Source organism: Mirounga angustirostris, unplaced genomic scaffold, assembly GCF_029215605.1.
Source record: "Mirounga angustirostris isolate CCGP_5_RB_7025 unplaced genomic scaffold, mMirAng1.0.hap1 SCAF_10, whole genome shotgun sequence".
Lineage (NCBI taxonomy): Eukaryota > Metazoa > Chordata > Mammalia > Carnivora > Phocidae > Mirounga > Mirounga angustirostris.
Genome location: NW_026991718.1, coordinates 47,383,715 through 47,527,893, shown reverse-complemented (window position 1 = coordinate 47,527,893; position 144,179 = coordinate 47,383,715). Strand labels below are relative to the sequence as shown.

The window sequence follows — 144,179 nt, the reverse complement described above, 5'->3', positions numbered from 1 at the left end:
TTTTTGTTTTTGTTTTTTTTTAAGAATTTCAGACATTAATTTGGCTGCTTATTCTATCTGTTTATAAAACCAGTCTGGGTACAGAGTCAAGATTCACAGATACACTGTTAGTAAGAACTCTGCATTGTCCTCTTCCCTTAGCTATGTTCCATTATAAGAACTATCTTTATAATATCAATGCATCTGTGAGCAATGGAGCACTTTTTCTTGGCAGAATCTGAAAGCACATGACACAATCTCCCTTAGAAATACTTGTAACACAGGGCGGAAGAGTCAAGAAATAAAGCTGACTTGAGGTTGAAAAGAATGTGATCTTGTCAGGGAGGCAAATTCTTCCTGAATTTTTAAAAGCAAAATATCGATTTGTTTGTCTTAAAAATCTCATATCATAAGCCCTGAGTAATTTATGCAATTATAATATTCTACATCCTAAATGAGATTCCACAGCCCCTCATCCAAGAGAAATAAGCCTTGGAATAATTTTACTCTGAAGTCCCTAAATAACATAAAATTCAATTCACAGAATCACATTATTACTTGGAGAACCGATAATTTTTTCAACAAATGAGTTTAACAAAAAGATTTAATTTAATCTTCACGTTTATGAGGGTAATTCTTGCTTGTTTCCTACAACTATTACCATACTTATTTCAGGTTAACTGCATGAATAATACCATCTAAGCTGTTTCTAATGATTGATCTGTGTAATAAAAAAAAAATTCCTATATACACCATTCCTTGGAAGAAATTAAAGAACTTTGCCAGCATTAGTCAACGTCCCACAGTTTGCACCATGAAATGCTCAGAGCAGTCAGCTCTGGATCCCCACGAGAACGCAGTTTGTACAAATGCCCCACTCTCTACAGTAGACATGATTTCTCATTGGGACCTTCTTACCTCCCCTTGTCCTTCCTGAAGGTCCTCCCATCACTCAGTGCTCTTGGGTGCTTCCTGGCTTTTCTGGTCTCTCTACTTCACCTCTCTTCCCTTCACCATCTCTTCCCTTCACCTCTCTTCTCTTCCCTGACTCCTCTTCCTCTACCTTCTTCCCTGCTCTCCACCCCACCTAGCAGTACTTGTTTGTGGGGCATACTGTCCCTTATCAAGTGCTATTGGGTGGGAGGGTGTGTAAACAAAGGCACCAATTTCCTCCTTCCAACAGAGAATTACTAAGGAGAATAACCATGATTCCAAAGGTCAGCATTTTTGAAGGAGACACTGTTCTTTGGCAAAAAAAACAAAGTGTCAGAATTTTCTGTCAAGTCTTCTGTTTAAGACTACTGTGTCTAAGTCTGTGGTGTAACCAGTGCAAAATGCACTTACATTTTTTTTGTTGGTCTACTTCTTGCTTAAGAAGCCGTGAGAGTGCATGGGGGCCTCAGGGAAACTGCAAAGCATGAGGTTACAGATAGCAGAGCTGACATTCTCCATCATTTACTTCTTGACATCACAGCCTGTGGCTGTGGAAGAAAAGTGGCTGCAATTTGCTTGTTCGTTCTCTCTCTCTAAACCTCTTTCTCTCTCTCTTTCTCTCCCCCACTTTGGTAAACACCAAATCAAACACTCCCAGAGCAGAAATAAGAAAGCAAGATCCATGCCTCAAATATTGGGAAGACAAACCTATTTAACTTATTTGACTTGATAACTTTCTGACAGCACAAAGAGCAAACAATAATTTTTCCTCGATAGATATAAAGTCTTGACATTTTGGGACTGAATTGAGTTTCTGTTGCCTTTAGTAAAAATTTCCAGCTCATGGGGATGAGCAGGAAAACGGTCAGTGGCTTGGCAATCTCCAATTCACTTTTATTACTGTAAAAATATGTGATCTGATTTTTTTTATTTAAAAAAATTCTTTCAGAAAACCACCTGCTTGTTTTTCAAACACATCAAAAGATGTGTCATATAAAAAATGTTCTCAAAAAGACCTACTCATCCTCATATGTTATATATAGCTAGGAAGACAGAGGTCCAGAAAATCCAGAGATCCAGCTCACCCAAGCTCACAGAGCCAGATGTGGACCCTCGTGAGAACACATAGTTTGTACAGGTCTCTGAGCAAAATGACATCGGCAGCATGAAAACAGGCTGCCTTTTTTTCTTGGTAAGAAATCTTAGCTGAAGCATTGGGTACATTTCAATAGCTGTTCATCCATTGGTGAAAGTCCTTGACATTTGCATGTCCTCCTTTTACCCTTATCTTTAAACAATCTCCATGCCCCTATAAAATCTCTTATTTAAATCTTTTATTGGGACGTTGGAACAGTGAGAATTGGCTTTTAGATTGAGATGTGCCCTCTGTGGCCCCATTCATTTCTTCATATAAGGAAAATTTATAAAGAATTATATATATTGGGAGCTACACCAGGATGTGCAGACAGAGACTTGGTTAAAAAAAAAAAAAATCATCATTGCTCTTAAGGGTTTTATGGGCTAGTGGGGATTATCTACATGTGAATAAATAATTTTAATTCGGTGTGGTAAATGCTGTAAAAAAGATATTTACTGGTGCTATGGGAATCCCAACTTTCTCCCCAGTGGGACTTCTCTACTGCTCCTTTCCTAAGGAGTTGTCATTCCTATGACTTAGAACTCTATTCAAAGTCACTGAGCCAAAGCCAGCCAGATTAACTTCTAAGAACATAGGGTTTTTTAAGGGCTAGAGGACTTGATAATTTCAACTGGATAATCTTTAAAGTCCTCTCTTTCTGGGGAGTGGGGTGGGGAGGATAGAGACTATTTAAAAAAAAATGCCCTTTCAAGATATATTAATAAAATGCTTTGGTTTTGTGAGTCCAGGGTCTAGGTCCTATTCCTGCCCTCACTGATGCACTATGTGAAAACTGCCTAGTTTCTTTTTCTCCCTTTGGTTTAAATTGTTCCACACTTTCAAGAAACATCTTAACAACTGAAAAACAGAAAAATATAAAATAATCAAAACTGAAAAATGGTGGAACCAAAATAATAACCCAATCTCACTTTCAAAAAAACACTAAATAAAGTAGCAGCAATTTAAGTCCAGGTAAGTTTAAATGATTACCTACCTCCATCTAGTATATTTTACTTCAATTATGCAAGGTACTTTACTATTATAATATCTTGAAACATAAAGTATGTTGCAAATAAGTCTAATATGGAAATGTGTATGAAATAAAAGATGCTGAAAAGCATATAACTTTTGGTGTACATTTTTGAGGGAAAAACATGTTAGAAAACTAGGAATAAATATGTAATTCTTCAACATGATTTCTAAAAAAAAATCTATACATTATAGGTTATACATTAAAGGCATATCTATTGAAATCAGGACCAAGAAAATTATACACATCATCACCATTCCTAAGAAAGCTTTTGTAGAAGTTATGACTAATTCAATGAGACATACAAAAACAAAGGTATAAGTGCCTTTCCTTTTAGCATTCACTACATTTGTAACTAAATAATACATTATATAGTCACTCGTTATCTCCCCTGCTAAAATATAAGCTCCATAAGAACAGGAACTAGATCTGTATTATTTAAGGAGATATCCTCAGTGCTGTGAAAAATACCTTCAGCAAGAAAATTTTACATACATATTTACTGGATGAATGAAGCAGAACTTCAGAGTATAAGTAGGCTAGAGGTTAGCAAATCTTTTCCTCAAAAAGCAACTATAAAACTGAACCAAAAAAATGACAAAAACAACTATTCCCATGCTCTGAAAATCTACAAAAAGTGTACCATAATTTAAGAAGCATTTATGTTTGAAAAGCTGCAGAGTTTTTAAGACTAGTGGGAGCCTGTGGTGTTCGTTACTGGCACTGCTCCCATCCTCCCCCCAGCGTGGTTGACATGGATGCTATGACAAGCCATGACAACCAGCGGTTTTGCTGCTGTGGCATACTGCACACTTGTTTTGGAGAGATGGGCCATGCCCCAGCAATATTGTCTGAGGAAATGACAACCTCAGCAGTGGACCAGTGGAGAGGCCAGTGCCTCTGCTAGCCTGAGGTCGTGCTTGGGACAAGCATATTAGCTGAGACCACATGCATCCACTTTTGGACCAGAGAGGGCCAAGCCCTCCACATCCTCCTGACCAGCACTGAGACCACACCTGCACAGAAGAGATGCAAAAGAGGCCAGGAGAAAAAAAAAAATCAGGAGAAGATTTTAAAACAGCTTGAATGTTCAATGTGGTGCCCTCCCCATACAGAGATCCATCAGCAGAGAACAGAACCTCACTGGCTCAAGAGATTGGAGTACAGCCTCTGTCCAATCACTGCTGACCACGAAGCTACACAAAAATAGGGATGACCCCTAGCAAGTCAGGCTTAAAAATAAAAGCAACTGTAATAATATTTTTTAAAGGAGCAGACATACACAGTCATCGAGGAGATTAATTTCATAGATCTAGCCCAGGCAAGTTACTAAACAAAGCAACAAAAACAAATATCAGGAGAGAAAAATCATGACCCAGAGCTGCTACAATATATTATAAAATGTCTTACAGTATTACAATACAATATATTATAAAATGTCTAGTTTTCAATAAAAGATTATGAGATTTACAAAGAAAAGGAAAGTGTAACCCATATTCAGGGGTGGGGGCTAGGAGGAGAGAGCCGCCAATAGAAACTGCCTCTGAGTGTCTGAGATGCATTCTCTGCCCTCCTGCTTTTCTCTGACTGACCCCTGCAAACCCAGGCTTTCTTGCTAACTGGCTTCAGTCAGGTTCAGCCAGGGGTTGGCACCTGTAGGAGATAGGTGGGCAGAAGAAGAGAAGCTTCTCATCTCGCCTACTTTGGGCTGTGTGTCTGGCTACATCACCTACAATGTGCTAGCCCCACTGCAAAGCTCTAGCTGATAAAGCCGTATTTTCTTTCTGTCCCTTTAGTCCTGGACATGGTAGTAGTTCCCTGCTGTTGCTTATCTATGGGTTTCCCATGAGCCCATTTGTCCTTTAGCTCTTCTAATACCTTTGTAACAATTTCCCCATATTAATTCCCTCTCCAGACAATGGACATTTGTATTATTTCCAGTCTTTTGCCATTAAAAAAAATGCTACAAAAGAATAGCCTTGTGCTTGTATGTTTTTATATTTTTGCAATTATATATTTGGGGTAGATTCCTAGAGTTGGGATTGCCAATTCAAAGGGTAAATGCATATGTTCAAGCAGCCAGGAGGAGCACTGTAATCTCAAGCCAAAGTGTTTTTTACAGATGTTAACTTCTTTGAAGAAATCAAATAGAGAGAAAGCTTTGAAATATGCAGGAGTTTTTAACTGATTCTCTTTTGGGGGAAAGTCTTCTTCCATTGAGGTGGAGTGAGAGGAAGGAGCAGACTTGTTCTTGAATCATTCTTAGTAGGAGGAATGGGGAAGGGACCCGAGGATAGATCTAGAGGCCACTTTTGAGAGGTGCCACCCAAGTGGGGCACTTCATAGCCCTGGCACTGTGTAATTAGGACTGTAGTATCATTTGGTGCATATGTATCAGCTGGTCTGTCACCTTGGCTGGTAGAGGTCACTGCCCCTCATTCAAGACAGAAAGAAGAATACTGAATGAATTCTTACCTAGTGTCAGAAGTTGAGTAAAGGTAAGTCATGCCCTCTACTGACCTATTTTACTGGGTGTTATATGCTACTGATGAATGACTGAACTCTCCATCTGAATCTAATGATATATATGTTGGCTAATTGAATTTAAATAATAAATAAATAAATAAATAAATAAATAAATAAATAAATAAATAATTGTAGAGAGTGATTCCAAAGACTTTGAGCTACTAAACTGCTCATGTTATTCACCCCAGGAGAATATGAAGAAGCAGAGACAAGAACTAAGGGAGTAGACACATGAGCCAGAAGGATTTTTCTGATTCTCTGAGGATGTTCCCCATAGGGACATGGCCACAATCCAGGGACTACAGTCTTCAATATCAAGTATCTGGGATTAACTAGGGAGAGAACAAACACAGAAGAAATGTTGGCCTCTATAGGGAAAATGTAGAAGAGATATTCAAGTTTCTCCTGCCCATCTCCCTCTTTATCCCCCCGCCCCAGGATGAATTTTGGAAACGGTTTAATCCTAGGGATCACAATTCTAGTCAGGGAGCCTTCAAGTAGATTAACAGATCTCAGGCTTCTAGTCAACTGTATGGAAATATCTGCTTATTTCAGTTCTTATACTCAACACTGTTCATTATTTTCTCACAGTATAGAATTCTAGTTATTTTCTCCAACTCTTAAGATGTCATTCTGTTATCTTCTCTGCCTCGGCAATTCACCTCTACCTTCAAATGGTTTGTTTTTTTTTTAATCTAGCTTTTCCTGTTTTCTTGGTGGGAGAATTGGTCTATAACAAGGTCCTCCACCATAGTTGCAAGCCAAAGACCCCACTCCTAATTATTAGAAATTTATCTATGTCAATATCTCATATTGTGGATTTCCTACACCAAGATCAGTTTTGAAATTTTATTAGCTCTTTTTCTTTATTTACCACATGCACTTTAGAAGGTCAGTATCTTGTACTATCCCCCATGTTACTAATTTCACCAAATGTATCAATATATTTGGAGACATTTGTGATATTAAGTATTCTTTATCCAGAAACATGATATCTTTCTTCCAAATTATTTTTTGGGGTTTTTTTTTTTGCTTTATTTTAGTAGGTCCTGAATATTTCTTAATAAGTTTAATCCTACATATTCTAATTGCTGTCATTAGTGGGCTCTTTTTACAATACTATGTTCTGCATTATTGAATATGTACAAAATCTTGAATTTTGTATATTCCATTTTTAACTGATCATCTAAGTAAACTTTTATTAGTTCATTTCCTTTGGCTGTCTAGGCAAATATCACATGGGAATTATAATGTTGTTGGGTCATTTCCAATAGTTCCCCCAACTTACTTATTTTCCAGAGCCTATGAAAAGAATTTCACTGAAACTTCCAGAAAAGTCTTAAACAATACGGATCACAGCAGCCATCCTCCTCTGTGCCTGTCTTTAATGGGAATCTACCACTATTTCACAATAGTATGTGCATGTTTCTCACCTTAAAAACACACACACACACACACACACAACCTATCATCTTATTTCTAAAAAGAGTTCTGTCAGAAATTAATGTTAAATTATATGGATGCCTATTCATTTATTTTTTAATTTTTTAAGTTGTTTATTTCTAGTATAGTTAATACACAGTATTATATTAGTTTCAGGTGTACAATATAGTGATTCAACAATTCTGTACATTACTCAGTGCTCATCGTGATGTGTACTCTTAACCCCCTTCACTGATTTCCCCCATCCCCTACCCACCTCCCCTCTGGCAACCATCAGTTTATTCCCTACAGTAAAAGTCTGTTTTTTGGTTTGTCTCTCTCTCTCTTTTTCTTTCCTTTATTTATTTGTTTTGTTTCTTAAATTCCACACATGAGTGAAATCATATAGCGTTTGTCTTTCCCAGACTGACATATTTCACTCAACATTATACTCTCTAGCTCCATCTGTGTCCTTACAAATTGCAAGATTTCCTTCTTTTTTATGACTGACTAACATTCCATTGTGTGTATATACCACCTCTTCTTTGTCCATTCATCAGTTGATAGACACTGGGCTGTTTCCATAATTTGGCTATTGTAGATAATACTGCTATAAACATTGGGGTGCATGTATCCCTTCAAATTAGTATTTTGGGGGTATTATCCTTTAGGTAAATACCTAGTAGTGAGATTGCTGGTTACCAGCAATTTTTAACTTTTTGAGGAACCTCCATACTGTTTTCCAGAGTGGCTGCACCAGTTTGCATTCCCACCAAGAGTGCAAGGGGGTTCCCCTTTCTCCACATCCTCACCAACACCTGTTGTTTCTTGTGTTACTGATTTTAACCATTCTAACAAGTGTGAGGTGATATCTCGTTGTAGTTTTGATTTGCATTTCCCTGATGATCAGTGATGTTGAGTATCTTTTCCTGTGTCTGTTCACCATCTTTATGTCTTCTTTGGAGAAATGTCTGTTCATGTTTTCTGCTCATTCATTAATTGGATTATTCTTTTTGGGGAGTGTTGGTTTATATAAGTTCTTTATATATTTTGGATACTAATCCTTTATCAGATATGTCATTTGCGAATATCTTCTCCCATTCCATAGGTTGCCTTTTAGTTTTCTTGATTATTTCCTTTGCTGTGCAGAAGATTTTTATTTTGATGCAGTCCCAATTGTTTGGTTTTGATTTTGTTTCCCTTGCTTCAGGAAGCATATCTAGAAAGAAGTTGTTACAGCTGATGTCAAAGAGGTTACTGCTTGTGTTCTCTTCTAGGAATTTTTAAAAAGATTTATTGATTTATTTGAGAGAGAGAGAAAGAGAGTGCATGAGCTGGGGGAGGGGCAGAGGGAGAGGAAGAGAGAGAGAGAATCTCAAGCAGACTCCATGCTGAGTGCAGAGCCCCATGAGGGGCTTGATCCCATGACCCTGAGGTCATGACCTGGGCTGAAATCAAGAGTCAGACACTTAACCTACTGAGTCACCCAAGCACCCTCTTCTAGGATTTTTATGATTTTAGGTTTCACATTTAGGTCTTTAATCCATTTTGAATTTATTTTTGTGTATGGTGTAAGAAAGTGATCCAGTTTCATTCTTTGGCAGATAGCTGACCAGTTTTTCTAATACCGTTTGTTGAAGAGACTGTCCTTTTCCCAATGGATATTCTTTCCTGCTTTGTCAAAAATTAATTGACCATATAGTTGTGGGTTTATTTCTGTGTTTTCTATTCTGTTCTATTGATCTATGTGTCTAGTTTTGTTCTAATACCATACTTTTTAAATTACTACAGCTTTGTGGTATAACTTAAAATCTAGGATGATGGTTCCTCAAGCTTTATTTTTCCTTTTCAAGATTGTTTTTGCTGTTCAGGGTCTATTGCGGTTCTATACAAATTTTAGGATTATTTGTTCTAATTCTGTGAAAAATGCTGTTGGTATTTTGATAGGGATTGCATTAAAACTGTAGATTGCTTTGGGTAGTATGAATATTTTAACAATATTTGTTCTTCCAATCCATGAGCATGGAATATCTTTCAATTTGTTTGTGCCATCTTCATCAATGTTTCATAGTTTTCAGAATACCGGTCTTCCATCTCTTTGGTTAAGTTTATTCCTAGATATTTTATTATTTTTGGTGCACTTGTAAATGGGATTGCATTCTTAATTTCTCTTTCTGTTGCTTCATTATTAGTGTATGAAATACAACAGATTTCTGCACATTGATTTTGTATGCTGTGATGTTACTGAATTCATTTATCAGTTCTAGTAGTTTTTTGGTGGAGTCTTTAGGGCTTTCTATATATGCAGTATCATGTCATCTGCAAATAGTGGAAGTTTTATTTCTTCCTCAATTTGGATGACTTTTATTTCTTTTTGTTGTCTGATTGCTGTAGCTAGGACTTCCTGTACTATGTTGAATAAAAGTGGTGAGAGTGGACACCTTTGTCTTGTTCCTGACCTTTGGGGAAAATCTCTCAGTTTTTCACCATTGAGGATGATGTTAGCTGTGGGTTTTTCATATATGGTGTTTTCATATATGATGTTGAAGTATATTCCCTCTAAACCCATGTTGTTGAGAGTTTTATCATGAATGGATATTGTACTTGTCAAATGCTATTTCTGCAACTATTGAAATCGCCATATGATTTATCCTTTCTCTTATTGATGTCATGTATCACATTGATTGATTTGTGAATATTGCACCACACTTGCATCCTGGGAATAAATCCCATTTGATCATGGTGATTTTTTGAAGATTTTGCATCTGTGGTCATCAGAGATATTGATTGGCCTGTAGTTCTCTTTTTTTGTGGTGTCTTTATCTGGTTTTGGTATCAGAATAATGCAGACCTCATAGAATATATTTGGAAATTTTCTTTCCTCTTCTATTTTTTGGAATAGTTTTAGAAGAATATGTATTAACTCTTCTTTAAATGTTTGATAGAATTCACCTGTGAGGCCAGCTCGTCCTGGACTTTTGTTTCAGGGGCAGTTTTTTGATCACTGATTCAATTTCATTGCTGGCAATCATTCTGTTCAGGTTTTCTATTTCTTCCTGATTCAACTTTGGGAGGTTATATGTTCCTAAGAATTAATCCAGTTCTTCTAGGTTGTCCAATTTGTTGGCATATAATTTTTCATAATATGTTCTTATAATCCCTTGTATTTCTGGGCTGTTGGTTATTATTTCTCCTCTTCCATTTCTGATTTTGTTTGAGTCCCCTCTCTCTTTTTTTTTATATGAATCTGGCTAAAGGTTTATAGATTTTGTTGATCTTTTCAAAGAACTAGCTCCTGGTTTCATGGATTTGTTCTATTGCTTTTTAGTTTCTGTTTTGTTTATTTCTGTTCTAATCTTTATTATTTCCTTCCTTCTACTGGTTTGGGGTTTTGTTTTTTAAAAATATTTTTATTTTGGTTTTTTTTTCGGTTGCTTTTATGGTTTTTATGACCCATGTTTATTTTTCCCCTCTTTTATTGGGATGGTATAATTGACATATAACATTGTGTAAGTTTAGGGTTACAAAATGGTGATTTGATACATGTATGTATTGCAAAATAATAACCACAGTAGGGATAGTTAACACTTCCATCACATTGCATAATTATCATTTATATTTTTGTGATGAAAATATTTAAGATCTACTTCTTGGCAACTTTCAAGTATATAACACAGTGTTGTTCACTATTGCCCCTAATTTGTTTAAGCTACTGTATACACTCAGCTGAACAGAATCTCAACTGATACTATAAATTTGCTAGATTTTGGAAATATAGTGTGTTTTTGAAAAATTATATAGGAGACTTTATTGTTTTTAATAGTATGAAACAGGATTTTAATTAATAATAATGTATCAGTATTGGTTCACTAATAAACACATCGTAATGATATTAAATGGTAATAATAGGGGAAACGGGGTGTAGAGTATATGAGAACTCTCTGTACTATCTTCTCAATTTTTCTTTAAATCCAAAACCAAACTAAAAACTAAAGTCTATTTAAAAAACTAAATCTAACAGATAAATAGGTATGTGTGTAGATATACATATATATACATACATATATATACATATACACACACATACATATATGTGTATATATTTATATGTATGTATACAGAGAGAGAGAAAGATCTTTCAACTTAATAGAGAATACACATTCTGTACAAAAACACTAAATATTCACAAAAATGATCAATTGTTAGGCACAAGGAAATCTCAGTAAATCCCAAAAGGGCCAAATTCTCTGACCATATTAGAATAATTAACAACAAAAAATGTACATTTATACAAATGTATATAGTATATTATATGTTGTTTCAGAAAAATAAAACTTTCTTCAAAATTTCTAAAACCTTTCATAGAAATTCCTGTATAAAAAAGTAAATCAAAATTGAAATGACAAACTTTTCAGAAGTGAGAAACAATAATATGAGAATATTACAAATCAGATTTATGGTATTAAACAAGTGTACACACAAGATACAGTGCACTATATCAGAGAACACAAAAGATTAAAAATGAGCAAATAAGGCATTCAACTTAAGAAGTTAGATAAAGAACCACAAGATAAAACAGAGTAAAGTGAAGATAAAGGCAAATATTAATTAAATCAAAATAAAAAAACAGAAAAAATTATCAATAAAACAAAATTTAGGTCTTTAAAACAATAATATATTCAAACTTTTGGCAAATATGATCAACATCAAGGAAGAGAGAAAAAACTAATAATATTAGCAATGAGAGAGATGTAATTTCATAGTCAAAGAATATTAGCAAAAAAAAAAACCCAAATAATGCTTTATACCAATTAACTTAAAAGTATGTATGAAAAGGATGCATTTCTAGAATAATGATTCTCAAACTTGAGGGCGTATTTAAATTTCCTGGAAAGATTGTTAAACACAGATTATTGGACCTCCCTCCCAGAGTTTCTGATTGAGTGGTCTGGGGTTGAGGCCTGACACATTACATTTGTAAAAAGTTCCTGGAAGTCCTGATGCTGCTGGTCTGGGACAGTACTTTCAAAATCACTATCTAGGAAAATATAAATTTCCAACTTTGACTTAAGAATTAATTGAAAACCAAAAACCTGAATGTAGAAGCTGAAACTATAAAACTCACAGAAGAAAGCGTAAGGGTAAATTATTGTGACATGCAAAATGTCAGCTAAAACATTAGCAAAATTGAATTAAAAAAAAAAACTCCAAGTATCAGATGAGAAAAAAACATAATAATCATATTAGATGCAAAAATAATCATTTGAAACTTTCAAGAGAAAATAATAGGTGAGAATTTGGAGATTGCAAGTGGGAACTGTTTATGTCAACCAATTTGTTGTTCAAGAAAAGTCACATGGTCTAATAACTGAAGGAGGATACAGGATCAAAGACGAAGTCTGTGTATTTGTGTGTGTGTGTGTGTGTGTGTGTGTGTGAGCTGAGATGCACTTGAATGTGTTTACAGGTTGATTTCAAAGGAGCCAGTAGATGGAGGAACACTGATATACAAGGGAGGAGCTATTGATTGAATAACATTCTAGAGGAAAGAGAAGGGAATAATATCAAGAATCAAACTTTGAGCAAAAGAATGGCTTAATTTTAGAATAGTAAGTTGAGAAAGTTCAAGCAGGTTCACATATATTTTCCCTATGAAATTGGATGTGAAATCAGATGTTACAATCAGGTGAGCAAAGGGCTGAATAATTTTGGAAGTTGAATCTGACCATCAGGAATTCAAGGGTGATCTTTGAGATGAGCTGCCATGGAGTGATGATGGTCCAGAATCCAGTGAGTGAAGGAGTGGAGTGACTGGGGTGTGGGAATGTGGCAGCAAGTGCAGATTTTTATTTCAGAGATCAAGACTGAAGGGGACTAGAGAAATAGACTGGAAGCTAGATTTCAAAAGAAAACACTTCAAATTTTAAAACAAGTTCTCGGTATTCAAGAATTGTCATACACTCTGGGAGAGGATATGTCATTAGCTGACATGTGATGTAATTTATTGTTTTGTTTGCTAATGAGACATCAGGCACTGCATTACAAATGCACAATGAACTACAAATTACCTATCTCTCATCCAAAGGAAAGAAAAATTGGCACCAAAATCCAGCAAGTACATAAATGTAAAAGCTAAGGGCTTCTGGGCTTCTCATGCAAATTAATTTTTCTTTCTTAAAAAAAGGATAAGTACTGAATGAAGTTCCTCATTCTCCATCATAATAACCACTTCCACTTAGTCTGCTCTACAATCCATAATGTGGGCTTATCTAAATAGACAAACACTGGGGGGAAAATCAAAGGGAACAGAGCAGCCTTTTGAAAGTTACATCTAGGAGTTTCAATTTAGCATGATACAGCCCAAATGCAGTCCTGTTTCAACTTTCCACTTAAAGGCCTATGAGGACATGGGAAAAAAGACAAAATTTCATCAGCTAGAATTGAAAATCAATCTATCACAAAGATCTTAGAGGAATAGAATTGGATGGAGCAGCCCACACAAGCTTTGTGATCAGAAATAGAGCAAACCTGCTGGCAACATAAAAAAAATCAATAAAGAGAGGAAAATGTGGCCTCTTTCCTCCACTGTCTGTGTCTTGATTGGAAAGTTCCAAGTGAGTGTCAGAAAATCCATGTTGCTTTATCTCTGCAAAGCAAGGGGTGATTTTTGAGGCACTTGTAAAGATGTATCCCCCTCCAACCCCACATCTCCACCTATCCTTACACAAAATCTTTCCACTTAGAGTCCATAATTCCCTCCAAACAACAGGCTAAATGTATGTCAAAGGCTAATTACAGGGCGCCTGGGTGGCTCAGATGGTTAAGCGTCTGCCTTCGGCTCGGGTCATGATCTCAGGGTCCTGGAATCGAGTCCCGCATCGGGCTCCCTGCTCCTTGGGAGCCTGCTTCTCCTTCTGCCTCTCTCTCTCTCTGTCTCTCATGAATAAATAAATAAAATTTAAAAAAAAAAATCTCAAAAAAAAAAAAAGGCTAATTACGGTGAAGAAATCCTGAAACATAGGTCCCTAGAAGCCAATTAAAAGGCTATTGAAACACCAAACAGGATAACGTTACACCAGTGTCCCCTGGTCCCTCAGAGACTCACTAGGTGGACTAATAATGCTAAGGCATCTTAAAATGCACACAAACTGAGCTGAGGAGCAGTGACAGCAGTAGTTCCTGCCTCCCCAATACAGTGCTGTGGGAAGAGGTGCCACAGAAGACCCAAGGCTTTCGGGGAAAGCTTAGTTGTGCTGGGATGGGCCATACTTAAGGGTTACAGGAATTGTTGGAGATGGGGTGGGTAGAGAGCCTCAGAGGGCACTTTGGCCTATGAAAGAGGAAGCTGTCTGGAGTCGTGAAAGGACATCTGATCTGAAAGTGAAAATGTCTCCCTACAACAATAGAGGCCATTCTGGCAGAATGCTGGGAACTGATCACAAGACTTGATTTGTGTTCTCCCTAGGCATGTGTGGTCCATACCAGACCTAAAGACAGGTGAATTGTTGCAGGGGTCTCAGCAACATTAATGGGGTCATACTAGTGGGGTTGATCTTGGAAAACAAATTAGCTCAAAAGACTTGGCAATGAGGCCAGCCAAGACTCTGAGTGGTGCTCAGCAGCCCTGGAAGAGCCCATCACGCAGGCAGGTGGAGGTCATCTTGGGTCAATGTAGATGTGAGTGCCGTCAGGTGGAGCAATTCCGTCTGTTCCACTGCAGGTAGCCACTTCCTACTGAGCCTGGCAGTTCTATAGGTAAAACTGAAACAGGTTGATTTCAGTCCCAACTCTTTTTTAAGTTAACATTGTATTTTAACTACAAATGCATAGCATACTAAATACCAAAACTTAGGAAGCACAGAAAGCACAAGGAAGCTATGTATCTGGGAAGCCCCACCATTGGCCATCTTTCCATTTGCCATGGTCATGCTTGTCTTTACACCTTGCACCTTATTGGCTTCCTGGGGAGGTTGCTCTACAATGCCAAAAGTACTTCCATGCCAAGAACTCCCATTCTATTCCACCATATGCTTTCACCTCCAGCTCTAATCCTTCCAAATTAAGGTATATAATTGGGCCTAATAAGCTCTACTTTCTCTAGTAGGAAACTTAATGAATGGTCCTTGGTGTCTTCCATCGATCTTAGCTTATTTATACTATAGATGGTATAAATACCTTTACTAGTTATTAATACTAAGGAAGGCTTCCCCCTTCCTTCTGGAAGCTTGACGGAAAGGGGAGAAAGGGATTTTAGGTACAAAGAATAACACAAAGATATGGAGGTGTGAAAACATGATGTCCAGGGTAATTTGGTGTGGAGAGATTCTATGTTGTATAGAGAATGAAGCAGAAAAGAAGGAAATGAGAATTAAGGGTAGGGTTAAAATCAGGTACTGAAGAAACTTGAATGCTATGGGCATTAATTTCCTGTTGCTGCTCTAACAAATTAGCCCAAACTTAGTGGCTTGAAACAACACACATTTGTTATCTTACCGTTCTGGAAGTCAGAAGCCCCCAATGGGTCTTATAGGCTAAAACCAAAGGGTCAGCAGAGCTATGTTCCTCCTGGAAGTTCTAGAGGAGAATCTGTTTCCTTGCTTCCAGCTTCTAGAGGGCACCTAATCCTTGATCCATGGCCTCTCCCTCCATCAACAAAGTGCATCACTCCAGCCTCTGCTTCTGTCCACCTTTCCTCTCTGACTGATCTGATCCTTTTGCCTGCATCTTACAAGGACCCCTGTGATTGCACTGGGCCCACCCACTTAATTACATCTCCAAAGTCTCTTTTGCCATGTAAATTAACATACTCAAATGTCCCAGAGAATGGGGCACCTGGGTGGCTCAGTCACTTGAGCACTGGACTCTTGATTTCGGCTCAGGTCATGATCTCAGGGTCGTGAGATCGATCCCCACATAAGATTCTCTCTCTCCCTCTGCACAGCCCCTCCCTCCCACCCACGAGCACACTCTCTCACACTTTCTCTCAAAACAAACAAACAAACAAAACAAATATCCCAAAGATTAGAACATGAACATCTTTTGGGGGGGGCCATTATTCAGCTTACCATATCATACAAAGGAATTTGGACAGTATCGTGTCAGCCAAGGATCAAAACCTCAATGCCTACCAATGTCAGGCAGGAAGTAGTGAAGTGAGTATTACACAATAGGACAGAGTGGAGAACATGACAAACTAGAGACTTCTTGCTCTAAAGGGAGTGCCAGTTACTCAGCTCTGAGTATCACCAAAATATCAACCAGTGGTGCTTTATCACATATTCTTATGGATATATCATGTTTTATTGAACCATCCCTGTTGGAAATTAATGTTGATCCCTATAAATCATTTTCTGTAACTCTGATTATTTCTCTAGGATGTACATCTCAAAATAGAATTAAACCAAAGAGCACTGAGATGTCTTTAAAATGCATAAGCAGGGGGCACCTGGGTGGCTCAGTCATTAAGCGTCTGCCTTCGGCTCAGGTCATGATCACAGGGTCCTGGGATCGAGCCCCGCATTGGGCTCCCTGCTCTATGGAAACCTGCTTCTCCCTCTCCCACTCCCCCTGCTTGTGTTCCCTCTCTTGCTGTATTTCTCTGTGTCAAATAAATAAATAAAATCTTTAAAAAACTAAACTAAAATAAAATGCATGAGCAGAATGCACAGGTGGACCACATGGGCTAGGAACACAGTGTACAATATATGAATCCATGCCTCTCAAAGCATGCTCCTGAAGACAACATTTCTTGAGCTAAAATTAAAAAAAAATCAGCTTTTGCCCAATTCAACAAAAATTAAGTGGATAGAATTTCTCAATCTTAATTTACTCTCCAATAAATATTTCTTAATCTCAGGAACCTCTCTCGGATTGCTAATAATCATCCCTAGCAAGTATCGAATGAACAATTAAGAAACTGGTATTTGTGGGGACATTAGAAATGTGTTTTTATTAAATAAGCAAACACACATACACACACTTTGTAGATCATGACCTTAAGTTGATCAAATCTAAGGTATTCTGAAAAGAGCATCCTGACTTTCAGATGCTCCTGACATTGGAACAAATATATAAATCTTTTGATTTGGTATCCATTTCCTTGAGATCATAGTATATATTTTAAAAAGCAGGACTACATTTCACAGGAAAATACAAGAAACAAACAATTGGGAAGGTAACAAGGCAAGAAACCTTCTGCACTGGCCAATGATGGGGCAATCAAATGTCAATGCTACCACCATGTGATCATAGCAAATGCTACCAGTGAGTGAACGTAAATGGCACTTCTGGTATGTGTTTGGTCTTGAATGAAATTGTGTGGGTTGTAACCAGAATTCTCTTTTTTAAAAAATGGCATAGAATAGAATCACACGTTGCATATAGAAAGGCAAGTATTGTTTTTGAAGCTTTTTTCCATATATACATGTTGTACATTTGCATGTATATGGACACATGCGCGCATACACACACACACACACACTGTGACAAGATGAAACATTTTTTCCTTACTGTGGGTCTCAGTCAAAAATATTTCAAAGCCACTGTTGTAGAAGAGAGAGAGATGTGGTATGTCAGTCCAGATCCTCCAAGTAGACACCACGATAAAATTAGCCATGCAGGAATAATTTAATTTACTTATTGGTGGAACCAGTGTGGAGGAAGAAAGTGGAGACAGAAAGAGTTTCATTTCTTCTGTTGGGCAGGAATGGTCCAGCAAAAATTAGCCCCCAGCCCTGGAAAAACATAACCTTGTCGTGAAAGCGGTGACAGATACTGAAATGCAGCTTTGGAAACTGTCCACCAACTGCATTTCTTGCACTTCCTTCTCTTGAAGGGAGATCCTTGGTTGTCACACGGAGGTCAAGGGGGAGACGTCTCCGTTGCTACATCCTTCTCTGTGGCATTTGCATGTACTGCAGGTAGGAGTCTGTGCTCTGAAGAGAGACTCCTTGGGTTCAAACCCAGCTCCAAGGCCAAAACTCCAGTGAAGCCAGTGAGGCTCCCAGGGCACAAAGTTAAGGAGGCCCTTACTTCCTGAGAGGCACTTGCATGATCCCGACAGTGAGTGCTTCCTTCAGTATTATGCCCAGGACTCACCTGATTCCCCACCTTGCCCAGCTGGGTCATTTTTTAGCTATGTGACCTTAAGCCGGTGACTTGCCTTCTGTTTCCTCATTTGCTACTGGGAATGAGAATAATGTACCCTATTCGCAGGATCATTGTGAATGGTAAATGAGTTAATGAATATGAACACTTTGGACAATGCTTGCCATGTAATGACTATGTAAGAATTGAATGCTTATATTATCCTCAGTGTTACATTTCTATTTAAAATTCAGGTTTTTGGGTGCCTGGGTGGCTCAGTTGGTTAAGCAACTGCCTTCAGCTCAGGTCATGATCCTGGAGTCCCGGGATCGAGTCCCGCATCGGGCTCCCTGCTCAGCAGGGAGTCTGCTTCTCCCTCTCCCGCTCACCCCTCTTGTGCTCTCTCTCTCTCTCACTCTCTCTTTCAAATAAATAAATAAAATCTTTAAAAAAAAAATAAAATAAAATAAAATTCAGGTTTTTCAGGCACCATCCCCTTGCCCCAAACAATTCTGATTCAACAGGTCTGCGGTGAGATGGATGACTGTATCTTTGTAATATGCTCTCTTAGTTATTCTTATGAGCACCCACGTCTAAGAACCACTGATCATGTTGTCCTCCCTGAGCACTCCTTTCTTACTACTCAGCCCCTTGCTCCTCATGTATTTCATTATCGTTCCAAGAATCATAACTTGGGCAATGAAGCCAAACTATGCCAGCTGTGCTTTCAGCGCCCCCCCCCCAAAAAAAAAGGTGCAGGGGAAGAACCCAAATGTGCAGAGTACAATCTCATCATGGTATGGCCTTCACCAGGTTAAAAAGTCACTTCATCTTCAGCCATTAGAAGTAGATGTGGAAGGTCCCTCCCCAACGGGTGTGCCTAAGAACTGAACTCCTCTGCCTTCCTCTTCTGTGTATTTCTCACCCTCCCTGTCTGACTGAAACCGCCCGGCAAGAACCTCCAGGAGAATGCAATCACTCGGTTATTCATGGTGCCCCGGATCACAACAAGGAGCGGTTTTATGAGCAGCACCTTCCTTTCACACAGAAATATACTTCAGTACATGGTTGTGAACGCCTCCAATCCAACTGGCATCAGGCCCCCGACAGTGCCCTCGCCCACAGCTTTGAAGTCTCTCAGCCTCGAGACACAGCCCACGAGAAGCACGCAGGTGCACATTCAATCGGGGCTTGTGAGGGACAATAGCTTCTGATTGGGATGCAATCCCACCTATGTCAGAAATCCGTGGTAGCATAATCAACTTTGTATTAAATGACAGCACCACTCTACCATTACCTTACTTTCTGAAGGGACCAGATTAATATGGAAAACACAAGCCAAAAGCTTGAGAAACCGAAATGTTCTGCCTGACTCTCAAAGAGGGGATGAAGTCAGAATAACAGCCATAGTTCCAAACATAACCTGACAAGGAAGTCTCTGGAGCAAGGATGCATCTCAGCCTGGCCAGCAATTCAAGCCTGCATTCAATACATGTCACGGTGTGCCCAGCATGTATAGCCTTGCTGATCACCCAACTCAGTGGGTTGGGCCAGGTGTGGCAGGCAATGCTGAGACCACTGACTCTATGCTAAGCAGAACCTTTTACAAGCACATTATCTCATTTAACCATCATGACAACTTTATGAGGTAGGTATTATTATCATTATATAGATATAATCGGTGAGGCACAGAAAAGTTATGTAACATGTCCCAAATCACAAGGTTAGAATAGAGATTCCAGGTCCAGCTGGCTCCAGAATCACTGCTCTGTTTTAAGGAGATGTCTCTGAATGGAATGAAACAAAAAAAAATATGACATGGCTCTGCGGTATATATTATGGTATATAGGTGGAGAAAGCATCAAACATAGAAGATACAAATGGGAGCGGTCAGTTTTGAAAAGGGCAGAGCACAAATTCTGCAGAAAGGGGAGACTCAGAGTGAGAGTGTAATCTGTACAGATAAGAGTAGGTTAGAAAGGGCATCCTGTTGCTGATCCATCTTGTTACCTAAGCATGACTACAAAGACTGTAAAACCCAGGACTTGAAACTCAACCCATCTCAAGGGATGGATAGGTTCCAGGGGCCATATTCAACTGGGTATTACCAAGCAGTAAGTGGCCTTTGGGTGGATGGATCCAGGCAGTGTCCCCCAAGAGAGGTACAACCCAAGAAGCAGAATATCCTGGTGGGAGGACAAGGAGTACCATGTGAAGAGAATAGAAAAGAGAATTTCTTTGCCATCCTGGAGAGGAAGGATAATGAAGAAGATCAAGAACAGGCTGGGTTTCTTGGAGTTTCTATCAGTCACAAGTTATGTGATCTTGGACAAGTTGCCTAGTCCCTGATTGTTTCTTCATCTGTAAATTGGAGCTAATAAAGGTATCTAAATTATAAGATTGTGAGGAAGATTAAGAGGATTCATGGAAAGCACTTAGAACAGTATCTAAGTTAAGTTATTTTGCTGTTATTTTAATCATACAAGGGACATAGTAAAAATGGTTAGAAGGGGGAAGTTATCAAAACTGGAGAGATTGGCAAGGAAGAAAGTAAAGCAGATAGGATAGCAGCCTGGGAGAAGTTGGTGGCAATGGGGTGTACCTTGGATGATGAACCACGGGCATGTGGTTGGTGTCCTTAAAACGGTCTCTATTCTTAACACGTCTCAACTCACTTACACTTGACCGCAACCTCTATGATGTAGGTTACTTTATAGCCCCACCTTACAGATGTGGAAACTGTGGCTCAGAGATGGGAAGTAACTTGCCCACGTTCGTATAGCTAATAAGGGATGAAATTGGGATTCAAACGAGACATCAAATGATCAAATGACTTATTGTCCTCAGGTTTCTATTAAATCCTTGGTTCAGAATTATTTTAGTGCCTGTAACAGGTGTTGGGGAGGATTTTGGTCATATGTAGACTCTAAACCAGATTCTCCTTAACCACTAAGAATCCCAGCTCCCTAATAAAACAACATTTTGTATATTAGGATACGTGTGATCTAATCTCACATAATGTATCTAGGTTATGAGCACTTTCACACACTTTACCCATTCCAACCATTTTCCAGACAGTCCCTTATTCAACCACTGCCTGTAAAGTTCTTTCCTACATTCTAGGTATTATTCAGGCCTTAGGGATACAAATGAATAAAATACAGAGGCTGAGAACGTCTTACAAATGCTATGGCGGAAGCATTCCAAGATATGTGTATTGGGGTATGCAGCGTCATAGGGGGCAGTCAGGAGCCCAACTGCCTCACATAAGAGATGTAACTGTTGAAATCTAGGATTGGATTCACTCCTGGACACTCTCACTCTTGCCCCCTTCTCACTCTGTCTCTGCCTGCTCTGTGCCCAAGCCCTACTTGATCTCCCCAGCCCCACATTAACTTCGGCTCTCAGTTCCTGGAATTCCTATTTACATTCCTCCAACCATATAATGTTCAAATTGACCAATCAGTATTGAAGGTGAGACTTGCACCTTTCCCAAAAGTCAGATGTTGAACAATAGAGAGACAGAAAAGAAAGACTAATTTCTGAAGGGAGAGGAAGAGAAGAATCTATGGCAGAAAATGGATGTATATCTCCTTCTAAGCTAAAGGGATTGTTCATTTTATTTGTTTTGGACTGGTAGCTAATATCTAATATAGCTGTGAATGGCATGCTAATCATGGCAAAATCTCATGACTACAAAAATCCTTTTTTTTAATGACACTACAGGGGTCATTCCAGGCTTCTCTCTTTGTTTATGGACTTTAACTTTTTACTTGATATATTTATACACATTTGAGTGTTTTTTTGAGAGGTGTGTATTACCTTTACAATTAAAACAATAAAATGAAAAATAAAAGCAAAGGATATTACATAACAAGTTCACCATTTGTTGGTCAGCTGCATTGGGCAAAGCTGTAAGATAGAAATGGAAATGAGACATATACCCTTCCTTTAAGGAACCTGATGATATTTACAAGGTGTGATGAAACAAAAACTCAATATTTTGTCCAAGAGAAGCAATTAAATAATCTGAGCAGATATGAAGATTTAATGGTTATTTGTGGTCCTAATACTAATATTCTCAAAGTGCTTTTAAGCTATTCTGATAAGGGGATCTCAAGAGTTGCCAATACTCTCAAGCTGTTTTTTACTGTTTCATTTTATTAGAGCAATAAATTCTCTATTGGTCTTGAAACTTAGCTGCTCTGAACAAAGAAGGCAGCAAAGAACTATAAAGCGCTGAGTTTAAATCCTTTGAAGTGTGGCAAGACAGAACTCACTTTCTGATGTCTTACTGCTTTTTATAACCTGATCAGCAGCAATAAGCCATCTCGCCCTCTGGTGATCAATTTAACACTTGGTGAGACTCTATATGGTAACCAAAAAAAAAAAAAAAAATGAGAGGAAGCTGGTGTGTGCATCTACAATGGAGATGATCCCCCTAACTCATTCGTACAACCTGTAACCAAAGTCAGAGTGAGCTTCTACTACGTTTAGGGGGTGGGGAGAGACTCCCTCCTTTATGTAAAGACCTTATTTATGAATCATATAGACAATCATTAGGAAGACTGCTTTGCTCTCAAATATCTTCTGAACAGCTGTCAGAAATCTATTAGCAATTTTTCCCCCTTTATATCTTTCCCCTTTCCCTATTAAATTCAGGAATTGGAAGCTGTAGCAGGAAATTACAATGAATTCAGTTCGGGTCGATAAACATGTATTGAGTGACTCCTGTAGACCAACACTATGCTAAGCGTATGATACAAAGCTGAGTAAAATACATTCTTTTATTTAAGGACCATATACCCTGAGCAAAGATGTCCGAAAGCCAGCCCAAAGGGTTGCAAAAGATTGCAACTCAGGTAATTGTTAAATAAAAATAAAGCTCTCCAGGCTCCATCCCAGAGATTCTGATTCAATAAAAGTTCTCCAGGTGATTTTGTCATGTAGTCTGAGTTGGGATTCTCTAGTCTAGGAAAAAAGATAAACATCCATAAAAGAATTTATAATTCAGTGTTGTAAATTCTACAGTAGAAGCATCTATAAAGTGCAGTGGAGGCAAGCAATTAACACGACTGGGAGGATGAGTGAGAAATCCACAGATTAGACACGGTATTTAGGCTGGGCAGTGATGGATGAGTGGAATTCATTGGCAGACAAGGGTGTGGGAGAGAAGGGCATTTCAGACAGAGGGAAAAGCTTGAGTGCAAATGCTAAAGAGGGAAAGTACTTGTTATGTTCCATGGGCAATTCATTGCTTCCTGTGATTTCAACACAGACAAGTGGGGTACGAAGGAGATGTAGACAAAGGGGATGAAACTAAGGGAGAATTAACTGAGAAGCCACAGACAAAAAGGGAAATGTGTTAAGCTATTAATTTAAATGTAGAAATATTCGGGGCACCCAGGTGCTCAGTCAGTTTGGGCTCCAAATTGGGCGTGGAGTCTGCTTAAGATTCTCCCCTCCCCATCTCTCTCTCCCTCTGCCTCTACCACTCCCTTATGCATGAGTGTGTGCGTGCTCTCTCTCTCTAAAAATAAAATAAAATAAATGTAGAAATATTCATGTGTTTATTCATTCAGTTATTCACACAACAAATATCTATCAACCCGCTGTGCTCACACGGAGCATTTTGTCAAATAAACACCTCTGGTCAGTATAGAGGAGAATGGAGTCTTTTAGCATAGGAAGAGAAAGTAGGATGCTCAAAGATGACCCACTTCAGCATTTAAATTCATATTATTGAAAATACTGAGATTAGAGACTCAAGACTGGAGATTCCTGAGATGTAGCTAATTTGCACTTGAATTTAGGAATTGGAATTATGTAATGCATGTGAAAATCAATATATAACTATATATATATTGCTACACAAATGTTTAGGTGGCTCTATATTCATACAAAAGTAGAGTGATGTGTGAAGTGTGAGGTAAGATTGGTCCCAATACAAGTTACTTGCTAAAGGGTTAATCTATTTCTTGTCAGGCAGTTTAGAAACGTGAATTTACAGAAGCAGGAGTTGCCAGTACATGTTGTCAGAAAAGGAAGAAGCTTCAGGTATGACTTTTGGTTCCTTAATTATTTATCATAGAAGTCTTCCACTGGGGTCCCATATCATAGACACTAACTGCTCAGAAAATCTCATTTGCCTCCAAGTAAGAGATTTCAGCCAGGAGATTTATGCTCCTAACCATTCACCATTCTTTCTTTTTCTTTTTTCTTTTATTGTGTTCAGTTTTCTGATTAGAACTTTTCGGGGGTACTCTGTTTTGTTTCTTTTTTGCTATTGTTTTTTTTGTCTTAGCTTGCTTCATTTAACTTTTTTTCTTTGTGAAGAGACTGTGTATAGACTTGATTAGTGTGACTGATGATCCACGACAGTTTAGGTCTGTATAAGCCCTTCCTCTTCTTCAGGAGACTTGGGATGGAAATGTGTCAAGAAGGAGAGATTCTCAGTGATAAGGAATAGAGCTAGACCAGTGTCTTTGTCGTTTTGGGCTACCAAAATAAAACCATAGACTAGGTGGCTTAAACAACAGAAATTTATTTTTTTCTTTTTATAGTTCTGGAGGCTGGAAGCCTAAGATCAAGGTGTCATCTTGGCTGGTTTCTGGGGAGAGCTCGCTTCCTGGCTTGTAAACAGCCGTTTTCTCCTTTGTGTCTTTTTTTTTTAAGATTTTATTTATTCATTTGAGACACAGAGATACAGAGAGAGAGAGAGCATGAGCAGGGGGACAGGCAGAAGGAAAGGGAGAAGCAGTCTCCCCACTGAGCCAGGAGCCAGATGTGGAGCTCCATCCCAGGACCCTGGGATCATGACCTGAGCCGAAGGCAGACGCTTAACCATCTGAGCCAACCAGGCGCCCCACCTTTGTGTCTTTTCTTATAAGAACACTAATCCCATCGTGGGAGCCCCATCCTCATGACCTCATCTGACCCTAACCACCTCCAAAGGCCCTATCTCCAAATACCATCACATTGGGGTTAAGGCTTCAGTGTATGAATTTGGGGGTGGGGGGTACATAATTCAGTCCATAGCAGCCAGTAAAGCCCTTCACCAAAGGCCAACTCTTCTCATGCTGTTGCTGTGGCTGAAGGTCCAGGGTGCTTATTATGTAGGGGTCATCTAGGCTGTGAAGTCTACCACAGAGTGCTATAGCCATATTCATCATTATACCAGAAAATAAGCTTGTAAGATGGTTGTGAGGGCAATAACAGACTCAACATCAGAGGTAGAAGAGCGAGTATCACTATAAAACCTCATTGTCACCTGGGACACCCCGCTGATGCTTGCTTTAGCACTTTTTTAATGTCATATTTTGCAGCTTTCTCCAGAGGTCAAGTCAGATCCATGACAGACAAGGGTTAGGAACTTGAAAGACCATGCCAGTGTTTCCTGTTCAACTCAGGGAGGTTCTTCCCACAGCCTTGGCAGGGCCAGTGGATGTAAGGGTGATGTTCTGGGCAGTATCCCAGCCATCCTACCAGTTTTCCAAAGGAGGTATCCAAAGCTTTCTATATGGCAGTAGTGGCATGAACATGGTTACCAACCTCCCACAATGCCAATGTCGTCATGATCACCTGGGCCAGGGAGGTCAAGAGTTGGTGCAGGAGGCATTGCTGACAATCTTGAGGGAGAGGTCATGCCTCTCATGGTTCCCCACCAGCACAACCATGGCAGCATCAGCAGAAGGGGCAGAGATAAGAGCCCTTTGGAATCTACCCTTGAGGTGAGCCCCAGCTTTCTATAAGGTAGTAAAGACACTAGTGGATTCCAAAATATATTTAGCACCAGCATCATCCCCATTTGATGTTATGAGGTGGAGGCATACTACCCATGGATCACAAGCTTCCCCAGTCTCAGCTTAGACAATGCCATTGAATTTGCATGCATACTAAAGCCATGTGGTTGAGGCCAAAGATGGTGACAATGTTGCTTTGCCAATGTTGAATACAGCTCTCTCTGGTGATCAGGCCTCCAGTACGGACAAATCTGTTCATTCTGACCTTCATCACCATGGCTTAAGGATGCAGCTGGCTCTACATAAAAAGGCACAGCTGACTACTGAGTGAGAATGAGTGTTTTCTTCAGGAGGCAAGACAGCAACATGATTCTACACACCTAATCTCTCCTCTCTCACATCCTCGATGAAATATCCAGAGAGTAAATCATCTGTATGAACCCTGAAGCCCAGCGGTCTGTGCCCACACATGCTAGACACATGAAGGACTTAGTCAGCCTTACTGTGCCGGAGGAATCCTTGGGCACTGACAGGAGCCCCTCAGAGCAAATGTGGTGGAGTTCCCGAGGGAAAGAAGTTCCCAGAGCCAGAGCAAGCGGCTCATAGGAAGAGTGTTTCACATGTCCATGGAGGCTTCTGAAAGGCTTTAACCAAAAAATGTGATAAATTGGATTCCGATTTTTAAGAGATTAAGAGACTAGTTAAGGAATTGAACTCGAATGGTGGCAGTAGAAATGGAATAAAGGGATAGATTTTCCAAATGCATTAAAGGTACAATGATTTGGTGTTGAAATGGATGGTAAAAGTAGCTGTCTCTGGGTGGTGGAACTGAAGGATAATTGTTAGTCACCTCTTTTTTTCTTTTATACATTTTATCGTTGTTTTAGAGTGAACATTGATTATATCAATAGCTTGTTAAAAAGTGAAAAAAAGAAAGTCTTCCTGAATCTGCCAAAAAAGGATCACTAGATTATGTACTAGGTAGCTCCTGGAGAATCAACTTCCAAATAAGACAAGTCCTCAAGAGAAAAGCAAAACAGATGAAATAGGAGCCAGACTGCTGACACACAAATATGGTAGGACTCTTGGTGTCTCTGTTTGGTTGGGGGGTGGTTGTCAGATTTTTTTTCCCCAGCATTGGAATCCTTTCTTCTAAGAAAATCTACACAGAGGCCTTGCATATAATAGAGATCACAGGAGCATTGCTCTGATTGAAGGGATAGAGGGTCCTGAGCCCCACCTGCTACATTCACCCCTGAGGTCCCCCTCCCTTATCTCTCCCCCTCCTCAGGAACAAAGGCCAAGGCCCCTCTGAGAGTGAGAGCCACTACTATTTGGCTTTTTCTTTTCATTTGCTTGGCTCTAGGGATTTAAGCAGAGGTGGCTCTGTTTGATGTATGTGATATGCGGGTGACAGACAAAGCTGAGTGGAAGACAGGTTTTAGCCCATAGCCGATCATAGCCGTTATTGTGCACCTGCTAGAATAAATGTTATTTTGAAGGCCATGCGGAACTGGTTAGAAAGATGTTGTAAATGGGAAAGCGAGAAAAAGAAGCCTTGTATATTTCAAAGAAAGAAAAGACAAATGAGAGATGAGAACATGACTTGCAAATAAAATGTCTGCCCCAAGTTGGGCTTAAACTACGTTTCTTTTTTTTTTTTTTTTAATGTTATGTTAATTACCATACATTACATCATTAGTTTTTGATGTAGTGTTCCATGATTCATTGTTTGCTCCATTCAGTACGTGCCCTCTTTAATACCCATCACCAGGCTGACACATCCCCCCACCCCCCTCCCCTCTAGAACCCTCAGTTTGTTTCTCAGAGTCCATAGTCTCTCATGGTTCATCTCCCACTCTGATTTCCCCCCTTTCCTGCTATCTTCTTCTTTTTTTTTTTTTAACATATAATGTATTACTTGTTTCAGAGGTACAGATCTACGATTCAACAGTCTCACACAATTCACAGTGCTCACCATAGCATATACCTCCCCAATGTCTATCGGCCAGCCGTCCCATCCCTCCCACCGCCCACCACTCCAGTAACCCTCAGATTGTTTCCTGAGATTAAGAATTCCTCATATCAGTGAGATCATATGATACATGTCTTTCTCTGATTGACTTATTTCGCTAAGCATAATACCCTCCCGTTCCACCCACATCGTTGCAAATAGCAAGATTTCATTCCTTTTGATGGCTGCATAATATTCCAGTGTGTGTGTGTGTGTGTGTGTGTGTGTGTGTGTGTGTGTACTACATCTTCTTTATCCATTCATCTATTGATGGACATCTTGGCTCTTTCCATAGTTTGGCTATTGTGGACATTGCTGCTATAAGCATCAGGGTGCATGTACCCCATCGGATCCCTACATTTGTATCTTTGGGGTAAATACCCAGTAGTGCACTTGCTGGGTCTTATGGTAGCTCTATTTTCAACTTTTTGAGGAACCTCCATACTGTTTTCCAGAGTGGTTGCACCACCTTGCATTCCCACCAACAGCGTAGGAGTGTTCCCCTTTCTCCGCATCCCCGCCAACATCTGTCATTTCCTGACTTGTTAATGTTAGCCATTCTGACTGGTGTGAGGTGGTATCTCATTGAGGTTTTGATTTGGATTTCCCTGATGCAGAGCGATGTTGAGCACTTTTTCATGTGTCTGTTGGCCATTTGGATGTCTTCTTTGGAACAATGTCTGTTCATGTCTTCTGCCCATTTCTTGATTGGATCATTTTTTCTTTAGGTGTTGAGTTTGATAAGTTCTTTATAGATTTTGGATACTAGCCCTTTACCTGATATGTCATTTGCAAATATCTTCTCCCATTCTGTCAGTTGTCTTTTGGTTTTGTTGACTGTTTCTTTTGCTGTGCAAAAACTTTTTATCTTGATGAAGTCCCAATAGTTCATTTTTGCCCTTGCTTCCCTTGCCTTTGGCAAAGTTTCTAGGAAGAAGTTGCTGCAGCTGAGGTCAAAGAGGTTGCTGCCTGTGTTCTTTAGGATTTTGATGGACTCCTGTCTCACATTTAGGTCTTTCAACCATTTGAGTCTATTTTTGTGTGTGGTGTAAGGAAATGGTCCAGTTTCATTCTTCTGCATGTGGCTGTCCAATTTTCCCAACACCATTTGTGGAAGAGACTGTCTTTTTTCCATTGGACATTCTTTCCTGCTTTGTCGAAGATGAGTTGACCATCAAGTTGAGGGTCCATTTCTGGGCTCTCTGTTCTGTTCCATTGATCTATGTGTCTGTTTTTGTGCCAGTACCATACTGTCTTTTTTTTTTTTTAAAGATTTTATTTATTTATTTGACAGAGAGAGACACAGCGAGAGAGGGAACACAAGCAGGGGCAGTGGGAGAGGGAGAAGCAGGCTTCCCACTGAGCAGGGAGCCCGATGTGGGGCTCGAACCCAGGACCCTGGGATCATAACCTGAGCCGAAGGCAGACGCTTAAGGACTGAGGCACCCAGGAGCCCCAGTACCATACTGTCTTGATGATGACAACTTTGTAATAGAGCTTGAAGTCCGGAATTGTGATGCCACCAGCTTTGCTTTTCTTTTTCAACATTCCTCTGGCTATTCAGGGTCTTTTCTGGTTCCATACAAATTTTAGGATTATTTGTTCCATTTCTTTGAAAAAAATTGATGGTATTTTGATAGGGATTTCATTAAATGTGTAGATTGCTCTAGGTAGCATTGACATCTTCACAATATTTGTTCTTCCAATCCATGCGCATGGAACATTTTTCCATTTCTTTGTGTCTTCCTCAATTTCTTTCATGAGTATTTGATAGTTTTCTGAGTACAGATCCTTTGCCTCTTTGGTTAGATTTATTCCTAGGTATCTTATGGTTTTGGGTGCAATTGTAAATGGGATTGACGCCTTAATTTCTCTTTCTTCTTCTCATTGTTGGTGTATAGGAATGCCACTGACTTCTGTGCATTGATTTTATATCTTGCCACTTTACTGAATTCCTGTATGAGTTCTAGCAGTTTTGGGGTGGAGTCTTTTGGGTTTTCCACATAAAGTATCATATCATCTGCAAAGAGTGAGAGTTTGACTTCTTCTTTGCCGATTCAGATGCCTTTTATTTCTTTTTGTTGTCTGATTGCTGTGGCTAGGACTTCCAGTACTATGTTGAATAGCAGTGGTGATAGTGGACATCCCTGCCATGTTCCTGACCTTAGGGGGAAAGCTCTCAGTTTTTCCCCATTGAGAATAATATTCACTGTGGGTTTTTCATAGATGGCTTTTATGATATTGAAGTATGTACTCTAGACTCTGAAGAGTTTTGATCAAGAAAGGATGCTGTACTTTGTCAAATGCTTTTTCTGCATCTACTGAGAGGATCATATGGTTCTTGTTCTTTCTTTTATTAATGTATTGTATCACATTGATTGACTTGCGGATGTTGAACCAACCTTGCAGCCCAGGGATAAATCCCACTTGGTCGTGGTGAATAATCCTTTTAATGTACTGTTGGATCCTACTGGCTAGTATTTTGGTGAGAATTTTTGCATCCATGTTCATCAAGGATATTGGTCTGTAATTCTCCTTTTTGATGTGGTCTTTGTCTGGTTTGGGGATCAAGGTAATGGTGGGCTCATAAAATGAGTTTGGAAGTTTTCCTTCCATTTCTATTTTTTGGAACAGTTTCAGAAGAATAGGTATTAATTCTTCTTTAAATGTCTGGTAGAATTCCACTGGGAAGCCTTCTGGCCCTGGGCTTTTGTTTGTTGGGAGATTTTTGATGACTGCTTCAATTTCCTTCATGGTTATAGGTCTGTTCAGGTTTTCTATTTCTTCCTGGTTCAGTTTTGGTAGTTTATACATTTCTAGGAATGCATCCATTTCTTCTGAATTATCTAATTTGCTGACATATAGTTGCTCATAATATGCTCTTATAATTGTTTGTATTTCTTTGGCATTGGTTGTGATCTCTCCTCTTTCATTCATGATTTTATTTATTTGGGTCATTTCTCTTTTCTTTTTGATAAGTCTGGCCAGGGGTTTATCAGTCTTATTAATTCTTTCAAAGAACCAGCTCCTAGTTTCATTGATCTGTTCTACTGTTCTTTTAGTTTCTATTTCATTGATTTCTGCTCTGATCTTTATTATTTCTCTTCTCCTGCTGGGTTTAGGCTTTATTTGCTGTTCTTTCTCCAGCTCCTTTAGGTGTAGGGTTAGGTGGTGTATTTGAGACCTCTCTTGTTTCTTGAGAAAGACTTGTATTGCTATCTACTTTCCTCTTAGGACTGCCTTTGCTGCATCCCAAAGATTTTGAACAGTTGTGTTTTCATTTTCATTTGTTTCCATGAATTTTTTAAATTCTTCTTTAATTTCCTGGTTGACCCATTCATTCTTTAGTAGGATGCTCTTTAGCCTCCATGTATTTGAGTTCTTTCTGACTTTCCTCTTGTGATTGAGTTCTAGTTTCAAAGCATTGTGGTCCGAAAATATGCAGGGAATGATCCCAATCTTTTGGGACCAGTTGAGACCTGATTTGTGACCTAGGATGTGATCTATTCTGGAGAATGTTCCATGGGCACTAGAGAAGAATGTGTATTCTGTTGCTTTGGGATGGAATGTTCTGAATATATCTGTGAAGTCCATTTGGTCCAGTGTGTCATTTAAAGTCTTTATTTCCTTGTTGATCTTTTGCTTAGATGATCTGTCCATTTCAGTGAGGGGGGTGTTACAGTCCCCCACTATTATTGTATTGTTGTTGATGTGTTTCTTTGCTTTTGTTATTAACTGACTGCATATTTTTCTCATTTAGTCTGAGTATATCATGCCAGTCCTTTCTGGCCTGCCAGGTCTCTGTGGATAGGTCTGTTGCCAATCTAATGTTTCTACCATTGTAGGTCACAGATCTCTTATCCCGAGCTGCTTTCAGGATTTTCTCTTTGTCTCTGAGACTCATAAATTTTACTATTAGATGTCAGGGTGTTGACCTATTTTTATTGATTTTGAGGGGGGTTCTCTGTGCCTTCTGATTTTGATGCCTGTTTCCTTCCCCAAATTAGGGAAGTTCTCTGATATAATTTGCTCCAATATACCTTCTGCCCCTCTCTCTCTTTCTTCTTCTTCTGGGATCCCAATTATTCTAATGTTGTTTCATCTTATGGTATCACTTATCTCTCAAATTCTGCCCTCGTGATCCAGTAGTTGTTTATCTCTCTTTTTCTCAGCTTCTTTATTTTCCATCATTTGGTCTTCTATATCACTAATTCTCTCTTCTGTCTCATTTATCCTAGCAGTTAGAGCCTCCATTCTTTATTGCACCTCACTAATGACCTTTTTGATTTCAACTTGGTTAGATTTTAGTTCTTTTATTTCTCCCCCAGAAAAGGTTTCTCTAATATCTTCCATGCTTTTTTCAAGCCCAGCTAGTATCTTTAAAATCGTCATTCTGAACTCTAGTTCCAACATCTTACTAATGTCCATATTGATTAGGTCCCTGGCAGTCGGTACTGCCTCTTGTTCTGTTTTTTTAGGTGATTTTTTCTGTCTTGTCATTTTGTCCAGAGGAGAATAGATGAATGAGAGAACAAAATGCTAACAGGGTAACAATGACCCCAGAAAAATATACACTATAGAAATCAGAAGAGACCTGAAACCAGTGGAAAAGAAAGGGAAATAAAGAAAAAAGAAAAAAAGAAAAAAGAAAAAGATAAAGATAAAGATAAAAAAAACCCAAAAAACAGAATATGATTAAATATGATCAGGCTGGTGCATAGATCAGTGCCACACACTAGATTTTGGGCATATTTTGGTCTGTTAGAAGAAAGTGCCTCCCAAAATTTTAAAGACAGAAAAACATATATGTATAAAAATAAGGGTAAATATGATGAAGGGATGGAATATGACTGTAAAGATGAAAATTATAAAAGATTTTATAAAAGGAATTGATAAGAAGTTGGTTGAAAAAAGAAGAGGATTAAAAAAAAGGGGCGGGGAGAGAATGTGATCAGGCAGGAGACTAGAACAAAGCCATACACTAGAGATTTAGGGTATATTTTGGTCTGTTAGAGGAAACTGTATCCCAAAATTTTAAAGAGAGAACAACTTATATATATGTATCAAAAATAAGGTTAACTACTATGAAGGGATAGAATATGGCTCTAAAAATCAAAAATAAAAAAGATTTTTTTTAAAAAGGGATTGATAAGATGTTGGTTGAAAAGGGGAAAAAGAAAAATTAAAAAAAAAAGAAAATTAAAAAAATTAATTTTGAAAGACTAAAGAATCATGGGGAAAAAGCCATGAATTCTATGTACTGTATCCCCCTAGTGCTGGAGTTCTGCCATTCTCATTGATCGGTAAACTTGGTCTTGGCTGGCTATTCTTGCTGATCTTCTGGGGGAGGGTCCTGTTGCCATGGTTCCCAAATGTCTTTGCTGGAGGCGGAATTGCCCCGCCCTTGCCCATTGGGCTAAGTCATCTGCTCGGGTTTGCTCTCGGGAGCTTTTGTTCCCTGCAAGCTTTCCGTGCAGCTTTGAAGGACGAGAGTGAAAATGGTGGCCTCCCGATCTCCACCCGGAGGAGCTGAGAACTCGGGGCCCCATTCCTCAGTGTGCCCCAGAGAAAAGCAGTCAGTCACTCCCGTCTCCCTGGTCTCCAGCCGCACTCTGTGCTCACCTGGCCTGTGACCGAGCATTTCTATCTCTGGCACCCGACTCGGTGTGGAGTCTCCAAACCCAGCAGATCCCTGTGGTGCGCTCCAGCGCCGCTCCTCCCAGGGGAGGAAGGTGACTCTCCCCGGATCTGCTGCTTGTTGGGTCCCTGCTGGAGGAGCAGTGGCCCAACTGTGCTGTGGATCATGGTTTATGGCAACCCCGAGCTGAGAGCCTGTGCCTCGGCTCCGTCTCTGCAGCCGGCTTCCCCGCTCCAATACCTGGGAGCTCTGCCACACTCAGGCACCCCTGGTCTTTCTATGACCCCGAGGGTCCTGAGACCACACTGTCCCATGAGGGTTCCACCCCCCTGCTTAGCCACTGGAGCGACGTCCCTCAGCGGAGCCGACTTCTAAAAGTTCCGATTTTGTGCTCTGCTGCTCTATCACTTGCCAGAAGTGGCCGACTCCCCCGCCGTCTATCCTCCCGAATATCTCCTTGGATTCACTTCTCCGCAAGTCTTACCTTCCAGAAAGTGGTTGTTTTTCTGTTCAGAGAGTTGCTGCTATTCTTTTCTTCAGTCTCCTGTTGAGTTTGTAGGTGTTCAGAATGGTTTGATCCCTACCTAGCTGAATTCCTGGGACCAGACGAAATTTAGGTCTCCTACTCCTCTGCTTAAACTACATTTCTTTTATCATCTGTTTGAATCCTTACCATTGCTAAGGACATCCCACAAGTCAGTGCTGAGAGAGGAGGACCAGCACAGAGAAGGTGAACCCCGGAGGGAATCACTACCCGTCTGTCACCACCCGGACGATGAAGGGACATCATTTTTCCCACCACACAGAGTTTGCGGTGCACTCGGAGAGCTTATGAATTAAGGCTGGGGAACCCTACCTTTTAGACTGATGTATCAGGGAAGAGATGAAGAGCAAGTTCATGGGAGAACAAGTTAGGAATGCCCTATTCCTCCACCACTCACTCCTCTCCCTCTCCATCCCCAGGGTTTCTCTGGCGGCTGTCCTCTCCTGGCCAGAGATGATGCCCCGGGGGGCTGAGCACAGACCCAAGTGGCCCCGATCCTAACACCTCATCCCCACTCCTGGCTGATGTCTCCAGGGATGGCCTCATGGCGGTTTCTGGATTTGAAACCACAAACATCGGCTAAAGAGGTAAGTGTTAAGACTTTATTTCATTCTTCAGTAGATGGATGGATAAGCAAACCCTGGTACATCCATGCAATGGAATGCAGTACAGCTATAAAAAGGGAAAAATTCCTGATGAACACATCCACTCGAGTTCATCTCAAAGACATCATGCCGATGGAGGGAAGCCAGGCCCAAAAAGAAGCATACTGTAGGATTCTATTTATACAACATTCTCAAAAAGACAAACTACTGTGATAGAGGTTGTTGGGGGTTCTTATGGGTGGAGGGAGGGCATGACTACAAAGCAAGAGCATGAGGCAGTTGTGAGGGCCATGAAGATGCTTGTGTTCTGATTGTGCTAGTAGTTACACAAATTTATATGTGTACTGAAATTTATAAAATTCATAAAGAAAAAAGTCCATTTGACTGTATGGTACTTTTTAAAATAAAATTTTTAACCACTAAAAAGAAAAACTTTCTCATTTGCAAGGAGAGAGGGCTGATCCACCAAAGGTAGAAAGTAGAAACAATTAAAACCACTCAGAGGCAAAAAGGCATAAGAAAGAAACCAGAGTCCTTTTGGGTCCAGTTCTTCTGGCAGCTGTGTTCTTCTCGGCTTCCACGAGATACACTTATATTCTTATCATAAATTCTTTTGTACTTCAGCTCGTGGAGCTAGGCTGTTCATTAGCAATGCAGAACCCTAACTAATTTAGTAAGAATCACTGGTTTGATGTCGTATTTGTTGTTCTGGAGCTGGAGCGTAGCTTCCCTCTCTACAAGCCTCACAGTAAATGGAGGCCTGCTTTACAGAAGACGTCACCTCAGCTATTATAGGTTTTACTACATAGATAATAAAACCCACATTCCAAATTGCTGACTCATGAAGCCCTAACCCTTGCCCAAAAGCCTCTCTCCCTAAGGTTGCCGCATGATGCTGTGAGTGCTCATTAAATTTGAGACATTTTTAGGTGACATTTACTGTTATACACAGTTTAGCTGACCTTATGGGGGGGTAGTTTCCACGAAGCATGCCAGGAAGTCCCATGTTACTGGCCTGCTGGTGGAGTTTCCTTCCAGGATGAGGGTGGGGTGAGGGAAGCCCAGTGTTCATACAGACCAACTGTTCTTCTTTTCTAATACCCAGAAGTGACAGAGATCTGGGGTATCCAACCAGCTTATTTTATTCCTCATGGAGATCTATTCTATCCCTCCTCTAATTCCACTTGAGCCAGATGCAGTGAACTATCCCTTATTCAGGACTGTAGTTTCCCCTAGTAGTACAAAGGAGAAAAGGAAACTCTGCTAGGAGCTTTCATTTGCATGTTTACTAGATAACTTACACATCAACTATTAAGACATTTTTGTTTTCTTCAGTGCAGCCAGTACTTTGCTAGAAATCAAGATGAATGAAACAATGGCCAAGAAGTTCATGGCCATATGGGGAAACAGACTTTCTGATAATGTCTGCACACTGGAGGCAGACCAGTATTCCAAAGTGACACCTAGGAAGGAGGGAAGAACAGAGGTGGCACAGGGCAGCTGCTGGGAGAAAGTAACACATGGGTTTTAAAGGATGAGTAGGAGTTTGCCATGCTTCCAAGTGGGGAAGGGCTCTCAAGACTGAGGGGACACACACAGTGCTGTGGCATTGGGGAACTCAAGGAGTATGGAACACACGGGTGTGGGAGAGGCAGGAGTCCCAGCAGGAGCTGGGACTTTGTCCTGCAGGGAATGCGTGGCCGAGTGGAGTTTTACATACACAGATAATATATACATTTTTGCAGTTTTAGAAATATCACTTTGGCAGCAATGTGGATGACTGATGAAAAATGGGCTGAATCTAATGAGAAGGTCAACTAGGACCCCAAGGCTGTAATCCAGGTGAAAGAATGAGGGAGGGCAAAGTTGGAGAGACACATTTGGAAGAGAGACTTGAATAGGTGGTGACCAATAGGGTCTGTGGTTTAAAGAAGAGAGACAAGGATGCCGCTCCCATTTATGATTTGGGATCACAGGTGGGTGGGGTGTGATGGTGTCAAGGAGCAAGTGTGAAGACAGGAGGAGGAACCAGGTAGGGTAAAGACAGGTGGGAATGAGAAATATTGAATTCAAAAGGGAAGCTTTTTCTTTCCTCTATGGAGACAAAATAAATAAATCAGTAGGGAGGTCTGTAATTGGGATAGGAATTTTATTTTGCCCACATAGCAATGCTATGCACATCTTGCTTTATCCCTTGTAATTCATGTAGAGAAAACAAAGAAAGAGGAGCTCAGAGAGGCAGAATGAGGAACCCAGGGAATTTTTAGCAGACTGGGAAATAAAGCTTTCTGGTCTGAAACACTCCTGGCCAGCCAGTAAGAGAGAGAAACAAAGCCACTTTGATGATGAGCAACCCAACAGATTGAACACAAACTGCTAAAAGAGGCCGATAATGCAAAGCTCAAAGGAGTGATTTTTTAAAATGCAGCAATCAAATCACTACCCATGCATAAGATTAGGTTTGGGAAAGTTCAAAACATTTCTGAAACAGTAGGAAAGGCAAGTTCCTAGTGACTATGAAATTTGTTCTTGGTCACCAAGACTTGGTGTAAGCTTAAAATCACTGTTTTAATATGACATTCTATTTTTTATTTGAAAAATTAAAAAAAGATTGACTTGTGTATGCCTTATTGTTCCTGTAATAATCAGAAAGACAGGTACTGCTTTCTACTAAAGACAAGTACTGCTTTCTGCCATTCTGATAGATGAAGAGGTAAACGTTTTATTTTAAAAGTTGATTTTGCAAAACAGAACTTAGGAATTAAAAACAAATGTCATTATATTTATATTCATAAGATTTATATTATAGTAGAAACTCTCTTAAACAATCTCAACGAATTAATAGCTAGACCAATATTCCCCATTCTCTTTTTAAAGCAATCTGACCCATGCTCAGGCTGCCCCATTACTTTGTAAAATGCCCCCACCCATTAAGTTGTGAACTTACCATGCATCTTTGTTCCTCACCTAACTCCACTTTTATTTTATATCCACTGTAATGAAATATTCCATAATCTGATAAAATGTGATTTCAAAAAGAAAAAGTTGAATGCTTTAGAGTCAGTAAAGAAAAATCATTTTAAAAAATGAATTAGGTTGACTGAGACAACCATAAATAAACAAAAGGAAAAGTGAACATCTAGAGAGAATACATAACAAAGGTTTTTTGCAAGTGTCTCTTGGTTCTCATTCCACTTTATAGAAACTGAAACTGGAAATCCCCGGTGGTGCATTCAAAGTGTGATCTAAGCAAAAAGACCAGATAAAATTCTAATCACTGGACCTAAGTTTTTTAAAAGCCATCATTTTTTTTTTTAAGTAAGCTATACACCCAACATGGGGCTTGAACTCACAACCCTGAGATCAAGAGTCACATGCTCCACAGACTGAGCCAGCCAGGAGCCCCTAGAAGCCATAATTTTGTATCAAAGATTGTCATGTGAATATATTTACATTTTAAGATAACCTAAAATGTTTGACTATTTTACATACAAGTGTGACCTTTTTGTCCTTTACCTTAACCAAAATTTTGACTACTTGTCCACGTGCTGGTCCCCATGACTGAGGAAGAGCATCCCCTTATACAGCTTCTGTTATCATCAAAATGTTGACGCCTCCCCAAATCTCCTACTTTAAGACCCATTTAGGGGAGCTTTTACTGGATACCTCCATTTGGGTGTACAAAAAAATAAACTCAATATCCCAAACCATATTCACCCACTGCTCCCCACTTCCAGCCTACTCCCCCTCATGTCTCTTATCTCAGTGGGCCCAACACAGCAGACTTCATCCCTGATTTCTTCTTAGCCCACCATCATTAATCAATTTTTTTTTAAGATTTTATTCATTTATTTGTCAGAGAGAGAGAGCACAAGCAGGGGGAGCTGCAGGCAGAGGGAGAAGCAGACACCCCACTGAGCAGGGAGTCCAATGCGGGACTTGATCCCAGGACCCTGAGATCATTACCTGAGCTGAAGGCAGACACTTAACCAACTGAGCCACCCAGGCATCCCCATTAATCAGTTCTTGAGGGATATGTGCATGTATGAGAGAGAGAAGACTCTTAAGAACCCCTCACATCTATGTCGTTTTCTCTAGCCACACTGCCCTTCTTCCACTCCAGGCCATCGTCAGTTCTCTCCTGGAATATGGTAACAGGCTCCTAATTGATCCCTCTGCTTCAAGTCTGCAATCCTTCTCCTTCCCTCAAGGTGACCTTTCTAAAATGTAAGTGTGATCATGAGAATCCCTTGATGAGTTTCTTGATTAAAATTCTATGGTTTCCCTTTGTTCTTATGTGAAAGTCCAAACTCCTTACCATAGTTACAAGGCCCTGTGGGGTCCATCCTCTAATTATGGCTCCAGACTGATACATTACCACTTCACTTCCACACTCCAAATTCCAGCTAGAATAAACTTTCCCTTCTAGGGACATGCTCTCTCCTCCTGGGCTTTGAGTAAACTCTTCTTGGTACTCTCCCCTGCCCATCCCACCCCAGCCTCCAAAGAAGTATCTTCTCCTGGATTACTTCCACTCATCTAATATTATCCATACAGGCATTACATCCACAAAACACCCTCAGGACCCCATCCCATATTCCTAAGAGTTCCCCAAACAACCCATCACTCTATGTTGTGATTATCTGCTTATGAGGGCCAGAGCGATGTCTTTTTCATTGCTCTACTCCCAGCACCTGATAAAGAGTACTTTCTTCATAAAGGATGTTGAATGAGTGATGAAGAAAAGTGTCCCCACAAGTGGCCCTGGTCTAACAATGGAACCTCCTTTTTTGGAGGATAATCTCCTTCACTTTCCTTGGAAGCTTTACTTTCTTTAGTGCTGTTAGTACTTATGACTCTAGTACTTAGTACTAGTACTCTAGTACTAAAAGTCTGTTCCCAAGGGCCTACAGAGGCTACATATCCTGAAATTTCCCCTCATCATCTACCCTTTTTCTCATGTAAAAATAATAGGCTTTGGCATATAACCAAGTCAGCCATGAGCTGGAAACGACAAGTTTTTATTTTATAACCCTATAATAAAGCTATCTGTCATCAATCATGGAGCGTATAGGATTTCTTCTAATCCAGGGAATTGTATTTTCTGTGAGAGGAACTGAAACATTCTTGCATTCATTTATTTATTTAGTGTGAACTAAGCACCTACTGTATGCATAGTCACTGGTACATAGTCAGCTAATAAATGGGCCTGCCATAAACACTAGACTTACTTCTATTAGTCAGACAAGGCATATTGTGGAGAAGCTGAATAGCTTTTTACCAGGCTAGGAACTCAACCCTCATCATTCTGAGAATTTGCTATAGAGAGAACTAGCCAGATAATGATGACTCCAGGGACAAAACAACAGAGATGGGTTTGTTCTCATTGACCTAATCTTGGTCCAGATTCTCATCACTTGTCTGTTCCATGATCTTACTAACTTGTTTCACAACGTAGCCTAAATTAAGGGTTTTTAAAAATTAATTGCCAAACTTTTAAAGTACGGATTAACTTGGGGGAAAAATCACTTGCACATGGCAACCATTGGCTGGAAAAACTGTGGTTGTCCTCTCTGAATGGGTCAGTTTCTCTCCTTTCCCCACTCAGCTGTTTCAGTGACTTTCAGATCTACCTATCCCCTGAAGGCTTTTAAGATTGTGACCCTTTTTCTCAGGATAAAGTCTAAAATCAGCATCACAGACCTATTCAACCTCTCCCCAGCTCACTGCTCCAGCATCATTACATCTGCATCCCAGTGTTCTAATTTCTCTGAGTTCATGGAAAATAGCCACAATAGACCCTGCTTACTCCTATCTCTCAACCCATGAACATGCTGCCCCATCTGCCCAGCCAGTACCTGTTTATTAAGAATGAACAAAGGAGACACCTGGATGGCTCAGTCAGTTGAGCATCCAACTCTTGTCTTTGGCTCAGGTCACGATCTCAGGGTTGTGGGATTGATGCCCGCATCAGGCTCCGCAATTGGCACAGAGTCTGCTTGGGATTTTCTCCCCTCTCCCTCTGCTCCTCCCCCTGCACTCTCTCTCTCAAAATAAATAAATAAATAAATAAATAAAATCTTTAAAGAAAAAAAGAATGAACAAAGGATTTGCAGGGGCGGGTGTGGGGGAGAAGCTATGAGAACCAGTTGCAGCAAGACTCAGAATTTCTCCCCAGACAAGGCATTAGAATCACTCCCCTGCATTAGGAAGCCTCAGAACTTAGTACCTATCTGTGTCAAACCCGTGTATAATCTGAATCTGCAATAGAATTGGCTTTAAAATAAACTTCTCCAATACAGGACCAAGTTAAAAGTACTTTGGTTTTGCCTGCTGGCTTTGCATCAGTTTTTCACATTACTGCAGTGAGAAAGCCGACAAACAGCCTGGTGTTGTTTCAGTCATTACCCCACGCCAGGTCATAGCAACACTCATTCAGCTGCTTTGGGTAAAGGACAGAGGAAAGCAGAAGGGACAGAGACATGGTGACATTTCATCTTAGGTCAAACTAGGTCAAGATCAACTGCACTATTAAACTTTTTTTTTAACCAAAGATAAAAGTAATTTTCTTTTTCAGTATACAATGTGAAGATTAGTATTACTCATCGAAGTCTGGGCAGCAGTTTTGTGTCTGCCCAGTAGAGGGAGGTCTCTCCCCAACTTACAAAGACAATATTCATTACATAGTAATGCTCAGATTTACCGGCGGGGGGGGGGGGGGGGGGGGGGAATGAGAATAAGAATTTATAAAATGGTTTGATATAAAATCATGCCAACCAGGGTTATTGGTGGTTTGAAGTCTGCCTAAATGTAGCAGACAGAAAAGGGGAAACAAAGCAACATAGCAACTGAGCTCCTGGAGATTCTTGCAAAGTTCTCTTCAGTCCAGGCTGTCTGGATTGCAGAAAGATATTAACACATGGCCCCATCTGAGAGTAGAATGGTTAGCAAAGGACTCAGGGAATCTACCCTAAGAAGTTCAAGCTAGTTAGATGTAGAGGATTTCTACATTCAGGGTTGGTGTGGCCAACTGCATTATTTTACTATGGAGTATATCTTGTGAATAAACATTTTCGAGTAATGATGTTTTGGCTAGCACCCAGGATTTTGAACCTATTCAACCTACAACACACCACATCCAATATGAAGAAGAGGCCTGACAAAGGCAGGTTCTCCTCTACCCTCACCATATGACCCCCTTAACACTGTCTCCTGATGAATTAGGCTAACTTCATGAAGTCCCAAACTAAGGTTTAGAACCAAAGCAGGCTTCATGGTTTTCCTGGTCCTTTCTCCCAAAGGGCTTAGCCCTAAATTTAGCCTTCTAGGTCTTGCTTCTCTGATGGCAAATAAAAGTAGGCCAAACAAAAGGTAAACCCAAGGAAAAAACACACCAGAATAGCAGGGACTAGCTACTCCCTAAAGATGGGCGGGGCTTGTCTAAATCATTAGGAGTTATAGAGATAGTGCTTGAGGCCTAATGGATTTTCAAGTGCTTATTCTTTTTTTTTTTTTTAAGATTTTATTTATTTATTTGATGGAGAGAGACACAGCGAGAGAGGGAACACAGCAGGGGGAGTGGGAGAGGGAGAAGCAGGCTTCTTGCAGAGCAGGGACCCCGATGCAGGGGCTCGATCCCAGGACCCTGAGATCATGACCTGAGCCGAAGGCAGATGCTTAACGACTGAGCCACCCAGGTGCCCCTCGAGTGCTTATTCTTTTTAAAAGTGCTTGAGAATCAACTTAAAATGATACAGCCTATGAAATATGAAAATAAAACTACAAAATAAAACCGTAATATCAGCAAACACCTATCTGGGACTTGCTATGCCCCAGGCTCTGTTCTGAGCGCTTCTCATACTAACTCATGTGTTGCTCAGCATCTCTGTGGTACTATTTCCATCTCCATGCTACAGCTGAGGAGACTGTGGCACATAATAGTCACTCCGCTAGTAAGTAGTAGGGCCAGGATTTTAACCCAAGCATCTGGTTCCTGAGTCCTTGATTCTGGATCTCTAAGCCAGGACACCTCTCTAAAGAATACATCTTTAATTTTAATATCTATAGAAGGTATCATCCTGTCAGCTACAAAACTGCTTTCCAACTTAACTTTTATAATTGTACATAAATTACATTTATTGAAGGATGTACAGTTGACTCGAATAACACAGCTTTGAGTGGCACAGGTCCACTTATACCTGGGTTTTTTACAGTACAGTATTATAAATGTATTTTCTTTTCTGTATGATTTTCTTAATAACATTTTCTTTCCTCTAGCTTACTTTACTATAAGAATACAGCATATTATCTATATAACATACAAAATATGTGTTAATTGACTACATTATCAGTAAGGCTTCTGGTCAGCAGTAGGCTATCTGTAGTTAAGTTTTGGGGGAGTCAAAAGATGTATGTGGATTTTCTACTGTGTGGGGGGGTCAGTACCCCTAACCCCTGCATTGTTCAAGGGTCAGCTGAAGTACATTTTAGTAAAGTTTATTGTAGTAGAGAAGGAGGGACTAGAACATTCAAAGGTCTTTTTTTTTTTAAGATTTTTTATTTACTTATTTGACAGAGAGAGAGATAGCGAGAGCAGGAACACAAGCAGGGGGAGTGGGAGAAGGAGAAGCAGGCTTCCCGCCGAGCAGGGAGCCCGATGTGGGACTCGATCCCAGGACCCTGGGATCATGACCTGAGCCCAAGGCAGACGCTTAACGACTGAGCCACCCAGGCGCCCAGAACATTCAAAGGTCTTAAAGTGGCTCTGACCCCAGGCCCTCAAAGCCCCACCAGCCTCAGTGAAGCCCTGGAGAATAAAGTGGCAGAGAGTCACGGGAGAGAACTCACTGCCCACACTCGGGACCTTTGCTCCCTGGCCCAGTAACAGCGTTGCTGATCACCCTAGACTAAGGGTTGGCAAACTATTTCTGCAAAGGGCCAGACAGCAAATATTCCAGGCTCTAACAAGAGAGGCAGAGACAATTCTGAAGAGGAAAAACCTAAGGATATTTATCTACCAGATCTCAAAACTGATTATAAAGCTATGTTAATTAAGACTGTGGTAATGGTGTAGGATTAGACAAATAGGTCGATGGGATAAAATAAGAGGAAAAGACATTCCTGATAAGTAACATAGACGGCCTTGCAGAGCAGGGGGGAAAGAATGGACTAGTTAATAAATGATACCAGGACAATTGGTTGTCCCTGGGGGGGCGGGGAATGAAGGTAGATATCTAACTCATCTCAACAATAAAAATCAATTCTAACATGAGGAAAGCATGAAGAACAAAATTTTTCAACTTTTAGAAGAAAATATAAGAGAATATCTTTTTGCTCTCAAGGTAGGGAAGGAATCTTACAATAGACAAAAGTAAAGCACAAATCATAGGGGGAAAGACTGATAAAACTGACTTCAGTAAAATAAAAATTTATGTTCAACAGGAGACACCAACAACAAAATTAAAATTCAAGCCACAGACGAGGAGATTTACAAAGCATATAACCAATGAAGGATTATATCCAGAATTTATAAAGAACTACCACAAGCCAGCAAGAGTAAAACAACCCAGTGGGGGAAAAGGGCAAAGAACATGAGTGAGTACTTCACAGAAGAGGAACCCCAAATGGCTAATAAATATGTGAAAATATGTTCAACATCATTAATAATCAGGGACATGCAATTTAAAATAACCAAGTACTATTTCATATACCAGAGTAATAAAATTAATACAGTTGATAATACCATGTGTTGGCAAGGTTGGGGCAAAAGGGGAGCTTTTCTGGGCAGATTCTGAGAGTGTAAGCTGGTACAATCACTTTAGACAAAAATTTAGCAATATCTGCTAAAGTTGAAGAGGCACAAAATTATGACCCAATATTCAACCTCTAGGAATATACCTTAGAAAAACTCTCATACGTGTTCCAAAAGAAAATATAGTTAGAAGATGGAATAAACCTGGCCTAAGGAGATGGAGAAGAGAAAGTGGGTCTACACTGCCTGCAAAAGAGGCAGAGCAATGGCAAATTATCTGAGATTACGTGAAAAGAAAAGTGGTAAGAGGGATTTTTCAAATCATACTTTTTCCTTATTCTTGTTTTTTCTGATTGCTTTTTATGGAGAGATTAGGGACTCCCTTCGCAGATCTGATATTTTGGGCTGCTGCTCGTCTTGGGAGAGTCGGGTGTGTTTTGTTTCAGGTGTTCTGTGTGAGTCCATCGGTGTTAACATCAGCTTGTTTTTCTAATACTGCTATTTCCTAGGCACTGGGAAAGGAATCTCCTTGGTACCGAGACATGAGAATCCCCTGGATCCACCACATGGATTTCCAGGTGCTCATGAGCAGGTTCTCTACGCCACAAAATGCCAAAATTACAGCCCGAGGGCAAGCAATTCTAAATCAGGACAAAGATTGCATTTATAGACACAGCTCCTGCTTTTCCTTAAAGTGCTTCTTCCCCTTATTAAGGGATATGAGTTGTTAACGATACTGGAATTAAAATTAAAAACTTAATAAAAAGAGACATTTTTTAAAATTAAAGGGATATGAGTTGTTAGTGATAGGCAAAGATTAAACTGGGAGGAGATTGGGCAATGGGGAGGGAGGTTATAAGCTAGACAAACTTCTGTGCAAATGTCCTTTGACCTGGACTTGAGACGTCACATGGCCTGCTCCTATGATAAATGCAGGCATCAGTAAAGCTTCCTTGTATTCTGTGAACATGACCCATCTCTGCCCTCCACCTTGAAGGTTCTATGTCTGGAAGCCTACACTCTTAGTGAAAGGAGGAGTCCTGGAAATACTAAAGGAGACGAGCAGCAATATTTCTTGAGTTTGTATCATAATCTAGACTCTATTCTTATTTTCCTATGCATTAACTCATTTGACTCTCCTAATAGCCCTACAAAGTAAATATTATCACCCTCATTTTATGAAGGAAGCTGAAGCACAGAGAAGAAAAAAAAAAAAACACTTTTTTTTTTTTTTTTTTGCCTGGTGCTATGTAGCCAAGAAGCCGAGGGGCCCAGGTTCAGAGCCAGACAGCTCCTACTTCTGGTCTCTGCTGGCTCCTGCTAGACTCCAGGGCCCTACCTCACAGTACAGCATAAACTCAACTGGTGGGAGCGAAAGGAGGCAGGTTGACCAGTCTGGTAAATGTTCGAAGGGAACTTGGAGAACTGAGAGAGTGAGAGAGAGAGACAACTAGTGGGCAGCACTAGGGAACGATGCTTTGTAGAAGCACCGTTCTGCACACTTGGATGGTTTCTGTTTTCATCAGTGGCCTATATGTTAGAACAGAAAGATAAACAGTTGGGTTTCTGCAGACTGGTACACAGCAGATGGCATATACGTGGAAGATGATAGGACTTCTTCTTCCCCGTCCTGCACTTCATGGAACTTGGGGGAACAAGCAGCCTCCAACCCAGACGGCTGCAGGGAGGAGTGTCGCATAGATAGAAGTCAGGTTTCCATTAAAACAAGATGTGGAGGAAACCCTCAGGAAAGAGGTGGATAATACAGGATAATCGTTTTTTTACCTTACAATGAGGCATCCACAAGGTGGCGTAGAAAGGTTTGGAAGTGAGAGTAAAGCAAGCAGGGAGTGTGCAGGATCCAGAGGCCAGCAGAGGTTAGCCCGCCAGAGGACTTGCGTTATGAGCTGTAGAGCATTTGGTGCCCTACAGATGCCCTGGGGCTCCGGAGCACGGTGTTGTCCTGGCTAGTTTAGGCTGAGGTTCCAGGTGCTGGCATAGGGCCTGCAGAAGCTGAGGTGGGGGCTGGCTAGGGCCCCAGGGGATGCTTCCGTCCCTCATTGCCAACGTGCCTTCTTTCCAAGAACTGCGGGAAGGATTGAGGGTCAGGCAGGGAAATTGTGTGAGGTAGAGAAAGCCCAGGGGAAAATGGTGCCTTTGGGCTGCCTATCCACATGCCTCAATTCCAAAGAACGTGAACAGCAAGAACAGATTTGCCCTCTACCCACTGTCATATATGTGAGTAAAAAGCAGACAATTTGAGCCAGAAGCTTGTAGGGACACCCTGGCCTCTCGGCAAAATATGGCACAGGCCTCCTTCCGTGTCCTCCCAGAGCCTTCTCCTCTGCCTGGGTTCTTCATGTCAGCAAAGGGGCTGGTCAGGTCCCGCTTTAATTAATGCCTCCGAGCGGGATGGACGTGCTGTGCTGATTTAGGGCAGAAGTCAGCCAGTCTGTCACCTGTGTTAAAAGACAGCCTCACCTGCTTTTGTTATTTTTTAAAACTGTTCCACAGTTTGGTGCTCTGTAGAGAATGTCGCTTTTGACCCGACCACCGTGGAACCTGACTCCATTCATCAATATTCTGCTCTCAAGTTTCCGCCACCAGGAGGCCAGGCAAGATGGTTCCAAGTGTGGTCTGAGGACCACCCACAGGAGAGAGCCCCCGCTCCACGCCAGCCTCGCACTCCCTAGAGCTGGGCTGGGATCTCCATGTTTATCACTGCGCTCTCAGGCACATTCCAGTTTTGAGAACCACATCGGAATGTCCTGACCCCTTTCCTGGCTCTTTAATTGATGGCTCCTTATTTCCTCCATAACATTAGTCATTCACTGACCAAAGCCCATGAGAATGTAAGATCTACAAGGAAAGGAGATTTGTCTGTCTGTTTACTGGCGTATCCCAGATTCTTAGAAGAGTGCCCCTTGTGTAGTCGCTGCTTAATAAATATTCCTTAAATAAATGAAATGTTTTTTGAACGCTCACTTTGTGTCAGGCATCACTAAGTGCTGGGCCTGCCCCAGCAAACCAGGCAAGCGGGGGCTGGCCCTCTCCCTTCACAGCTTCTGGTATTTGGGGTAGGGGGAGGCAAGCAGCAGACAGGTCGGAGACTGAACAAGCGATTACAATAAAGTGTAAGGAGTATTATGATCGGGGGTGGTGAGACTAATATCAGGGTTTGTGGATGTGACTCTGTGGAAGCCATAGAAGGGAGGGCAAGGTCCAACACCCCTTCTTTATCATTCAGGTGCAGATGGCTCCCTCCCCCTCCCCGACACAGATGCTTGAGGGCTCGCATAGCCAGTCAGACCTGAAGGGACTCAGAGGCCAGGGAAGGTGGGAGGCAGGCTGGGTGCCCCCTGTGGGAATAAAAGAAGGATGCGATAGGGTGTGGAAGAACATCCACGGAATGCACTGGTGAGGACAGAAGTCTGTTTCAATGTCAGCAGGAGGTGGGAAACTGTCCCAGTCTCTGCGGCATCTGAAGCCTCACCCAAAGTAATAGTAAAAGCCAGAAAGTGAAAGAGGGGGTGGGCCTGTTCAGAGCATAGCAAAACGGGGTGAGAGGCTTACATTCATTCCCTGGGGCCACAAGCAGCCAGGCACGTGGAAAGAAGACAGGCGGTGGGTGAGAATCTTATGGCCAACAGTCAGCGGGGGTGCGGAGCCAGCATGAGAGGGAGAAAGGGACCCAAGCCGCAAGCAGCAGATGCGGTGTGGTCCTGTCCACCTCATCCTCAGCTTCTCCCTCTGCCTTTCACTTGTACTCCATCACTTTCTACAGGCAGGTTCTGTTCTCATCATTTTGAATAAAAAAGAAAACTGGAATTTAATCCTGCTTTCTTTTCTTTGACTGCCAGTTACAAAAACTGTCCTCTTCTTTTCCTTGGCTACTAGGAAATTCAGAGCTAAAGTCAAAGTCCAATTAAAACAACCAGATTTGTCCTCAGCATTTAGTAAATTTGTTTCCTGTTACTTCTCCTTTTTAAAAAATATTTCTCTTTTCTATTTTAACAGCTGCACTGCAATTGTTTCTATTCTTGAAGACTGCCTTAAATTTTTTGGAAGTTTTAGGCAGACATAAATTATGAATAAATCAAGCACATGTGTCCATTTTCTCCCACACAGCAATCCCTTAACATTCACTCTGACTACATTGCCTCTTCTCTGGCCTTTCCCCAGTCCTCATAATAATCCTTAGTTACTATTCACTGCGGGCACCAACATGCCCCTGGAACCTCTCATTTCCTTCATATTCACCTTGATTTCTACTTGCTGGCCTTGCTTCTGGCTCCCACCTCTGCCCTGACCCCTAAGGTCAGGGCTCCTCCCTGGCTCCGATGCCTCACTCTGCCTCCCGGATCCTGACCGTGTGACACCCATTCCACTGGAGGGGGATCAGAGTGACCTTCCTTTCCACAAAGGATTCTCCCAGGGAAATTGAGCATTCACTTGGGGGACCTACACAGGACTTGGCTCAGGAATTTTGAAGCTCTGGCCCCAAATCCCAAGCAATGAAATAACTTAAGCAAGGTCTCCCTTTCTGTATTTCCATCCTGCTGTTTGGTAAATGCATGCTCACTCATTCACAACTAAAGCTTTCAAGCCCGGCACGCTCATCCCGCTGTTTGACAGTTGTGCTTCCCAAACCCTTTGAATCTTAAATTAATGTCACTACAATGTTATGATTCATTGCTCTAACTCTCGCTCGGGGTTGTGACTGTTTCTTTTAAGCAGCTCTTCCATTAAGGTGGAAGAGCCAACATAGAACACACACATATGTCCGCCCAAAATCCCCAGCTCTGTGGGTGGTCCCGGGCTTGTGTTCCAAATACAGCTCTGGGAAGGGGAGGAAAGGAAGGTTATGCTTGTTTATCTTTCCCGAAAACTTAACTTTCAGTGGATGTCTGTGCTTGTACACATGGGTTATAGGGATTCTACTCTCCCTCCTTTCACTAAGAGACAGGAAAAATTTGAAAGGGGTACAACCGTGTGTATGTGATACTACCTCTGAGTTCTCCAGTCCCCAAAACGAACTTTATCTTAGTCAGTTTGACTAACACAGAGCACGGAAACCATTCATTCATTCAGTAAATGTTTGTTGAGGACGCTGTTTTGGGAGCTGGAAATACAGCAGTGAAATCCTTGTGGATCTTGCACTCCAGTGAAGAGAAAATAGACAACATGTAAAAATGATGTAACATTGGATTGTGCTACATGTTATAAAGAAAAATAAGAAGATAATTTTAGATAGAATGATCAAGGAATGCCCCTCTGAGGTATCATTTGAGCAGAGATCTGAATGAAACAGAGATTTCCCCCCTTCCTTGGGGGGATGTCTTCCATGGCAGACATCAATAATCAATCAGCACCATCAACTCGTTTCCACGGAGCCATACAATCCTCTTAGCAGTCCAAACTATCACTGCCATTTGGTTGGTGTTAGCATGCATGATTAGGCCTGTTTTCCATCCTGTTCCAAAAATCCCTTCCTTTTCTAGAGCAAGGAGGAAAATGTAAAATAGAGAATGAATCTAGGGACAGGTTTTGCCCATCATTAAGAACCTAATGATGTAAGATTGATTATCTTCTTCCATTTTCTTGTCATAAATACAAGATGTTTCCATCCTTTTGCAGTGTTTACTTTGTATGTTTGAGTATATAACTCAAGACTCTGGTATTTTATGACCCAACTATAGTCACCGGGCTCTGCAGCTACCCAGGCTGATTTATCCTGTGTACCAGCCTTAAATTGTGGATGCTCTTATGCTAGAGGCATATTCTCAGACTTCAACTTGAAGCACGTTGTAAGTAACATGTTTCCCTGACAAAAATCCATTTCCTAAATAAAAACACTCTACACACACCTCAGCCAATTTTCTTTTTATTCATTCATTTACTGAGTACCCACTGGGTGTCAGGCACAGAGCGTTATTAAAGGTCGGTAAGACACATGATGTCTTACTGAAATCTTCTACAGATGCCAGTGGAGGATAAAGTACTATATAGGGGAAAATCCAAATCTTATCCTCCCATAACCATTTTTAAGACCCATGACCTTACAGATCACTACCTAATGATAGCCAGTGACTGCTAGTTGCCAGCCCAGTGACAATCTTCATTCTACTTAATTTCTACTTAACCCTGAGGACCATTTCTTTTTTGCTCTCCAATTGTATCTCTCAGTTCCTATGACTAAGCATTGTTCTGCCCTCTGTTCCCTCCCATCTTTCTCTACATTCTTTCTCTTGGGGACCTCAGTCATTCCCAGAGATTTAACATTGCTTTCACGCAGGTGAGTTTCAAATATGTATCCCTGGTTACGGCTTCTCTTCGGAGTTATAGTCCACCAAGATAGCATTCTGGAACCTGAGATTCTATATGTTTGAAGTCAAACACATCATCACTGCATTCACCAGGGTCTTTTATATTGCAAATGACAGAAATCCAACTTAAAGTAGCTGAAATTGGGAAAAGAGGAATATATTTCCCTATGTAGCCCTAAGAGTCCTGAGCTAGATCCAGGAACTCAGTGTTGTCGAGAATTGAATCTCATCCTCTTTTCTTTCCCTTCCCTTCTTTCCCTTCCTTCCCTTCCCTTCCTTCCTTCCCTTCCTTTCTTTCCTTCCCTTCCTTCCCTTCCCTTCCCTCCCCTTCCCTCCCCTTCCCTCCCCTCCCCTTCTTCCTTCCTTCCTTCCTTCCTTCCTTCCTTCCTTCCTTCCTTCCTTCCTTCCTTCCTTCCTTCCTTCCCTCCCTCCCTCCCTCTCTCTGTCCTTCTCTCTTGTTTATGTGTGTGTGTGTGTGTTCATTCCCTTCTTTCTAAGTCAGGGTCTCTCAATTAGAATATGTTCATTTAAGTTGCCATAAGCACCAGCCTTACTTTCACTGCCTAAGTAAACCTAGAGAAAGAAAGAACTTCTCTTTCCCAATAATTCCATCAAAAATTCTACAACTGAGGGTGCCTGGGTGGCTCAGTCGGTTAAGCGACTGCCTTCGGCTCGGGTCATGATCCCAGGGTCCTGGGATCGAGTCCCACATCGGGCTCCCCGCTCTGCGGGGAGCCTGCTTCTCAACCTCTCCCACTCCCCCTGCTCGTGTTCCCTCTCTCGCTGTGTCTCTCTCTGTCAAATAAATAAATAAAATCTTAAAAAAAAAAATTCTACAACTGAATTTCATTGGGCTAACTTGGGACACTGATCATCCTGTAACCAATCACATGACTGAAATGTAGAGATATGCTTACTATTGATCTAAGTCCTTGGAAGCAACGGATTGGCTTCAATCACATGAACTGTAGTCTTTTATAGAAAAAGTGAGAAAAGGAGAAAGTATGATGGATAGACAAAAGCAACAGATATCAACTATAATCTATTCCCCCAAAAAACAAATCTTTCCTTGCTTTCTCCTTTCCATTGCCTGAAGACAAATGGCCAGTCTTATTAGCCAGTTCTCAAAGTCCAACCCTCCAGAAACTAGATCTAACCGATCTTTTAGGACTGAGTCCCCACCACTTCCCTAAGTATGTCTCATGCCTCTAGTTAACTACAGCTATTCTCTGGCTGTTGTCTATAACCAGGATGCTGTCCCTCCTCTCCTTTGTCAGTGTCCTCACCACTTTTCAGGCCCAACTCCAGGACCTCTGTGGATGTTCAGAAAGGAATTGTTATGTAGTCATTTTAAATGATTTTGAATAGATAGAAGCTTGGATTAGATGGGCAGTTTCTGCTAAACTTGGATGATTGATTTCTGGCTTATAAGATTCTCACATATATGAGAACACCTTATGTACCGACAAAAGTCTTCGGTAAACAAGAAATAACCCAGTATGCTGGTACATGAAGCACCAAAAAGATGTGGGGGTAAGCATTACTGGTAACAGGAACGTACTGATAAGGCTGCCCTTCCTTCGGAAGAAGGCGAACACTATGTGTATATGCTGTTCACCAAAAGCTAGGAGGCATTCTGCTTTAAGGAAAGATGGCTAATAGATATGTATCGACTTCGAATGTATATTCACTTCTCCTTCTTGTGTCATTGAGTCTTCATTCTCCCTAAGACTGAATGCTTCAGAGAAATAGAGGCAGCTCTATGACTATTTTCCCCAGCTTTTGGAAAGTTCTAGCAGTCTTACTTTCTTTCATAGTCTTTCAAAGACTAACTAAGGTAGAGGACACAATTCTCTTGGTGTCTTGAACATAATAAGTACTTAGTAAACACTTGCTGAAATGATACCCCTGGAAAGTCCAGAATCTATGCCAAGGAATTTCAGTGGTAAAAAAAAAAAGTGCTTTATAAACATCCTACTCTTTCATAGATTTTCCTCATATTAATAAAATCTTCAGATATAATCAGAGGTTATTTTATTTATTTGTTCATTTTTACAAAAGAACAAATTTTCCCCTATTGGCAGTTCAAAGAACCTGGCAGAAAATAACAATCAGCACAATTAGTATTTTTTTTTTAAGATTTTATTTATTTATCAGAGAGAGAGAGAGAGAGACAGAGTCAGGCAGAGGGAGAAGCAGGCTCCTTGCTGAGCAGGGAGCCCAATGTGGGACTCGATTCCAGGACCCTGGGATCATGACCTGAGCCGAAGGCAGAGGCTTAACCGACTGAGCCACCCAGGCGTCCCAGCACAATTAGTATTGCCACCAGGTATAGCAACAGCAATAACACCAAAATTGCCTGTGAATTTCAGAAGAGCTTTTGGATGCTAAAAACTTAACATTCAGTCATTCATTCAATGCGCATTTACTGAGCACATACTAAGGCATGGCATTGTGCTAGGAATACTGAAAAGACAGATTTATTGACCTCATAAAACCCAGAATCTAGGAGGAGAGAGGCAATTAAACAAGAAATTACCTGACAAATACTCTTTAAGCACTGAGTATGTTAGAGCATTTAAACTCAATGAACAAATTGCCTGCCTCTTTATTTGCAATATGTCAAGGTTAATCCTTGGGGCTCTGTTTCAAATCCAATCAGGGAACATCAGCATTCTTATAATTTTCCACACTTTTAGTTTAGGCAAAAGGGCAGAGTTGGGCATGTCAAGGACACCTTTAGCAGCACCTGCTGCCTTCCTGGTCCCTAGAGAAATCTTGCCAATGGTTCCCTTCACCTATAAGGAATTGGTGAGCTACAGGCATCTTGGGACATTTGGGTCACTGCACTCACATGCAAATTGGTTCAGAAAAGTTTAAAAACTATTTAGGTATTTGGGGAAACCCTCCAAAAGTAGCTTTAGATTTTCATGCTTTTATATTCATATGCTTCATAAAAAATTTTGAATAGTAGAGTCGATTTCAGTATGGACCCAAATTTCTGAGAAAGCTTCAGGAATTCTATGTACTGGTGGTTCTTTGAAGGCCTGGAATACAAGCAGGCGCTCACTCCAAATTTCAGTTTTAATCTGTGCTTTGCATTCAGTTTTATTGATTTAAAGGAGTGCTTCCCAAAGTGTGTTCTATGGACCCCCAGGTCCAAGGAGTGGTAATTGGTGAGCTGCAGAACATAATTTGAGAACAGTTATCTTAACAGATATTGGTGTGTTTCGTGAATAGTTTTTTGTTTAGTGAGTAGTTTTTGAAATAAGGACCCAATTTTTAATTCTAAGGGCTATATCTGCAACAACTGACTGGTTGCCAAGGATACCACTGTGTGCAAATTACAGAAAACATAATGAACAGATGGATTCTTGGAGGGAGGAGAATTGATCTGAACATAAGAGGCAGGTGGAGATAAATATTCTGATTGGAAAAGAAGTCAGAGAGTTTATATGGCTGACATAAAAACACACCCTCATCATTTTAAGGGCCTCTGCCATTTATCTTCTTCTGCCAATGGAGACATCATTAGCTTTCAGATAGATACCTGGGTGGAGGCCATTTGAAACCTGAGGCTAGCTAATACAACTATGTCTCATCTCCCAGGTCTGCCAATCATTTACCTCCCGTTGACTTTCAATCACATTCTTCCCAGTTCTTCCCAGTTCTTCCTTCCCTAACTGATAATAATTGAGCTCTTCCTTGGGTGCCTTTGCCAAATGTTCTATAAAACCATCAATCTGTAATCAGCAACATGTTCTACACACTAAACTTCCTCTTCAACTTCACCTCTCCCTCTTACCCAGCTTGTCTATAGGAATTTCCTATATTTCCTGAGACTATGGTGAGGCCTATGATTCTTCTACAACCCAAGGAGCACAGGGTTAATAAACATATCATTTCCTGTTGTTCCTATTGCTGCTGTAACAAACTATCACCAACGTAGTGGCTTAAAACAACACACATTTATTATCTTATAAGTTATGAAGTTCAGAAGTCCAAAATGGGTCTTAGGGCTAAAATCAAGGTGCTGGCAGGGCTGGTTCCATCTGGAGATTCCCGTGGAGAATCTGTTCTTTTTCCAGCATCTAGAGGCGACTTGTGTTTTTTGGTTCATGGTCGCATTACTGAAAACTCTGCTTCTGTCATCACACATCCTCTCTGACTTAAACCCTGCTACCTCATAAGGACCCTGTGACATGGGGCTTACCCAGATAATACAGAATAATCTCCTATCTCAGTTATCTCCTTAATTTAATCACATTTATAAAGTCCCTTTTGTCATGTAAGGTAACATATTCACAGGTTCCAAGGATTTGGATGTGGATATCTTTCGGGAGTCATTAGTCAGCCTGCCACAGTTGAGGAGGGGATAGAATTCTGCATTTATCCTATTTTTTTTTAAGATTTTATTTATTTATTTGATAGAGAGAGAGAGAGAGAGATAGGGAGAGCAGGAACACAAGCAGGGGGAGTGGGAGAGGGAGAAGCAGGCATCCCTCGGAGCAGGGAGCCGGATGCGGGACTTGATCCCAGGACCCCGGGATCATGACCTGAGCCGAAGGCAGACGCTTAACGACTGAGCCACCCAGGCACACCTGTCCTATTCTTTATCATTATTTCCAGACCATTCCTCTACAACAGTGTCAGCAAACCTTTTCCATAAAAAGCCAAATGGTAAATATTTTAGACTTTGTGGGTCAAGGCAACATTGAAGATATTATGTAGGTACTTACATAACTAAACATTTAAAATGTAACTATTTTAACATGTAAAAACCTTTCTTAACTTGCAAGTGGTACAAAAAACGTGGTAGGCTGGATTTGGCCCATGAGCTGAAGTTTGCAAAATTCTGCTTTACAAGCTCTTATAAAGTACTTCCTTAGAAGCTCATGCCATTTTGCTAAATCACTTCTGCTTTATTTTGCCTCTGTCACTTACAGATATCCTGGTCACTCTTCAATACCCACTGATGAATTGCCCACCTGGAGAAGTATTCAAAAAGGTAGGAACAGCCACTTGAGTCCTAGATATGCAAAAGTCTAATTCTGCAAAATAACAGTAATATCCTAAAAAGAAAATTATATTTCTGTTTATGTATCTCTCCTTCCTATCAAAAGTTCCTGGTTCAGAAATGCATTCTTCCCATTCAAGGAATCCACTAGGGTATATCCACATATTATCCTGAGTGATAACAGTTTTTCCATTCTGAGGACATATATGAGACTTGGTGTCATAACACAGTCTAAAGAATCAAATATTCTCCATGAAAAGACCAGAGACTATGGATAAAAACACAAATTTGGGGGAGTACAAAGGACAGATTTTGGTTCATCACCTGGTCTTTTTGACTATGTGGAGCTGGTTGCACAATTCTGAATCTGAACAGGCTCCCAAATATGGGGCCTGGCCTCAAGCCCAGAGAAATCTTTCTTCTTTGAGTCTCAGAAGTTCCTTGTGTTCTTCAGATGGGAGCTGGAAGGGAAGGTCATTTTTAATTTCATTGATGCCACTCTTAGACCCTGATCTCTGCCTACTGCTGAAAGAAAGAATACAAAAAGGGAGAGAGAGCTAGGGAAAGAGACTTTCATATGACAGTTCCCTCTCTTAGAGACTGAATGATGGTTTTTCCTACAGAAAGGAGATTTTAAAATGCGTCTGAGGGTCAAGTGCCTCAGATCAAGTGAGGCCAAGATGATCTTGTAAGTAGGAATAATAAAAGATAGATGATGTAACGATTTTGGAGACACACTCCCAGTGGTTAAGCCTAATATAAAAGTTTCCCTTTATTTGGTTCAAGCCTGAGGGACTAGAATATTGGTCATCAGTAAAGTTAAGAATAGGCATTGCAATTTCTTTTTTTTTTTTTAAGATTTTATTTATTTATTTGAGAAAGAGAATGAGATAGAGAGAGCATGAGAAGGGGGAGGGTCAGAGGGAGAAGCAGCAGGCTCCCTGCTGAGCAGGGAGCCCGATGCGGGACTCAATCCTGGGACTCCAGGATCATGACCTGAGCCGAAGGCAGTCGCTTAACCGACTGAGCCACCCAGGCGCCCGCCATTGCAATTTCAAGAAGGAATACCCATTCCTTATAAACCTGTAAAAATTTTGTATGACTCTCAGTGCTGGATGAAACGTGGAAAGTGCCCTGAGAGTCCTACCACCTGGTCACATCTAAGTTAATGTAAAAGAAGAGGGGAGAGATTCTAAATTGGAAAGAGACAAGAAAATGGTTAACAGTAGAGGAAAGAACAAATGATAAAGCAGATAAAGCAGACCTCCATAAACTTAAGAAAAATCATCTTCATTGCAAACAGTTAAGGCTCTGAAGCTCTGTAGAACAGCGCACTGCAATTAGCCCTATTTCCCATTCTCTGAGGCTTTGTGTTATTTTATTATTCAAAACTATCTAATGAGAAGCTACTATGATCCAGGTCCTGCATGCACACTGAAAATACAGAGGTGAGTAAGGTACTGTACAGCTGCCAAGGGCTTAAAGGCTAGGGCACAAAGGCAGGTACAGAAAAATCACATAGAGTGTGAGTGCGCAAGCAACAGAGGGGACACAAGGGAAGATTTGATTCTATCTGGAAAATGTAAGGAAGATATTCTTATCCCAGGGTGAAAGAGCAATTCATATATTTAAAACTTAAAGAAAAATTCATGAATTTTTAAATCTACAATTAGGATAAAATGAGGTCATGATGCAGATTCTCAAGCAAGACCTGGGGAGACTCTTGACTCTTACCCTGAAGCCTAATACTTACCAGTACTAAATTTGTTAAATATTAAATCCAATATTTAGGGCAAAGAAAGAATATATCCTGATCTATAAAGACTGATTTGGACTGGCAGATAATTAGAAGACTGACACCCCTTTCTGACCACAATTTTTTTTCAACCACAATTTTCAAGAGGAATCCATTTTTCAATATGTGCTATCTCAATATAGGTTGAGAAGATGAGGAAAAACATAATAAATGAGGCTCATTTTGCTCTGCCCAAAGCTGACTAGAAGAGTAAGTATAGCTCTCAGAACAGCCACTCTGATAAGAATGATGCTGAAGCTGTGAAAGCTATGGCAACAGGCAGGAAGTGCTGCCATTTTACTTCAACACGGTGAATACTAGAAATGTATATGTGTAAATAAAATATTAGCATAAAAGGGAAAAAGTACCATGAGAAAAATAAATAAGTATGAAAATATTTAGCATCAAGAGTGGAAAGGCAGGAACAAGTTAACCTTGACTCTAACATGAATTATTGCAAAGGGAGATGGATGGATAGATATCCTCAATGAATATAAAGTAAGCCCAAATAAAGCATAAGAACTTAAATGTATCCTTTCATAATAACAGTTCTCAATAAATACTTAATAAAGGCCACATATGACAAGCCCACAGCTAATAACATACTCAACAGTGAAAGGTCTAAAACTTTTCCTCTAAGGTCAGGAACAAGACAAGGGTGCCAGTTCTCACCGGTCCTATTCAACATAGTACTACAAGTCCTAGCTGGAGAAATTAGGAAAGAAAAAGAAATAAAAGGCATCCAAATAAGAAAGGAAGAAGTATACTTGTTTTGTTTGAAGGTTGCATTATCTTATATATTGAAAACCTAGAAGACTCCACCAAAAAACTCTTAGAACTAATGAACAAATTCAGCAAAGTTACAGGATTCAAGACACAAAAATTTGTTGTATTTCTCTATAATAATAATGAACCATCTGAAAAAGAAATAAAGGAAACAATTCCATTTACAATACCATTAAAAACTTAAGAATAAATTTAACCAAGTAGGTGAAAGATCTGTACCTAGAAAACTGTAAGACTTTAATGAAATATATTGAAGAAGACACAAATAAATGGAAAGATATCCCATGTTCGTGGATTGGAAAAATTAATATTGTTAAAATGTCTATACTACCCAAAGCCATCTGTAGATTTAGTGCAATCCCTATCAAAATTCCAAAGGCACTTTTTACAGAAATAGGAAAAAATAATCCTAAAATTCATATGGAACCACAAAAGACCCCAAATAGCCAAATTAGGCTTGAGCAAGAAGTAGAAAGCTGGAAGTATCACACTTCCTGGTTTCAAATCATAGTACAAATCTATAGTAATCGAGACAGTCTGATATTGGCACAAAAACAGACACATATACCAATGGAACAGAACTGAGAGTCTAGAAATAAGCCCACACATATATAGTTAAGTAATATTTGACAAGGGAGCCAAGAATACTCAATATGAAAAGGATTGTCTCTTCAATAAATAGTGCTGGGAAAGTTGGATATTTACATGCAAAAGAATGAAATTGAGCCCCATCATACACCACTCACAAAAATTAACTCAAAATGGATTAAAGACTTAAATGTAGAGGTGCCTGGGTGGAGCAGTTGGTTGAGCATCCAACTCTTGGTTTCAGCTCTGTTAGTGATCTCGGGGGCATGGGATTGACCCTGCATTAGGCTCTGCGCTTATCACAGAGTCAGCTCGGGATTCTCTCTCCCTCTCCCTTTGCTTCTCTCTCTCTCTCTAAAGTAGGTAAATAAACCCTTAAAAAAAAAAAAAAAAAAACACCTAAATGTAATATCTGAAATGGAAGAACTCCTAGAAGGAGCACTATACAAGCCAGGCCAAGTAGTCCTTCCCTGTGATTTTAATTTTGAACCTTGAGGCAAGATGTTTCTTTCCTTTCATGTCCTTATATTGGAATGATGTTAAGTCCAAAAGCGCCTAGGGTGCACTCCCCGCCAGTAGTGAAGGTTCAGCTGAGGGGGTTCAGATATGCCATGAGTGGATGGTGACCACCTGTGCCTCACAGTGCAGAAAGAGGCCCTTAAAGGAAGTGGGTGGGGAGCTTCCTAGTGTAAATGTACTCCTAACATCTTCTCAGATGTTTAACTGTCAGCCAGTGCTTCTCTGAGGAACCATGGAAGACCAGGGAAGCTTCATCAGAAGCATCCTTTCCATGCTGTCTTCTGAACTAAGTAAACTGTGAAACTGCCCCCCCACCCCCCACCCACACACACACAACCTGTGAGCTATATGGGAGCTTGGTCAGTAGCAATTAATCCAGTATGCTGTAGAGGTATACATAGGTCACAGTTTCATCTGAAGTAGAAGAAAATGAGACCAGCAACAGAGAGAAGCAGAGATGAGAGCTGAGAAAGAACAAACTTTTGATAGCATTTCAGCATCTGGACCCCATCATCCATGAAGCCTGATCCAACACTACTTTTCCCAGTTATATGAACCAATAAATGCTCTTAAGTTGGATATTATTCTGTTGCAAATGAAATGGCCTAATGCAGAAACTGGAACAAGGAATGACAGACCTAAATGTGTAACTGCTTGGGTCAAGATAAGGAATATAACAATTGAGGTCTCCCTATCTTTGGCTGAAAAGCTGAAATCCTTAGTATATGGAAGTGAAGCAGTGGGTTAAACTGTTATCTAGTATTTTGTGCCTTAGGCAAAGTCCCCACCACCCTAAAGATAGGAACTTTATGGACTTGGTAGAAAGGCATCAGGATATTGGGGTGAGAAAGCCTGATGACCCAGAACCTTCCCAAACACCTCCATCACTGCAGCGCCCTTAGCCCCTGGCCTAACAAGGGTCATATCCTTCCCTGTTATCAGCTTTGGGTGAATTCTGGGGATGAAAGCAACACCTTGCTGTTTCACTTTTCTAAGAGAGACCAAGGTGATGTTAATCTGAAGTCCAGGCAATTATTGCCTAGGGACTGAAATCACAAGAGTGGGAACCCAGATTCAAAGACACTGATTTACAAGATTTTTGGCAGTTGTTACTAGCCAATGGGGCAACCCAAAATGATATAATCAGATCAGCCACCAAGGTTTCAAGCCAACTGTATCGCCTCCTGGGCAAACAGAGATTTGTGAGTGTTCACTTCTTAAGACAGCCTTCCAAGCTCTTATCACAGACAGTGGGTTGCTAAAGCAATAGAGACCCCAGCAGAGGAAGTCTCCCAACCATCCTTTCAGGCTTGGTGATGACGCCGATGGATGTCAGTAGGAAGGCTTGGGAACGCCCAAACTGGCTGACTAAGGAACCCACTGCATGTCAAGAGAAGGGAGCCGACAGAGATTGAACTCACTATTCCTGTCTATAAGGCTGGAGGATGCTGCTTGCTTCTCTGTAACCCATTTCTAAATGTGTTTCAGCCTTGCTGTCTTTCTTCTCTACTGACTTCCCTTCTCCATATGGCCACCATCTTATTCTTAGCCTTGGACAAGCCTATCCTCTGCTTAACAACAACTCAGCTACATTGTAACTATAATATGCAACACACAGCAATGAAAGGTCCCCAGTTAGTCACACAGGGGCCATTTCTTTATTCTCCAGTTTCTCCATTTCTCCCAATTCTCCAGTTGTTGAAAGGGTCTGGCAAAAGACCATAGCCACCTATGTAAAAGGGCTGCCATTTAAAGTAAGCATTACAGCAGAGATGGACATGAAACAAAAAAAGATTTTATGTAGCATTTATTTTTTTTTTAATCTCATCCTAATTTTGGCTTTATTCCTCATCTCCTATTCCCATTCTTTTCTTGGAAATCCAAACTTTTTTTTTAACAAAATGTTTAAAATCATAATTATCTAGAGTCATAACAAAATTTCTTCTCTCCAAAAAGGGGGAAAACACAGCTTTTATTCTTATGCACCATCCTCAAATACGCACATTAATATATATTTTATAAACTATTTAAAATAAAACCCTTCATCCTTTGAGGTTATTGATATTTTCTAGCTCACTGACACATTTCCCATAATACATTAATTCTACCCATTTTCATGAATGAGGTGGGAACTATACTAAAAAATAGGATTTTAATCCCTGAGGTGCCAGTTAAAATGGACAAGGTTGCCATTGCAACACAAGATTTTTAAAAATCAGCCTTAAATAATAATCATAAATCATGCTATCTGGATGAGAGTCACCTCCATAGCATGGGGTCATTTAGAAAATGGAATTTAACTGGGTTGAGTTCACCCTGCTACTCCTAGCCTTCATGCCATGACAATCTTCCTTTTGTAAAGGAGTAACACATAGCAATGAAGTCTGCAGAAACTTCTGAGATCCTCAGAAATCAAGAGAAACCACAGTCCCGTTTCTCTAATCTCCATCCAGATTGCTGGAGAGGGTTTTTCAGCACCATCCTACGACCTGCAAAGATTGATGAACTGACTTGCTTTTTCTACTTCTGCATAAATTTAGTCGAAAAGGAAAGCTCAGTCCTCCTGGCTAGAAAATGGGCGTGCCCTCTTATCTCTGCCCCCAGGACTGCAGCAGAACTACGTTCAGCTCTGTGCCCACCCGCCCTGCAGCCCCCGGCCCTTGCCGACGGCTTCCTGCGGCGCGCGGGCTTGGGCTCCCGCCGCTAGTAGTAGCGGTTCAAGCTCCTGGTCCCGGGAACCTCGGGTTGGCCGTTCATCCAGATCTCCCTGATGATGCGCTCCCGCTCCTCCAGCCGCTGGGCGCGCTCCAGCTCCTCGGCCGAGGTGAACACGTTCTTGTTCAAAGTCCTTTCGAAGCGGCGGTGCCTCCTGACCGAGATGTCAGACGCCGTGTCTGAGCTGCCATCCTCGCTGTCGCTGCTGTCGCTGCTGTTCTCTCGGTCCTGCAGGCACTTCTTCCGGGGACGCTGCCGGCAGTCCGTGTGGCAAGAGATCCTCATCACCAAGGCAGCCAGGGTGAGCACCAGCCCGATGCACACGCCGGAGACAAAGTACAGAGCTGCTCGCTCGGGATTTTCTGCAGGAGGAGGAAGGAGAGGCATTTGAGAGATGACGACTCCATGTGCGGAGAGCACATAGGGCGCCTGCCCGCCTTGCGCACCTCTCACCACACCGCAAAGCTCCGACGGTTACAAATATTGCCTTCCCATGTGACAAACTACATAGTGTATTCAAAACGTAATTATCAACGAATGGTGAATCTGGGTATAGGGCGTATGGGATTCTTTTTTTTTTTTTTTTTAAGATTTTATTTATTCATTTCACAGAGAGAGAGAGAGAGTGAGAGCAGGAACACAAGCAGGGGGAGTGGGAGAGGGAGAAACAGGCTTCCCAATGAGCAGGGAGCCCATTGTGGGGCTCGAACCCAGGACCCTGGGACCATGACCCGAGCGGAAGGCAGACGCTTAACAACTGAGCCGCCCAGGCGCCCGGGTGTACGGGATTCTTTTCCTCTATTCTTGCAACTTTAAGTTTGAAGTAATTTCAGAATGAAAAGATAAAAGAAAGAAAAGTATTATTTAGGATGTATTATAAGCAAGCAACTGTACCTAAATGTCATTTGCTTAGGAGGTGTATATGTGTTTAAAGCCTATTTTCGCCTACAGAGGAAGATTCTTGGCTTTTGAATTTGCTCCTGCAACCCCTGAAGAAACTTTTAATCACAGATGTAAGCAGCTTTTTTTTTTTTTTGACGACAAATTTATAAATAAAATCAAGGACCAATGCCTCCTTTATTCTAACTATACCATCACAGGCCTAAGTCAATACATGTGGTCAGTTCCTGAGATGCCCCCCACCTCTTAGTATTCTGACTCTTATACAAGCCCCTTCCTTTGAGGGCTGGACCTAGTGGGCCGGACCCAGTGATCTATTTCTAAAAAACAGAATATGGCAAAAGAGATGGATGAGTCTAAGATTAAGTTACAAAAGACTAACTTCCAACTTGCTTATGCGTTTTGTCTGGCTTTTCTCACTCACTTGCTCTGATGAGGCCAGCTACCATGTTGTGAGCTGCTCTACACAGGGGCCCATCAGCAAATTAGTTTTCCATAATCTCTATTCACAGGTTAGTATGAATCAAAACATATATATTTTTTGTGGGTTTTTAAAGAATATAAGTGGGATCATATATAATACATATCTGTTTTTTTTTAATTTAAGAATGTTTCTTAGAGAGATTTCCAGATATGCCAATAGCATTCTTTTTGACTGCTGCCTAGTCTTCTGTAGTATAGACATATCAAAGTTTAACTATTTCCTTATTACTATCACATAAATGGTTTACAATTTTTCACTATTATGAGCAATACTAATGTCAACATGCTTGTATCCTTGTACACATCTCTTTATATACATGTAGAATTATTTCTACAGGTTAGTTATCTAGAAATAGGACAACTGCATCAAAGGGCATAGGCATTTTGAAGTTTTATGCATTCTTAATTGTACCCAAAAAAGGTTCTATCAGTCTAAATACAGCATATTGAATGCATGTGTTTATGATGCCTCCTTCCCTTTGAAACTTCTACCAAAATGACAGTGATGTGAATACAATAGATATAAATTATAGGTACAAAGAGGAGAGGAGAGAAGAAAATAGAAGACACTAGTAGCAGATACAAGGGTAGTCAACAAACAACATAAATGTGCTGAAAGGGGGTGACCAATATCATGGTGGTGTAAGATATCCCAATTTTTGTGTCCCCTTTTTTTTAAACAGCTAATTAAGCATCCATCCACAAACAAAAGTGTCTCTGTGGGGACCCTCTGATCCAACAGCATAGGCCAAGAAAGCCAGGAGGAGTCTCTCCCACCCGCCCATCAGATCATCCAGTAACAGACAGACTGCAGACAGACTTTGGTTTGGACTGTGGAACGAGCAACCCCAACCCTGACCCTTCCCAGCTGTGTTTGGGGAAAATCTTGAAGTGTTGACCTGGGCAAATACCCATGGATGAAACAGAATTCCAGCACATCAATGAAGGAAACAAACAAACAAAACAAGTTTGAAGGAACTTTTCCAGTAGTGCCCCTCCCCGCCCCCCGAGTTGACACAGCACAGAATTGAACTATCCCGTGGCACCACTCTGTGGGGGAAAGGGGAGCAGTGTGTGAGTGCCTGGCTACCCTAGCTTTGCCAGATGCTGCACAGGAAACCCATTTCCCTCCAGCAACATCCAGAGTACTAAAGTGGGACCTCCATGACTGAGAGGAGGGAAGAAATTGGGAAAGAGGCAAGTAAGAATATCAAAGGGCATTATAAAGGGACACAGTTCATGCTGACTGAGCTCAGCATGTCTGGAGAAAGTCCACCCACAAGCCTCTGGGAGAACCTCAGCCAAGGATCTTCCTACCACCTGGCAGACATCCCTAATACCCCAAGTGCTAAACCCATACCTTCCCTCACTCTAAGGTGGTTCCTTACTTGGGCTCCAAGATTGGCAGCAAAAGTTGGGTAAACCGGAATGCTATCAGAAACACAGACCTGGAACTGTGGGCAAGAGAGAAACCACAATCTTGAGCTGTAGCACCACCTTCTGGAAAAACAAAAGAGAGGTTTCCAGGAGCCAACCAGGTGAGCTGTAAGATCCAGAGAAGACATAAAAGCTTAAGAATTCTGCCACAAGAGGGAGCAAGAAGTGTGGAGCAGGTGTATAAATACAAGGTCTGAGAGAACCCCATATACAACAGGACCAACAAACAATATACCCCATCTGAAAGCAACTAGTGAAGAGTTGAGGAGGTGTCTTTTACTTCAGAGGCAAAGCAGCAACACAAAATTACAAGGAACATGAAGAATCAAGAAAACATGTCATCATCAAAAGATAATCCTTCAATAAAGACTTCAAAGACATGAAATCTTGTGATCTAGCAGATAAAGAATTCAAAATAACTGTTTTGAGGAAACAATGAGCTACAAAGAAACACAGAAGATAATTCAGTGAAATCAGGAAAAAATACATGAACAAAATGAGAAATTTAGTAACGAGATAGAAACCATAAGAAAGAACCAGACAGAATTCTGGAGCTGAAGAATTCAATGATTGAAATGAAAAATGCAATAGAGAGAATCTGTGGCAGAGTAGATCAAATGGAAGACAAAATAAGTGACCTAGAAGACAGTGCTTTTCAAACAACCCAGTGCAAGGCAAACAGAGAAAAAAGAATGGCAAAGAAAGCCTATGTGATCTATGGGATTCGGTCAAATGTACAAATACTAGCATAATCCGGGTTCCAGAAGGAGAAGAGAGGAGGAAGGGGCCAGAAAGTTTGTTTTAAAATATAATAGCTGAGAACATCCCAAAACTGAGGTGACACTTTGACATCCAAGTTCACAAAGCTAATAGATCACCCTAATATCTCAATGCAAAAAGACCTCCAAGCCACATTATAATGGAACTGTCAAAAATCAAAGAAAAAGAAACCTAAATGTATCTAGAGGGAAAAAAAAAAAAGTATAACTATCAGTGGCTATCAGTGGATTTCTCAGCAGAAACCCCACCGGCCAGGAGAGAGAGAGAGGACTGACATAGTCAAAATGCTGAAGAAAAAATTACCAGCCAAGAATACTCTATATGACAGTTATTCTTCAGATATGAAGGAGAAATAAAGACTTTCTCAGTGAAACAAAAGCTGAAGGTATCCTGCCTTACAAGAAATGCTGAAAGGAGTCCATCAAGCTGAAGTGAAAAGATGCTAATTAGTGGCACAAAAACATCTGAAAGTGTACAACAAACTGGTAAAGGTAAGTATGCAATCAGATTTAGAAAACTCTAAATCTGTAATAGAATAGTGTGTTAACCACTAAACTATGGTATAATTAAAGGAAAATAGTACTAAAAATAACTGTAACTATTATAATCTGTTAATGAACACAATATATAAAAAGAGGTAAATGGTAACATCAAAACTCTAAAGAGGGGAATAAAAGGGTGGAGCTTTTGTATGCAGTTGAGAAGTTTTCAATGTTTTACCAATGAACACGATGTTAGCTGTGGGTTTGTCATATATGGCCTTTATTATAATGAGGTATGCTCCTTTTATACCTAATTTGTTGAGGATTTTATCATGAAAGGATGTTGTATTTTGTCAAATGCTTTTCCTGCATCTATTAAGATGATCAAGGAAACATAGGGAGATGAAATCACTGTCTTTAAGAGATATCTGCACTCCCATATTCGCAGCAGCATTATTCACAATAACCAAGACATGGAAACAACCTAAGTGTCCATCAAGAGATGAATGGATAAAGAAAATGTGTTGTGACCTTAAGTACATTATTCTAATTGAGATTAAGTCAAAAAAAGTAAGACAAATACTGTATGATATCACTAATATATGGAATCTAAAAAAGACCTCATAAAAACAGGGTAGAGTAATGGTTAATAAACGCTGGAGAGTAAGAGAATTGGGTATGTGTTGTTTAAGGCTACAAATTTGCAACCAGTAGATAAATTTAAGTCCTGGAGATTTAAAGCACAGCCTAGTGAATATAGAAAACAATATTGTATTATAGACTTCAAAGTTGCTAAGACACTAGATCTTAATTGTTTTCACCATGGAAAGAAAGATAATTAGGTGATGTGAAAGACATGGTAGTTAATATTATGATGGTAATCATACTGCAATATATAAATGTATCAAGTCAACACCTTGTAACCTTAAATCTACATAATGTCATATGTCAGTTATATCTCAATAAAAATTAATTGATTGCTTGATTTAAATAAATAAATAAATATTCAGTGAGGGAGGATGAAACTGAACCCTGTCTAGTTGATATCCAGGAAACACTGAGAGGATTGAGGGAGCTCTTGGCCTTGAGGAGCTTAACAGCCCAGCAGGGAAGCAGACCCACCCATTCCCATACTAAAGGGAAGAGTTTCTATAGAAGCATGAAGAGGGATCTCCAGAAACACAAAGGTGAGTGGAAAAGCTAACGTTCAGATATGGGGATCTGAGAAGGCTTTCTAGGAAAGATACCCAAATCCATGCTTTTACCAGGATGGAAAACCACTGGACAGACCAGCATCAGTTTGAAACCTCATCTCAGTCATCTTTTAAACACTACTTACCTACCCTGCTGAGTTGTGGTAAAGGTTAAAGGTATTACAGATGACCAGCATAAAGGGATTATCCAAGATCTTGGCAAGGAGAGGCATTCAATAAATGATAACTCTATTTATTTATTTTCTTCCTTCCTCCCTCTCTCCCTTTCTTCCTTCTTTCCACGTTCTCTACCTCCCTTCCATCCATCCCTCCATCCATCTAATCTTTTTTCCTCCTCCTCCCTTCCTTCCCTTCTCATCCCACCCTTTCTTCCCTGGAGTGTGTCTCCATGTTTTTCAAACCCTGCCCTCACCATGCCCCCATTTCAGAGGTTAACTTTGAAGATGGTTACTGAACTTTATCTTGGGAACCCCTCTTCTCCCTCTAGCTTAACTAGTGCATCCTATCCTGCTACTCCAACCAGAAAACATACTCTTTTGCCTACAGCTTTCTTAGACATGGATTCCCAGAAAAGCCCAGTAAAAGCAATGAGAGAGGGCAAAGAGTTGACTGGGCCTCACTGGTTCCTGAGGAGGTGACTCAGGGCTGATTTTCACAGCTGATATAATTTGTTTTGTTTTTCTTCATCATGCTTCTGCAAAAATCAAAACTGTAGCTCTATTGTGGTTGTTTTCTCTAGTCTGTGCTCCAGGTCACTTCCTCCTGGCCAATGATCCACCCTGGTCTTGGCCAGATCCAGACAGCTGTTAATTGCCCAGGAAGTAGAGTGGGGAGGGCTATTGTCGGTTGTTTTCCCTCAGTAAATAAAAATAAATGTATTGCTGTATCTTGCTTCCTGTAGGGTCATTGTTTTCATGGGCAGGAAGAGGCTCTATGTGGAGGTCCTGGGCTAATTTCATTTGTAACCTCGGAGGTCAGATCATGCCCAGCAGACTCTATAGGAGAAGAGCAGCATCAGTCTAGGCCAGATCAGCTGGTCTCCGTGCAAGTGTAACTGGTTCCCCTGCCTAGACTTTTGGCCTCAAAGCTTGCAACCCCCCTTTTTTAAAGATTTTATTTTATTTATTTATTTATTTATTTATTTATTTATTTATTTATTTATTTATTATTTTATTTTATCTTATTTTATTTTGAGAGAGAGAGCATGAACAGGGGACGAGGCAGAGGCAGAAGGAGAGGGAGAAGCAGACTCCCCACCGAGCAGGGAGCCCAGCTGGGGACTCAATCCCAGGACCCTGGGATCATGACCTGAGCTGAAGGCAGACGCTTAACCAGCTGAGCCACCCAGGCACCCCAAGCTTGCAATCCCTTGATTGGAAAGAAAAATGTTTACAAATAGGTTTTAAAGAAAAGTAATGGGGCTTTTGTAGAATCAGGGGGTATTCAGCATAATCTCTTCTCTGAACTCTTAAAGCATTGCAAGGATTCCTCTTTATGAGATTCTGCCCCTCCCCATAGAGAAGCAAAAACTCCCACTAACACTTCTGCCCTCTCTGAAATGCTGGAGAAAGCTGCCCTCTTTCTTCCATCCCTGACTTGTTCTTCCTTGGGAAGAGGAGGTGTGGGAGAATCACTGCCCCACTAGGCTGGCTCTGGAGTATATATACTCCCTTGCTTTCGCCTCTTTCATCTTCCCTTACCACCTATCCAGGCCATAAGCATCCCTAAAAGAGGCCTTCCTTTGACCATACCCATCATCCTAATGCACCCTGCTCACCTTCCTTCATCTACAGCTGGAAAGATCTATGGTCCTATGGCCCTAGGACTAAGGGGAGCTAGGTAGAAGGCCCTGAACATTCTCTGCTCTGGCATAACCAATGCTGCAGTTGATACCCTATTCTGATTATTTGCTGACTCCTTGAGTCTGGAAGGGGGGGAGAATGTGATTAATTAGCCCCTCTGATCTAGGCAGCACTTTATGTAGTTGTATTATAGTTAGTTATGTAATGACTATATTTCCCATACAACAGTGAGAAATTTGTGGGCAGAATCCACCTGTTTCACTTTGGATTTACAGAACATGCAGCACATTGCCTTGCTCATTGTGTGTATCTCACAAATATTTACTGAATTAAATCATGAATACATAATTTCTAAAAGTCCAGGTAATAAATTTATTATATACGGATAAATATGTATAATAGATGTACATATGTGTATATATGTGTGTATACATATAAATGTGTGTGTGTGTATAATGGTACAACATTAAAAGAGTAAGGGATGAAAAAAATTTATAAAATCACCATAAGCCCACAACCTGAATATAACTACACACTGTGTAGTGTAGTGAAGTGAATTTTCTTCTGTTCTTTCTTCCTATCATATAAATATGTACATATTTATTTATATTTACTTGGTTGTATTTATATAATTTATATTTTTATCTGCATACTTTTTTTGTTTGCTTGTAAGACTATGTTTAAAAGCAGTTTTAGGTTCACAGCAAAATTAAGAGGGAAGTACAGAGATTCCCCATAACCCTCACCCCCACATACCCATAGCCTCTCCCATTATTAACATCCCCCACCAGAGTGATGCATTTGTTATAACTCAGGAACCTACACTGACACATCATAATCACACAAGGTCCATATTTTACATTAGGGTTCACTCTAGGTGTTGTACATTGTATGGGTTTGGACAAATGGATAGTCAGAGTACTTTTGTGTATAATGCTACTTCCTTTTCTCCTTGTTTCATGTGTTGCCTTATAATGCATTCTCAGAAAAGGAATATTTGTGTTAGAGGATACGTATTTTTATACCTCCTGATACATATTGCCAGTGGCTTTTCAAAAGTAACACATTCAATTTTCTTGCCATCAGCTGTGTATGAAAATACTACTTTTACCAAACCCTCTCCAGGAGAGTATAGTCCAACTGTTAAAATTTGTTCTAATATGATAGGTCAATAAATGGTTTCTTTATTCCACAGAAATTTACTGTTAGTCTGTAGTGTCTTTGGGGCTAAAGACACAAAGGTTCTCAACTCTCACAGGATTTCCAGTATAAAAGGGAATAACATGAAACAGAAACTACAGTACTTTCTTCAAACCCCAAATTTGTGACTATCAATTGAGTTATGCTGGATTAGACTCCCTCACTGCTAAGAGACCACCTCTCTCAAGCCAATCTCATGGGAAAAGTGATTCAAATTCTGGCTGGCTACTACATAGTTCACACCACTGTACTTACAGTTACACATTCAAAGAATATTAGGTGATGGACATTAAGGAGAGCATGTCATGTGATGAGCACTGGGTGTTAAACGCAACTGATGAATTATTGAACACTACATCTGAAACTCATGGTGTACTCTATGTTGGCTAATTGAATTTAAATTAAAAAAAAAACAGGGCGCCTGGGTGGCTCAGTTGGTTAAGCGACTGCCTTCGGCTCAGGTCATGATCCTGGAGTCCCGGGATCGAGTCCCGCATCGGGCTCCCTGCTCAGCGGGGAGTCTGCTTCTCCCTCTGACCCTCCCCCCTCTCATGTGCTTTCTTTCTCTCATTCTCTCTCTCTCAAATAAATAAATAAATAAATAATCTTAAAAAAAAATAAATTAATTAAAAAAAAAACAAGGAATATTGTTTAAATAAGAAAAAAAATGACCCCCCAGTACATCTGCATTGGAAAAAATTACTGTAAATAAAGCTAAAAGACAAATGCCAAAATTATGAAAAATACTTGAAATATGCCACAGAGACAAGGGGCTAGTATATAAAGAACACCTAGAACGAGCATTAAGAAAAAAGACCAACAACCAATACAGAAAATGGACAAAAGATTATGGACAGTTCTCAGGAAAAGAAAGACAAATGGCCATTCAGTGTATGAAAAGCTGCTCACCCAAAGCAGGACTTGGCACACTATGGCTCCTAAGCCAAACCTGACCACCGTGTGTTTTGTTGTCAGCACAACATTCATCTGTGCTCTATGTCTGCTTTAGGCCAACAGCACAGGAGTTCGGTAGTTAGAACAGAGACTGTATGGCCCACAAAACCAAAAATATTTATTATCTGACCCTTTACAGAAAACGTTTGCTGACCTGTGACCTACAGAAACAGAAATTAAATGACATTTAGATATTTTTCATTTATCAGATTCTCAAATCTCAACAGTTTAAAAATAGCGTTGCAGGACCTTCTTATGCATCTTAAAAAGAGTAAATGGGTAAAACTCCTTAAGTGGCACTTTGGTGATATTGACCTTAACTAATAATTTATACACCTTTTGATCCAACAGTTCCACTTTTGGGAACTTATTCTACAAATGCACTTGAACATGTATGTGTGCCCACAGTTCTTTTTATTGCAACCCTGTTGCCCTGTTTGAAAAGATTTGAACTACTCCCACTGACCAAGAGAGGACTGGTGAAATTATGGTTCATCTGTACAACGGAACAGTATATAGTCATCTAAAAGGAGGAAGCTCTCTATACGCTGATATAACATATCTTCATGATAATGTTTTTGGTGAAGAAAGCAAAGTACACAAGAGTATGTATGATATGCTACCTGTGTTTAAAAGGGGCGAGGATGAGACTGGATGTTCATCTTTTCTTACCTGTGCACAAAGAACTCTGGAAGGATGCAGAAAGGACTGATGATGGCTCAAACGTAGGGACTGGATGGAGGGGGCAGCTCTGAGCTAAGACTTCTCACTATATATCTTTTTACATCATTTGATCATTTAGCCATGTTTATTCACTGATTAGTTGACCACCTAGGGCCAGACACTATTCTAGAGGCTGAGGAAAGAAACAAAAATCTCAGTGTTCCTGGGAGCTTATATCCTACTGGGAGAGATAGTAAATAAACAAGATAAACAAATAAAACAGGTTGTATGTTAGATGGCAATAAGGTGATAAGGAGAGGAAAACAGTAAAAATAGGAAGGAGGATATGAAGTGTCAGATGTGTGCTGGAGGGGAGCAGGCAGGTGGAGTGACCAGAGGGAATCTAACCGAGAAGGTGACTTTTAAGGAAGAAATGAAAGGAAATGGAAGAGTGATCAGAAGAATGTATTATCAAATCAAAACATTCAATTAAAGAGCAATCATTCCATTTAATCTTTCTAACAACCCTATTAGAAGTTATTTATGAGGTTATTACTATTAATGAGATGATTACCCTCATCATAAATTATTATATTATGATCCCAAGGGGTTGCTTGCACAGAGTTGAAACAAGAAATGTTAACTGCTCCAATCCCAGTACTGAGATATAGGGAAACAAAACGTGTGTGGAGGAGTACATGGATGGGCAGGCACCTAAGCCAGGGTGGGAGAGTGAGGAGAGAGGATGGTAGAACCTGAGAAAAGGTGCAGGAAGTGGTTTAGAATAATTGGAATGAGATCTTGATCAGGGAGCTCTACAACTAAACAAGAGCACCGAGAAGTCAAGTTCAGACACTAAAAGCCCTGAGAAACCACATAAGAAACCGCGGATTGGAGAACTCACACTATCCCCAAATCTCTTCTCCCTTGCTTGCCTCTACAGCATGTTTTCCAAACAGCACTACTGACCTCTTGGACCAGTTAATTCTTTGTTGTAGGGGGTTGTCTTGTGCATTGTAGGATGTTTCTCCACTGTTAGATGCCAATAGCAGCACCCCCCACCCCAGTTGTGACAACCAAAAGTGTTTCTAGATATCTCCTGCAGTCCCCCATAGGGCAAAATCATCCCTGGTTATGAACCACTAGTCTAAAGGTTGAAAAAGCTGTGTCATTTTTTTCAGCTAGATGGTCAGGTAACACAGTTCTGGCCAATGAAACATGACATCTACTGGATCGTCCTTCCTTTTTCAACCATCTTGAATGAAGGCAAGAGCAACAGCAACCACTTTGCAGCCATGAGATGACAAGCATAAAAGAAAGGACATGAGAATCACAGAGATGGTGGTCCCTACATCTTTGAGCCAATGCACCACCTTCCTCCAGACTTCTTGTTATGAAGGTAAGATACCTCCTATGTGTTTAGGCCACCAAGTTGAGGCTTTCTATTATTTGCAGCTGAAAGCAATCCTAACTATAAACCATACAAAAGTGTTTGGATTTCATCCCAGAGATAATGAGGATCCACTAAAGTATTCTAAAAAATAAAAAAGAATTACATCATCAGACCTAGTTTGGAAAGATCATTTTGCTACAAAATACAATCTTTGCTATGAAGCAAGATGGGAGGCAGATAGACCATGGAAAATGCTGTTATGCAAGATAAGCAAAAACAGAATGGGGCTTGGATCAATTAATTCATTGATGGTGGGAATAAAATGGAGGGGACACATCTGAGAAACACTGAGAGGCAAAATGGACTGACCCTAAGCAACTGGATATGTGCAGTGAGTAAGATACATCTTCTGGCATAGGTGATGCCCTACATGGTACATAAAAGAAAGAACAACTGACAGAGAAGGACAATATTCCATGCAAGCCAGGTTGAATTTGAAATGTTTATGGCACACCAAGTTGTAATGTTCAGGGCACTTAGATACACAGGTCTAGAAGTCAGAAAAGAATAAGGAAGTGGTAATTTTTAAAATATATGGATGATATAATTCTAAATTTTTTTTTAAGATTGTATTTATTTATTTGAGAGAGTGAGTGAGCACAAGCAGGGGGGAGGGGCAGAGAGGAGAGGGAGAAGCAGACTCCCTGCTGAGCAGGGATTCCCAATGATCCAGGACCCTGAGATCATGGCCTGAACCGAAGGCAGATGCTTAACCAACTGAGGCATCTAGGTGCCCTAATTCTAAATTTTAAATTCCAATAAAATAACATTACTTATTACAAAAGTGGTATCAATGAAGTATAGAATACTTAAACATACAGCTAAGCAAAAGAAATTTAAAAATACACAGACACACTCATAAAATCCCAGCATCCAGATATAATTTGCAATAAAATGTACTTACATATACATGTGAATATACAAACATAAATGGCCCCATACTGCATATGCTCTATGGTAACAGGCTTTATTCGCTTAAAAACACATCATAAACATTTTTCTATTTCAATTAATATTCACCCATTTTTCTGATTTTTTACTATATAAACAGTTCTGAGATCAATAGTCCTCATAGTAAAATTTTTGCCCATATCCCTAGTTATTTCCTTAGGATACATTCCTAAATGTGGAACTTCCGGCTAAATGGTATACATGTTTTTAAGGCTTTTGACAGATATTCCCAAATCACTCTCTAGAGAGGTTGTAGCAATTTACAATCCCATAACACTGTGTGTGAGTACTCATTTCTCCACACTTTCTCCAAAACTGAAATTATATACATAATCACTCAAATCTTTGAGAATTTTATAAAATAAAAATGTTAACCTCATTGTTGTTTTTATTTGGCATTTGTTTAATTGCTAGAACTCAGGCCATGTATGTTTTATCAGCGATTTGTAATTTTTCCTTGGCAAACTGCTGATTCTTGTTTTTTGTCTACTATTCTTTGGGAAATCTGATCTTTTATTGATTGGTAAAAGCTCTTTATATGTTATAAACTTTAACCCTTCTTCATTAATGCTGCATTTTTCTCTTAGTTTGCATTTGCCATTTAATTTTAGGGTACATTTAGATAAACAGGCATTTAAAATTATTCAAATTGTCGGGGCACCTGGGTGGCTCAATCATTAAGCTTCTGCCTTCGGCTTAGGTCATGATCCCAGGGTCCTGGGATTGAGCCCTGCATCGGGCTCCCTGCTCAGTGGGAAGCCTGCTTCTCCCTCTCCCACTCCCCCTGCTTGTGTTCCCTCTCTCGCTGTGTCTCTCTCTGTCAAATAAATAAATAAAATCTTTAAAAAATAAAATTATTCGAATTGTCAAGGTTTGAAATGGCTATTGTGAAGAATGAAAACAAGATGTTTCCAAAAGCAAATAGAGACTGAAGTACTACTTGAAAGGCTCAGCTGAGGTTTGATACCATGAATTTCTAATGGTTTCAATCTGCAAAGCTGTAGCAGCATTTGGTTATTTCAGGCAGAGGGCAAAAGGGGAGAAAGAGGGATTTACTTAGAGTTAGTGTTTTGCCTGTTGTTTTAATCAGGAGCTAGACAAAGAAGAAGGGAGTTGTGTGCATTAGCAAATATGTTGCTGCAATGATGGACCACATGGACGAAATAAGAGGCAACTGATGCTCTGGAAGAAATTAGGAGGGATCAGGGGCCCCTGTGTAGCTGAAGACCACATACAGCTGAGTGAGAACCTAAGTGAGCTACAAGATTAGGACATTGTTTACAATTTTCTTTGAACATACTTTTTATTATTGCCTTCAACCCATTTGTTCTATTTTCTTCTTTTAAAACAATTATTTTGTATCTGTTATATTCACTTTCATATTTTAAATTCTCTTAACTCATTTTCTTTACAGCCAGGGATTGTTGCCCATCACACTCAGAATTCATTTTCAGCCAGCAAGTCTATTTACTGGATCTGACCCATTTTATTTGAGCCACTTTACTTTCCATTTCCTTGCATTCTCTTTATTTCAGCCCATATTTATTCAAAAGGAGCATTATCTTCCTGTGTCCCAACCAATATTTAATTCCAGAATATGGGGTGAGGAGGAGAAAGGTTGGAGGGGGGATGCAATCTATCAGCCCTAGCAAGATCACAAGACACACGGTAAACACCAGACCATTCAATGAATTACCACGTTCAATGGTCACAACTCAGGGTCATGCTGGCTGAAATGGAAAACTGCCAGGTACTTCCTGTGCCAAGCAGAACTCCAAAGCCCAGGAGCCTGTATGCTCTCACCCAAGATATGTTCTTGCAACAGTTGATTTGCAAGTGTCCTTGGAGGCCTTGGAAACTCCAGGCCCTCCCTGCCACCACCCACTTCATTTTGGGGATGTCTTCACTAGAGAGTTGAGAGCATCATCATTCAATTGCTTATGAAACATAATACCAGTATGGCCTTGAAGAAAGAGCAAAGCTGAGATTCCTCTGATGTGTGGTGTCAGGGGGAAGGAGGCCCCAGGCACCAGACTTCCTAGGGTGGTGAGGAGCTGACCGATGACCCAGGCCTTTGCTGACCCAGAAAGGGAGAACCCTGGCCTTGAGGCCTGTGTAGACTACATGCTGCATCTTGCCGCCCCTGAGAAGTCCTCCTTTCTAAAATCGGGTTGCATGTCATCTGAGATCCTCTCTCAAAGAGAAGCCAGGGGCTTCCTTTATCCTCAACCCTGGCTCAGATTTGCCATTGTAAATAGAAATATCGGGTTTATATCTGAACTCTGAGGTCACCACATATCAACCCTGGCTAGAGAACCAGAAAGCAAAATCAGTCCTCTGATTAGAGGAATTCTAATCAGAACCTCAGCCCCTTCCTTTTTATACAACATCCTGAGACAACAGGCAAAACAAAACATAGTGAAAGCAAACTATCAAAAAAAAAAATGTAAAACTCATTCAAGCAGCAGAAAATTGGTTTGGTCATTGAAACCATTGAGCATTTTCATGTATTTTTTTAATTTCAGCTTGATTGAGGTATATTTTCATGTATTTTTAAATGGCTCCTCTTACAAGAACAGCATCTATTCTCAAGAAAGGATCTTGAGGAACAGTAAGCCATCTTCCTAAGAGTATAACTTTGAATTAAGGTAGGGACAAATATCAGGCTCTCTCAGACTCACATGCTTTGTGTCTTCATGTCTCCCAGGAGGTTATCACACACCTCATACAGCCCCACAAACACAGACCACACACACACACACATACATACACACCTGGGTGGGACTGAGAACCGCTGCATAGAAATGAGCAGGCTGAGGATACTCCAAGAGCTTCTCCCATAGGGAGTCAAATGCATAATGACGGGAAGACAGTAGCCCCAGCCTACTTCATTCACTCGCTGGAGCCCAAAGGAAACCAAACATTTTTAGCAAGATAAAGCTTTTAGAGTCCCCCCCCCCACCACCACTGATTACCAAATTAGAGAATGCTAAGCTTAACTTTCAAACCAGAAGATCTTTCATCTCAAAATTCAGTGCAGCAGAATCCCTCTGCTACAACTATGTAGCATTTCTCTCCTGAGAATAAGGCCACTGATGGCCACCCAGGGGATAGCCTCAGCCCTCAGCCCTGGCCCAGCCAAGACTGGACAACTACCTGAGACAAAGGAATAGGCCGCTAGGATGTTGCTGAGCAAAGCCATGTTCACGCACTCGGTAATCACCAGGTCTGTGCTACGGCAGAAGGGCGGCCTCGACGTCGCATCCAGAGGAAGCCTCTTGGAAATGCTTGAGCTGGACCAAGGCGGCACCTCCCTCTCTTCTCTTCTGTCTGTGAACACAAAGTGAGTGATGAGAACACATTCTGCTTTCCTGAGGCCGTGTTCCAGGTAGACTGGACTGAAGAACAAAGAACCAGTCTCCTAAATACCAGCCAGCCTTCCCAGCCAGGGATCTGGGGTCTTGTGCCCTTTGTTCTAGCTAGCTTCTTGACTTTCAAGGAAGCAGCAACTCCTTCCATTTCTGTTTTTCCTGGACTTTCTCCTTTCTCTTCCCCATCTCCTCCCCAGTTCCCTTTTAACACTTTCCCCTCACCTTCCTTGGAACTTTTTATTGCAGTCTGTCTGGCTCACCTTGGAGGCACAGCCCATCAGCACTTCGGTCACTCACTGTAACCTCTCCTCTTTGCCTGGCTCTGCTTTCTCCAGCATTGACAGTATTGCTGTACTTTGATCAGTTTGCCTCATCCTACAGGTCACCAATTGTGTGTCTTTGGTAAAGGGTCAGAGCTGGCTGTCCCAGATATACCGAAGTGGTTCCAGTTCTTAAATGCCCACAAGAACTTGGGAGCTTGAGCCCACTTTCTGCCCCCAGTTTCATGACTTTACCTGTGACCATAATGGGCCAACCACATACACACATATACGTACACACACACACAGACACACACACACACTGCCACAGCCTGTCCACCAGCAGAACCGTCCCACTGGGGTTCAGAATAGGGACTTGGGATCTCAGTGTTAAGCAGCTCAGCCTCTGGCTGATGGAGCACATCCTCTCCCCAGCTGCTGCTGCGGCGGCTCAGACCTGGCATTATCATTACCCAGTTCACTCAGAGATGCTCTCGCTGAGATGAAGGGATGAAAAAGTGGCAAAGACCCTGACAACTCCTATTCAATGCTGCCCTAAGCTGAGGATGGAGAACTGAGTCACAGTGAATGGAGGGATGTCAGGTTGGGGAATGCTAAAGAAGCAGAAGCCTCCAGTCCTTGGAGAAGAAACAGGTTCTCAGGGGGGTCATGGTCTCTATAACATGGACCACACAAAAGGGCCTGGGGAGCTGCAATTCTGCAGGTGGAGAGACTGGGTCACAACAGAGAAGACAGCTCATTTTCTGGTAGATTCCAATGGGCTCAGGGAAAACCACAGCAAGGAAAGAAAGCCCAACCCAGAGGCTGAGCTGCTTAACACTGAGATCCCAAGTCCCTAGGGGCAGGTCCTTTGAATTGACTTCTGATAGGCAACAGTGCCATGTTTCCAATGTGTTTGGTGTCAGGGTCCATGAGAGAAGAGTGGTAAGCCGGCATCTTGGTGGCGCCCGTGTTTCAAGCTAGACGAAGAGGTATCCCCATTACACTTCTTAACACAATACACAGCCACTTCCATAATATCTGACCCCTACCTTAGCTCCTAATTCATCTCCTACTTGAGTCTATACCCATACACGTACACACAGAAATGTAGGCATGCCTAATGCTCCAACATTACCAGCTTACTTTTAGTTACCCAAACACACCAAGTTCTTTTATCTTTTTTTTTTTAAGATTTATTTATTTATTTATTTGACAGAGAGAGACACAGCGAGAGAGGGAACACGAGCAGGGGGAGTGGGAGAGGGAGAAGCAGGCTTCCTGCGGAGCAGGGAGCCTGATGCGGGGCTCGATCCCAGGACCCTGGGATCATGACCTAAGCTGAAGGCAGACGCTTAACCGGCTGAGCCACCCAGGCGCCCTCTTTTATCTTTTCATATATTCGATCATACTTTTCCTTTTGCCTAAAATGCCCCCTCCTCCCCTTATCAGTCTGGCAAATATTTCCTTTAAAAGAGATTCAAAAGTCCTATAGCAATCTCAAAATCCCAATGACTTTTTTTTTCAGAAATAGAAAAATCCATACTAAAGTTCATACAGAATCTCAAGGAATCTCAAATATCCAAAAGAATCTTGAAAAAGAACTAAGTTGGAAGTCTCACACTTTCTGATTTCAAAATTTATTACAATTTATTACAAAGCAATAAATTTGTAAGCAAAACAGTGTGGCACTGGCATAAAGACAGGCATATGGACCAATGGAATAGACCAGAGAGCTTAGAAATAAGCCCTTATCCCTTGTCAAATGATTTTCAACAAGGGTGCCAAGACCATTCAATGAGGAAAGAACAGTCTTTTCAACAAATGGTGTTGAGAAAACTGAGTATCCACATGCAAAAGAATGAAGTTGAACCCTTACCTTATACCATATTAAAATTTAACTAGAAATGGGTCAAAGACCTAAATGCAAGAGCTAAAATTATAAAACTCTTAGAAGAAAACACAGGAGAAAAGCTTTATGACATTGGATTTGACAATGATTTCTTAAATATGACACTAAAAGAACAGGTGGCAAAAGTTAAAATAAACTGGACAAAAGTTAAAATAAACATCAAAACTTAAAACTTCTGTTCATCAAAGGACACAATCAACAAAGTGAAAAGGCAACCCAAAAAATGGAAGAAAATATTTGCAAATCATATTATCTGATTGGGGGTTAATATCCAGATTATATAAAGAGCTCCTAGAAACTCAACAACAACAAAAACAAACAACCTGATTAAAAAAAATAGGCAATGGACCTGAACAGACCTTTCTCCAAAGATGATATGCAAATGATCAATAAGCTTATGAAAAGATGTTCAACATTATCAATCACTAAGGAACTGCAAATCAAAACCACAACGAGATACCTCCTCACACCCATTCAGATGGCTAGTATAAAAAAACGGAAGGAAGGAAGGAAGGGGAAGGAAGGGAGGGAGGGAGAGAGAGGGAAAGAAGAAAGAAAGAAAGAAAAAGAAAGAAAGAAAGAAAGAAAAGAAAAGAAAAGAAAGAGAGAGAAAGAAGAAAGAGAAAAAAAGAAAGAAAGAGAAAGAGAAAGAAAATAACAAGTTTCAGAGAGGATTGAGAGAAATTAAAACCCTCATATTGTTGATGGGAGAGTAGTATTGTCGAGGCACTATGGAAAACAGGGTGGCAGTTCCTCAAAAAATAAAAACTTGAATTACTGTAAGATTAAGCAATTCTATATCTGGGTACCTATTCAAAAGAATGGAAAGCAGGGACTCAAACAGATATTTGTACACCAATTATTATGAAGCATTATTCACAGTAGCCTAATGGTAGAAGCAATTGACGTATCCATCCACAGATGAATGGATAAACAAAACGTGATACACACACACACACACACACACAATGGAGTATTACTCACAGACTTAAAAGGAAGGAATCTGTGACACATGCTACAACATAGACGAACCTTAAGGATATTATGCTAAATGAAATAAGCCAGTCACAAAAGAACTGTAATGAATCGACACACTGTATATTCCACGTATATGAAATACCTAGAGTAGTCATATTCATAGAGACAGAGTAGAATGGCGGTTGTCAGTGGCTGGGGAAGGGAGGAATTGGAAGTTATTGTTTAGTGGGTACAGGGTACAAAGTTTCAGTTTTGCAAGATGAAAAGTATTCTGGAAATAGATGGTTGCACAACAGTGTAAATTCACTTAATGCCACTGAACTGTAAGTTTAAAATGGTTAAGCTGGTAAATTTGTGTTATATGTATTTTAGCACAATTTTAAAATAATAATAAAAATAAGGTGCTAATGAGATACAACAGTGAATTTTGAAAGTGTTACTCCTTTTAGAGAATCCTGCAAACAAATTTTGGTTTTAAGTTAACAGGAATGGCAGTAGAATTATTTTATACTGATATTAAAATTGAAGTCAATAAAATTCCAATTTATATCACACTATAAATGTAGCTTAATTTTAAGTAAAAAATGTTATTTCACTTTTAAAATTGGATAGTAAATAATTGTAATCTATCACATTTAGAACCTAAGAGGAAAAGCATATCACACCATTAGATACAAAAATGTGTTTGTGTAAAATTTGATAAAAATTCATGATTGAGGGGGAAAAAAAGGAAAGGTCCACTGCAGCAAAGCTCCACATCACTCAGACCCTTTTCTTTGGCTATCAAAGTATCCAGATATTCTTCTAATATTGCACCCATGATATTGTAATTGGAACGGTCAGTTTACAGGTTTTCTTCTAGACTGAAAAGGCATCTGATGTATCCTTGTTCTAAAAATCTAGCATGGTACCTGATGAAAGAAGGTTCTTAGTAAATGCTGGCTGGCTGAGAAACAAATAGAGCATTCAGGCATGAGTTTTTATGCATAAGTCTCTGAGGGTGTTTCTAAACAGGTCTGAAGGTGAGCCACCTAGAAGACCAAAGGATACCAGGGCTGACTGGCTCTGAGTGGGTGCCAGGCAGAACACTTTGTCAGGACAATGAGAGGTTCACATTCAAGATGGAAGCTTTACTGTGGCACAGAAATTCTTCCTACGAGTCTCCCCATGCCCCAGGCACTAATGGAGAGGGTTGCAGGAGCTAGAAGTAAGAAGAGGGATGAAAAAGACAGGCCAAAGGTAAGGAAAGACAACCTCTGGATGGCCCACCCAAAGGAGTGACCAGGAAGATCCTCCATGGTCCGTCCACGTGGCACAAGTCAGCCTCTAGCAGGGGTCAAGGAGTAACTATTTCAGGCTTCAGGGGCCATGGAGTCTCTGTTTCAACTACTCAACTTGGCCACTGTGATACGAAAGCCACCACAGACAATATGTAAATGAACAAGTGTAGCTGTGTTCCAACAGAACTTTATTTGCTACATAGATGGTAGATCTAATTTGGTCCATGAGCCATAGTTTGCAGACCTCTGGTCTAAAGTCTTACTACTTAAATTATGGTTCGAGGACCAGCAGCATTGACATCACTTGGGAGCTTGTTGGATCTACATAATCTTGGACACCATCCAAGACCTTTGGAATCTAATTCCCATTTTATAAAATGCCCGGTAGAGTTAACAAAGTGCTCTACCTGACCTCTGTGATCCCCTTCAGCCTGAGCACTAAGATACTTTAACAGCACAAGCCCAGGAGGCACTTAGTGCCTCCTTTATAAATCTAACCTAGGGTGTGAGGGCGAGTCCTCACCGGCCCTGCCACAGGAAGTTCTCCGGGTGGTTATGGGGCACCTTAGTGAGGACACCAAAACAGAGGGCAGGGCTAGGCAGAGGAGATTCTGCTCAGGACAGCTGCCAATGAGACATGGTCTGCAGAAGTTAGAAAAGTGATGAACCCCAGAGCCAAACTCTAAACCAAACCCTTCTCCCTGACTCTCCCTTAATGGGGATGGAACAGTCCAAGTAGCTCTGGACACCTCCCACTGGTGATTTGCCCTATCATTAAAACCTTTCTGCAACTCCTACTGTGATGATTAATTTTATGAATCAATCTGACAGGCCATGGGGTGCCCAGATTAAACATTATTTCTGGGTGTGTCTGTGAGGGTGTTTCCAGATGAGGTGGAGGGATGAGGATTCTGCCCCCCTTGTTCTTGTCTTACTGCTTGAGTTGAGACATCTCATCTCATCTTCTCTAGCCTCAATTTGGACTGTCACCATTGGCTCCCCTCATTCTCGGGCCTTCAGACTCGAACTGAATGATACCACAGGCTCTCCTGGGTCTTCAGCTTGCAGATGGCAGATCCTGGGACTTCTCAGCCTCCACAATCACATATATATATCCTAGTGATAGGATATATATATCCTACTGCTTCTGTTTCTCTGGAGAACCCTGATCAATACACCTACCAATATAAAGGTAAGGGGCATGAAGCATTCATCCAGCCCCAAGTACAATTTTGTGGTCTGTTCCTCAAGGAAGTCCCTTACCACTGGCTAGCTCCTAGAATCAGTGATTCTCAACTTTGGGCAGTTTGCCTCCCACGGGGGACATTTGGCTATGTGTGGTAACATTTTTGGTTGTCAAAATTGCAGTGGAGGTTAATACTGGCATCTAGTGGGTAGGCGGGAAGGATATGCTAAACGTCCTACAGCACACAGGATAGCCCCTCACAACAAAGAACTATCTGGTCCAAATGTGAATGTATCAAGGTTGAGAAACCCTATTCTAAAACAAACATCATTACTTCATTTACTGGTCTAAGTGATTCTCAGTGTTTGTGAAGCTCGTATGCATCACCAGTACCGTTAGGACGGTGTCAGGAGAGGGTTGGCAGGTGTTGGTCAGGACACGAGTCCAAGCTCTGGGCCAGTAACTCAATATTGCCAGTGTCCAGGAGAAGAGCTCACATTAACCAAGTGCTCAAGAGAACACATCAACCAATAGCAGTTTATTAATTCATAACTGGGAGTCAGCTGGTACATGAGCTAAATCAGGTCCTCTTCTAGACAACTGGATCCTGGGGATTATCCTGGCAAGGACAAAATTACAACTATGGAGCTGCCTACCTGCAAAGCTAGGGCTTTCTCCTGGTGATAACCCATTGGATTAACCCCTCACTACTCTAGGGGAAGTCGTGTTTAGAGGACACTCCAGGGCCAGTCAACCAGCATCACAGCATACTCTCTTTGGACAGAACCCACCAATTCTTATAAATCTTACTCTCTGACAGCTTTCTCTCACCCCTGACTCAAAGCTCCTTCAACTAATTACTGACAAACTGCAACACAATTGAAAAAACACAGCTTCTGTCCATCACTTACTTCCCATAATTCTGTCTCCCTAAACACATGCTGGTCTCCTGATGAAGATGACAGCCTGTCTATGAGCACCATCTCTTAGACGGAATGGCTAATCATATGCATTGGACATTATTTTCACTGGCTTCCATTTTAGATGTAATCTCATTCCCAGTGCTGCAAAATCATATTCTCTGGAACCCTGAGTCCACTCATTTATATTGAGTGTAATCACTGAATTGTATAAAATGAAATGTGCCTGAGGATGACAGATTTCATCTTATACTTCAGTAGCAGCAGTGAGTAGGCCCTGGTACGTAAGCCGCTGTGCAGGTGACTATCTCATTACACAGTGTGCGGGGGTGGGGGTGGGGTGAAAACTCATTATCCCCTTAGCTACCTGGGGAGGGATGTGCTGTCAGGAACAGAGGATTATCTGGCAAAAACAGTTCATCCCTGGTGATGTTGGTGCCAAACAGGAGAGGTTCTGAAACTTGGTTGGCCCCAGTTGGCTTCTCAGGCTCTGAAAGAAGAGAAATGGCACAAAAAAAGCATCAGAAAGCCATCACATGCTCAGGAGATCACGTCATACCTAGCTGAGAAGCCCAGGCAAGGTTTCCCTGGACCTCTGAAAAGATGCAGTGGCATCTCCTGAGAGGATAAAACCCACTGGCAGAGTTTCATATGGAATTTGAACCAGACAGCCAGAGAAACCAAACTCCCAAGTTCATAGCAGAAAAGGAAGCTAGGGGTAAAAGATCAGAGATGCATGCTTCCTCTTCCCTCCTGCAGCCAAAGCCCACAAAACAGCCAGAGTGGGATGTGGCCACGAGGCCCCTCATCAGTGAAATTTTCAGGCCAGTCTCTCTGAACAGGAAGGGAGGGAATTTGGCTCCCAGATAGCAGTGCCCCGATGGGCCATGAAATGGAGTCTCACACAGCTCTGTGTAGGCACAAAAAACCTGGAAGTGCTGATGCGTGGATTCCCACAGCCAGAGTCACAAGGCCTCAAGCTACGTTCAAGCCAGCTAGGGAGGCCAGCAGGGGCCTCTGAAAGACTAGATCCGCACAGCTTCTTTATGTTGCCGGCTTCGTTGAAAAGTGCGTAGAAGGAATGAAATCCGTCCCAGAGCTCCCGGGGTGCCGAGCGGTGCCCCTGCTCCAGGCATACACACGCAGTCATTTGTCCGCACACACTTCCTGCTGACTCCCGCAGCATCTGACTTCTGCTTGTTCCTCTAGTCTTATAGATAATGTATCCCGGCTGCCTCAGCCTCACAAAGGATTTGTGGCACCTTGCTATCTCCATTTTCCTGGTGAAGAAATTAAGGGCAAGAACGAAAAAGAAACTTAAAGGACAGGATCGGTAGTTCTTTAGAGACTCGGGCACCAAAGCGTGGAAGCAGGTCTTTGAGACCCACTCACCCTCCCCTCTACACTAGTGAAAACCACGCAAGAACTGACCCCAGTGTGGCCACATGGCATCTGAGAGGCAAAGGCTTGAATGGAAAAAGAGCTCCCAGACCACAGGATGGGAAGAGGACATACATGGTCCTGGAGAAATCACTGAGTAGAAAGAAACCTGCTTTTCTCCACAGGACTGATACACACCGGTGAGTGACACATCCAACATGCTAGCCTGCCAGCCACTTGGCTTCCTTTGCTCCACCAAACTTTCCCTCCAGCCCACTGTAGCAAACCATTTCCCGGCACACAACCTGGACCTTGTTTTCACCTGGAAAGGTGCCACCTCTGAAATCTGGGCTGCGAGCTCCTTAAGGGCAGGGACCATGTCTTCCTTCTGCTCTCTGTTCCCAGGGCCTCCCACAGTTAAAAGCACAGAGCCAATGTTGAGTGACTGTGGGTGACTGACTCACACTCAGAAATCCCACTTCCAACCAGAACATTCTATCTTCTACTTTTCTCACGCCTGGAATCAAAGGAATTTCCCTGAGACCTCAGACTTCTTATAAAGAAAATCTTTGGGATCAAGAACTAGGCAAAGAATTCTTAGGCTTGACACCAAAATCACATTCCAAAACAGGGAAAATTGATAATTTGGACATCATCGAAATTAAAAACATTTCTTTTGTGTTAAGAGGATGAAAAGACAAACTATAGAGGCGGGGGTAGGGAGAATATCTGCAAATCATTTATCTGCCAAAAGGAGTAGTATCTAGAATATATAAAGAACCTCCAAAAATAGTGACAACACCAAATGTTGACAAGGGTGTGGGAAAATGGGGGAGCCTGGGTGGCTCAGTCTTTAAGCATCTGCCTTCAGCTCAGGTCATGATCTCAGGGTCCTGGGATCGAGCCCCGCATCAGGCTCCCTGCTCTGTGGGAAGCCTGCTTCTCCCTCTCCCATTCCCCCTGCTTGTGTTCCCTCTCTCGCTGTGTCTCTCTCTGTCAGATAAATAAATAAAATCTTTAAAAAAAAAAAAAGGGTGTGGAAAAATGAATCACTCATACATTGCTCATGGGAATGTAAAATGAAACAGCCACTATGGGAAAAAAATTGGCAGTTTCTTCAAAAAGTAGACATGCAATTATCATACAACCCAGCAGTTGCATTGCTCCTGGGCATTTATCTCAGAGACATGAAGAGTTAGGTTCACATAAAACCCACATAGATATTTATAAGCTTTATTTGTAATAGCCCCAAATTGGAAACAAACGAAATTTCCTTCAATGGGTGAAAGCTTAAACAAACTGTGGTATATCCATGACATGGAATACTAATCAGAACAACAACAACAAAAAACCCCCAACTTTTAACTCATGCAACAACCTTGCATGAGTTGATGAATCTTCAAAAAATTATGCCGAGTGAAAAAAATTCAATTTCAGAAGGGTTGCATATTGTATGATTTCATATATATAACATTCTTGAAATGTCAAATTATAGAAATGGGGAGCAAATTGGTGGTTTCAGGGGTTAAGGAGGGGGTGGAGTCAGAAGGAGAGAGACAACTGTAAAAGGGCAACAGAGGGATCCTGGTGATGATGGGAATATTCTGCATCTTGACTCTACCACTGTCAGCATCCTGGTTGTGATATTGTACTACAGTCCTGCAAAATGTTATCATTAGGGAAACTGGTTAAATGGAACATAGGATCTCTGTATTATTTCTAACAATGGCATATAGATTTTATTTATTTTTTATTTTTTTAGAGAGCGAGCGAGAGAGAAACAGCATGAGAGGGTCAGAGGGAGAAGCAGACTCCCCACTGAGCTGGGAGCCCGATGCGGGACTCGATCCCAGGACCCTGGGATCATGACCTGAGCTGAAGGCAGACGCCCAACTATCTGAGCCACCCAGGCGCCCCTCTAACAATGGCATATAAATTTGAAATTGTCTCCAGGGTCATCCTGAATCATAATCTTCACATTAAAGTTTAAGAAGCACTAATCTAAAAGACTCAACCAGGACATCATGGGAAATTCAAAATTCTTTCTCATGAGCAACAGTTAAAGGGAAGGAGAAGAAGATGGTGAGAGTTTTCTTCTTCTAGAATATGAAGGAATTATGCAGGAGAAATTCGATTTGGTTCACATGGCACCAGGAAACAGAACACAGGCTAATGTCGGAGAAAGCACACAAGCTTCAGGACTGATCAGACCTAAATTTAAACCCAAGCTCCATTATCCCCTATCTTTAAGACTGGACAAGTTAGCTGACCTCCCTGACCCTCTGTTTCCTCATCATTAAAATGAGGCTGATTCCTACCTCAATCCATCAATCAGCATCTAAGCAGAGAAATAGAAACTGTTTCAAGTATTTGCAACAGAAGGAATTGAATGCAGGGAATGGATTGCAATGATAAAGATAGAAGAACAGGTGGAAGGTGACAGAGAAGCTGAGGGATGAAGCCTGACATGATAGATGACAAAGTCAAGAGTTTAAAGAACTTCTCAAATTGACATAATTTTAAAAAGAAGAAATTAACTGGAATAAGGATGGGGCCATGAGGCAATCAAGAGATCAACAACAATGGGCAGCAGATGGTTGAAGGGACAAAAGGGAACCAGGAGCCAGGGTCACAAGGAAGAATCTGGAACCACAGAAATGTGGGCACTATTAGAAGAGATGCTTGAAGAAGAGAGAGAAGGAGGAAATACTCTGGCCTCCTCCTTTCCTCTACCCTCTAACCTCACACTGGTGCCTCCACTGGCCAAACCCAGCAGGAAGCCAGAGCACCTTGAAGTCTGAGAAAGGCAGCCTCCAGGTCAGCCCCTACTATCCAGGGCAGAACAGGGATCAGAGGGCAAATAGGCCCAGGTCTGGTCCACCCTGGGGTGTTTGTGAGAATACAGAGCATGTCAATGCCTGACACATAGTAGGTGCTCAATAAATGGTAATTCTAACTTTTATGCACCGATGTTATATGATAAGCATTTAAAGGCACATTTTCTCATCACTTCTATCTAAATATACAGCAACAAAAGCTGGGATATCTGGCTCATGCCACATGGACTCTGCCAAGAATGCTTTTTTTTTTTTCCCCTCCAAATGAGCTACATATCTGAGAAATGTGAAAATCAGCCCTGTCCTAAAGTTTCATCGTATAAAGCAAATGTTGAATTTCCACAGCTGTTGGCCTCAGCCTACCCAGAGGAATAGTTTCAGTGAAATATTAATCTCTAAGAAAGCCACACTGGGGTAAGACTGCACAGTAATTCAAGCAGCATGTGCAAAATTTATTTAGTGTTGGCCAGGAATGGTTTTAATTATGTGAGGTCTTCAGAATGAGAAGAAAGTGACTGAAGATGTTTGACTAAATCAGTTACAGAGGCTCTGGAGGCTCCCAGCTCCCTCCCCAGTCTCAGTTTATTTCTGCAGGCCCCAAACCATACACACAGAGGAAGCTCCCATGAAACTGGATGATGGCACTGCCAGAACCCGGATGCAACCAGCGGCAAAAACCACCAAGACAGGAAGCATCAGCACCTGTAGCGCGGAGACCTCCCTGTAGCATGAAAGCCAGGTGTCTGGTTGTGGGAGGATAACCAGGGTAGAACACAGGGAGGGGTGAGAATCCAGAAGGAATTTTCAAACCCTGGGAGGCAGAGTGCAAGATGCTTTCATCAAAGGTCCCAGGTGGATACAAGGTGCAGAGTGTGCTATGCACCTGCTGGACACCTCCCATTTCCTGGAAGTCACTTGGTGAGGTGTGGTGTTGGACTTGAAGTAGCACCTAGGAGTGGAGAGAAGGCCGGGATCCAGCCCTAAGGACAATACACGCCCTGAAGGACTGGGCCTTCCAGACAGCAGAGTGGAGCCAGTCCTATGGGCCTTAAAAATGGTCACCGACCGGAAGCTGCAAGGTGTCCCGTAGGCTGGTGGGACAAAGAAAACCCAGAAGTTATCTTTGGAGACTGGCTTTCCGCCTCTGGGTTCTGACCATGGATACTAGGGCCCTGGCACCAGCCTGGGGGCAGGGGTTTCTGTCCCAGGAGGGCCGATGTGGATAAGAACATAAGAAAGAGGACAGGCATTTGAGAAGACAAGCAAAGGCTGGTCCTGTGAGGGGCTAGAGATGGACACCAAGGTTCTCATCATTAGCCCTAGGTCAGCCCATCAGGGGGTCAGTATTTAGTGCCTCAGGTCAGATAAGCCTGGGTGCCAAAGCGGGGCTGGTCCACGCCAGGAGGAGTGGGGCCGGGAGCCTGACCTCAAAGAGAGTCCAGAACGCTGAGGTTGGAGGAGGGGAAATGGGAGTCTCCACTTGGATTCGCCAGAGATCTCTCCAGCCCAGCATGTCCTAAATCCATTCCCCCGCCCACCTGTTTCCTCTTTCTCTACAATGTGCATAATCCTCTGAGCCTCCCAATTACTCAGGGTCAGACTTGGGGGTTATCATGGGCCCTTCCTCTCCCTTGCCCTGAAAATTCTACCCCCTATCCCTTCTGACTCTCCATGCCCTCTGCCACTTGCCTGACTCAGAAAAGCCTCCCTTTTCTCCACCCCCCACCCCAACATCATATATTGGTGCCAGGCTGAGCACTAGGAAACAATGTTCTAATAATGCCACTCCTCTGTCCTAAAATCACCACCTACAGAGTCACATTCTTTCCAACACAGCCCAACATCCAAGCAAATGGAATCACTCCCTACCTCATGTACTTCCCAACCAGTTCTACCTCTGGGTTTCACTCTGCTGAATGTACTTCTCCACTTATTGTATTTCTGAGTCCTACCCATCCTTGCAGATCAATGTCACATCACCTCCTGCGAGAACATTCTTTGATCCGCCCCGGCATATACAATTGCTCCCTCTTTTGGACTCCTGTAAACCTGTGTGCCAATCTTTAGCATATAGCAAAAGTGTGAGCTTTTTATATTTTGCACTAAGCTATAAGCTCTTTGAAAAGAGGGGCCTTACATCATATTCTCCTTCATGGAGGAGGCAGAAGAAGATCCAGGAACATTGAGTTTGGCCGAAATGTAGGAAATGCAAAGAAGTCTGGGGGAATCCTATTGGAAAGGAAGGCTGGAGGCTCACTGTGGCCCTGGAACGCTAACTGCAGGTGTGTGGGAGTCCTCAGCTGATGTGTGCCCTGACTGAGCTTACCAAATGGAGAGGAGAAGGCCCATGACTGAACCCTGGAGGAAACCAGCCTGCCAGTGTCCGCTGGAGAAAGAAGAAATGGTCATGGGGACTGGAAGGAAGTGGTCAGAATCACAACATGCGTACCACACTGGGCATGAAAAGAATTCCAGCCCTGTGGGTCAGCCACACAAGCATGTGCTTGAGTAATTCTGACCAAATCCTGTGTGGCTTTCTCTTCAGAATGGCAAGTGGGGCCAGACAGGCTGGCAGATTGTGGCTCCTTAATGAAGGCCATTAAGAAAGGCGATCCACTTGCCATTGTATTCCTAACCAGTATTCCTCAAGCAGAGACTTCAGTCCACCACCGGTGGGTCCCCCAAGTCTGGTCTCTCTGAGGCATCTGCAAATGTGGGGACTCACAGAAATAATGCCCCACCGAGAAGCACCCAGATGGGCACAAGAAGCATTGCTAGTCATCTGACTCTGGTCTGTGTGGGCCTCCTGGCCCCAAGCTGACTTCTCGGTCCACTGCAATTATTAAAACCAGAGCCTAAGTTAGAAGGGTGAAGCCAACACCCTGACGGCAGGGAGTCTGGAAGTCCAGTGTAGTCCCTCAGGGAGCTGTGGGAAAGAGAAATTCGAGGCAGGGGGAATGCCAGCCTTCCTTGGCAGGAACTGTGTCGATCCCTGGGGACACCGGCAGCTTCCACCCAAGACCTTCCTGATGGCTCTTCGCCAGGGGGAGCTAGTCCCACAGCCACACGTGCCCTGCTGTGTGCCAATTCAATCCATGCAGAAATATGCTGAGCATCTGGAAGGTGAAAATTCCTGAGCTGGGCAGACATCTATCTGACTGCAACAAGGAGGCCTGCCCCAGCCAGCTCCGCAGCCTCCCTGAAACCCCAACGGTCTCCCGCCTCACTCCAATACACTAGAGCTCAACCGATATGTTTCAAAGGGTCCACAAATGTTTGAGTCCAGTTACATTTTTTTAAATGTTTTTTATTTTTTTAATGATTTTATTTATTTATTTGACAGAGAGAGACACAGCGAGAGAGGGAACACAAGCAGGGGGAGTGAGAGAGGGAGAAGCAGGCTTCCCGCAGAGCAGGGAGCCCGACGCGGGGCTCGATCCCAGGACCAAATGGAGATATAAGCAGATATAGTCAAATGTGTGATATGCCAAATGTGAACAATCACAGACCCCATGAGCTGCAGGTTAATATGCCCACTTCAGAATAAAGGTTCTCCTGCCAAAACAGTGCATACGTTTGAACACATGTAATTAATTAGGAAAGCCACAGTTCCAAAAATATCTTTTAACAATTCAGACCCAAGCAAGTCTTCTCATGCTGTAAAATCATGCGTGCAAGGGCTCTACCACCCCCCTGGCTCACGTGGGCCGTACTCAATTAAATGCCAGGCAAGCCTCAGGGATACCCATTGAGTGCATGCTCCTATCAAGATATAATTGTACACCGTGCAGTAATGAGTGATCACACAACATGCTGCACCGGGTGTCGTTGGTAGCTTTAGTGCTTGTTTTATTCTTAGAGTGTTTGGCAGGCTTTTAAAATTCCAACTCAGGGGTGCCTGGATGGCTCAGTCGGTGAAGTGTCTGCCCTCAGTTCAGGTCATGATCCCAGGGTCCTGGGATCGAGCCCCGCATCGGGCTCCCTGCTCAGCGGGGTGTCTGCTTCTCCCTCTCCCTCTGCCCCTCCACCCTGCCTGCTCATGCTCTCTCTCTCTTGCTCTATCTCAAATAAATAAATAAAATCTTAAAAATAAAAAGAAAATAAAATTCCAACTCAGCAATGCAGGGCCACGCTGTTACCATTCCTCCTATAGCTGACAAAGTGAAAGTGATAACTGGCAAATTAATCTTTTGCTTTTTCTTCTTCCTTTCTTTTTTCTTTTTCTTTCTTTCTTTTTTTTTTTTTTTTTGCTGTGTTAAAGGCTTTAAGTGATAGTAGAGAGAAACAGGCACTGAAGCTTCTGAAAAAAATTTTAATAACATAATATTTCATAATGATACAATATGTTTTGGGGAAGTATTTTCTGTCAAACAAAGATATAAATTGGTTGAAGAACCTGTTTATCTATTCCTTTCAATTAGATCCTTTATTATTAAGGAATTCAAACAGTTGTCACATAGTGTTTGTCACTATGTCAACATTAAAACCAGTTTTTCCTACATTCCTCTTTCAAGGTTCTGGGTCATCTGAATCAGAATAACCTGAATCTCTGCAAGGTATCCTGTTTAAAAGTGTTATTACTTCCAATGGCTGGCAGTCACAATTTTCTCAAGGCCGTACAGTTAATACAAAATACAGGGATGCATTAATAGTGAGGATGCTTTGAGGCTTCAACTGTCATTCCAAACCTTCCATTTCAAATTTTCATGTTCATTTATCATAACAGTCTCACTGTTTTCATTAATTAACTGTACATTATAAGCTAGAATTATCACATAAAATAACATATACAACAAAATATTGGGTTTTTTCTGTTTCACTCATTGATATGCCATGTAAGATTTCATTTAAAGAGTTTTAATGCTAAAAAAACTTTTTAAATCACTATGTCAGTCCGTACATAGGAGAAACCCAATATATTCAGCGGGAAGGGGTTAAAGAAATAGATCCTCGTCATTAGAAGGGCAGAAACTAGATAAGAGTCGGTGCACTTCTTGGGGCTCAAGAAGATGATTGTTGAATTAATCAGTGTAGCAGAAATGGCATGTCCCTCACTCCTAATATTGGGAGAGGGAGACGTTTTGGAAATGGAGACACAGAAAAGGCCATGGAGACAGTTTTGCTTGTCCCAGAAGAACAATCTTCCCACGGGCAAGGAAACAGACCTTTTTTTTGTGGGAAGCAGGGCAGACCAGAGAGATGACAGTGAATGGGTAGCCCACCTGTGGCCAATGACCATCAGGGCCAGCAGAGCTGAGGTGTCGGCATAACGGAATGAACGTCAGGAGGAGTGAGGTCTCTGGACTTGTGGTAAGAGGTGGTCAGACATATGACTTGGCGGGGGGGCGGCGGGGGAGGAGTCCAAAGGAAAAGTGCAGCTGGAAGTGAGCAGAAGCAAAGCACAGACTAGGAATCATTCATTGATTCATTCACTCACTCATTCATTGATTAAGCACCTAGTAACACAAGCATACTACTAGAGGCTGGGGTTACAGAGATAAACAAGCCTCAATCAGTGTCTCTCTGGTAGAGAGGAATATTGTTCCCAAAGGGGAGCACAGGGAGCAAAGAAAGGATGGGGGGCACGAAGAAGAGGCAGCCCCAGACGTGAGTCTCAAAGAAGAAACAGGAGTTAATCAAGTGGATAATAGCTGTGAGGGACATGCCATTTCTGCTACATTGATTAATTCAAATCATCTTATTGAGCCCCAAGTTTGTACCTGGGGCTCTGAGGAATAATAACTGAGGATGGAAAAGGGGGAGCACATTCCAACAGAGACAGCATTCACATAGAAAGATGAGATTTGAGATGGAAATCTATATAGTTGGCAAACAGCAGGAGGAGCAAAAGGAATGAAGCACAAAGTGAAAGGAAAGGAACAGCAAGAGATGATGCTATTGAAGGGGCCTGGCGTGCTCTGTTAGGGAGCTTGAACTCTTCCTGTCAGCACTAGGGAGCCAAAGAAGATGTTATGCTGGGGACAGCACAGTATTCAGAATCTGCATGCACACTTCCCTTTGCAATTGTTTTACTCCATCTGCTTGTGTGGCCTCCCACGAGAACTCCCTGAGAAAGAAACTGTCTTTGTCACCTTTTTCATCTTTACATCCTTAGAGCCTAGTGTCGTGCCTGGAATGCAACAGGAGCTCAACATGTACGTCATATGAACTAGTAAACGAATGAGCAAAGGGCAATGTAGGGAAAGCAGAGCCTAGGAGGACAAATGCAGTTGAGTATGGCCTAGAGAACACTGCCAAGTGCAGAGGCTGAGAAGTCAGGATGGGAAACCATCTGAAATGTGATAAATGTGGAGTAGAGACAGAATCCATATGTTCCCAGTAGCATGTAGAGGAAGTAGACAGAAAGATGACCACAGGTGAAGATACCTTGGAGTGGGATCGGTCACCTTGGCCTCAGGAAGCAGTCCTGAACTCCTGGGCTGTGTTATGGGTTGAATTGTGTCCATCAAAAAAAAAAAAAAAAAGATATGGTGAAGTCTTAACCTCAGTACCTCAGAATTTGACCTTGGAAATAGGGTCTTTGCAGGTTAACCAGGTTAAGATGAAGCCCTTAGGGTGGGCCCTCATCCGATATGACTGGTGTCCTCATAAAAAGGGGAAATTTGGACACAGACACACACAGAGGGAAGACAATGTGAAGACACAGGTAGAAGACAAAAATGCTACCGGAAGTTACCTGGTTACCGGAAGCCAGGGAGAAACCTGGAACAAATGCTTCTCTGGTGGTTTCAGAAGGAGCATGTCCCTGCTGATACCTTTTCTGGTCTCCAGAACTGTGAGACAATACATTTCTGTTGTTCTAAGTAAGCCATTCAGTTTGTGGTACTTGATTATGGCAGCCCTAGCAAAATAATACAGGCTGGTAGTCAAAACAGATCAACACTTGCGGCAGACACGTGTGTTTATCTCCCCACAAGGCATTTGCCTCTCCTCCTTGCTGCAGGAGCCCCACTTTTGTTTGTGTCCATCCGCCGGGGCCCAACGCCCGGGTCATGCGATTGATCCACGTCAATCATGGTGGTCTCTTGCCATTCCACTTACCATGCGACCCAATTCTGGTCACTAGGTCTCACTAAAAGGACTGCTGTATCCACAACATAATTCAATTGTTCTTGGCTACCTCTCTGTCTCCACAGTCTTGTTTAAAAAATGAAAGGCAGAGACTATCTCTAGCTGAATCTGGCAGATACTAAATTAATGATCAGTGGGGTTTCTAGACAACCCGATGGAGCTGGTAACTGAATTGATTTCCTTGACCACACCTTGTCAGGTTTGTCCTTTCAGAGGCTAACGCTGACCTCTCGGGTTTAAACCTACAAGTTTTCCCTTATCTGATACTATTACCTCAATGTGACAAATGTCTCCTGGGTATCTATATCAGCCAGTGAATCAGACAATATTCTAATCTAGGCACTTAAATTCAGGAATTTCTTCATCCATAACTTAATGCCACACCGTCTCCTCCATACAGTAACATGCACAAATCATCAGGCTAGAACCGTACGTCTGGGTTTGAATTTTGCTGCACGTCCTTTGTCAAACACAGAAGAATAGGCTAACAGTTTCTGCAGCTAAAACACACATCCAGTCCTTGCTGCGCCGGAGGCTAATTGAGAACCTTAAAGGGCGGAATGGGTCTTCACAGGGACAGAAAGAAGGGAGAGGAGGGGGCTGGGAGACTTAGGGAGTAGGGCTTCATGCCACACCCCGCAAGGAGGGGAGAAGACTACATTTAGGAAGGGCACACTAGATCTGGGCTCAATATCAGCTCCACCATGTACCAGCTCTGTGACTCTGGGCAAACGACTTCGGATTTCTAAGCTTTGGTTTGGAAAATAGGAAATACAGCTTAGTATTCTTAAGAATTATGCTTAACAATGAGGTCATCTATGTAATGCACCCAGCATGGTGTCTTGTGACCAGCGGGTGACCTCCCAGGACATGTGCATGGTTCTGAGTCACACACACAGAATATCTGAGATTTTTTTTTTCCTTCACTAGAAGAACTAGTCCACTGAACATTAAAGAAACAACGAGACATGTTCCCATCAAATGGGTCATGTAGTCCTGTCACTTTTACCTGGAAGCATGTCACAAACCATTTCTCCCCAGGATCTTTCATCTAGTTAAATTAAAGCAATGGTTCCTAACTGGCCTCCCTACCTTCATTCTCTCCCCCATCCTCCAGTCCAACCGCCAGTGAGCCACCAGAATGATCATTCCAGAGCAGGGATTGGTAAACTACAGCTCACAGCAAATCCAGCCCACTGCCTGTTTTTGTGTATAAAGTTTTATTGGAACGGAGCCATGTTCACTTGTTTATGTCCTGTCTATGGCTGTTTTGCACTCACTCTACCGGCAGAGCTGAGTAGTTGCAGCACAGACTGTATGACCTGCAAAGCTTACAATATTTATTCTCTGGTCTTTTACAGAAAAACTTTGCTGGACCCTTGGTAACTTGTTCTAGAACACACTCCTCGGCAACTCACCACTCCCTCCAGTGAATTGCCTCCAAGAGAAAATCTATGTTGTGTGAGTTGGCCCTTCCTTATTTTCCTCGCTCCCCTCCCCCTACTCCCCCCTGCAACCTAATCTCCATCCTCGCTGAATGAGCATCCTCCAAACACACCAGGTTCCCTTCCCCCAGAACACCTCTATTCCCTTTCTATATAGAAGATTTCGACCTGTTCTTTGATATTCCTTCCTTTATGAAACCTTCCAGCACTGCCCCCTCAGCCCTATCCAAAGGCACTCCGTCCTTGGAAATGATATCCCACCAATAAATGGCACGTTGTATACACTATGGGTCTTCATATCTGTCTTCCTCACTAGACACCCCCACGCTAAACTGTCCTCTCTCTCTCTCCCTCTTGGAGTACCCTGTTCTTTCCCAGCACAGCACTTACCAAAGTTTGTAATCATACATTTCTTTGTGTCTTGATCTCTTTAATGTCTGTCCCCTAACAATTGTGAGCTCTAAGAAGGCGGCCACTAAGACTTGTTGGATTCACCACATTACTATCATGTAGCCTGGAGCCAGCTACACAGTAGTTGTTCAGTTTGTTGAATGAGCAAATGATTGGACGAATGAAAAAAAAATTATTTTGCTAATAAATCAAATACAAATGAAAGAACCGAAGGCATCAAAGCTGTTACTTTCTGACCACACCAGACCCTGCCTCTCAGACCCTTCAGGTACTCCCACAGCCAGACAGTAGCACCAGTAGCTCTGTGGATATTTGGAGCATGAATACAAACCCTCATTCTTGGAATCAGTGGCAACATGTACATGGCCCCTTCCCATATCGGTAAATTCGGATTATGTGCAATTGGAAGAAAGCCATATGTAGGATTATATCATTGAGTCCACGTTTGCACTGAACTATGTGCTATCCTGGCCATATCCTCCTGAAGGACATCCTCTACTCCTTGTCTATTGAGGAAAGATGGGCAAGACTCCCGGGAGCTTTTTCCCCTCTGTCTCTAGGGAGAGTGTCCTGTCTGTCCATCACACCCATACCCAGCCAAAGGGTGAGAGACCTGGGTGGGACAGGATGGGGAGGAGGTTAGGCTGGAATGATCCTTCCCTGGATCACTCACACCATGTCCTCTAGTACTAAGGGAACCTTCAAGGTTGAAATGTGACTCTTGAAAGACGTACTGTTCACTTTTCTTGAAATCCAGAGGTCAAGATCAAGCAAATAATTCAGCTAAGTTGCTGCTTCATGTAGAGAAAAAAATATGCCAAGGCCATTTCCTGTGTGGCCTTTCTGATTCTGGACAGTGTCTCTCTGAAAGCCCCATCCATAAAGGCCCTCTGTGGAGGTAAGTGCATTTCTCTGAGATGTATCCAGGAAGAGCAAAGATGCCATTTCAACCAAGGCACATTCATGAAGTTGGCAGCCAAACCCTCATTCTAGCCTTGAGCCTCTGGGATGTCAGCACTGTGAACTAAGGCAGATCTGAATTTCTTGTTTAAGTCAGGCTCTTAACCCTCTGTGGCATCTACCTCTGGTCTGAACAACAAAAGAATCCTATGTATTAAAACACGGAGATTGTCTTTGGCTCTAGATAAATATATCTTCTCAGGGCCTGTTGGACCTGTGTCCTTTAAGCCTGGTAATAAAGCATTTATAAGAAAATGTCCGTCTTGTCCATTATTAAGAAATTCAATGGCAGTAGCCAAATCATCTAGGGTCATTCTAAGTGTAGGGTTGTCACCCCAGCAAACCACCTTATAATAGTCTTCCAATTCCTATAAGATCCAAGCAACTCTGTCTCCTGCAGATTCACCTTCACCCTGATCTCCTTTCCCAGCAGTGTGGGGATGGGGAGGGGCACCGGCTTTGAAATGGACAAGAGACACGTGATGTGGAGCCCTAGCACACTGTGCTCTCTCAGAGAATATTTCAAAGACGAATTCAGTAGATGATGTATTATACATGAATCTGATATGATCTGGATTTAAGCACACATGATGACTCACACTGGGCACTGTGAAAAACATTTTCTCTACTCCCCCTAACAAAAGCTAAAGATCAGAAACACCTATCAGGAGCTTCTTTAGTGATCTCCAAACAACCACATGGAAGCTGTCTGGAACATGGGGAGAAATATTAAAAATCAGTGTGAAAAAGAATAACACAGAGATTCTCCCAGTGTGTATACTGCATTTACGGCCACTCTGTGGGGCCCACTCTGGCTCCGTCCCTCCCCTTGTATATAATAACAGGTCTTTCCATCTCTGAAACACTCCCTCTACCCAAAACCTCTTTCCTGTTACTTCCAAAGCCAAGCTTCTAGAAAGAATTGCCTACACTTGGTATCACCACCTCCTTACCTCACATTTGTTCCTTAAGCCACTTCATCTTTCAAACTCCCCTCACCAAGTCACCAATAGCTCCCCTATTCGAAAATCCATGGATATTCCACTTCTTTTCTTAGTGGATTTCCACATCACTTGATGTAATTGATTCCTCCCTCCTGGACACTCTCCTCTTCCACACAGCAGTCTCCCATCTCCTCCCTGCCTCTCTGCCTGGCCCCTCTCCGCTGCCTACAAATGGAGAGCACAAGCCCGGATCTGACTGCCTGGGCTAATATCCCAGGTCTATTACTTATTGCTGTATGACCTCGGGCAAGTGACCTACTGTCCCTATGCCTCCATTTATTCATTTATAAAGCAGGTACAACAATCGTCTTCCCTGACAATGGTTGTTGAGAGGATTAAGGCACATCAAGTACTTAGAACACACAGTATAGACTCAAAAAGCATTAGCCATCCTAATTCTCTTCCCATGCTCTCTCTCTCCTTGGGCAACTGAGCCATACCATGATTTCATTACCTCTTGTTAAAAGTTTGCCCTTGAACCTTCTTTAAGACTTCTCTCCTGAATGTCAAACCTACAAACCATGTGCCCACTAGACTTGTCTCCCTGGCCATCCCTACGATGCTTCAAGTTCAGTTTGTCTGAAACTGAGCTCATCATCTTTTCCTGCAAATGCTGCTCCCTCCGTCCACCGCCCACCTCCCTCCTCCTCTTCCCTCCTCCTCCTCACCATCAAGTCTCCTAATGCATAGCCCCACTATCTTTCCTCTTGGTTGTCCAGGCCAAAATCCCAGAGCCATCCTAGACTCCTGCCCTTCCCTTACTCCCCCACGCAGTCAGTCACCAAACTCCATCAACTTTATTGCCAAAGTATTTCTTGAGCCTGTGCCCAAATCCCCACCCTTATGGCCAATGTCTCTAGAGCCTCATTATTTCTCACTGGATAACAATAAGTAACCATACTACTAAAAATAATTCTCACCGGGCGCCTGGGTGGCTCAGTTGGTTAAGCGACTGCCTTCAGCTCAGGTCATGATCCTGGAGTCCCGGGATCGAGTCCCGTATCGGGCTCCCTGCTCGGCGGGGAGTCTGCTTCTCCCTCTGACCCTCCTCCCTCTCATGCTCTCTGTCTCTCATTCTCTCTGTCTCAAGTAAATAAATAAAATCTTTAAAAAAAAAAATTAAAATAAAAATAATTCTCACCACTATTATCACATACGGATTATGAATCGGTCACGGTAGCAGACACCTCACATACTTCATCTACATAATTCTTTTTTTTTTTTTTTAAGATTTTATTTATTTATCTGAGACAGAGAGAATGAGAGAGACAGAGAGCACATGAGAGGGGGGAGGGTCAGAGGGAGAAGCAGGCTCCCTGCGGAGCAGGGAGCCCGATGCAGGACTCGATCCCGGGACTCCAGGATCATGACCTGAGCCGAAGGCTGCCGCTTAACCAACTGAGCCACCCAGGCGCCCTTCATCTACATAATTCTGAACACCACCCATCCATGACAGAGAAATTGGGAGTCCCTGTCTTCAGATGAGAAGACGGAAGCTCAGAGAGGTTTAATAAATAGCCTGTTACACAAAGACGCGAAGACATTGTGGGGCGGGGACATAGACAGGGGTCTGTCTGACTCCAAACCCCAGGCTTTTCCCACTCTTGAAACTACAATGGCGTCCTAACCCATCTTCCTGCCCCTATCTCATTCCTCTCCAATATCGGCTCTATCGCCAGAGGGGTCTATTTTTACAATGAAACTCTGACCCAGGCTCTCCTCTGTGTGAAATCCTGTAGTACCTCCCCAGTGCATACAGAATAAAATCCAAGTTCTTCAGCAAGACTCTTCCTGAAGTGGCCCCTTTGCTCCTTTACAGATCTGCCTCCCTTCTCTCCGTCCACACTCACTCCCTTGCTTTCTTGGAACACAGCCGCCTGCTCATCTGGCCGGGCAGTACCTCTTCCTGGTCTCTCTGCCTATGATGTCCTTCTCCTCCGCCTGGATCCCTCCATCTCAGCCTCCTGGACGCGTGTCCTCTTGGACTCACCTGCTATCCAAGCTGAGTGTTGGTGCCCCTCCCCTGGATGCCTACCACACTCAGTGAGTGTGTCTAGCACAGAATTTTCCAGTGGCACCACAGTCATTGATCGAGCGCCTACTCTATGCCAGAGCTCATGGTAGCCTCCAGGGATTCGGAAATCAAGACATACATGTCTTGCATTCAGACAACCTACTTTAATGAGAGAGACTGGATAGCAAAATGCTGAATTCCTATCTCTGCGTGTCCCATGTCCACGCTGGACTGCTGAGGTTCTTGAGCAAAAAGAGTATCTGGTTCTTCCCCGTGTCCCCAGGGCCTAGAACTGTGCCTGGCACACAGGGTGCGGCAAACACTGACAGCTTCAGCTGAGCAGACACAGCAAAGCCACAAAGCTGTCTCTGCGAGCGCAAGCCTACATCCCCAGGGACGCCCTCCACTGTCACGGGTGTCTAACTGTCCAGGTCAGTGTTTTCCATATTTCTGCAACATCCGCACAGTGCACCCTGCTTTGACACGCGGCAGGGTCTACTGCTGGAGAATCTCCAGGCCGACCATCCCTGCCCCATGTAGTCGACCCAAAGGGACCAGGTCCACACAGCAGAAAAGTGTCAGTGCCGACTCCCCTTCCAGTGCTCATTCTGCCCACCCACAGTCTCGCCGGCACATCTCACTGGAGCACGGAAGGGAGCTGCTGTCAGGGCGCGCTCATCCAAGTGGCACAAAGGACAGGAGCTTCCGGAAAATAATGCACGTGTCTTCCAGTAAGAGACCCTTCCTGCCCCTTCCCATGGGCTGCCGTGGCCTGTCTTGTCCCGACAAGGTGAGCGAGTAAAAGGACGCGTCAGCTGTGTTTGTGGAGGAAGACAGCTTAGGCAGCCCTTTTGATCGGGGTCTCTGTGCAGAAACAAGATCCCCTGACATCTGTTCCCGGTGGCTACTGAGCGTAGGAATGACACGGCAGGAGGGCACAGGGCAAAGGGGAGAGGCTTACGTTACAGCAGGTGTTTTGTAAAAAGCCTTCCTTCCCCACACAAGTTTACAGTTACTTCTCCGCTGAGCAGCATTTCCGCCTCCTCTCGCCTTAGAGGACAAAGTGCAAGCTGCCCGGATGATCAAAGACGAGGCGAGAGGGGGACAAAGGCGCTGATCCCCAGAGCAGAGAGCTGACAACTGCTTCCAACTCCCAGCAAGGCAAGGCTGCAGACACCAGGCAGGGGAGAGGAAAGGGGGAAAAAGGAGGAGGACGTGGTCATTCCCACTCCCAACTCACCCCCACAACCCACACACCTGGACTTGCCTTCTTGCAAACCAGATTTCCTAAAAGCATCTTCGATGATCACATGACCATCCCGAAACTGACTGCAGCAGTGGTGAAGGGCTTGGAGTGCAGCGGCCTGATGGGATCCCAGGTCTGCCTGTCAGCTGTGGGTGGGATCCTGATTCCTCCTCCAACACCCACCTCAGAAGGTGGTTGTGAGGGGCGCCTGGGCGTCTCAGTCGTTAAGCATCTGCCTTCGGCTCAGGTCATGATCCCAGGGTCCTGGGATCGAGCCCCGCATTGGGCTCCCTGTTCGTTGGGAAGCCTGCTTCTCCCCCTCCCACTCCCCCTGCTTGTGTTCCCTCTCTCGCTGTGTCTCTCTCTGTCAAATAAATAAATAAAATCTTAAAAAAAAAAAAAAAGGGTGGTTGTGAGGAGCAATGCCATGAAAGCAAGTCAAGTCCTTAACACGGGTGCTGGCACCCACCCCGGGGGCTACTATTAATTATCGCCTACTAGCCACTTGCCCCGGAGGGATGTTGCTCCTCAGAAGGGACCACCCCTCCCTCAGGCTCTGTTCCCTGACCCCATGAGGGAGCCTGCCTCTGCCCCCACGTCTTCTCTGTAGCGGCACTAGCACTCTGTGCCGTGTTGGTCGGGTTTCTTGTCTGTCTCTCCATTTAGGCATGAGCATCTTGGCGGTCAGGATGGGACTTACATGCTAGGACAATCATCCACTCATTTCTCACTTACTGAGTGCCTCCCACGTGCCAGGGGTCACTGAGTGGTGAGTAAATGAGGGAAGTCTTGGGATGACCTACAGAAACATCTATATCCATGGTCCAATCAGCAAGCATATGTACCCATCACCCGTGGTAAGCCCTTTGCAAACCGCTTTGGGGTCAAAGAGCACTGCAAAGGGGAAGACAGCTCGCACCCAGGGAACGTGGCAGCCCTGGCAGTTGATCTACGAGGCCACGTGCTGGATTTCCTGTAAAGCAGAGCTGATCAACAACCCCACCCCACCCCTCTCTCTCCTTTCCTCCTCCCTCCCTCTCTAAGTCCAGAGAAACCTAGCAATTGTTTCAGACTTTTGGATGCTCTAAAGGTAACGTTCAAAAGCCCAGACTCAGGAGGGGCCATCCACATAGTTCATCAGCCAGGGCTTGAAAAGAACAAAACAACCCACAACCACCATTGCAGCTTTGTTTGTGAGACGGGTTTCTTTGCTTACTGGATGTCCCTCCCACAGCCCCTGGGTTCTGGTCCCATTGCCCTGGAGGAAACAGGCCAGTAGAGACAGGAGAGCCATCATTCAAAGAGCTCAGTACACCTGAGCTTAAAATGCCCCCTCCATTGTCTCCCAACAAACAGGAATGGACTCCTGATGGCTGAAAATTTAGTCACACCCCCACCCAAGGCCCCATCACCAGCCCCCATCTTCACACACCTTGGCCTCTGTCAGGCCCTTCCTAGGATTTGTACCACATACATGCAGTTTCCTGTCTGTCGCACCCATGCTCACTAGTCCCCCACCACCCCCAAACCCAGCAAGCTCCTACTTCTCCATTAAGACCCAACTCCAATATCCTCTTCTCCCTGAAACCTCTCCTGACTCCCTCGTGGCTGGTGCCTTTTGGCCCCCAATTCTCTGCTCTTATCTCTTCTCCACTTGACAGTCTGATGACCTGTTCATGTGTCCCTCACACATCACGGACTATGACCATGATGATAAGGACCATGTCCTCTTCATGTTTGTGTCTCTGGCACCCAACACCAGCCACTCACCCCATGCATAGTCCAAACTCACCCTGACACTTAAGATCATGTAGTCTAAACCAAATGCTCCTTACAGCACCAAAAAGATTTTCACCTAGAGGCAGACAGTGGAGGTAGATTTCACAGGGAACACAGCCTAAGACCTGAAGAGCAGGAGGTAGCTTTCCCTAGAACCAGACACCCAAGCTTCATGAAGAATCTGCCTGCTGGTAGGTGAAGAGGTGCTACTCAAGATGGCAGCCAAGGTGTAATGTTCTGGGCCTCAGTGAAAATGCAGGTGATGCCCCAAAGATCTTGGGTCTGACCTTACTGCAGTCATTAGCACCCAGGGGAATCTGTTTCTCAGATCAGCCAGCTGGTGACCCAAGAGAGGGGCTGATGCCAGGAAGCAGTAAGAGTGTGGTGTCTGGAAGGGAGAAGGCAGTGCTACAGGGGACCTGAGGGGTCTCTAACATGTTGATGGACAGGGAGCTTCTCACCTTGCTCCATCCTCAAAGGCAACTTATTAGAGTATTTCTGTGATCCCTAACAAAACGCAAGGCCTTGCACATACTGGGTAACCTCATCCCACTGAAGTTTGGGGGACAACCTGCCAAAACGAGGCAAACTCAGGGGGACCATAGCTGTGTGGGTCAGCTGTGGAAAAAGCCAGAATACACAAACGTGCAGGTATTTGTGCAAGGCCATCTGGCCTACAGAGCAAGTGTCCAAGGGAATAGCGAGGAAGGGGCTCAGCTTTCAAAGGCAGTGCTGGATTCAGGGAAATCAAAGATTCCAAGTTGGTGAAGCGATCACCTGTAAACCTGGTATCCAGTATCACACGCAACTCAAATGGGAGGTCAGTGACCAGTTCCAGACCTGGTTCTCCAAAGCCCCCTGTGGGTCATTAAATTCTCTTAGCAGGTTTTCCCTTGACTATATAAATGGTCCGTTTAACACTCGGAGAGTAAATGTATTCTGAATCTGATCAAGGTAAGGTGGGAGACCCACCCATCACACGTTCGTTGACGGATTTCACCGACACTTACGTGCTGGCTGCGCACTGCAAGGGGCACGGGCTTGGAAAGGACAAGCTGGAGTCAGACAGCTCCTCACCCCGTCTGCGCCTCTCTCCCCCGGGCAGGTGTGCTGACCCCACGCCCTCCTCCCCAAAGACTTAGTGCTGTTCTGACCCTAACCCACGGCACACTTAAGGCTCCATTTAGCATCCAGTTCGCTGGTGCTGACCCAGCACTGCGACAGAGGACTGACCCCAGTGTGCTGTCTCTCTGAGGCTAGGCTCCAGGCAAGGAGGAGAGGAAAAGAACAGGAGCCGTGAAAATCATGGCCCAGTCATGGATCACAGGTGTGGCAGGGGTGGGAAATCCGGTGGACTTCGGCTCCTATCGACGCACACCACAAACCGCAGCTCGTGTTTACTGAGCGCTTACTCTGTGGGGAGGACCGAGCTAAACCCTCCACCTGCAGAGCGTGAAGCGCGTGAGCCACAGGCCAGACGTCCGTGTGAATCCTGGCCCTACCGCTCCTCCCCTGTGCGACTTGGTGCAAACTGCTTAGCCTCTCTCTGCCTCCGTTTCTTTGTCGGGAAAACAGGGCAACACCAGCTCGAACTTTAAAGGTTCGTTGTGAGGATTAAGTGAGTAAAAACATAAAATGCCAAACTTGAACCCTGTCCTGGCATGGAGTGGCAGTCAGTATTATCCCATCCGTTCGTTATGCCGGGCTGCAGTGAAGACAGATCATTTCTTCCCATTTGACCAATAAGGCTTTGAGAGACTGAGTCAGCTTGCCCAAGGTCACAGAGTGGATAAGTGGCAAAGCTGGGATTTGAACGCACGCAGCCTGACTCCAAAGCCCGCAAGCCTAACCACCACCACGAGTCCAGCACTGTGTTAGCTACGAGGTAGCCAGAGACCAGTGTGGGCATGAGCAAGGGATCCCTATGGGGAAGGGACACTGAAAGAAAAAGGCAGTGGAGGGCCCGAGCTGGGGCAGCAGGGAGTGACCAGGTTGCTTCGGGAAGTGAGGGCTGCTATGCTGGCAGTGGACTGGAGCTCAAGTCTCAGAGAATGATGAGGAATTTGCCAAGGAGGAGGAAGGGCATTCCAACAAGTCGGCACCTAGAATACCAAGACAGTAAGTTGGGTGGTGGTATGGCAGGCACCTCAAGATGGGAACTAAGGCGAGGCTGGGAAGGTAAGGTGAGGCCTTACCATGAACAGCCATGTGAGCCAACGTCGGAGGTAAGATGGGACCCTGCAGGACAGCGATTCGCAAACTTGAGTCTGTACGGGATCTAGCTTGGTTGCTTGTAAACCACCCACAGCTTCCCATCCCTTCTGTTAGCCCTGGGGAGCCAATGACCATATTAAGACAATGCAGTCGCATGGTCTGCTGTGGTTTGAACAACAGAATTCTGGTGCTGGACTGAGAGGAGATCTGGGGACAGAAGCTGGTATAATCGGCCAAACTGGAGCAGATAAGAAGATGAGAGCTGGGAATAATAGCACCCTTCATGGACTGATACATTACACCAGGGTTTCTCCACTCAGCACCACTGACATTTGGGGCTGGCTAATTCTTTGCTGTGGGAGGCTGTCCTGAACATTATAGGCTACTCAGCAGCATCCCTGGCCCCTGCCCACCAGACGAACAGCATCCTCCCCCACTTACATGTTGACAGCCAAAAATGTTTCCAGACGTTGCCAGATGTCACTTGGGAGGCTAAAATGGAAACCCCGGTTGAGAACAACTGCTTTAAATCCTCCCATCCCTACTTTACAGATGAGGAAGTCCAGCTGCAGAAAGAAAGGTACAGGAGGGCCTCAGCCAGACTCACACGCTGGTGGTCCGTCTCCAGGGCCTGGGCTCTTAGCCACTGAGCTGAACTGCCTGTCCAGAAAGAGATTCAGGCCAGCCTTCTGGGGCACAATTATGTATTTCTTGAGAGACTGGATGATGAGAAGAGGATGAAAGAGTTAGGTTCAAAGGTGAAACGTCAGTGCTTGCCACTGAACTGTGAAGACAGTAGGTACTAAATAAATCGTTTGGATTTGACTAGAATCAAGATGCATTTGCTCAAAAAAGAAAAAGCCTGATTCTCCATGGTATGAGCCAGCGGTAGATGACAGGTTCCTGCTCACTCTGGATAGAGGAAACTCTCTGTAGGGCTGGACATGGGATGTGTGGTATAAATCAGCTGGTACCCAGATCCTAGCTGGGCCCCTTCCCAGCTGTGTGGCCCTGGGACACATTACTTAACCTCTCTGCGTCTCATTTTGCCCGTCTGTAAAACAGGGGGAGGACTCCCTACTCAGAGGCTTGATGATGTGAGAATTCAGGCAGTTAATAAGAGCAAAACGGCAAGCGGGCACGATGCCGTTGGCCCTCCTCTCCCTCAGAGAGCCATCCTCATTACCTCCCCGCCTCCCTCGCGCCCGGGATTCAGTGCTCCCCCCACTCCTTCCAATCCTGGGGAACCGGGCCAGAGCGGCAAGGAGCGGACTGTGCCCCTCTCCACCAGCAGAGCGTCCCACTGAGGCTTTAGGGGGCGCCAACAGTCTTTCGACTCCCCAGTGCGCTCTGATTTCAGGGTCCTGGGGGGTCGCCAAAAGCGCACGGCGAGCTGGGTGCCTCCAAAGGGAGCGAGATCCGTGAGTTTCAACGCGCGCCCCAGAAATTTCGGGCAGGTTCGCACCCGGCAGGCCCGGGGTCAAAGGCAGTCACTGCCGCGGGCCGGCCCGCTCAGCCCAGGCTCCCGAGGCGGAGGAGGAGCGAAGCGCCGAGATTTGGGCAGGACCCGCTCTCCGAAGCCAGGCTGCAGAGGCAGAGAGCAGAGTTTGCGGATCGAGAAAAAGAAGCTGGGGGCGGGGGAAGCAAAGGGAGAAGAAGAGGAAGAGGAGGCAAAAAAAGAAAGGGCTGGGAAGCCGAGTTCTCTGGGGGACCCAGCCTGCAACACCTGGGCTGGGGGTCAGGAACAAAGCAGCGGCTTCAGGTCAGAAGTGCTCTGGGTGTTTCCGAAGAGAGGCGCTCCGGGGAGGCCCAGGCTGGCTGGGGATGCCTGGCGCCCCTGCGCCCTGGGCGCGCTCTCGGGCGCCGCTTACCTTCGCCGGGGCCGCCGGCGCGCACTTCCGGGGGCTGCGCTCGGGGCGCGCCGGGCCGAGCCGGGGGACCCGGAGCCGATCGCCGCGGGGAGGAAGCGGCAAAGCGGCGCCCGGGACTTGGGCGGGCGCTGACGCCTTGGAGAGAAATCCCAGTGGAGGAGCCGCCGGGGCCGGCGCGGGGCGCGGGGTCCTGGCCTCGGCGCTCACGGGCTGTCGCACCGAGCCCCGCAGACGCTGGAGGAGCCCGAGTCAGTGGGAGGAAAAGGTTGTCTCATTTCCTTCGGTCTCCCCCCTCCTCCACCCCCTCGGCTCCGGACCTGCCCTCCCTCTCCCCCGCCCCCTTCCCCAAGCCCGCGGCCCTTGTGGGCGAAGGAAAGACGCGAAACCTGAACGGCTGCGGCGTGCGGCGCCTCCTTCCACGCCAAGTTAGTTCCCGCTCCCCAACTCCTGCCTGCCTGCGCGCGCTTCCGACCCTTTCCAGGGCCCCGCAAGGTTCCCCATCGGCAGTCTCCACCCTGTCCCGGAGCTCTAGCCTTTTCCCCCTGCTGGGACGAGTCCAGATCTGAAAGCAGATCTCCAAGCTCTTGCCAGCATCCATCCTCTCATTCCTGTCCCGTCGCCTGCTTTGAGCCCCGATTAAACCACCCAACCCAGACAGGATATTAGTACTTACTTTGTTAAATTTGATCAACTTTTTTTTTTTTTCCAGTGGGGTGTTTAAAGCCTGATGCATAATCTCGAAGGAATGTTCATTTTGATCAGAAGGAGAGTAGCTGAGGTCTTTGTTTTTTGGCCTTGCTCGTTCAGAGTTGAGGTTTTGTTTGTTAAATTCAGCAACTGTTTATTGAGAGCCCGATCTGCGTTGAGCTGGGCGCTGGAAACGCAGAGATGAACCAGAAGGGCATGTTGTTCCTTGACAGTCGTCGTCGGCGACAGGTACAAGCACAGAGGAGGTCCAGGGATGCGGTGGTCTCTTAAGAGAGAGGTCAGGGACTGGAAGAGCCTTCTGTGGAGTAAAGACAGCATGGGCAGAGGCAAGAAGGAATGAGAAAGCCCCATGAGGAGGCCGTCTGGCAGAGAACGTGGCCAGAGCGGGGACCGGTGGTGGGGAAACAGGGAAGAGAATGTCGAATCAGTCCATCAAGAAAGGATAGGAGCCGCAGGGAGCAGTGGGGTGGAATTGACAGGACCTGGTGACAAGAGCTGCTGGGGGCAGATAAGGAGAGGATGAGGGGAAGAGGTAACTTCCACACCTCAGGCTGGAGTAACCAGTGACCAGTGGATGAACAGAATCCACATGCCTTTTGGCTCTGCTACCCAAGGGTGGGTGTTCCTGAGATCGGCAGTATTGACATCAACTGGTAGCTTATTAGAAATCGGGACTTGCCAGTCCCACTTGACCTACCGAATCAAAATCTACATTTTCACAAGATCTCCAGAGATTCAGATATGCACGAGAATTTTGGGAGCACTGCTCTCTAGACCACTGACCGTGTACTGGAATGACTGTATATTAGACTGTGAAGCCCCTCCTGTATATTAGACACACCTGGGGAGCTTTAAAAACTAGTATGAGGCCCCTGCCGCACCCCCACAAATACTTATTTACCTGGTTTGAGGTGATCTCCTTTGAAATGCTTTCCAGATGATCTAATACAGTCAGAGTTGAGAACCACTGTTCTAGACTTGTTCGAGAACTACTTCATTTAACCTTGAAATGTACCTCTTCAGAAAGGGAAAGAACACCCATGTGTAAATGAAAACTTAAAGACTAGTTATCTTGCTCTCACACAGAGTCAACTGGTCTGCTGGAAAGGGCCCTTGTTTCCTAAACTTAATCAGGAAAGCAGATTCTAGCCTCAGATGGCCCCTAAATTACTCTCCGGACTTGGGCACGTACTCCCCTCTCAGGCCTTAGGCTCCTTATCTGTAAAATACACACCTGACTAACTTGCAACGTGCCACGATCAGAGCTTCTAACTCTCCAGCTTTATCAGCAGGCATGGAAGGCGGTGTTGACAAGTGGGTTTTCCTGGTTTTAGTCTTATGTGCACCGGCCCCATGCACAGCCATGCATGAACAAGAGGAAGCCAAGGATTGTGTGCTGAGCACAGGGCCACACACATAATTGGTGTTCAATAAACGTATGCCAAATGTACGAATAAATAATTAAATACACTGATGCCAAGAGATGGCATAGACTTACCATAGTCTGGCCCTAATCCGGGGCCTCTTCATTTGTCCCCCTAAACTGGAGGAAGGACATCTGGAAATACTCTGACCCATGAACCTAGCTTTGGATTTAAAACAACTGCTGTTAAGAACTGCTAACATTTGTTGAATACTTAGTGCACACAGGCCTTGGGCTAAATACCCTGCTTAGGATCAGCTCATTTCATTATAATGAAGAAGGTACTGTGGGGCCCCTGCACCCCAGCTGGTTGTAGGAACCACAGATATAGAGGCACCCCCTGCCTCTGGTTGTGCAGCTCAACATAGACTCCTGAGCCCTCTTGGGGGTCTTCTGTGGGTCATTCTCCAGAACATACGTCCTTGCGTAGAGACCAGCTTTGAAGGGGTGGCTCTGGAGTGACTGCCCCAGGGTCCTACAGAAACAGATGTGTCCAGAAGCTACCCCAGGCAGCCCATGGGCAGCTACGGCTGAGACTCCTGCAAGCTACTGGCTTCGTGGCCGCGCACGCGCGTGCATGTGCGTGCCTTTTACGTGGACTAGCCTCTCAGTGGCCAGACCCTGCGCCCGGCCTTTTCACCTGTATTTCTTTCCATCCTCGCGGCGTCTTGACAGATGAAGCGCTCCTGTTTTCTTATTTTATAAACGAGACTACTGAGGCATCATGAAGGGAAGCTCTTTTTTGTGCCTGCGGCTCTTCTAGTACCCCATCCCCCGCCACCCCTGTCCCCCGACCCTGCCCCTTCCAGGGAAAAGAGAGTCCTTCCTTCAAGTCCCATTCATTTGTATGGTTACACATCATCAAAACTCTCTATGCCTCATTTTCCCACCTGAAAAATAGTTGTCCGTGATTGCCTTTTTATTAAGGTCCTGTGTGTGTGGCTTGACACCCCATAGCCTGAGAGGAAGTAAGGGGATGTAACCTGCAGACTGAGAGAAATTGAAAGTAAGTGGGGCTATTTATCCCAAGATGAGATCTACTTTCCATCTCTAGGAGGACATAATGAAAGAATAGCGTGACACCGGGGCAGTGTAATGGGCGGCTCAGTCGGTTAAGCGTCTGCCTTCAGCTCGGGTCATGATCCAGGGTCCCGGGATCGAGCCCCGCGTCGGACTCCCTGCGTCCCCGAGGGTCCGCTGGACTGACCTGAAGGGCGGAGGTGGGTGAGAACACAAGGCAGGGGTGAGATCCAGAGGACTAGCTGGGCAGGGACAGAGGCAGGAGGGAGTCTGTCTGCACAGGTACGGCGTGCAGCTCTAGTTCCAGCCCGGGGTGGGGAGTTAGAAAAAGGTTCATCCCAGGAAACCGGGGCATGAAGTAACCATGGCATGGTCCAGGCCCGGGGCTGTGGGTTGGGCTCTAGTGTGAGCAGCCTCGCTGGTGTGGCCGCCAGCAGGCCTGATCCTCCCTGTAGAGGATGCAGGAACCTCAAGGCGCTGGTGCTCAGAGCGGGGCTCCACCACCCCACACGCTGGTGTCGTGGGCTACAGCACAGCCAACTCAGGACAAGGTCCCTTCAGTTAGCCCAGAGGACATGTGGTCATTTTAACCATCAGTGTGGCGGGTCGGGGGCGGGGGTGCTGTGGCATTCCTTTGGCAACATCCTGATGCCAGGATTGTGTAGGAGCATCCCTATGTGATCCCTCGCTGAGCCCATGGATTTGCTTCTGTTTGCCCAGGCCCCCAGACGCGTTCCTGCTGGTGCCAGTTCCCAAACTCCCATCCGTGTTGCTATGACAGCAATATGACCATTTTACCCAAAGTTCACTGTGGCAGATTTTTACTACTGCTGTTGCCTCAAACAAAAATATGACCTCAGACTTTGATTATCCCCATTTTATTGTTAAGGAAATTAAGGCCCAACACCCAAAGGCAGACACCAAAAAAAAGCCAAGCTACCAGCTGACCTAAGGTGAGACCTTCATGCTCCTATGGTTCCACCCGAAAATAAGCTGCAATGAGGTATGTCTAGATATGTCCTCACCCCAAACCCGTGTGTCCCCGTGTGACCCATTTATCTATCAATGCAGTTCAGTTAACTGTCATTTCCTGGAGACCACCTGCCCTTCACAGGAAATTGTCCAAACACTGTAGACAACGTACACTTGACACTCAGTCCTCACTCGGGGAGCGTTTTAAAGTAACAGGCTGAGCTTCAGACCAGACCAACTGAATCAGAATCTCTAGAGGTGGGACTTTTTTTTTTTTTTTTCTTTTTAACTTCTACAGGTAATTAAAATATGCAGTCAGTTTTAAGAACCACTTCTGTAGGAAATGCGGAGACAAAATCTAGGTCCTAACAGATGAGAAATTTACAAAACAGTAAGAAGCTCAATCAAGTAGAGGATGGTTTCCAAAAGTCATCAGGAAAAGGAAAATATTGAAATCACTCCCTTGTCCGAAGCACGTTAAGACAATGCCAAACTGACAAAAATCCCTAGATTGATCTCAGCCTTGAGTGAGTGAGGTCATCCCCACATGGTCAAGGGTAGGAAATCTGGTTCCATCCCAAGAAAGTACAAATGATTGAAACCAGAATCCTTGCCCCTTCTCCTATGGCACTGCTATTTACAAGAAGCCTTCAAAAGTCCAGTGCTTATGAATTCCAGAAGTAGTAAATGATCTCCAGGAGCGTCAGAGCAAGGCAGTCATGTAAACTGAACAATGAAAGACAAAGGAAATTGCCTCATGGCCCAGTGAGAGGCTAATGGATGTGCAGACGGAGACACCAATGTGTCACCATTAATGATGTCACTTCGGGAAAATCGGGAGGATGAGTTGTTTTTTTTTTTTTTAATGCTTTGCCCTATGGTCATTTCACATTTACTCATCTTACAAAAGTGAGCTTGAAAAGAAAATGGGTACTTGTATAAAATGTGAGTTTGGAGAAGCAGGACGATTTCTTTTTCTTTCTTTTTCTGAACGCACTGTCTCACTTTTGCCATCACATTCCCTGGCAAAGCAATGGGATTTCTGTGAAGGCCCACGGATAGTCATTTAACCAGATGGCATTTCAGTTCATTCATTCCATGACAGCCTGCCGAGATGAAACCACTCCTTCGATAGTATCAGCTACTAATGCCTCCCAGACACCTCCCAGACACGGAAGCACGGAACACATCCAGGACAAACTTTCACCAGCTTTGTACAAGTTCTAATGGATGCGTTTAATCACCAAATCAATCAATATTGAGGGTTATGTCCTCTCTGAAGTTCTAGTTCCCAGATGTGTACAACCAAATTATAATATCCACGTTCCCAGGCTTTCTCTGCCTTTTCCCCAAGTGAAGTTTTACCTGTACACAGGAATATGAGGGGATGCTGGGCACACCAGTCAGGGTTTTCAAAGAAATTTTAATAGAATATAAAAACCCAAGAAATATAAACCAAACAGATGGGTCCCCCCGCGCCACCTGCTAATAAGAGTGCTAATCACCTCCCCCCCTTTTCTTAAAATGCTTTGTGCTCAAAAGGGATGAGAGAATGAGAAGAAAGCATCAGTGAAGCATGGTCTCTCCTCTGTTTCAAAGTGGAGGCTTATCTCTTATTGAATTATTTCCTCCCGGGCCCCAGTCAGAAGAGCTGAAGTCTAAATACTCTTGGCTCAACCACTGTGTCTTACTCGGAGTACTGGAGTAGAAATCAAAATATTTCTCTAGCCAGTGGCTGTTGCCCAATACAACCTTACCTCTGATTAATGATGGGTCTTGAATCAACACATATCCACCAGTTAAACCATAAACATAGCTTAGTATAAATTTTGTGTCTTCCCCCCCCCCCCTCCATTTTCCATAGGGAGATTCTCACGTGCGGGCTGACACCTCCTTTCCTTCCTTCATTTCGGCCAACAGGGTTAAATAAACATGAACGGAACTTCAATAAATCATCCATATAAACACTCTCTCTAACCAATAGGAAGCCACTGTAAAAGTGAGAGTTTTCAATTATAAAAACATGAAAAGATGGAACTGTGAAGCATGCCTAATGAAATAGCTAATAGTTAATCTCTAAGACAAGGCAAGTTAGACCTTCTGGCCACAATATATATGACCCTAAAAAGTATCTAGAAGATAAATATCTTTCTACTTTTCTATTGAAAATATCATAGACTCATTATAAAATGGAGACATTGTACTATAATTTTAGTCTCATGACCTGTTAAAAAATTACACTTCAGATGTGGCAAATAAAAAGGCACATTTTTAGAGAAATAAGAAACACTAGAGTTCCAAACAAAGTATAAAATTTAAATTAAAGGGGCACCTGGGTGGCTCAGTCGGTTTAGCGACCAACTCTTGGTTTCGGCTCAGGTCACGGTCTCAGGGTCGTGAGATGGAGCCTGGCATCAGGCTCCACACTCAGCCCGGAGTCAGCTTCAATTTCTCTCTCCCTCTCCCTCTGTCTCTCCTGCTCATGTGTGCTCTCGCTCTCTCTCTCAAATAAATAAGCAAATTTTTTAAAAATTTAAATTAAAGTAGCTCAACCTACCGGCATAATTGAACTGGACATTGAGTCCTCTTTCAGCGCTCCCTTACAAGACTACCTGCAGCGGTTCTAAATTCCTCCAAGACTTGTTTCCTGTGACCGAAAGGTGTGAGCTTGAGAAAGTCATAAGCAAATTAGAGTGAGTTGGTCTGAAAGATAAGTGGGCAAACGTAGGACAGACGACAAAACGTACCCAACTCTTCATTTCCCTGAAGAGAGTGCACCCGCCAGATGGTTGAGGGGGCCCCGAACTTGTGCCCACCCTGCAGCACATCATTTACCCTGTTCTCTGGTTCATAAATTTCATGGTAGCAAGTTCTGGAACATGGTGTCCTTATGCACAGGTGTGCTAGATGTAATCGAACCAAATGGATGGCAGTCTGTTCATTAACCCGGTGCTTAAATCGGAGTGATTTCCATCATTAAACTGATACTTGCCACCGGCGACCCGTCAGCCCTCTGTGTCTGGGCACAGTGGATGGAGTTTGGGATCTACTTTGGATGTGAACAAGGAGTCTAAGATTAGGATCCTAACAGAAGAAGAGATAATAAATGAAAATGAAAGGCTTGGTTCGTTTGCTTCCCTTAAATGTCCACACCTGGCATTCTTCAAATTAGCGGGTTTGATTAATATATTTACCATACAATCCATTGGCTTTATTTTTAACGGTTTACTGCAGAAAACAGGCTTTCCAATAGAAGAAGACATCCTTATTCCTGTTTTTGTTTTAGCTGCCTACATTCACTGAGGGGAATCGCAGTGTTGTTCTGTGCTGGGGGTGGGGGTGAGAGTGGGGGGCGGGAGGATGGGGGGTGTGGTTGGGGGAGGGGTGGCTGTGAGTTTCGGAGGGTGTGCATCCTGACTGGAAGCTAGGGAGTTCTGCAGAAAACTGCAGAAAACCCATCAGAAGCATAGGGTTTGCTTGTGATGAGATGTGCAGAACGACAGAGCTTCCACGCAGATGTGTGACCTGAACCCCCCCCGCCCCGGGCACATGAGAAGTTTGGTCCGGTCAGGGGTCTTGGCTGTGCCTCAAGCCCCTGCTTGCCAGAACTTTCTTCCTCACGCTACTACCTCGTCCCTTGTCTTTGATCCTCCCAATTGCCTCCTTCCCCTCAAGCCTGACCGTGCCTGAACCTGCTCCATCATTTAAAGCACATTAATAAATTATTATTAGATAAGTTTTCTACATTATGTACCCATGTATTGATACTTTTCCATATATTTCTTTTCATAACCAAATGTCTCAGACAAATGGGTGTGTTTACTACCATTACTTTCTTAACCTCCACTCAATCCTCAACTCACTGTCGTCTGGTCTGTCCCCAGCCCTCCACTGAAACTGCACTCGCCCACATCACCAATAGCCCGCAAATGTCAAACTCCAGGGGCCGTCCCTAAGCTGGTGTTGCTGATCTCCCTGCAGGACTGCCCACTCTTGGCCCCTTCTGTCTCCACACCCTTCCCCCCTCACTTCCGAGCTTGTCCATCTCCTACGACCCCTCCTACCTTTGTGATCCTTCCTTCCTCGTGACCTTCCTTAGCTGGCTTTGCTTCGTAACGAACACATCTATCCTCGTCACTAAAATCCTTCTGGGGTCTCCCACCTCTTCCCGGATGAAGTCTAGATTCCTTAGCCTGGGATGCAAAGCCCTTTGGGGCGGCCCCTACCTGCCTCTCCCACTCATCCAGTAACAACCTGTCATGCTTTCACCAGATCAGCCTCTTCACAGTCTCCCAAACATGTCATTGCTGTTTCACGCTTCTCTACCTTTGTACAAAATGTTCTCGACTCCACCCCCATCCTCCCCTAAGGAATTCCAGTTCATCTTTTAAGACTCAGAACAAAGGTGAGCCATTCTGAGTAGGCTTCCCTGCCCCCGAAGAGAGGCAGCGCTCCCTCCCGAGAATCTACAGCCTTGGGGACACGTCTCCCTCATGAGCTCTGCACCGTTGTCTCACCGGGATCCCAGTCTCACCAGCACAGTAGGTGCTTGTCCATCTGGCTCCAGAATTTGGCACAGTGCCTAGCACCTAGTAGGGGCTGCTACATGATGAGGGTGCAAGAGACATCCCACACTTCTTTTATTTCTTTACATTGCATTTGATTTGCCCTGAGCTTCCTACTCTCTCCATGGGGAAATGTAATCTCAGTCATTATTGGGGGCATGCCAGCTTCTCAGGGTCAGGAGAAGGTCCCTGGTGACTTAGACCATTAAGAAGATGCAAAGAGGTCCTCCAGACTCGGTCTATACTAGTCACCACATCTAGGTTTATTGTCCAAGCCTGCATGGAACCAGGAGGCAGGTTCTGTCTGCTGAGGCCTGGGCCTTGGAGTTTTTTCCCCACAGATGTTCTCAAGGCCACAGCCCTGAATGTCTAGTTATTTCTACACCCCCATCACCCCTCCTGCCCCAAGCAGCACCCATCGTGGGTGCTGTGGGAAAGCAGGGTCCAGGTGTTCAGAAGTCATGAACACCCCAGTGATCCCGTCCTTAGTTTCCTGTTCAGGGACTCCCTAGCTTCCAGTCAGGATGCACACCCTCCGAAACTCACAGCCACCCCTCCCCCAACCACACCCCCCATCCTCCCGCCCCCCACTCTCACCCCCACCCCCAGCACAGAACAACACTGCGATTCCCCTCAGTGAATGTAGGCAGCTAAAACAAAAACAGGGGGCGCCTGGGTGGCTCAGTTGGTTAAGCGACTGCCTTCGGCTCAGGTCATGATCCTGGAGTCCCGGGATCGAGTCCCGCATCGGGCTCCCTGCTCAGCGGGGAGTCTGCTTCTCCCTCTGACCCTCCCCCCTCTCATGTGCTTGCTCTCTCTCATTCTCTCTCTCTCAAATAAATAAAAATCTTTAAAAAAAAAAAAAATAAAAAAATAAATAAAACAAAAACAGGAATAAGGATGTCTTCTTCTATTGGAAAGCCTGTTTTCAAAGACAAGGGCCCCCCAAAACAAGGGCTCACCAGGGTCTTCCCACCTTCCTGAGGCAGAGGAGAGAAGAGTACAGCAAAGAGAATGAGACATAAAAGAACATCTCAATAAATTATTCTGCCACGTAACCTTCAATGAATTTGTTTCCTCACTTAATTAAAAGCAGAAATGTCCGTGAAAAACAACAAGAATGAACTTGCTCTTCCAAAGAAAGACACCTCCACCGGGCAGCCCTCCTCGTTCCGAAGAAGCCTCCTTACCCCTCCCCCCAGGGAGGGAGGCCTGGAGTCTCTGGGATCCGCCCCTCTGTGGCCCAGGACACCACTCACATGGCCAAGCTTACTGGAGCTGCCGACTTGGATTGCTGACGCGGGCATTTACAGCGGCAGCTGCACTAACCCACTTTCTCTCCTGGATGATTTTAATCTCTTTAATTTTTGCCCAGCCTGTGAGAAAACTGAAAGCGCGGCTGGGAAGGGGCGGGAGATAGAAGTTGCCAGTCAGGAGCCGAGTGGTGGTTAAATCCCATGGGAGGAAATCCTTTCAGGAAAACAAGCATTACTAGTGAGGACAAAGCTGCCAATGTAACTTTGTTCCAAGAATAAATAGCACATTTTCCCTCAGTGTTTGCTTTTCTCTCTTTGATCCCCTGAAGCCCTCTGGAAATGCGCGGCCCGCATTTTTTCTCCCCTCCGAGGCAGAGAAGGAGCCACAAGCAGCCTCTTGAGACTCTTCAACAGAGGCCTAAGTAGGGGCTCCCAGGTACTTCTGGAGCCAGGAGGCCTGCGGAAGCTGAGGACCCAGGCGTTTCGGCCAGGTGGAATCACCACAAATAGGCCACCGTGTTTCCAAACATGTCATTGTGCTGCCCAGAAGCTGTTTAAAAGGGACTAATAACGGAGACGGTCTAGGACCAAAGCCACTGGGAGCCACGAGGGTTTGCAAACGGGGAGACAACGCAGAGCTGGTGTGGGTTAATGTTTAGCTTTGGTCCCGGGCGGTGGTAAATGCCTGCACGCAGAGAGGCTGATGAGAACATGCCCTCGCCGTGGGGAGTTTATGGTTCAAATGCTCTAAAAACCACGGTCCGTAGTTACATAGTTCTTTTCCCAGATAGCTTCATTTCAAGGGAGTTGTAGGCAGCCCAATAGCAATGAAAGATAAAGACAGGCCTTGGTGTCAAACAGACCTGCATTCAGTTGTGGTTCTCCCACCTGCTGGGTGTGAAGTGAGGCCAGTACTCGGTTTCCTCGTCTGTCGGATGGGAGTGATAATGCTCATCTTATGGGACAGTCAGGGAACACGGATAAAGTGAGGATGCATGTACACTTAGTTTGCTTGACTCTAAGGGGTCAATAAATGTCAGTTCCCTCCCACCACTGTCTCCACACAGTATATCATTCAAATAAGACAATACTTACGAAGCACCGATTAATGGTAAGACCCATACCAGGTTGATGCAAAAAGCCACGAAGTAGAAAAACCCACTCACTGGGAAGCTACAAACAACATTAGTATTCAAGTCTGGAAGTGTCAAGTAACAGGTACATGCATTGTCACATGTGCAGGAGGCCCTAATCACTGGCTGATCTTGCCAGTCAGTTCTAAGGGTCCCCTAGAGGGCAGAGGTATCCGAGGGAAAGCTTTATGGAGAGGAACGGGCTTGCTCTGAACAGAGAGGCAAAGAACAACCAGATATATTTGGAAACGCTTATATAGACTTATGCTCCTTAGGATCCCCTAAGGGGAATTTTGGGAGATATTTGGAAAGGAAATTGAGGAATATGATGATGGCAAATTCATTGTCACTATTCCTATGGAGAGGTAGACTTTACTTCTCCTTTTCTTGAATCTGGGCTGGTTCCATGACTGATTAACAAATAGAATGTAGCAGAAACCTGGGGTGCAGTTGGGGACTTAGCCTTTGAGAGAATCAGTAGCTTTTGCTTCCTGCTTCTTGGAACTTTTGCTCTTGAGACACTGTCTCTCAGAACCCAGACACCATGCTGTGAGAAGCCCAAGCCATGTGTAGGCTCTTTGATCAAAGCCCCAACAGAGCTCCCAGCCAACAGACAGTATGAAGACTAGCCATGTGAGCAAGCCATCTTGCATATTCCAATCCAGTCGAGCCCCCAGATGACTGCAGTTGATACCACATGGAGCAGAAGTTCCCCCCAAGTGATCCCAGTCAACCCACAGAATAGTGAGAGACAATAAAATGGTCCATGCCTTTAGATAAAAATTTGGGACTGGTATGTTATATAACGATAGATCATTGAAAGAGGAAAGTACTTATGAGAGGCCTTGACTGCCAAACACCAAAGTGTATACTTCATCATCATCATCATCATCATCATCACCAAACTACTAGTAAATGATCACTATGTGCCAGATGCTATGTTATAAATTCTTCATATATTCTTAAAATGTAACCTGTTTTTAAATTTGTGTGGTAGGTACTATTATTCATATTTAATAGCCAAGCAAATGAAAATTTAAAAAGCTTTAGAAATTTGCTCAAGATTATACAGCCATGAAATAGTAAAGATGGGATTCAGCCGGTCACATCTGACCACCCTCAAACCTGCCGTCTTCTTGCTGCAGGAAGAACAGGCAATGGGCACACTGATAATCTGGGGAGATACAAACAACACTTCCAGCTGGAAATTGGCAACCGGTTTGAAAAACACAAGCTGAGGTGCCTCACTGGCTCAGTCAGTAGAGTGTGCAGCTCTTGACCTCAGGGTCTTGAGTCCAAGCCCCACGTTGGGCATGGAGCCTACTTACAAAACACGCACACGCATACACACAAGCTGCCTGGGCTTGTCAAAATCCAGGCCAAAAAATGGCCATGAGTCTACCTCCATATTCAGTGACTGCATAAGACGATTTAGGAGGCATAAGCATGAAAAATTTTTAAATAAGGGGTTGGTCAGGAAAACAGAAGCTACTTGTATTGGTTATCTCTTTCTGCATAATCACACCCCCCCCCCAAAAAAACCTTAGTGGCTTATAATAACAATAACCATTTATTATTTGTCACTAAGGGCCAGGAATTTGGAAGTGGCTCAAACTGGGAAAGCCGAGCTTGGGATCTCTGGGGAGGCTGACTGGGGTTTAAGTCATCTGAGGACACGCCCGAAACTAGAGGACCCACTCCACGGCAGCTCGCTCCCACGGCTGGCAGATTGCTGCTGGTTGTGGGTGGGGCGTCTCGGCGCCTCATCAGACAGGCCTTTCCAGAGGGCTGTTTGAGTGTCCTTATAACTTGAAAACTGGCTTTCCCCAGAGCAAGTCTTCCAGAAGGCCAAGGCAGAAGCCACAACGCCTTTTATGACCTAGTCTCAGAAGTCACACACCATCCCTCCCATCTGACTCCACGGGTTACACAGAGCCCTCCCTGATTCAGGTGGCCAGGGCTCTGCCCAGTCATGAGTACCAGGAGAAAGCAATCACTGGGGCTCTCTCCGCGGCTGGCTACCACATTCCTTGATCTAATCTAAGTACTAAAGACTTTAAAACAGGACATCTGAGGCTTTCACATCTGTTTGCAGGACAACGAAGCAAAGGTCAAGGAGGCTCTTTGTGATGATCTCAGCCTGCATCACCACCACGAGAGGGTCTAAAGAGCTTACTTGGAAGCCACTTCAAATATCAGAAACCTTTGAGAAATTCCTACCATCCACCTTGGCCAGCAACTCTGAAGCAAGAGATTCTCTAGAGGTTACTGTTGGCCATCTAGGCTGACTACTGTCTCCAAAAGGTTCATTCACTGGACAATACCCTGCAGCTGCTGAGAACCTCGGTCTGCTTCCGGTGAGTGTGGCCTCCCCCACTCCTCTGCCTTCCAGTCTCATGCCTTTCACTGACTGACACTACCCGGGATCATAGAGAGAAGGAAACTCTGGGAAATGTCATTTCTGGCCTCTCCTTTGTGCTGCAGGCAATCCGTGGGTGAAAGCAGGTGGTAGTGATGCTGAGCTGCCCACAGATAGTCCTGACAGAACTTTGGGGGGTTTCCTTTCAATGAAACATGCATAATAGTATGCATTTTGGCTTGAGATTCTCCCTTCTACTCCAAAGACAGTAAAAACAGTTTAAAAAAATTTTTTTAAGTAAGACAAGTTATGCTCACAAACAAGGTAAACATTTCCATGAATGAGAGAGCAATGAACAGGGGTGAAGCCCTAAACCTCTGGATTCAGAAATGGACAGAGAGGGTTAGAATTCTACCCCTTGGGGCACCTGGGTGGCTCAGTCATTAAGCATCTGCCTTCGACTCAGGTCATGATCCCAGGGTCCTGGGATCGAGTCCCACATTGGGCTCCCTGCTCGGCGGGAATCCCGCTTCTCCCTCTCCCACTCCCCCTGCTTATGTTCCCTCTCGCTGTGTCTCTCTCTGTCAAATAAATAATAAAATCTTAAAAAAGAAAAAAAAAGTATCTACCCCTTTAGGGATGTTATGGATTGAATGTTTGTATCCCCTCAAAATGCATATGTTAAAACCCTAATCCTCATGTGATAGGATTAGGCATGGAATCTTTGAGAGGTGATTAAGTTTAGCTGAGACCCTGAAGGCAGAGTCCCCATAATGGGATTAGTGCCCTTACAAGAAGAAAAACCAGAGCTCAGTCTCTCCAGGAGCACACAAAGAGGTCACGTGAGCCTACAATGAGATGGCCCCCATCTGAAGCCGGAAAGCCAGGCTTCACCAGGAATGAAATCTGCCAGCACCTTGATCTTGGACTCCAGAACTCTGAGAAATAAATGTCTGTTTTTAAGCCCCCAACCTACTGTGTTTTAACTTGGCAGTCTGAACTAAGACAAGGAATTTCAACTCCTAAAGGGTGATGGGACTTAAAAGCACACCATGCCTGATAAGAGGCCAGAGCTGGGCTCACCTCATGAACGAAGGCTACTGGAAGCTGAGAACCACACTGGACTGTGGCTTGTTAAAGTGGAGTATCTATGGCCTTGTTTCAAGTGATTGTCACCCATCCACATCTTGAAGAAGAGAAAGGCCTTCCATGTATTATGTCCTCACTGAAATCCACAGCTTTCTTATATTAGTTCCATCTTCTTAACTCCTGCAAATTATGTTATTAGATTTACCAATAAATTTTACTAGCTTTGCCTCATTTCTTACAACCCAAGTCTTCAGTGCGAATTTGCATGTCTTTTTGCTGAAGTACATCCTTTAGTAACTTTCTCCAAGGTCTATGAAAAGGTAAGTGCTCATGCTTTTTTGTTTTCTGAAAATACCTTTATTTTCTCTCCCCTTGTATGATAGCTTGATTGGGTACAGAATTCTAGGTTGGCAGAAATATTTCCTCATAACTTTAAAGGTGTTACTGTCTTCTAGCATCTACAGCTACCAATGAAATGTCTTTTGTCAGTCTAACTGGTTTTTTTCCTTTCTATTAATTGGTAACAATTTCTCTTTATATCCTTCATGTTCTAGAGTTTCCATTAATATGTCTAGATGTGAGTTTATTTCATCCTGCTCAGAACACTGTCTGCTTTACAGTCTTAATACTCATATTTTTCTATAGTTCTAACATTGTTACTACTGCTTCTAATATTGATTTTCTGCCGTATGCCATTCCCTTTATTTTGTACTTCTTTATATCCTATTTCATTTGTGTTGGAACCTTTTTGCCTGCCCTCCACATCATCATATTCATATTTTTTATCTCTTTAGCTCTATAGCTTTCCATGTGATTTCTACCATACTATATCCCAATTCATCAATTATCTCTAAAGGGTTCCCAATCTAGAGCTTATTCTATGTATGGATTTGTATTTTAAATTTCAGAGAATATACTGACATTTCCAGGATTTTTGATTCTTTTTTTTCTATGTCAAGATTTACTTATGTTCAGGATTCACATCTAAATTGTTTCTGTTTCACAATACTTGTTCTTCTTTATGGATATTATTCTGTTCCTTAACTCTTTGGATATTGTATTCATTTATTTAATAACCTATATATAGGGCTAGTATATATTATTATAAGGTATATATATATGTATATATATAATATATACCTGGAGAGGTAATTGAGTAAAATTCAGTCTTCCAAAGTAAGACAGTAAGAGAGAAAGGAATTCAAATTTATTGTAATGTTTTAGTTATTTTAAAAGAGTGAATTTGAAGGAAGAAGTAGAAGATATCTGGTACAATATTCTTATCAACTTAACTTATAAATTCTATGCAACTCTGATCAAAATCTCACTAGGTAGGGGCACTTGGGTGGCTCAGTCATTAAGTGGCTGCCTTTGGCTCAGGTCATGATCCCAGGGTCCTGGGATCAAGCCCCGCATCGGGCTCCCTGCTCGGTGGGGAGTCTGCTTCTCCCTCTCCCGCTCCCCCTGCTTGTGTTCCCTCTCTCACTGTCTCTCTCTCTGTCAAATAAATAAAAAAATAAACAAACAAACAAATAAATAAAATCTTAAAAAAAAATCTCACTAGGCATTTTCATTGAAATTTGTCCATTTCTAAACTGCATATGGAAAAACAAAAAGCCAAGATGTAGCCAAAATAATTCTGGAACAAAGAACTTACCTTAGAAGCTATATAGGCACACTGTAAAGTAAGACAGCAAGAATAACAGCCCAGAGATGGACAAGCAGATCAATGGAATAGAATAAAGAGCCCAGAAATAGGGGCATCTGGGTGGCGCAGTCATTTAAGTGTCTGCCTTCAGCTCAGGTCATGATCCGAGGGTCCTAGGATCGAGTCCCACATAGGGCTCCCTGCTCAGCAGGGAGCCTGCTTCTCCCTCTCCCTCTGCCTGCTGCTCTGCCTACTTGTGCTATCTCTCTGTCGAATAAATAAATAAAATCTTAAAAAAAAAAAAAAGCCTCAAAATAGACCCAGTATAAAGCAGATGTATAAAATCCTTGCTATAAAGTAGATGAGACATTATAAATCATTGGGGGAAATACTATTTAATAAATGGAACTGAGACAACTTAATTTCCATATGGACATTTTCATAGCTAAAACAATACCACTGAATCTCCATTAACACCATTCAAAAAATAAATTCCAGATTGATTGTAAAATCAAAGCATCTGTATGACCTTGGAAAGGGAAGGAACTCCTAAACAGAATACAAAAAGCAAAAATTATAAAAGACTGATTAATTTGATTAAATCAACACTAAAACTTTAGTATAATAAATCCACTTTATTGAGAGTGATAGACGAGTGTTCCTTCCTTGTATTCACAGAATAACAGGAATGGATGATTAGCATATGAAATACTAGTACAGGGAAAATGAAACAAAATAACACTGAGCTTCCATTTAACATTTCTCAACAGGACAAAAGCTGAAAGTCTGACATATTCCTGTTGGCCAGGGTGAAGAAAAACAGGAATTGTCAAAATTGCAAATGCAAGTACTATTTGATTCAAACACTTTGGAGAATTGTTCCATAAGAATTGGAACCTGGAAGTTGACTACCCAGTCATGTTAACTGTAGGTTAATACCTCAAGTGAAGTCCTGCCCCTATGCTCTAGAAAAGAGCTCTCTTTGCAGTCATAAAGTATTGGAAACATCCTTCATCAGAAGGAAAATAGACAAGTACTGATATAAAGAATAAAATATCAAGACAATTTGTGACTGAATTATATATTTTATATATCAGCAAAAATAAATTTTAACAACATAATGTCGAGTGGGGAGAGTTGCATAACACTGTGTCATATGAGACCATTTCTGTACATTCATGAAAAACAGTTATATATTGTCTGTTGATATCTATGTACATTTACACATGACAGATTTGTGGTAGTCCTTGCTTCTGGGGAGGAAAGGAGGTGAATGGAGATGAGAGCAAAAGACAGTTCAACTTGATTGTAATATTTTATTTCTTTACAAAGAAAAAGAAACAAAAGCAAGTAGGACGAAAAGTTTCCATTTATTTGTTTTTGAGTTCAGCACATTAATGTTCATCATCTGTAGTTCTTTTGTATTTTTTCCCCAATTAAGAAATCAAAGATCTATTACCCTATCTATCAGAACATGTGAATCCATCAAGATGTTTTGATGTTTTCCTGTGTTCCTATGTTGAAGGTGCACTGAGAGTCAAACAGAATAGCACTGAAGCTGGGCTAAACTAGAAGCCCCAGAGTTTGTAAGAGAAGACCACCATAATGGAGTTGGTGACCCAGAGGTGGTCAGAAGGCTCCATATTCTGCAAGAGCCATGCTAAATGCCACCAACCTGTCAACTTTGGCTGCCTTAACGGAGTCTTCTTGTCCCCAGAATCTATCTACCTCAAATGTTGACCACAGCCAGGTCAATACCTGGGCAAAATTTAGGAAAACCTGACCAGGGCTTCAGACAGGAGAGAGCCAAGTGATTCATAAAATTTGCAGCCTGACTAACTCTGAAATTTAGAATATGAATTCACCCGGCAGAATTCCCTCAGGGCCAGGATTAGTAAGGGGGGCTTTTTTTCTTCAGCAAAGGCTCAGACCCAAGGAATTTCATTACCTAATCTGGATGGTTCCCAAACTCTTTCTATACTAAACTCTAATCCTAATTTTACTAGCGATGGTAAACTGGTTCCCATTAAGTAAAGTTAATTCCTCAGGCCCAAATCTCTACCATGCCAGTTTGCCGAAGGAACATGCAGACTATGATCAAGGAAGTAGTTAATAGTTCCCAAGAAATCAAAGTGAAGATGGATAAAATAATATCCAAATTTTCAAAAAGGGGGAAAGGTGGATCCCAGGAATGATACCAATTAGATGTAGTCTAGAACCTCTTAGTGACTATGAAAATAAAAATATGACAATATGAATGAAAGGCAATGTTCACATGAGTTTAGAAATCAGGCAGGCCTTGAAGGTCTGCTTCACCTTTTAAGAGAAATATAAAGTTGAAAATCTGCTTTTCTTCCCTGAGCCTCAATTTCCCTTTCTGTAAAATGAGGTCATTAATACTTATTCCACAGGATTTTTTGTGGAGATTATAAGTGGTAATGAATGCAAGACATTAAGCATTGAACCTACACATACCAGTTGCTCAATAAAAATTAGTGATGATGATGATGGTGGTGGTGGTGATGATCTATAAGTATTGAGAGAGAATGCAAAGATCATTAAGGACTGGGAAAGATATATTAATAGCTGTTCCAGACTGATTTCATTTATTATTTAACTTGGGTCATTAATTGGGTAAACCAAGGAAATACCATTAGCCCTAATCTGTCTTCATTTTATAGTCTTTCATTATACGAGCAGAGTCTTTCATTATACTATATGTTTGTATTCAAAATGATACCATGTTATCTATGAAGAGGAATCTTCAGTCTGTTAATAACTGTACCAAGTCACTAATTTTGTTTATGACCAATGTGCTGCCTCGTTTAATAGCTCATTGCTTATTGATGGTTTGGGTCAATTCATAGTGAAGATATTTATACATTTAGGCCTCCCTAGACTTGAAATTAACTTACCAGATTGGGGCAATCTGTATTTCGTTGAAGATAACAACTGTACAGCTTTCATTATCACATTCCCTAAGGAAAACATTTTAATTTTTTTTTTTTAAGATTTTATTTATTTGAGAGAGCGAGAATGAGAGAGAGTACATGAGAGGGGGGAGGGTCAGAGGGAGAAGCAGGCTCCTCGCTGAGCAGGGAGCCCGATGCGGGACTCGATCCCGGGACTCCAGGATCATGACCTGAGCCGAAGGCAGTCGCTTAACCAACTGAGCCACCCAGGCGCCCAAAAACATTTTAATTTGATTTAATACCTCCCTAAAGGAAATACTAAGGTATAAGATTTTGTTGGGTAAGGCTGAGCTTTGGAGAGCCACAAACCACTGTAATGTAGAGAATTTTCCACTAGAGAATGCCTGGGTTAAGACAGATCAATAACCCATGCATTTTATTTTATTTGAACAGACAATATTGAAACTCATATGATATCATAAGCATTTCCTCATGTTATTAACAACTTTTTATTTGGTATTAACATTTTATTTGAATAGATATTCAGTGTGAAGCAACAAAGTGATTTAGCTGCTAAAGGAGGGATCATGACCATGGACTGTGTCAAAAAGCCAAGTGTTGAAGATGCAAGTGGTGGCAATTCTGCTGTATTTTGTGTCGGTGAGACTTCTTGAGTTTTGATCCTGTGCTAGACAGCAAACCACCAGTGAGATTCTGACAAGTTGCAAGCAATCAGAGTTGTGAAGCCTTGCCAAAGATCACACAAAGAGCGAGAACATAATGAGGAACCAGATCATAGAAGCAAAACTCAAGGGACTCAGAGTGATCAGACTGAAGAAAAAGAAATGTAAAAGGAACATGATAATTATATTCAAATAGTTAAAGGAGGAAAACAGGGGCACCTAGGTGGCTCAGTCGGTTGAGGGTCCGGCTCTCAGTTTCAGCTTAGGTCATGATCTTGGGGTTGTGAGATTGAGCCCTGTGTTGGCCTCTGTGCTCAGCACCAAATCTGCTTGTCCCTCTCCCTCTGCTCCTGCTCTCTGTCTCTCAAATAAATGAATAAAATCTTTAAAAAATAATAACAAAGGAGGAAAAAGGGGGGAGGGGAGGGAATTGTGACTCAGGAATCCCACCCACAAGGCTGCTGTCTATGAGTCAGAGTCAGGAAGACATTATTAGCTATGCAACGACCCAGAGAATACACGACTCAGCTCTTTTTCTGAATAAACTACTATCACCATGTTTTAAAAGTTGAATCCTAAAAGCTATATCCTGGATTGCACCCTAGAACAGAAAAAAAGACATCTGGAAAAAGTCTATATACTTTAGTCCATGTATGGCACCTAGGTCAGTTTCTTTCATTAAATGTACCATGGGTCTGTAAGAGGTTTATTCAGATTTCCCTGTTTTTCTCTTTCAAATATTTGAATTTCATGTTGGGGAGACTTTTTCTGGAGTTTTGAGTCTAGTTCTAGGCAGCAAACTACCAGCTTAGGAACATAATCTTTAAAAGCCATATGCACAAAGATGTCCGTTACATCATTACGTACACCCGTGAAAATTTGGAAACAGTGTAGGAGCTGTTGAATGATGGCCCATCTTTGTGATTCCATGTCTTGAAGCCATTACACATGTTTATGAAGTTAGCATTACCATAAGGAAATGTTTATGATGTGATATGAAATGTAAAAGCTGGATACAAATCTGAGTTGTAGCCCCAACAGCTGGGCAATTTATGTGCATTAAAAAAAAAAAAAAGACACTCAGAATGAATACACATTTTCTCTGGATACTGGGTTCTTTTTCTTTTTCTCTATTTCTAGTTTTTCCTCTAATAGATATTGTATTACTTTCATAATAAAAAAAGATTTGAGCTAGTTTCATTATGTAAACGGTTTAGAAGCCAACCTCTTCCCTCTCACCCCCAGGCTTTGCCTGACTAGAGAATATTGAAGGGCTGCAAATTAACATCTGAAGATTGCACAGCATAAAACCACTCACAAGGATTTTTTTTTTAGAACCTGAACTATGGCTTAATCCATTAGAGCTGGGGAAAAAAAAAAAGTCTGCATGCTTCTAAGCAGTCACAAATGGCTTAGAGGCAAGAGGGCCAGCAAGATAGAAAAGTATGCCAAAGATATCTCAACTGGAGAGGAGTGTCCCATATGTAAAGATGGAAAACAAAGCCGGGGGCGAGGGGGATTAGAATCTGTCACAGATCTTAGACAAAAAACTAAAATTACATTTTAGGACAGACAAAGGTTTGTAAAATAAGTGTGGCAATAATCCAAGCTGAGGGGCGCCTGGGTGGCTCAGTCGTTAAGCGTCTGCCTTCGGCTCAGGTCATGATCCCAGGGTCCTGGGATCGAGCCCTGAATCAGGCTCCCTGCTCAGCGGGAAGCCTGCTTCTCTCTCCCTCTCCCACTCCCGCTGCTTGTGTTTCTGCTCTCACTATCTCTGTCTCTGTCAAATACATAAATAAAATCTTTAATAATAATAATAATAATCATCCAAGCTGAAAAGCATATATTTAAGGATAGCGTTTATCCAGAACAAAGATTTAAGTTTCATTACCAACAATGCGTCACACGGCCATCCCAAAAAGCCCAGGGAAAATCCAAGTCAGGGAGCAGAAACGCCACAGGCAAAACACGGAGCACAGAGTGTGCAGAGATTGTATTGGATCAGGGACAGCCTTTGCTTGGATGAGCCGGTCATCCCGCAGCTGAGGGCTCCGTACTGAAGGCTGATGAAAACAGAACCCCAGGCACAGAGATGAAAGAGAGCATCATCCCATTTATGTGGGGGAAAAGTCTGGCCAAATGATACCAGCACCTGCACCCATCTTGCACAATCATCCGGGCATTTAGTAGTCCTGAAATTGTTGTGGAGAGCAACCGTGAGTCAGAATCCCTCCAAAGAGACCCCATCCAGCTGGGCACTTTATTTGCCCAGTGATGGGCCACAGATGGATGTGAACTGCATGTAAGTTGTACCAATCATCCATTTGTTAGCCAGGAATATGGGCTTTTTATCTCTAATACCAAAACAAATCAAAACAGTTTTTAAAGATTTATTTATTTGAGAGAGTGCACGAGCAGGGGGGAGGGGCAGAGGGAGAGGGACAAGCAGACTCCCTGCTGAGCATGGAGACCAACGCAGGGTCGAGCGAGCCCAGGACCCTGAAGTCCTGACCTGAGCTGAAACCAAAAGTCAGTCGCGCAACCGACTGAGCCACCCACGTGCCCCTCAAAACATACTTTAATAAATTCTGTTTCCATAAAACATTTAAAGGCCTGTTACTAGTGTGAGTTCAATTTCATCCCTGTTGATTATGGAACTGGTATCAACAGGCGGAGTTATCAAACCTATGGGATATATTTGTAGTTTAGTCTAGTATGTATATCCCTGTCTCCAAAACTTCAGGATTATGACTTCTTCCCAGTGGATACAATACACTTTTAACCCAAGCAGTCAGACTGCTGGGAGCTAATGTTCAGCAGTTCTGAATATCTTGAAGTTTCCATTCCAAGAACAGCTACAGAAACATAAAGGATGATTCATATGCATTTTAGAAATCTGAGACTTTCTTTTAAGACTGTGAATTCATTTCCATCAAATTTCTGCAATTTCCACAAATCTGTATTCCCTCTGAATTCGGCGCAGTTTGGTAAAGGAAAATATGTCCAATTTGAATCTGAATACCTTTACCTCCTTCAATAAATTAGAGGTCCTCTTGACTTTCCACCCCTGCAGTTTCAAGGTTAGTGTGTTCCTGTCTTGTCATTTCACCAAGGATGTAAAATTCTCTGAGCCATTGAGAGCCTGATAAATGGGATCTCTCGGGATAGATTCAATTTCCTCAAATTGGTGATCTGAGAACAAAGTCAGTTAACCTCTTCTGACTACATTAAATAAAATAAACTTTTATGCTCTGCTTCAACTTATTCAAATATTTCTCAAACTGCAGTCCTGAAGAAAAGTCAGCCTTGTTTACTTTCTCTTTCTCATCACATAGGAACACAGATACCAACATTCACAGGAGAAAATTTCCAGACAGATTAATGGAAACTGTCTTGCAGGCACCTACCTTCTCTGTTAACATAAATGTAGATGCCAGTTCTACTCTTCTTTGTGGTGGCCCATCTGTGACATGTGAACTAAATTTTTCTAAGGGATTGTGTATATCGGTAAGGAGGGGCAAAACTCACTGGTCAGCCCAAGATCAAATAACCCATCGACACTGAGATACAGAGTCGGTCCTCTTTCATCTTGTCCCTTGCTCATAGTGGGGAGGAGGGACCACAGAGCCTGGGCTCCGGAAAGGAAGAGGGAAAGAAGAAACGAAGGACTGCTTGCTGCGGCCCACCGTCCATGAGCAGGATTTTCCCTGTTCACTGGAGGCAAGGCCTAGTCAAGGAGAAGTTGCCAGGGCACATATTTGTCATGGGCATGAGCAACTTACAAAAATATTGCCCCCAGCCACAAGCCACAAAGCCAAGGCTGCTTTGGGAGATTTACGGTCTGTTTGTTTCCAGTTTGCTCGGCCAGGTTTGTTGGAGGACACTTTTGTTCCCAGGAGACTTATTTGTGAGAGCTGTAGACGTGTTGCAACTTGAAAACTGACTAGGAGGGGCGCCTGGGTGGCTCAGTCGTTAAGCGTCTGCCTTCGGCTCAGGTCATGATCCCAGGGTGCTGGGATGGAGCCTCGCATCGGGCTCCCTGCTCGGCAGGAAGCCTGCTTCTCCCTCTCCCACTCCCCCTGCTTGTGTTCCCTCTCTCGCTGTGTCTCTCTCTGTCAAGGAAATAAATAAAATCTTTAAAAAAAAAAAAAGAAAAGAAAACTGACTAGGATATGAATATTTAAGTAATATTTTTTAAAAAAATGGACACATGGCAACTCATAAGTCAGGATAGGGCCTTTGGGGAAATTCCAGTAGACAATACTGTCAGAGATAAATCCGAAGATAGATTTTTTTTTTTTTTTTTTTTGCACTGTCTGGGTTCCTTCCTTCTATCTATCCTGTTTTGTTTATGTAAATAGTCTAGTGCAACTACGGCTAGATGAGAATATTTACATTAATGAGACAAACCCTCCCATCTTCCCCTGTTCCCTCTTGCTCAAGAGAAGCATTTAATATTTCAGAAGGATCTGATGGAATAGTGCCATATAAATCAGGGAGGATGACTTCTGATCTTCTAATTCAAGACAGCTGACAGATTTCACATGGCAACCTTTCACCCCAAATTCTTAGAAGGTCTTGTCCACTCTGAAAAATAAGATGTACCATTAGTGGACCAGAAATCAGGGAAAAAGTCACTAAAACAGGGAATACAGATAGGATTGGACTGAAGAAGAAAACCACAATCAACATGCACACAGGAGAGGGCACCTACAAAAGGTAAAGCAAAAATAGGGCACAGCCTACCAAGAGAGTAAAGAAGGAGGGTCCCGCAATCACTAACAGGATTCTTATTTAAGCTTTCACAGTAAGAGCCACCAAGTATGTGGAATCCTTCCTCCTTCCTCTCCTTCCATCTTCCCTTGTTCCTGCCCATGCCTCCCACTTGGATGGATCCTCGGGATCAGACAGCAAACAACAGAACTATCTGTGCTTATGGATGAGCAATGAGCATGTGTGCTTGGGCAGAGAAGCAGACTCTTCGCCTTGGGCAACTCACAACCCCCAGCAAGTATTAGAAGCACTTCTGCCTAAGAGTCTAACTATCAAGGTAACACGCCTGGCAGCAATTTGCTCCCCCCTAGGCACACCATGGGCACACTGGAGTATAAACACAGTGAGCAGCATGCAATGCCGCTCTCTCTACTTCTTACCCTGTCCTATGACGACTAGTAAACAGGTAACACATGCATCGCAGTTAACACACAAGAACGTATACACAGAATTGCTCACAGTCACAAAACATCAAATATTGGAGGAAAGCTACACCTTCAACAAGAGCCACCAGACTCAAGGAATACACGAACTTGACTAATGGATAACAGAGGCAATGAGGCAGCCAGAAAAAAACAACCATGAACAAAGTTGAAAGAAATACTCAGAAAATCATTGCAATGAATATGACAGATAAGGGAAGAGTATGCAGAAAATATAGAGAATGCCAATAAATTAATAAGAAAAAGATAAACAGTCCAATAGGGGAAAAAGAGAAAAGATTCTAAAGAAGTAATTTATAGAAATGAAAATGTAAAAACAGTTTAATTTCACTGTTAATTGGAGAAGTGCAAATAGAATATCATTTTCACCTTTGAGATAAAAGTTTCTTAATATAAATGATGGCAAAAATAGTGGGATATGACTGTTCTCTTGTAATGACCTGGTCACTTGGAGGGAAATTGAAAAGTATCTATTAAAATGAAAGATCCAAGATGTTGGGGAGGATGTGAAGAAAGGGGAACCCTCTTGCACTGTTGGTGGGAATGCAAGCTGGTGCAGCCACTCTGGAAAACAGTATGGAGATTCCTCAAAAAGTTGAAAATAGAGCTATCCTACGACCCAGCAATTGCACTTCTAGGTATTTATCCAAAGGATACAAGCACAGTGATTCGAAAGGGCACATGCACCCCAATGTTTATAGCAGCAATGTCCACAATAGCCAAACTATGGAAAGAGCCCAGATGTCCATCAACAGATGAATGGATAAAGAAGATGTGGTGTATATATACAATGGAATATTATGCAGCCATCAAAAGGAATGAGATCTTGCCATTTGCAACGATGTGGGTGGAACTGGAGGGTATTATGTTGAGTGAAATAAGTCAAACAGAGAAAGACAATTATCATATGATTTCACTCATATGTGGAATTTAAGAAACAAAACAGATGAACATAGGGGAGGGGAAGGAAAAATAAAATAAGATGAAAATTGAGAGGGAGGTAAACTATAGGAGACCTTAACTATAGGAAACAAACTGAGGGTTGCTGGAGGGGAGGTGGGTGGGAGGATGGGATAACTGTGTGATGGGCATTACGAAGGGCACTTGATGTAATGAGCACTGTGTGTTATATGCAACTGATGAATCACTAAATTCTACCTCTGAAACTAACTAACTAACTAAATAAATAGGCAAAAAAAATTGAAAGTTCCAGAATTTTTGACAAAACCATTCCATATTTATGTATGAACTCTAAAGAAACATTCACGTATGTGCACAAATCACATATAAAGATGCTTGTGGCCATGCTATTTGGAATACAAAATCTTGGAAATGACCTTAATGTCTTTAAATAGAGAAATTATTAAATATACAATGGCACATCCATGTCATAGAAAACAATGAGATTTCTCTATTTTTACTGACATGGAAAACTTTCTAAGATATGTTATTAAGTGAAGAAAGAAATTTGCAGATAGTAGGTACACTAGATTCCATATATGTAAAAAAATTAAAATCCACAAATACTACATAATTTTATAGAAACATATATGTATGTAAGCACATGTATAAAAACTTGAAGGGATACACATATAATTTTGATAATAGCAACCCACCCTGGAAAAGAGAATGGGAAATGGGAGTTAGCAAGGAGGGATTTCTGCATTATTTGCAATAACTGAATTATCTATTAACAGAATATATACACCTATTACTTGAGTAAAACATTAAAGCTTCTAAATTCAGAAACCAAATTCAAATATAGATCAAATGAGGAGATACTTCATTATTTGTTAAATGGTAAGATAAACCCACCACCTAGGATACCAAGAGGTATTGGTGACTCTTTGCAAACAAGTTGAAAGAAAGCATCTATCAGGTTCCCTTTCTCCTCATAAGAAAAGGAATACGGATCAGTGGCCATTTGTAGCCGCATAGGCGCGGGACCACGTGCTGGCTCAGGAGAAAGGGCCGCATTGCCTCTCTTTGAATACCGGGCTTCTCAGCTTCTCTACTACAAAACAAGAGAAAAATGATCTCTGAAAATAAAGTCTTAACATAGAGCACAACTTTGCTGAGTGTGGGAAACCCACATTCATTTCACTGACAAAAAGATTCTCTCGCACCAGTGGTTTTTCAGAAAAGTCAAGAAACATGCCTTGTAAGACAGCCTTTTATTTATTATTATTATTTTTTTTTTAGAGAGGGAGGCACGGGGAGGGGCAGAGGAAGAAGGAGAGAGAATCCCAAGCAGGCTCCATGCCCAGCGCGGAGCCCAACACGGGACTCGATCTCACCACCCTGAGACCATGACCTGAGCTAAAATCAAGAGTCAGACGGCTGAGCGACCCAGGTGCCCCGGCCTTTGTTTTGTTTTGTTTTTTGTAAGACAGCCCTTTGGAAAAGATAATATTACACAATGTATATTATACATTTAAGTAGACTTTTCATTAAATTAGTTTATGCCCCAGGATTCCTCATTATCAGAGTCCCGTGTGATAGGCAAACAAAATCCATTACCTTTCAACTGATAACATCACGTTCTCAACACTTACTGGCTGTTCTGAGAATACTGACAGGTCCCTGACAAGTTTACGGGGGGTGGGGGGGGAAGTGTTCATTCATGCAAGAATGGGAGTAGAACTTTGTGATTAACAAGTCTTTAAAGAGGAAAAAACAGGGGCGCCTGGGTGGCTCAGTCGTTAAGCGTCTGCCTTCAGCTCAGGTCATGATCCTGGGGTCCTGGGATCGAGCCCCGCATCGGGCTCCCTGCTCAGCGGGAAGCCTGCTTCTCCCTCTCCCGCTCCCCCTGCTTGTGTTCCCTCTCTCGCTGTCTCTGTCAAATAAATAAAATCTTAAAAAAAAAAAAAAAAAAAAAGAGGAAAAACAAAAAAATTCAAATTGGCCATGGGGCATGATCCTTCCCAGTAGACACAGAGAGAAGCAGCTTCGGAATGATAAGCCTACCATCTCTGGCTATATCATTTGGCTAGCTCGATTATGTTATAATATGGTCTTCCCCCAAATTTCAGTGGCTTCTAACAATAAGAATTCTTTTCTTGCTAATGTCACATGTCCGTTGTAGGTCAGCAGGGAGGCCCTGTACATCGTTCTCACTCAGGGGACTGTGCTCCTGTAACAACCACCATCCAGAACACTGTCACTCACAATACAGTTTGAGAGAGAGAATTCTGGAGGGTTTTGCACTTGCAATAAAATGCTCTGGCCCAGAAGTGACACATACCACTTCTGTCATTAACCAGAGTTATTTATATGGTCCCACTCTATCACAGGGATCCAGGAAAAGCAATCTTACTATATGACAAGAGGAGAAAGACATAAATATTTAGTGAACAACATTAATGATTAATGGATTCATTCCTTTTATTGGCACACATTAGCCTGGTCCAGGGGCATCAGAGACACCCAGGCCAACACCAAGTTAAATGAAGGGTAAGTATTTTAAGAACTTAGAATCCCCAGGTTGGCTTAGCTGGAGAATAGAAATAACGCATCCCACCCAGAAATTTTAACATAAATGGAAACATTCCAGTAATATCTGGTTTAGGATAAGCTGTGCACATAGGTGATGCTGGGACATTTCTCCCAGTTGCAAACAATTCGTGATCAGTGACTTCCAAAGCCGGCTGATCTTCAGGATCACCTGGGAAACAAACAAACATGGCAATGTCTGGGTCTCACGCCTAAAGATTCTAATTCAATATATCCTAGAATGTGCCCCAAGAATCTATATACCTAACCCCCAGGCCCCAGGATTCTCACGATCATTAGATTTGGTAACTTTTGCTGAAGACATTCAAGTCCAGCGGTCCTCATGCAAGGTAATGCACCAGGCTTTCCAACCTCACAGACCATTGAGACTGGTGAGTGACCAGGGTGACCCAAAGCGAGCCATGAGCACCACGGCAATAGAGTGAAAGGAATACCAGCGGCGGGTCATAATAACACCTACTACTTGGTCCTTGTTCTGATTATCTGTTGCTGCCCAGCAAACCAGCCCCAAACTTAGTGACTTAAAATAGCAACAAGCAGGGGCGCCTGGGTGGCTCAGTTGGTTAAGCGACTGCCTTCGGCTCAGGTCATGATCCTGGAGTCCCGGGATCGAGTCCCGCATCGGGCTCCCTGCTCGGCAGGGAGTCTGCTTCTCCCTCTGACCCTCCTCCCTCTCATGCTCTCTGTCTCTCATTCTCTCTCTCTCAAATAAATAAAAATAAAATCTTTAAAAAAAAAAAATAGCAACAAGCATTTTGTTGGCTGAAAATCTACATTTTGGGCAGGGCTCTGTCGAGATGGCTGTTTCTGTTCCATGTGCTTCCACTGACTGGAGCTGAAGGACCCACTTCCAAGTTGGCCCCAAAATGCCAAGGGTCAGCAGGGGCTGTTGACCGGGGCCCCCAATTCCTCTCCACGTGTGTCTGTAAGGTGCTGCTTGGGCTTCCTCACCGCATGGCATCTGGGTCCCAAGAGTCTATGTGCACAGAGCAGGAATTAGAACCTTCCAGTCTCTTAATGCCTGAGTCCAGAAACTGGTGGAGTGTCGCTTGGGCAGCTTTCTGTGAGCTAAGTGTCACAGAGCCTACCCAGATTCGAGGGGGGATACAGTCCTCCTCTCAATGGGAGAAGTGACAAGGAATTTGCAGTCACCTTTAATCTGCCATCATCCTTGCTCTGCCCTTTGTGCTCAGGCTTCTCGCCTGTGAAATCAGAGGGTCCGACTGGATTATCTTTGAGGGCCTTGCTAATCCCCAAAGGCTATGAGTCACCGGACCTGATGCATAATTTGCTGACTGACAAAGAAGCCCAGGCTGCAAGTCCGTGCCCTTTAGTAAGCTGGCGCGCAGTGACAGCCGAACAGAGCCTGACAGACAGGCAGGGCTCACGGGGCAGCAGTGACCCTGGGCGCTCAGGCTCCTCTGCACTTCCTGCCAAACCCACTGCTGTTTTTCTTCCCAGAGCCAAACTTGTGTCCTAATTCCTGCGTCCTAATTCAGCAGCTGCCCTGAGGGCTTCCCGACCGTGCACATCATTCCTGCCCCATCTCTTGGGCAATAATCCCTAAGTTAAACATGCAGTAACTGAACAAGAAATCTCAACAGGAGATGGGCAAAGCTCATGAGCACAACAAAGGGCTTCAGTAGGTGGGCTCTGGCCCCAGGCGGTCTGGGTACAGACACCCCCAAGACTGCATTCTAGCTGCAAGAACTTGGGTAATGCGACTTCATTATTTAAAATTGTAGCACCTATCTCCTAGAGTTATTGCAAGAGTTACTTGAAATAATGCATATTAAACACTTAGCACAGAGTCTGATCCATAGCAGGCACTTGATAAATATTAGCCATTATTTTAATTAAGTCATGATGCAAATAGTCACTGTCGCCATAGTTTGTCATGCATTCTGCAGAGCCAGAGGAGACGGGTCTTGCTGGAAAGAGCAGCGTTAGGCCAGAACCGCCGATCTGCTGTAGGCCTGGCCACTGACGGCCGGAGTCCCACAGGGGAAAAGAAAAGGTGACATACAAGCACCCCACTCCTGTGCACCCCACATTGGTGGGTGGAGAGTTGCCGCATCGGCTGGGCATGGCTGGTCAGAAATTTACTGATCCCGGTGTGGACGCACAGCTCACATCCTGGGCCACCCAGAGCCTGGAGATGTTTGCTGAGTGTCTAGCATAAGCCTATCATATCAGATGCAGGGGCCGCAAGCGGGAACAAACCAGCCAGGGACCCAACCCTCACAGAGAACACCATCTACCGTTTACCGTATTTGAAAGGTACGCCTTCCAGAAGCCCTTGGCTGAGTCACTCCGTTCTTGCCCTGACTTTCAGTCTCACATTCGAGAATCTGCGGCTTTCTCTGATACCCCAGAGCTGGCTTTGCAGCCTCTCACACAGCTCAGTGGGTGTGCAATGGGAGGGGAAAGACTGCATATGCTCTGGACAACACTTTTATGGCCATATGGGAATATTTTGGTGATGCAATAAAGCGTAATTCCTCAGCGTTATTACAAAACTGCCAGCTCATTTCTGAAGAAATGCAAAACACAAACAAGCCGGCCTTGTTTGCTTTATCAATGCTGCAACTGTAGTGCTGAGCTGGGGGAGGCGGCTGCCCCAACAACATCCCAAAACATCCCTGCTGACTCCTACAGGAGATGGCTGCAGGGCTCCAGTGCTTCCTGAGTAAGGGAAAAGGCCATGTCAAATGCGGGGGGAGAGATCCAGGCATGGAAGAACCAGGCAGCCGAAAACACGGGCTGGCCCTCCAGGGGGTGATGGTCAGCGCCCGGCAAAGGAAGGACCCAGACCAGCTCCGGGTCAGCCACGCCCACGGAGTCCCTCGTGCACATACACCACACTCCTGCCCATGGGATGCTCTGCCCCTCGCACCTGCTTGACCATGACCTTCCCCACGGTTTCTCTTCTCAGGCCACTCACCGGCTCGCTGTGATCACCTCAGGCTGTTGTCTCTTGGCTGGCAGATTCTCAATAAAGATGCAGCCCAGGCATCTCCCCTGAGCCCTCCCTCCCATTTATCCAGAGGCCTCCTGGACGTCTCCATCCAAGGTCCCACGGCTCTTCAAACTCAGTGTTATACATTGAATCGTGTCCCTCCGCACCACCACCACCAAAGGCTGTGTTGAAGTCCTAACTCCCAGTACCTGTGAATGTGACCTTATAGGGAAATAGGGTCTTTGCTGATGTAATCAAGTTAAGATGAGGTCATGGGGGTGGGTCCTAATCCAATATGACTAGTGTCCTCAGAAGAAGAGGAAAGTGCCCCAGGAAGACACACGGGGAGAACACCAGGTGAGGACAGACGCAGAGACTGGAGCCACACCGCTGCAAGCCAAGGACACTGAGGATGGCCGGTCACCACCAGAAGCTGGAGAGAGGGAAGGAAGGATGCCGCCCAGAGTCGCAGAGGGAGTCGGCCCTGCCGACACCTCGATGTTGGGCTTCCACCGTCTAGAACTGTGAGAGAAATCAATGTCTGTTGTTTGAAGCCTTGCAGTCTGAGACCCTCAGCAGCCCTAGGGAAGGGATCATCTCAACATGGCCCACACCCAGTTCTCCACTTTCTGCCTTTCTCAGGCTTGCTTCTCTTCCGGGTCATCTGTGTTATAATAAAGAAGACAAGCTGCCAAATCAGAAATTTGAGAGGCCACTTTGACTCCCTCCCCATCCTCATGCCAGCCCATCAAGCGCCCGGTCATGTCAGCTTGACCCCCCTTTTACTACACCAGTCCCTGTGCTGGCTCAGCCCGGTGCCTTCACCCGGGGAAGACAGCAGCGACCTCCTTCCTGCTGTGCACCCTGGCCAGTCTCCCTCCACCTGACATCATCTGAGCACCGCCCCCCTCCCCTTCGCATCCTGCTGGTGTGATCTAAGCCCCCTCATGTCACACCCCTGCTTAAACCTTGCACAGTACTGCCCCCTCTGAACTCTAAACTCACAAGCTTGGCCTGCAGAGACCTTCGTGAATGATCTGGTTCCAGGATAAATGCCTCCATTTATCTTCTTTCATTTACTCCTTTGCCCAACCTTGAACTTTATGCTCGCGCAATATTAAATCGCTCGAGGTTTTCAGACTCTGTCATGTTCTTTGATGCCTCTGTGCCTTTGCAGGGGCTTGTCCTTGTGCCAGAAACATCACTCCATCCTCTTATTTCCTGGTAAATGTCTGTTCATTCTTCAAATCTTTGATTAAATGTTTTCTAGCTTCCAGACTTTTCCCGGGCAATTTTGGGTAGCTTATGTTCCCTCAGTCTTTAACGATAACTATCTTCTTATATTATAACTGGGCTGTTCACATGCCTGTCTCTGCACCATACAATCTTGAGGGCATAGACTATGTTTTTTCCTTTGTATTTCTAATGCCTGGTGTCTGTTCATTCGTTTCATCCTTCTTTCCTTTATTCGTTCAACAAACATTTCTTGTATTTTGTACCTACAATGAGCTAGATGAGGCACTAGGGACACCATGACAAACGCTACTCCTGCCCTCTTGCGAATTATCGTCCACTGGGGATAAAACTAAGTGAACAGGCGATTAAGGGGGAAGCCCACAACACCACCAGGGACAGAGGTACAAGGAGCTAAGGGAGGCGGAAGGTGGGTACTTTGCCGAGCCCATGGAAGGAGGCTCAAGGTGTGTAGTGAGAGCAGAGTGCTGTCCAGAATGTTTCTGGGTCTGCACAGCTGGAAAACAGAGGGGGAAAGGCAGAACAAAAGGAAAAGAGGATGGTGCTGCCTGTGGACACCAGATCCCAGGGGCCTCGTAAGTCCATTAAAGAGATCGGACTTCATCCTGAGGGCCCAATGAGTCATAGAAGTGTTTTGAACACTTTGTCTCTTCCCCCCCTTTAAAATTGCATTTATCCAATTGCTTTTAATTAAAAAAGCAAAAATGTGATTCTTGTAATAAGCATACATGCCAAAGATACAGAAACAAGAAGTTAAAAATCACCCCATCTCATGCCTGGAGGTAGCACATGCTGTGAAGACATGCTTCTTCTTCTTTTTTTTTTTTTTTTAAATGTCTCCTTTTCTTGATCATCAAGGACACTTTTTTTTTTTTTTAAGATTTTATTTATTTGACAGAGAGAGACACAGCGAGAAAGGGAACACAAGCAGGGGGAGTGGGAGAGGGAGAAGCAGGTTTCCCGCAGAGCAGGGAGCCCGATGCGGGGCTCGATCCCAAGACCCCGGGACCATGACCTGAGCCAAAGGCAGATCTTAACGGCTGAGTCACCCAGGCGCCCCGTGAAGACATGCTTCTTGACACTGGAATAAACACATGCAACACACAACAGGCGTGGGTGTTAAGTTTTATGTGCTTTTAGTCAATTTTTTTTTTTTACAAAAAGGGATCATACTATACACACTTTCCACAACTTGCTTTTGCTCTTAATGTATTAGCATCTCTCCACATGAATATGTTGACAAATCTAACTCTTTGTAATAGCTACATACTATCCCACAGCATGCAGGCACCATGTTTATTCTGTTACTTTATCATTGATGGATGACTATGTATTGCCCGATATTTTGCCGCACAGAGTGGCCTGTAAACATCCATGTCCATCTATTCTTGGGTACCAGTGTTTTTATATCTACTGGAACAACTGCCCAAAATGGGGTTGTTGAGTCAACGGTGGTGGCATTTTGAACTTTAATAAGCATTGCCAGATTATTTTTCCTGGAGGTTTCAGCAGCTCATACTCCTATCAGCAAGGTGTAAAAGTGTTCATCCTCCTACATTCTCTCAGGCACAAGATGTTATTGGTGTTTTTTAATTTTTGCCAATCTAATCAATAAATCATCACATTTGGCTTTCTCTGACCAATCCTTTTTCAACTCCACTTAAATCTTTCTTTTCTCTTCTGTGAATTGCCTGTTCATGTTTTTCCCTATGTTCCTATTGCCTTTTGCCATTTTATTACCAGTTTATATGAGCCTTGGGTAAAATAAGGATAATGTCTTTTCATATATGCTACCTACATTTAGCTGGATCTACAGTTTGCCATCTGACCTTCCTTATGGTTCTTTTTTCTTAAAATTTGAAAAAAATATGTGGGCACGTGTCCTTCTTTTTCCCCCCTTCAGTTTTGTGGATTTCCGCAATTATTAAAAATATCCCTTCTAGGGGCGCCTAGGTGGCTCAGTCGTTAAGCGTCTGCCTTTGGCTCGGGTCATGATCTCGGGGTCCTGGGATCGAGCCCCACCTCGGGCTCCCTGCTCGGTGGGAAGCCTGCTTCTCCCTCTCCCACTCCCCCTGCTTGTGTTCCCTCTCTCGCTGTGTCTCTCTCTGTCAAATAAATAAATAAAATCTTTTTTTAAAAAAAAAATCCCTTCTACTCCAAAGTTACACAAATTTGGAAATTTGGAAAGTGAATTTTCCACTAAATTTTCCTCAAATACATTATGTGTTTATTTGTTTACTGACAGTTAGATCTTTAAACCAAACCCATCTGAGAGTCACTGCTGCATATAGGAGCAATAGGTAGGAGGTGGTGTCTGCCTTGCTTTTTTCTCCCAGATGGAGAGCCAATTAGGTCAACACCATTTCTTGAATCAGTCATAATTTTCCCATTGAATTGAAATGTCACCTTTATCAGATTTTAAGTATGTCAACATACTATGTCCATTCCTGACATCTAGCCTCTTCCATTATTCCATTTATTCATGTGCCAAAATACATCCTTTTGATGACAATCACTTTATCTTAAATTTCAATATTTGGTGAGGTAAGTGTTCCCAATTTTCTTTTTCAGAATTATCTGTCAAAGTCCACAAGTGCCCTATTAAATGACACTCTATATTTATGCTTTTTAACTAAATTCCTCTGTGTTTCTTTCTCTTTTTTTAAAAATCTTTTATTTATTTATTTATTTTAAGGTTTTATTTATTTATTTATTTATTTATTTATTTATTTATTTGAGAGAGAGAGAGAGAGAAACAGCATGAGAGGGGATAGGGTCAGAGGGAGAAGCAGGCTCCCCGCTGAACAGGGAGCCCGATGCGGGACTCGATCCCAGGA

At 43.0% G+C, this 144,179-nt stretch overlaps 1 protein-coding gene across 1 annotated transcript; it reads right to left on the bottom strand.

Annotated features, from left to right (window-relative positions):
• Positions 1-61,228: 61,228 nt before the first annotated feature.
• Positions 61,229-108,903, bottom strand: EVA1A (eva-1 homolog A, regulator of programmed cell death; the record flags this gene model as incomplete). Its single annotated transcript, XM_045884686.3, has 4 exons — positions 61,229-62,515; positions 77,629-77,802; positions 84,747-84,869; positions 108,633-108,903. Coding segments are annotated over 4 exons (942 nt in total), but the record flags the coding sequence as incomplete, so codon positions are not given.
• Positions 108,904-144,179: the final 35,276 nt, after the last annotated feature.